General features: G+C 40.7%; 1 protein-coding gene across 1 annotated transcript; it reads left to right on the forward strand.

The window, feature by feature from the left end:
- Positions 1 to 11,169: 11,169 nt before the first annotated feature.
- TMEM260 (transmembrane protein 260) lies at positions 11,170 to 80,204 on the forward strand. The gene is made up of 16 exons (XM_052647005.1): positions 11,170 to 11,320; positions 21,107 to 21,138; positions 21,871 to 22,022; positions 45,066 to 45,243; positions 46,316 to 46,429; positions 49,532 to 49,711; positions 51,239 to 51,279; positions 56,880 to 56,963; positions 58,491 to 58,605; positions 61,415 to 61,584; positions 63,805 to 63,976; positions 67,066 to 67,214; positions 72,179 to 72,355; positions 74,094 to 74,147; positions 75,651 to 75,741; positions 79,644 to 80,204. The coding sequence occupies exons 1-16, from the start codon at positions 11,170 to 11,172 to the stop codon at positions 79,896 to 79,898; spliced, it is 2,115 nt and encodes a 704-aa protein (XP_052502965.1). The 3' UTR covers positions 79,899 to 80,204.
- The last annotated feature ends 63,975 nt before the right edge of the window (positions 80,205 to 144,179 follow it).

Below are 144,179 nucleotides of genomic sequence, written 5' to 3' on the forward strand. Positions count from 1 at the left end.
TGACCCCCTCAGGGAGTATCTTTTAATTGGACTGCAGTATGGTAGAAGTGGGGAGGCAGAATCGAGATTTTTACAAACTCTTTCAGGTGATTCTTACATGCAGCTGCCAAGGTGCCAAGTTTGAAAACTGTGGACTAGAGCAAGCCCTGATGGGAGTTAATTGTACCTGATGTTTATTGAGCAACTACTATCCCCAGGCACTGCACTGGGCACTTTACACGGATTCTTTCCAGGCCTTAACATCTGACTTGCAGATAGGTATGCTCATCCCGCTTTGAGAAGTGAAAGTGAAAGTGAAGTCGCTCAGTCTTGCCCGACTCTTTGCGACCCCATGGACAGTAGCCTGTACCAAGCTCCTCCGTCCACGAGATTTTCAAGGCAAGAGTACTGGAGTGGGTTGCCATTTCCTTCTGTGAGTACACTCAAATCAGTCATAGACAGTCTAGCCCACCTGCCTGCTCCCAAACCTCATCCTTTCCTGGTCTAACTGATGCTCTCCTGGAAGGATAGTACCATATTTAAAACACTGAAAAGAGAAGTAGAGAGAGACCAGAGATGCTCTTCTCAAACATTCTTCATGAGAGACTGTGAAGACAAGAGGGCTCTCCGATACCTTTTCTGACGATATCACAAACTGTCGTTGAACCTAGGTCTTCTTCCGTGCATCTGTGCTGCATTGCCTCTGGAAAGGTTTGCTTCTGAAACTGTTACTTCATCTTTTTTGTTCTGATGGTGGCGCCATGCTAGGTGCTAAGAGATCTACCTGGGAGCTAGAATATGCAGTGCTTGTCTTCAGGAGAGCTGTTGTTGACTTGAGTAACAATTCTTAAATGCAACTTCTTTGAAGTAGTATTGAAGGGCAAGTATTTGAAAGGCCAGTAAATTGCTCTAGCCCCTAATTATTTAAAATGAGGTCCTCAGGAACTTCCCTGGTGGTCCAGTGGTTAAGATTTTGGCTTCCAATGCAATGGGTATGCATTCAATCCCTGGTCTGGAAGCTAAGATCTCACGGCCAGAAAACCGAAACATAAAACAAAAGCTGTAACACACAGGTAGCACACATGAGTAACAAGTTCAATAAAGACTTTATAAATGGTCCACATCAAAAAAAAATTTTTTTTTTAAATAAAATATGGTCCTCAGACTAGCTGCACCAATATCCTGTGGGAGCTTGTCAGAAATGCAGAGTCTGAGGCCCTACTTCAGATCTACTGGTTCACAATCTGTATCTTACACAATCCCCAGGTGATAGACTATTTACACATTAAAGTTGGAAGCAGTAGTCAGGAGCAATATTGACATTACGTCTGTCCCACTTTGTTGCTTTAGGAATATCTGTTTTATCCTTTTTCCTAAGAATACCTCTCATACACATTAAAAAAAAAAATAAAAGCATAGCTGCAAATCTCCAATTCTTCCTGCCCTTCCTGAAGCACATGAAGCCATGATGAGCAGAGAACTGGGATCTTGTTCATAACTAAGTCTTTCGTCAGTCTCCTTATATGGCCCCAGGTGCCCGGGCACAGCTGCCGATATTTAGTTACGTTCTGCACCAGCAATTCTTGCATTTGGGAAGTGAAATTCCTTTTTCTCTCTCTGGCTTATGAAAGCCTAGGGCAAAGGAGGTGAAGAAAGGGGAGCTTGGAGGAAATCAGCCTTGGAAGTATCAAGTGTAGCAGCAAGGTCAAACCATTTTCATTTTAGGTCCCAGCGTTTTAGTTAGGCCTTGGCAAGCTATCTCTTTAAATGGAGATGTAAGAATTTGTTTACCAAGGCCACAGACAAAGGTTTGTAGTTCTAAAGGGTTCAACATTTGACTCACAAGTCCTTATACTGAGTAACACCCTAAACAGGGCTTGCGCTCTGCTCTGTGTTTGGAATGATAACTTTCGAAATGTCAAGAGAAGTCCTCTCTAGCATGATCTTCGGACACACAATTATTAAATCGTTCCATTTAATAAGGGAACCACAGCCCCACCGATCCTGACATGGATACAATTTTCATTTAGTCAAGTAATAAGGGGAATCACATTCTCAGATCCCAGATCTCTTCTTTCATAAACCCATTCTGTTCCTTGTTTTAGCATTGAGAATAAAAGACCTACCTTTGCTATTGAACAGATTCACAAGCAAAACCTACTCAAAGCAGGGAATGAATGTGCACATATTGGGAAACTCTTTGGAGTTTAAGGATGTGGGTGACTTTGAAACTGACTGTATTATTCTTGCAAAGTTGCAGAATTATGCTATATAATGTTTGCATTTGGAAAAATTAATTATGATCCTAAAGTCATGGGTTAGAAATACAATTAAACTGATTAGTGTCATAGGATAAAAATAAAAAGCAAGGCCTGTGACAGCTTCCCACTTTCCCTCCACTCCCCAGAAAGGCTCTTAAAGGAACATTTAAAACACGAGCCTTTGTTCCCTCAATCTATGGTGCTCAGGTCAGGTGGACCCTGCAGCGTGGCTGCAATATTTCAAGCAGGCACTCACAAATGTGTCATTTGACCTGCTGTTCTTCCAAAGAGGTAGGAAAAATGTGTTTCTTGCTGAGATAACTTGAAATCAAATAAACATAATCTCTTTAATTCTTTCTAAATAGTTCCATATTTTAAGTCTAAACACAATAGAACACAAAGCTTCTGGCTTTTAAAAAAAGTTTTTCTTTTTTTATATGTGTTGTTGTATTTTTTCCTCCAGTTTGTGTTTGTTTGATTTTAAGAGTATAATTTACCTTTCAAACTAGTGAATCTTATTTCTTTTGGTTGACAGACACACATAAAAAATGGTAACATTGTTACTTGGCTAAATGAATTTGAGCTCTTTTCTAAGAATGCTATCTATAAGCAAAGACAGACATTCTTATTTATATTAACCATCACTTGACAGATCAGAGAAAAGTCTAAACCAAGGCTTGCAACAAATTGAATATTTCCTTATGTAAAATTGGTTCTGGTCCATTGTTTTTATTTATCTGCAATAATGGTACTCACTCGAGTTTGTAATAACACTGTCATGGCTGAAGGGAGTTTGTTTTAGGTATTATATCTATTATCTGCTTCCTTTCCTTTCTTTAAACAGAATCTCCAAGGAGAAAGTCTGCATGTGGCTTGGATTTAAGAAGGAAAAACAAAAGCTTTCCTAAAACCTCACTGGGTAAGGTGTTATTTCAGATTGTTTTACGATTTTGAATAATTCTTATTTGTTTGCCTTTGGCATTGAACACTGGATAAAACAGAACTTGCCCTATTCTTAGAGAATTAGAAGGCTTGGAGTCATTGTAAATGTTCTATTAATTCCCTTGGCTGTTTTGAGGCAAGCCTACATAACCTTTTCCAAACAAGGAATGTTTATCTAGTGTGCCCTCGCAGTGGATAAATTCAACAGTGTGGAAGTGTTGGCTGTGCTCACCACCACTGGAGTGTGCTCTAGTGCTGTAAGATTCAGAACGTCTTCTTTAGGAAGTGGGAAAGGTAGATGGATGAACCACCTAGGGAAAAAAAACCTCTGGCATCTAATTTTACAAGCGTCCTTTTAAGTGTCTTGGTAAGGCTGGATTATGTTCGTGGAGTTGATCAGAGTGGATCTGGAGACTTTATCTTCAATATTAATGCATACTGTTTTGGGTGAGTTCATTTTTTGTATCTGAATTAGCCTTGTTTAGGTTCAATGGTAAAAATATTTCCCTGTCCATCTACAAGCTATGTTTTCAGGCAATAACTCTTTTGATTTATAAAATAACCATCACTATGGCCCCAGGGCATGGATACATAGTGGCAGGGACTTAGGAAGAATTCACACTTTGAGTCTCTGGGAGAAGACCCCTCCCCTAGTCCTGGATGCTCCGCTGGTGATGGGAGCACAGTCTCAATCTACACTGGGGCCCAGTCATGCTGGAGGGTGATTCTAGCATGTTTCAGCAGCACCTCCTCCCCCTACAGCTCCCCCATTGGAACAGGGTGCTTTCATCTTTACTTCTCCCCCAGAGGAAGTGGCCCCTTAGTCCCCCTTGTATCATCACTGATCCCTCTTGCTTCAGGGTCTTTGAACAACCTGAGACCCAACACAACTTCCTTCTTTGGGCATCAGTATAGTTGCTTCCACAAAGTCTGCAACAAGGTCCTTGTAGCCCAGAGTTCTGTGACCACAAACTCTGGGGCTCACACTCCCCTTCTGACCAGAGGACAGCCCAGGACCACTTTCACAGCATTATGTGGCTGGGTCGGCCTGGACAGTTGGAGACTCATCTCAGGTCCTGCTCCGGAGGCCTAAAGCAGACTGGCCATAAAGAGATCGCAGCCCAGAGAACCATCTGAGGTCTCCCAGTGCACCAGGCTTCCTTTGCCCCTGGAGAGATCCACATAGGTGTTTAACCACCCCTATGCTTCTTCCTATGAACTTCAGATTTGAAATAGACAGTATTCCAGCCCCCTTTTCAGCTGGGAGGTGGTGGTGAATGCTCTTTTAGTTCTCTGGGGTTGCTAAGAGTCGGACACGACTGAGCGACTTCACTTTCACTTTTCACTTTCATGCACTGGAGAAGGAAATGGCAACCCACTCCAGTGTTGTTGCCTGGAGAATCCCAGGGACGGGGGAGCCTGGTGGGCTGCCGTCTATGGGGTCGCACAGAGTCGGACATGACTGAAGCGACTTAGCAGCAGCAGCAGCACGATGAAGTCACAGAGAAGTAGCTTGGAAGGTTTCAGGCCCCCTTTCCCCTGCAATAAATGTTACCAAGCAAGGGCTCGCTACAAGAACCTCACAGAAGCCAGTACGATGGCACTTCTTTGAGAAGGCCCTTTCAGAGCCACCCCAAATAGGGACTTCCAGGGTGATCCAGCGGCCAAGACTCTGTGCTCCCAATGCAGGGGCCCTGGGATGGATCTCTGGTCAGGAAACTAGATCACTCATGCCACAACGAAAATTGAAGATCCCACATGCCACAACTAAGATCCAGCACAGCCAAATAAATAAAAATATATCTTTTTAAAAAGAACCACCCTAAATAAAATTAGAGTCTAAATAAAGGCAGTGCACTTGCTATATCAGTACAGCTTTAAGCCGAGTTATATGATGAGCAGCCTCTCCAGCTTCTACACAAAGCCCCATCAATGTAGACACCAATGAGCCATCTTCCAATGCAACTCTGAATAGTCAGTCCTTCAGACTCCTCTTCCAGAAACCTGGGGCAGCCAGCCCCGATGGTCTCTAAACCTCAAGGGGCATTACCTGTCCTACTCCTGACCCCGAGATTCTATCAGGGAGGGCCAGGAGCCCCTCAAATACCTCACTGGCTTCTGAGAACACACGTGAGAATGATCTGTGTGAGAGCAAAGGCCCCCGGCAGGTCTTGCTTGTTCTCTTGCTCTCTGGGTTCCTCAGCCTTGTATTCCTGGAAAAATAAACACAAATTTCACAGTGTGATGTTGTGTATGGAGAAAGCATGGGCCTCAAACTCCTTAGTTCATCAGTTGTGGGATCAAGGTTTACTCAAACTTTCTGGGCCTCAATTTCCTTCTTTGTAAAAGAGAGGTGATATGAGAAGCAGGTTGAGTGTAGCATAACACTACCAAAAGGAAAAATCGGCGCTGTTAACTCAGAATTCTTCAATCTACAGAATGGTTTACTCAATCCCATTTGTCAAAACTGCCTTTAAAAAGGAAGAAGAGTATTACTCCTTCTTGCGTTTATATTATTTACCAAATAAGCTGTAATTTCAAAAGCAACAAAGTTTTGACAGATTCGAAAAAAAAAAACCTCTGAGATCTGCACAAAAATAAATGTTTTCCTACATTTATAGAGCTTTCACCACTGAATATATGTTGGTTTTTTAAAACTAGTTGCAATTATTTAACATGGGAGACACTGATGACATAAAAATTTTTAAATATATGGTTCCAACTTCTGAGCCGCTCACATTCCACTTGGAGTTAGAACTAACACTATGAAGTTGTGAAGACAGATTGTTCATTGACTTTATCGTGCATAACTATGGTTACTTGCAGTTTAAAACGATGAATACTATTTGATAACTGCATACCAAAACACCTTATATTTCAGAGTTTTCCCCCTGGAAGGATTTTACCCATTCAATATAGTGACAGGAGGGTAGAGTATTGTGGAAAGAACATTGTATTAAAGCCCAGTTCCACTGCTTCTACCATCAACCAGCTGTGTGGCTCAGGTGAGACGCTTAACCTCCCTAGAGTCTGCTTCCTTATCTGTAAACGGAGGGTTTGTAACTTTAGATCAGTGGGCCCCAGACCAAGCTAATCAACAGGTTCACCTGGGAATGTTTGAAAATGTACAGATACCCAAGACCTACCTGGAATTACTAATTAAAATCTCCAGGAGTGGGCCCAGAAATTTACATTTTTTTAAAGCACTGCCAAATGTTTCTGATGATCAGCCATGTTTAAGAAAGACTACCTCAGAAAACTGGCCACTCTTGGTCTTTCTTTAACGAGCCTGTTTTCTCACCCTGATTAAAGGAATCTCCTTCAAATTCACCCTGGTGTCTTCCATCACTTTCCCACTCCTTGCTGAGGGGTTTCATGATGTGCTCCTATGAATCTGTGCTCACAGATATACATCTCTGCTCCTCCTCTGTCCTCCAGTCCCTCCTCCACTGGGAGCCCATCATTCTTCCCACTGCTTGGATTCCTACCACTCCCTGCCCCCGACAGCTGAAGTCACTGATAGAATGAATCCAGTCCTTCCAACATACCCCCACCACCCACACAACCACCTATTCAAGCTCTGGGACCATGATTTGCCCAAAACATCAGTTCAGTTCAGTCACAGTCGTGTCTGACTCTTTGCGACCCCATGAATCACAGCATGCCAGGCCTCCCTGTCCATCACCAACTCCCGGAGTTTACTCAAACTCATGTCCATCGAGTCGGTGATACCATCAAGCCATCTCATCCTCTGTCGTCCCCTTCTCCTTCTTCCCCCAATCCCTCCTAGCATCAGGGTCTTTTCCAATGAGTCAACTCTTCACATGAGGTGGCCAAAGTACTGGAGTTTCAGCTTTAGTATCATTCCTTCCAATGACCACCCAGGACCGATCTCCTTTAGAATGGACTGGTTGGATTTCCTTGCAGTCCAAGGGACTCTCAAGAGTCTCCAACACCACAGTTCAAAAGCATCAATTCTTCCGCGCTCAGCTTTCTTCACAGTCCAACTCTCACATCTGTACATGACTACTGGAAAAACCATAGCCTTGACTAGATGGACCTTTGTTGGCAAAGTAATGTGTCTGCTTTTGAATATGCTATCTAGGTTGGTCATAACTTTCCTTCCAAGGAGTAAGTGTCTTTTAATTTCATGGCTGCAATCACCATCTACAGTGATTGTGGAGCCCAGAAAAATAAAGTCTCTCACTGTTTTCACTGTTTCCCCACCTATTTCCCATGAAGTGATAGGATCAGATGCCATGATCTTCATTTTCTGAATGTTGAGCTTTAAGCCAACTTTTTCACTCTGCTCTTTCACTTTCATCAAGAGGCTTTTTAGTTCCTCTTCACTTTCTGCCATAAGGGTGGTGTCATCTGCATATCTGAAGTTATTGATATTTCTCCCGGCAATCATGATTCCAGCTTGTGCTTCTTCCAGCCCACCGTTTCTCATGATGTACTCTGCATATACGTTAAATAATCAGGGTTACAATATACAGCCTTGATGTACTCCTTTTCCTATTTGGAACCAGTCTGTTGTTCCACGTCCAGTTCTAACTGTTGCTTCCTGACCTGCATATAGGTTTCTCAAGAAGCAGGTCAACCAGTTAGGACCACAGTTAGGACCTGATTACTGATATTCAATCGCTAAGTCATGTATGACTCTTTTGTGACCCCATGGACTAGAGCCCGCCAGGATCCTCCGTCCATGGGATTTCCCAGACAAGAATACTGGAGTTAGTTGACATTTCTTTCTCCAGGGGATCTTCCCCACCCAGGGATCAACTCACGTCTCCTGCATTGCAGGTGGATTCTTTAACTGCTGAGCCACTGGGGAAGCCCTTTATCAGCCTAGAGTTACTATTTAAAGTCTCAATAAGATTATCTTGGGAAAGAAGGCAGAAAGAGAAAGAAAAGTCTACAACCAAGGCCTGGTGCACTCTCATTAGGTGGAGGCTTGATAGAAGTGATCCAGGGCAGAGAGGTCAGGGGTAAAAGGAAAGTCAAAGAATTGTGCTCTCACTGATACCTGAAGGAGAAACAGTTTCAGGGTGGAGAGGAGTCAGCATGCTTACTGAGAGGCAGTCAGACACAGATACACAGAGAACTGGTTGTTCTCCATCCTCAAAAGAGATTAGCCATGAAGCTAACAAAGCTTATATTTCACAGCCCGAATCTTATGGTTACCGAAAGGGAAGGGGAAGGGAGGAATAAATTAGGAGTTTGGGATTAACATAACACACTACTATATATAAAATCAATAAACAACAAGGATCTACTGTATAGCACAGGGAACTCTACTCAATATCTTGTAACAATATATAACAGAAAAGAATCTGAAAAAGAATACACACTAATATATTTATCTGAAAAACTGCCGTATGCCTAAAACTAACACAACATTGAAAATAAACCATACTTTAATTTAAAAAAACTTCACAGCCTGTCACTAGCATAAGCTCCTTCCAATGCCCATAGTTAATTCTGTATCTGCAGTTTTGTATCCTTTTGCTTACAGGATTCTCCAACTTGATAAACTTAAGCCCCATAAACCTAGATGTGGTTCTCCTCACCATCCTTCTCCTCTCTCTAACAATTTGCCCAGGTAAACATCACTGATGTCATTTCTTCCTTAGTTCCCTGTGGTGCATTCCTCTCTTCCACTGTTCTCTTTTCTTCTCCTGCCATGCCCTAAATGAAGATGGTGAATAGTTGACCTCAACCTGTTCTCCCTACATTATTACTCTGTGAACTTATTCATTCATCTCATTCTTATGTGACAATTCCCAAATTCAAATTCCAACACTGAGCTCTACCTCTCAAATATGGGCAAATACTTATGCTCTTGTGGAATTTGCCATGATAAAAAGTTATCATTTTATAAAGCTCCTGAGCAAAAGATGAAATGGATAAAAAGGGAAAGAAGCATATGCTTGGCTCAGTCAGTATTACTCACTAGCGTGTTCTTTCAAAAAAGAAATGGAACAGTACTTCCCTGGTATAAAGAATCTGCCTTGCAGTGCAGGGGACATCCCTGGTCTGTGAAGACTCCACATGCCTTGGAGCAACTAAACCCCATGCACCACAACTTCTGAGCCCGGGTTCTAGGGCCGGTGAACTGCAACTTGAGCACTTGAGCTGCAACTACGGAAGCCAGGGAGCCCCAGAGCTTATGCTCCACAAGAGAAGCCACTGCAAGGAGAAGCCCGAGCTCCAAAACAAAACAGTAGCCCCTGCTCCTGGCCACTAAAAAAAGCCTGTGCAGCAACCAAGATGCAGTGCAGAAAAATAAAGAAAGGAAAAAAAAAAAAAAAAGAAATGGAAGGAAGGCTGTCTTAGTAACCTATTACTGAACAACAAAGTATCCCCAAATTTAGTGGACAACAGCATTTATTATCTCACAGTTTTTGCAGGACAGCAATCTGTGTGAGACTTAGCGGGGTCTCTCACAGGCTGTAATCAAGGCCTTGGCGGAGGCAAGTCATTACTTCAAGGATCCCATGGGGCAGGATGGGCTTCCTAGCTCCCTCAGGAGGGATTAGCAGGATTCAATTCCTCACAGGTTGTTGGACTGAGGGCCTCAGCTCGGTGTGGGCTGTCTGGCTGGGGGTGACGCTCAGTTCCCTGCCATGTGGATGGCTCCGTAAGACAGCTCATAACCTGGTTGAGTGGCTTCATCAGAGTGAACAAGTGGGAGGGCAGCAAGGTAGTGCCCATGATGGGGAGTGCAAGAAAGATGAAAAGTCAGTCTTTTATAACCTCCTCTCCAAAGGGACCTCCATTACTTTTGTCTTATTCTATTGCTAGAAGTGAGTCACTAGGTTCTGCCCACATTCAAGGGGAGAGGATTTACATTAGGGAGTGAATACAGGGAGTCAGATTATGGGGAGCATTTTAGAGGCTTCCTACTGGTTCTCCAGGGACTCGCAACCCTGCAGAGAAAGCCTTATGGAATATCTGAGAAAGACCAAGGTAATGCTGGCGCCACGGCTGCTGGTCTACACAGGTGTGTTAAGTCACTCTACGTTCGAGACTCTATGTTCCTGTCAGCTTGCTTATAACACGTTTTAGACCATCACTGATTTTCAGTGTCTTTTGAGATGCGTTCCAGGGAGGTATCCCACCTCCCCTCCCACTCCAGAATAGTTGCTACAATACTATATAAAGTAAGCTTAAAGACCTTACCAAGAACCATTCTCTGTGCTGGTGCAAGAGTCCCCATTCTTTTTGGTATTGACTGGAAAATGCAGTGACTTCATTTCATTTTCCACTGCGTGGTCAAAGCTTCACAGAAACACTCCTCCTCATCAATGTAGGAGACAATTTTATCATGATATAAATTATTTGTACTACCTCAGAAACTCAAGTTTTTCAACTCATCTCCCAAGTTTTCCTCATCCTATAAGAAAGAAAAAAAAAAGACCAATTAGCTTTCTCTCATCTCTCTGAAAATAACTTGGCGATTTAACAATTAGCACACGGGCATATAATTACTCGCAGTAAACATGTGATTTAGGTGTATGTTGACTTAACTAGGCGCATACAGGGGGCTGGCGGGCTGGGGCCCCTCGTGCAGTTCCACCCCACACCTCAGGGGGAAGTCGCTACCCTTCCTTCGGCCCGCTCGGCGACCTGGCTCCCGTCTCTGTCAGACCCGACCAAGTGGCCAGGAAGTGGGGGAGGCCATAGCGACGGCGGCCCAGGCTTCCTCTGTTCAAAGAAGGCTGTCCGCTGTGATGCGCTAGTGGAAAGCACACGGTACTTCTGTAAACCCCGGGCACTCTGACGGCTGCCCGGGCCTGGCTCCCGCGAGACCCCGCATTTTCTACCCCCGCGCCGGCGCAGAAAGGTGCGGTCCGGCCCGACCCGGAAGCTGCCGCGGCCGCCTAGTGCCGAGCTCGCCTCTCACCCTGTGGGCTCCTGGCGCCCCGACTCCTGGGGCCCGCCGCGTCCTCCTTCCTTGGTCCCCTCTGGCCCATGGGTCTCCATGGCGACGGCGGGGGCCCGGCTGGGGGGGCAGGCAGCCCGAGCGGGGGCGCGGCGCGCTGGGGGCCTCTGCGGCGGCGTCGCCGTGTTCGCCGCTGTGGCCGCCGTGTTCACCCTCACGCTGCCCCCCTCACTGCCGGGGGGCGACTCGGGTAATGTACTCTCAAGGTCGTCCCTCCTGCCCCCTCCCTGATCCTCACCGTTCCCACGAGGTCTGGTCAGGTCGCCCACTCCATCCTCCCGCCGGGGCCCCCCGCAGGGTTTTGCGTTTCAAAACCACTTTGTGTGTTTTCATTTCTGTAATTTTCCTGTAGTTCTGGTCTCTTGTAGTTTTCAGCCTTTCGAGACAGGGCTGGTTGGTTTCGCCTGATGGGACTTAACTGGCCGCTCCACTTCTCCAGATCATCTTCCTAGCTTTACATTCCTTTTTCGTCCACAGATACCAGTGTTACTTACAGAGTCTTTGTCGTGTGCCAGACAAAAGGGAGGACAGGAGCCGCGAACAAGTTTCATGGAGAGTGTTGCAGTGCGGGCAGAGACAATACACAAACTATTGAATAAACACAACGTATTGGGAGGAGAAGTTATTGGAGACAGTAAGAGGAAAATGGGATTGATAGTGGGGTAAGCAGTGGCTCTATCCGGATGGCTAGTCCGGAAAGGCCTCTAAGAAGGTGATATTTTAGTTGAAATCTGAACGTTGAAAAGCAACCAGCCTTGCAGACTATTTGCGGGAGAACACTTAAAATCGTGGAAACCAGTTACGGCCTGAAACTGCTTCTATGGAAAAGTGTGACTCGGGGGCTATTTAACATGAATAATCGTTGCGTACTTGGGATGAGAGGCAGATGTAGGTTTTGTTTTGTTGTCAAACTGATCATCTAATACTGCCTAATAGTGATCAGTAATTTTGTCAGAATGGTGCTGAAACTTGGGGTAGTGAACTGAACACCTTAGTTGCTGCATAACAGAATACCCCGAAATTGAGTGGCTTAAAACAACAAAGGGTTATTCTCTCACGTGTTCTGTTGATCAGGAATTTGGGTGGAGTTTAAGTGGGTGCTCTTATCCAGAACAAGTTTGTTGTCCTGGTGTGGGCTGGGGTGCAATCAACTCAAAGGTTCAACCTAACAAGGATTAAATTCTAAACCTCATCCAGCTCTTTGATGTGGGGGTTTCACAGAGAGAGAGATGGCACCGCTGCCTACAGCTCTGTCATTTTGTAACCAAGTCTTGGCAGTGGCAGACCACTGCCCTGTTTTATTCTTGGAAGTGAGTCAGTATGTCCAGCCCATACTCAGCGGCAGAGGGTTATCCAGTGAGAATACTGGAATTTTGGAGTTTTAGAGGGTGTCTTCAAGGCTGCCTACCACATTAAAGATCCCTGATGTTCCTTTTACACATCATTACCTTTATTTTTTCTTTCAAATCCTATTGAATAGGAGCAGTGTTTCATTAGTATAGTGAGGAATGGAGTTATTTTCAAGTTTTCTACGAAATAATAGAAATAACTTTATAGTTGTGAGAGCTTTGATATTGAAGGGTATTACTTACAGGTTGAATAGTTCTGTACCTTTGAAAAAAAGCATTGATATTTCTTGACTATGGTTGTTTGAGCCGGAAGGATGAGATTAGAATGAATAATAATAACACTTGTTGAGCACTTACTATGTGCCAGGCACTGTTCAAAGTGCTTTACATAGATTGCCATTTTAATTCTCCCAGCTGCTACCCTCATTTATTTTATAGATGACAAAACTAGGATTAAGCTCTGTCCAGAATCACACAAGTAGAAGATAGAGGCAGTCAAGAGGAAAAAACCCAAGTAGATTGAATTTAGAGCATGCTCTCTTAACTAGCCTATGCTCTAAATTCTTTTAAATCTATCATCATGTATTTAGTGATGAAGGCTATTTAAAATTTAAGATTGTGTTACCAAGCTCAAGTTCATTTTGCTCTCTGCACAGCAGGCCAGTAAATCGGGAAAACAGTTGTTGGAGCAAGGAGTAACTACTTTAACTGTAAAGCTAGCAGACTGAAAAGATGACAGACTAGCATCTCAAAAAAAAAAAACCTTGGTACATATACAATGGAATATTACTCAGTCATTAAAAAATGAAGTAATGCCATTTGCAACAACATGGGTGGACCTAGAGATTGTCATACTGAATGAAGTAAGTTAGAGGAGAAATATTACATGACATCCCTTATATGTGGACTCTAAAAAGAAATGATACAAATGAACTTACTTAGAAAACAGAAACAGACTCACAAGCTTAGAGAAGGAACTTATCGGTTTGCCAGGGGGAATGGATAGATAAGGAGTCTGGGATGGACAAGTACACACTGCTGTATTTAAAATGGATAACCAACAAAACCCTACTGTATAGCACATGGAACTCTGCTCAATGTTATGTGGCAGCCTGAATGGGGGGGGGAGTTTGGGGGAGAATGAATACGTGTATACATATGGCGGAGTCCCTTTGCTGTTCACCTGAAACTATCACAACCTTGTTAACCCACTATACCAGGTTTCCCTGGCAGCTCAGCTGTAAAGAATCCACCTGCAGGTGCAGGAGATAAGGGTTTGACCCCTGATTTGGGAAGATCCCCTGGAGAAGCAAATGGCAACCCACTCTAGTACTGCCTGGGAAATCTATGAACAGAGGAGCCTGGCAGGCTACACAGTCCATGGTGTCACAAAAGAGTAGGACACGTCTTAGCAACTAAACCACCACCATCCCAATACAAAATAAAAAGGTGGTTGTTCAGTCACCTAGTCATGTCTGACTTTACGCCCATGGACTGCAGCATGCCAGGCCTCCCTGTCCCTCACCATCTCCCTGAGTTTGCCCAAGTTCCTGTTCATTGCATCAGTGATGCTGTCCAGCTGTCTCATCCTCTGACTTCCTCTTCTGCCCTCAATCTTTCCCAGCATCAGGGACTTTTCCAGTGAGTCATCTGTTCACATCAGATGACCAAAATACTGGAGCTTCAGCATCAGTCCTTCCAGGCAATATTCAGGGTTGATCTTGCTTAAGATTGGTTTGATCTCCCGTCCAAGGGACTTTCAGGAGTCCTCTCTAGCACCACAGTTTGAAGGCGTCAATTCTTTGGCGTTCTGCCCTCTTTACAGTCCAGCTCTCAACAACTGTACCTGACCACTGGGAAGACCATAGCCTTGACTATACGGACCTTTGTCAGCAGAGTAATGTCTCTGCTTTTCAACACACTGTCTAAGTTTGTCATCGCTTAACTGTCAAGAAGCAATTGTCCTCTGATTTCATGGCTGCAGTCACCATCTGCAGTGATTTTGGAGCCCAAGAAGAGAAAATCTGTCACTATCTCCACCATTTCCCCTTCTATTTGCCATCCAGTGATGGGCAGATGCCATGATCTTAGGTTTTTTAGTATTTAGTCTTAAGCTGGCTCTTTCACTCTCCTCCTTTACCCTCATCAAGAGGATCTTTAGTTCCTCTTCACTTTCTGCCATTAGAGTGGTATCATCTGCATATCTGAGACTGTTGATGTTTCTCCCACCTATCTTGATTGCAGCTTATAACTCATCCAGCCTGGCATGTATCATGATGTGCTCAGCATGTAGGTTAAACAAACGGTGACAGCAGACAGCCCTGTTGTACTCCTTTCTTGATCTTGAACCAATCAGTTGTTCCATATAGGATTCCAACTGTTGCTTTTTGACTCACATTCAGGTTTCTCAGGAGACAGGTGAGATGGTCTGGTATTCCCATCTAAGAGCTTCCCACAGTTTGTCATGATCCATACAGTCAAAGGCTTTGGTGTAGTTGATGAAACAGATGTTTTTCTGAAATTCCCTTACTTTCTCTACAATCCGGTTAAGGTTAGCAATTTGATCTTCAGTTCCTCTTCCTTTTCTAAACCCAGTTTGGACATCTGGAAGTTCTTGGTTCACATAATGCTGACGCCTAGCATGCAGGATTTTAAACATAGCCTTATTAGTATGAGAGATCAGCACAGTTGTCCAATGGTTAGCACATTTTTTGTACTACCCTTCTTGGGAATTGGGATGAGAATTGACCTTTTCTAGTCCTGTGGCTACTGCTGGATCTTCCAGATTTACTGACGTTGTTTAGTTGCTCAGTCATGTCTGACTCTTTGGGACCCCATGGACTGCTGCATGCTAGGTTTTCCTGTCCTTCCCCATCTTCCGGGACTTGCTCAAACTTATGTCCATTGAGTCGGTGATGCCATCCAACCATCTCGTCCTCTGTCATCCCCTTCTCCTGCCTTCAGTCTTTCCCAGCATCGGGGTCTTTTCTAATGAGTCAGCCCTTCGCATCAGGTGGCCAAAGTATTGGAGTTGCAGCTTCAGCATCAGTCCTTCCAATGAATATTCAGGACTGATTTCCTTTAGGATTGACTGGTTTGATCTCCTTCCAGTCTAAGGGACTGTCAAAAGTCTTCTCCAACACCACAAATCAAAAGCATCAATTCTTCGGTGCTCAGCTTTCTTTATGGTCCAACCCTCACATCCGTACGTGACTACTGGAAAAACCATAGCTTTGACTAGATGGACCTTTGTTGCCAAAGTGATGTCTCTGCTTTTTAATATGCTATCTAGGCTTGTCATAGCTTTTCTTCCAAGGAGCAAGTGTCCTTTAATTTCATGGCTGCAGTCAACATCTGCAGTGGTTTTGGAGCCCAAGAAAATAAAAGTCTCACTGTTTCCATTGCTTCCCCATCTGTTTGCCATGAAATGATGGGACCGGACGCCATGATCTTCACTTTTTTGAATGTTGAGTTTTAAGCCAGCTTTTTCACTCTCTTTCACCTTTATCAAGAGGCTTTTAAGTTCTTCATTTTCTGCCATAAGGGTGGTGTCATCTGCATATCTGAGGTTATTGATATTTCTCCTGGCAATCTTGATTCCAGCTTGTGCTTCATCTAGCCCAGCATTTTGCATGATGTACTCTGATATAAGTTAAGTAAGCACAGTGACAAATTGCTGACATAATGAATGCAAAACCTGATGGCATCATCCTTTATGGATTTGAATAGTTTGCTGGAGTTTCATCACATCCACTAGCTTTATTAGCAGCAGTGCTTCTTAAGGCCCTCTTGACTTTGCACTGCAGAATGTCTGGCTCTGGGTGACTAACCACACCATTATAGTAATCCGGTTTGTTAAGATCTTTTTTATACAGTTCTTCCATGTATTCTTCCCATCTCTTCTTGGCCTCTTCAGGGTCTATTAGGTCTCTACCATTTTTATCCTTTGTTGTGCCCTTCTTTGGGTGTAATACTCCCTTGATGTTTCCAATTTTCCTAAAGAGATATCTAGTCTTTCCCCTTTTTCTGTTTTCTTCTATTATTAAGCACTGTTCATTGAAGGTCTTCTTGTCTCTTGTAGCTATTCTTTGGAACTCTGCATTTAATTGGATATACTTTTCCCTCTCTCCCTTGCTTTCCACTTCTCTTCCTTCTTCCACTATTTGTAAAGTCTCAGATACCACTTTGCCTTCTTGCTTTTCTTTTTCTTTGGAATGGTTTTGTTTGCCACCTCCTATACGATATGTGGACTTCTGTCCTTAGTTTTTCAGGCACTCTGTTAGCTAGATCTAGTTGAATCTATTCGTCTCTACTGCGAATTCATACGGGATTTAAGTCATACCTGACTGGCCTAATGTTTTTCCCGGTTTTCTTTGTGCTGTGCTTAGTCGCTCAGTTGTGTCCGACTCTTGGCAACCCTGTGGACTCTGTCCATGGGGATTCTCCAGGCAAGAATACTGGAGTGGGTTGCCATGCCCTCCTCCAGGGGATCTTCCCAATCCAGGAACTGAACCCAGGTCTCCCACATTGCAGGGGCATTCCTTACCATCTGAGCCACCAGCGAATTTTCTATGAGAAGCTGATGATCTGAGCCACAGTCAGCTCCAGGTCTTATTTTTGCTAACTGTCTACAGCTTCTCCATCTTTGACTACAAAGAATGTAATCAATTTGATTTCAGTATTGACCATTTGGTGATATCCATGTGTAAAGTAGTCTCTTGATTTGTTGAAAAAGGGTGTATGCTATGACTAGTACGTTCTCTTGGCAGAATTCAGTTAGCCTTTGCCCTGCTTCATTTTGTTTTCTAAGGCCAAACTTGACTGTTACTCCAGATATATCTTGACTTTCTACTTTTGCATTCCAATCTCCAGTGATGAATAGAACATCTTTTTTCGGTGTTAGTTTTAGGAGATCTTTAAGCTTCTTTGGCATCCATGGTCAAGGCATAGACTTGGATTACTGTGATGTTGAATGACTTGCCTTGGAAATGAACTGAAATCATTCTGTCATTTTTGAGATTACACCCAAGTACTGTATAAGTACAATTTCGTACTCTTTAGTTGATTATGAGGGCTACACCACCACCACCCCAATACAAAATAAAAAGTTTATACACACACACACACACACACACACACACACACAAAAACAACCTGAATTTGGGTTCCTTTTATACAGAAGAGGGGGAGGGTCCACTGTGGTGCTGACCAGTAGCTGAGCGGGACTACTATATCTGGTGCCTGCTGCACACCATTACAATTGTTGCTTTGTTTTCGTTAATAATGTGGTTTTTTTTCCCCCCCCAAAAGAATAAAGTCATCTATTCACTTAGAGTTATCAGATTTTTTAGGTATTCTGATTTGTTTAATTTGACGCTGGACAGTAGTTGCTTCTAATATTTTTATGTTCATTTTTTGAGAATGCTAAATAAACTTTTCCAGTGTTGCCAGTAAAATTTATATAATCACATCTTTGATAATTTTGCTTATATGTTTAATGTACTGTTCTCTTTGAATTTCATGTTAATGAATTTTTTTTTAACCAATAAACAGAATGCATCTCAAGACCAACATAAAGTATATACTCTTCTTCCTGATAAGTCTTACATTGTACTTCATGAATCCATCACATTGTGCGGCCTAGCCAAAACTACTTTTTGTACCACTTGATACACATTGTTGATTTATGGGCAAAAGCATTCCTGGTCATTTAGAGGAAAGGTTGGGAATCTAGCCTTCACTTGTGTTTGTTATTCTTGGGAAAAATAAATTAGCTTATATGTGTATTTATATATTTTTAACATATAGAGGGATCTGGGTTATGTAAAGGTGAAGCATCTATTAACTACTCTGAGTTTGCCACCCAGTTGTGTCCCAGACAAAGCTGTGGTTCTCAAGCTTGACTATATTGAATACTTGAGGACTGCTTGGAAAACATGGGCCCTGATTCCAGAGGGTGTCGTGTAAGTAGATTTGGGTTATGGTCAAGGAATCTTCATTTTTAAAAGGCATCCAGTAAATTCTGATTCAGGTTGTAGTAGGACTTATATTTGACAAATTGTTTGTTGTTTAGTTGCTAAGTACTGTCCAACTCTTTTGGACCCCATGGACTATAGCCTGCCAGGCTCCTCTGTCCATGGGATTTCCCAGGCAAGAATACTGAAGTGAGTTGCCATTTTCTTCTCCAGGGGATCTTGGTCCAGGGATCAAACCCACATCTCCTGCATTGTGTGTGGTCACTTTACCACTGAGCCATCCAACCCTGGTGTAAAGGGTTGATTGAAGGAAAGCAAGGTGCCAGAAGGCTTTTTTTTTTTTAACTATTTCTCTTTTTATCATGTTCAATTTTAAGAGTAGTGCTTCTCTTTAGCTTTTTATCAAGGGTACATAATAGACTTTGAATACTAGCATCTTTTCTATTTAGATTTTAATTTACATACGAAAAGAGTTGGTGATGGAGGTTTGTAACATTCAAGATTCATCTTTCTGCCAACTCCCACAAAGAATAACAGTATACTGACTTTTCAATGGTAAAAAGAAGAGAAAATAGAGCATTTTTCTTAATGTTAAATGTAATTCTAAATACATTTTTATTTGAGGAGAATGAATAGCAACCTTGAAAATCTGAACTGAACTGTGCTTCATTGCACCTACAGAAATGTAAGAATCAGAAATTAATTAAAACCTTTTGGGACTGAAAACATAAGAGCAAACCCATTCTAGAGTATAAAATGATAAATACAGTTTTGGTAACAGTTTCTACAAAGGGAAAGTTATTTTAAGCATTTTAAAACCATGAACGATTTGTGTAAGATACAAAAAGGGCTTTTGTCTTCTAAGATGTTCTTGAATTTTTCTGGAAGGCTTCAAAGATGTCCTTAAATAAGTGACTTAAGTAAGTAGTATCTGTCTGTCATGCCCTTGTGGGGCTTCTCTGAAGTGAGCGATTATTGCACCTGATGGGGATGTCTAAGTAACAAGGATGACAACATGATAGGTCTTTTTGTCGTCTTCTATGTGCGAGACTCTTCTGGGTGGCACAAGAAGGGAGAGGTGCCGATGTCTTCTTGACAGAACCCTGAAATGGATAACTTAGTGGAAAAGACAAATGAAAACAACTAACCAGAATAGAAAGCAATCTAAAGAAGCGCTTAATAGGCTTCAGGCAGGTCCTATGAAGGAGGCAGAAGTGATTAATTCTGATAGGTGAAGCTGGGGAGGGGTATGTGTAAGGAAAGGTGTCACTGAGAAGGTAACAATTGAACCAGGTCTTCAAGGATTTAGGAGTGAATGCTGGGTGAGAAAGTGAGTGATAAGAGGTGCAAAAGAGGACCATTTCAGAGTAACAGTGGGGAGTCTGATCTGACAGAGGTGAGCCTAAGTTTCATGGACATAAGCCTTGGGAAAGGAACCAGAAGCCGTAGAGGGCTTAAGTGTCACGATGAGAAATCAACTGCATTCAGTGGGCAAAGACCAGCCATTGAGAAATTTTAGACTAAGAAAACAATCTGACCTCGGGGGGGGTTGGGGGGTGGCAATAATTAGTGATTTCAGTAGGAAGATGAATTGAAATAGAATATTGGTCAAAAGCTACTGCCATAGCCCAGGACAAGAGAAAAGGTCTAAAATAGGATCAGGGTTCTAGAAATGAAGGAAATTGATAGCCACTGAAGGATAGAAAATAGACATTAATACATTTTCCAATAGATAATTTTTAACTTTCATAAATCAGTTGATATTGATTGATTTCTTAAGCTGTACAGTATTATGTATATAGGAATGAGTCAGAAATAGTCCCTGGATACTAAAAGGACTATCAAATAGGCACTGAACTACTACATCATAATTTTAGAAGTAATTGCTAATGCTGAGGAGTTACAAAGAACTATGTAAATGACATGGTGATTTAATGGTTTGAAAAAAAATGTGCTATGGTAATCAAAGCTTGCCAAAATAACCTGCAGTTAATAAGCATTTGGCAATTGTTTAAAAATATCCAATGTAATTAATGTAGAGAAGGTATCTAAATGCCAGCTTAGGACGGAAAGGCACATTTTATAGACTGTTCAAATCCAGCTTCTGCACATATTACATATAAGGTTGCATTTTTACAGGCAGTTTTGCACTAAATTCTTGAGGGATAACATAGCATTTTACACTAATGCTCTGTTAAGAGTTTTTATATATTTTCAAGTGTAAACAACCTTCAGGACGGAAAGTAAGCTTTTCTTAAAAATTGAAATATACTTGATTTACAGTGTGTTTCTGGCATACAGAAAAGTAATTCAGTTATACATATTACATATTCTTCATTATAGGTTATTGCAAGATATTGAATATTATTCCCTCCTATAGTAGGAGCTTGTTTAAAATAAGCATTTTTAGAAACTAGAATTCACCTATATTTCCACTGACCAGTTATTAAAAACTGTCAAAGATAGTTTGTTCAATGAGACCTAAGGGAGAAAATACTCTGAGACTATTTCATGCTGTTAAATCTCTACAGATTTACAGTTTTATCCAGTCAAATTAATGCAAAACCCCAATGCAAGCATTTGGATTTTGAAAACTTTGGAGGAGTGTCATTTTCTAATAGTAATTATTGGTTTTACATTATTTTTTCACAGGGGAACTGATCACAGCCGCACATGAGCTTGGAGTAAGTATTAGTTTTATTGTTTAATCAATGCTCTCATTAACAGTTTTAGGAATTAAGAAAGTTTAATTAAGCATGGAGTAAAGTAGATTAATTTATTTTCAAACCCCAGTTTTTAGTAACTTATAAGTACAGTACGTGACAATTTACTCTAAGTTTTAAATCCAATTAAACTAAATTATAAAGCAAAGCCTTTACTATATATACAGTAGCTGGCTTATTATCACCCCAAATTTTGTATAAGCTATGGAGAATAAAATAAATCGGGTTAACAGTTTTAATAAGTTTATTATTTAATAAACTTTATTATGGTGTATGATCCCTTTAGGCAAGACCTTAGGACTGTCAGCATGGTGGTAATCCGATAGCAGTGTGGTCTTTCAACTTTCTAACCAATGTGATATTTCAGAACCTGCTTTTTTTTCAGTAGCCTTTTAAATGACCCTAATGTACTGTGAACCCAGAGAACAAACTGCTTAAGAACTGACAATGAAATATGTCACCCTTTCTCTAGGTGACACACCATGTGATAGACGCTGCCAAATCCACTAAAGAAAATATTTATTTGTATTGGCACAAGAGGATTACAATAGAAAACCACTATTCAAACATTTAGTCATTGTCTCTTGATCTTTATACTTGCCTGGGAAAAGGGCTACTTTTCAATGAAAGCCAGTGTGACTCTTCCTTTAAAACTAGATGGAAACCTTCTAACTGTTGCTAATTTTCCCTTAGGTTGCCCACCCTCCTGGCTACCCTTTGTTTACTCTGGTGGCTAAACTGGCAATTCTACTATTTCCTTTTGGTTCGGTTGCCTATCGAGTCAATCTGCTGTGTGGCTTATTTGGAGCAGCAGCTGCAGCTTTACTTTTTTTCACCGTTTTCAGGTAAAGTAGTTGATTAGTTAAAATTAATTTTGACTAATTGGAGATGGAGCTTTCTTATGGCCCATGTACATACATGACAAAAAAAAAAAAAACACCTTTTGTTGCTTGAACGGTTTTCCTAATCACTCATGTGATTTCACTTTCTCAATTTACAGTAATTTCATATGCATTTGACCCTCAAATGATTACACAGTTGGTTCTGCTTCATCAGTGGAGAGAAGATGTCACCAGTTCATTATCACAATTCTCTGTTTAGGCAGAATTAATAATGTTTGTCATTTTAGGAAGATGCAGATGGGCCAGTTTAATTTAACAGTATGAAGTTCTTCTTTTGGTAAATGGTAAATATTATTTAATTACTCACAGTATTGCTGATAGGCAGCTGCCTGTCAGGTCCAGAGCTAATACCTAATTATATTGTATTTTAAATATGCACATGCATACGTTTTGAAATGAGGCTATTAACTAAGGAAATCAATTTGGGAATGTGGTTTTACTCAGGTTTCACTTTGTTACAGTATAGCTGTAGGGAAAACAAGCAAATGAGACACCACTTCATAATGAAAGGCTTTCCTAGTTTGGAAGGCTACCCTGCTTTTAAAAAAACAGGTTATTAGTTTAGGATATTGGTAATCTATGTTTGTCTTTGCTGTTTCTCGCTTTCACTACTAACTCAGTCTGACCTATGCCTGAAAGGATTATAGTCAAAACTACAAATTATACTTTCTGCAAAGGGAAAACCAAGTTAAAACACTTCTTTCAAAAAGTATTGCAGATTTTATTATAAAAGCAAATAATTTTGTATGTAAATGTAGTATAATTTGAATAGAAAATTTCAAATGTCATTTTTGGAGACTGTTTTATTTACATTTGTCATATTACTGCCCTTTGACTAAATTCTTTCTAAATTCTCCTTTGCTTGTTTGTAAGAAGGTAAAAGTTACTAACTATGGCTAAAACTTACTATTAAATCTATTTGTGGAAAGTTCCAAATTCAAAATTGTGATTGTTGATCATTGACTAAACATTTATCTGTATTATTTAATTTGTTTTTATTTCAGTCTTACAGGTTTTCAGTGATAGCCATATCGTTAAGTATTAAATGTTTAACATTTTTGTGTGGATTAATTAGTATTATGAATACTTTTTCTAAATGATTAGAGTAATTATTATTAGAATTGTTCCTTCTGGTCTTTTATAATTAAGGCTATATCATTATTTTCATTGAGAGAAAAACTATTTTAAATATCTAGGATGAAATTTAGAACTTACCAGTTCTGTATTAAATGTATGAATTTCTAATTTTCATAAGACATTTAAGACAAAGCCATTTTTTAAAAAAAACTAATATTTGTTTTGCTAGTTCATTTGTATTTTAGATCATTTCTACAACATATACACATATTTAAATGCTGTAGCTATCTCTTAAAGCAAGTAAAGCTATTTGTTTTCTAAAACTTTACCATGGTTTTTTGTTATATTAATTGTTGATGCCCTGCCACATAAAAACCACTGCAAAAGTCATATATAAATTCTTTGTCTTTCCAGAATCCGAATAATTTGGGACAGTAATTTTCCTTTGAGTTGTCTGCATTTTAAAATAGCTTTAATTATTATGCTTGATTATAATGGGTTTTAGATCAGCACACAGACCTGTGACCATTTTATTTTAATATACGGTCTTAATGATAAATTCGTATACTTACTGACATGTTTTAAAACAAAAACTCTTTATAGACTGGATATTTGCTTAGTTTTAGTAATCTAGTACTTTGGAAAAGTTACTTTCTTCTGAAATGTGTCCTAACAATATTATCTCTCATGTAATGTTAATATGAAAATACTTCATTATTTTGAATACAAATAATTGACAAGGTACACGTCCTTTGGGAACAACCTAGTTCAAGTGGCAAATCTGTTTTGTCAAACAATGGCCACCCTTTGGGAAAGAGCAAGCCATCTCTATGGTAATAGGACTAACAGTAGCCTATTGATTGAGTGGAAGAAGACATTATACAATGTCAGCTGGCTTGTTACAATTTCATTTGTCAAATGACCTGAACTTAACCTTTAAAACCTTCCTTCTGTGAATATAAACCCAACAGCAGGACACGGTTTTTGTGCAGCACAGTGACGGCTTTTTTCCAGTCCTAGCGTACAGTAAATGTATTCCTTCACAGGTTGACTCCTTCATCAGAACTCATTCAGAAGACATTTCACTACTTTATTTATCTACCGACCAAGTCATCATTCCATTTTCTTGTTGAATATTGAGGGGTTTTGATCCTGGAGACAGTTGTATTCTTTCTTAACCCCATCACTTAAGAGAACATTACTGTACATGTAGGATTAGTGCTGACTGGTGTGCAGGAAATTAATTCTTTTAACAGGTTTAGGTTTTTTTCAGGTAATTGTTCACAGAGCATTCACTATATTTAGCTCTTGGGGTGGAGATAAAGACCTTCTATACCTTTTAAACAAAGATTGTATTTCAAAAGCAAATTTCTGTTTAAATATGTTGATGTAAAAAGCTCCATTTTTTCCAGTAAACATGACTTGGATTGAAAGACCGGTTACTTCGTTGTTTCCAATTACTATGTAATTTTTGCTTTTCTTTCATCTTTCTTTTGCTTTTAAAAGCCTATAAGATGTCATTAACACTGCATTTTTTGTCAATCTTTCCTAATGGTTGTCAAGAATTCTTTTATATTTGCTGAGGTAGAAAGGATATGAGTAGAACAGTACATTGAAAGCTGTATGTGTCACTGTAATTTATTGAATTAAAAATAGTAAGATTGGGGCAGTTATTTCTGCATGTATTTATTTATGTATTGTCCCCTTTGGGGATATTTTAAAGCATGATTATGTTAAAGGAGTTTAATCTAATACATTTCACTTATAGGAAATAGTATTCATTTTATTAATGTGTACATCTGTGCATTTAAGACTCTGTACTACAGTTAAGTGATTTAGAGAAACTGGGATTTTGTTTTTCTTTGAAGGCCAATGAAGTAAATGATTTTTTAGTTTGACAGAAGGGTATTTAAAAGTGTTATATTTGAAATTTGCAAATCCTATTAATACAAAAATGTAAAAGTTATAGGTCCTATAAATCACTAATACGAACATTGTTTAGCTTTGTTTAGTACATGAATTTCAAACTTATTTTCTAAAAACCTCAAACTAGATCCTATCAACATGTACTTAGTAAGGAAGGAGTACTGAACTCACTGTCATTAATATCAACATGCTTCCATTGTATATGTTCTGCTATCACTGGCAGAGAATGGACTCTGTTGATAGTATCATATAACAGTCCTTTACTTGAGGGAAGATTTAAATTGCTTATGATCTCAGATGAAAGCATCTCTAGTGTCCTATTTTTTGATAAGTTCCAGGGCAGGGAATATGTTCTTAACAGGCTTGAGAGTCAGCATATCCTTTTCAAACTAGTATGGGCCAAATGGAAATGTAGCAGAACTCATTCAGCAACATTTGTTGTACACTCATTTGAATTGAAAGTAAAATTTTTTTAGTTTTTATAATCAAATTCAGTGCTTATTTTAGAGAAAGGCAAAGTTACTTTTAGATAGGCATTGTTTTAGGAAGCTTGCATTAAAAACTTTATAACTCCATTAAGGTTTTACAGTAAGAAATCAGATCTCTTAATATCAAGCAGGTTCCCTAGAATATGTGAATATTAATTATAATTAAAGGTACCTTGAAACTGCCTGCTTGCTACAAAGTACTTACAGCCAATTTCAGTGATATTTAAATATCTCCTGGTAGATTGTTTTGTGCCAGTATTTTGTTTATGCAATATTTTATTTTTTTATAAGTTATGTAAACATTTCTAAACATTCTGCCACTACTAAAAATTAATTTGATTAAACTTTTGGAATAGGAACACTTGATTCTGAGCACTGTGTCTGCTATTCTTAGGGTTTCAGCTAAGATTCCATTCAATAAAGAACTGAAAATTAAAATGCCATACCTTAGAGTATGTAGAATCTCCTGCTTAAGAGACATTTGGATTTTCCAGCTCAAAGAGTATTTTAGATTATTGCCATAGAGAATAATGTGAAGCTCTTCCTAATTTCAGAGGTAACTATGCATAAGTAACAAATAGTCACCAAGTTTTTGTAGTTGAAGAAGAATGGAAAGTACTGGAGCATTAATTTCCATTCAGAAGAATATCTGTCTTGATCCCTGGTTAATTGATCATATATTTCTCTCATACTTGTATTAAAATTGCATTGACTCAGACTGGCTAAGCATATTAAGAGCTTGGTTCATTTGCATTTTCTTATAAGTAGAGGGCCATATTAGGCTCAAATAGCAGCACTTCATTTTGAAGGGAAAAAAGCAGGGCAAAAACTCTTTTTTAAGACTGTAGAGTCTTTTCTGACAGCTAGTCAAGAGTTAGAATTAGTTCAAGGAAATGTTAATAATGCACTGCCTGGCCTAATCCCTTTGATATCACCAGGTATCCTCCTGTTCATGGGTTAATTGCTTTAAAAGCAAAGGCAATATTCTGAGCGGTGGGCCGCTTCACCTTTTCACAGCTGTTACCATTGAGTGACAACTAAATCCCATGTGTAAGATGAGGAAGAGCTCAATCTCCAATTGGGAGAAAATTTATGTAAACCACAATCCCTTCAGAATGTGCGGAAGTCATAGACTTTCTTGATTTACTCTGCTTTTCCCAGAAAGCTCTATTGTTCACTTTCCTAAGTCCCATCAACCCTTTGTAGCAGAATATCACAGCGGCAGCAGATAGCTTGAAATATATAAATGCTATCATAGCTCTGATTAATAGCAGTGCTTATGAGTCAAGTCTGATAACAGTGCAGCTCTCCACTCAATTTCAGATACTGCTAATGGAATCTGTCTTCTCCAATTGTAATATGAGAAGGCCTAATTTGCCATGGAGCTTGGAGCTGTCACCAGTAGGGGATTGTGGGGTCAGATGGGAGCTGCCAGGTTTTTGCCCTGCAGCTTGTATCTCTCACTTTGAATAGAGCAGCCCCCTGCCTGCCAGTTAGCTGATAGGCCGCCGTGGGGTTTATGCCACTATATACAATAGGAAAGGGCTACATAGGCTGACTTTATAATTGTGAAGCTAGCTCATATTTCCACAGCTACTGTGCTGCATAATTTCTAATAAGTGGTTTTAACAAATGTCAGATTATGAAAAGTTTCCCCAATTACAAAAACTTATAAAACATTTAGATTGCTAAATCTGTTTCCTGCCGAGATTTTTGCCACTGGAACTAGTCATCTGTCATAATGGCTATAATAATAAATGTATACATTTCTTAAAGCTGCAAATAAAATGATAAATCATAACTCATAGATTTCCTGCTTTTCAAAGCCATAAAAAGTAAAAAACACTCAACAAATTGAAGTATTACTATATACTTTATAACTTTGCATAATAAGACAACTTTGTATTAAATCTCTATTGTTTAGTAAGTTGGTTAGTGTTTCTAGTGAAAATAGTTGAATATCCCCACTCTGTTGATCTTAGTTATTTGGATCTTTTAAGTTTACTTCATTTACCTTTAGAATCTTAACATTTTAAAACTTCTAAGCTTTCGGTGTAAAAGGACTTTGAGGATAATAATTCTGAACTATACCCTTAACCAATTTCAGTTTTGCTACCGAATACAAAATATACTATCAAGACTGAGTAATAAGCTCATCTTGAGGCCTTGCATGGTTTTAAAGATTTCAAGCAAAATTGATGAAAATCTGTAGTTTGGGAGTTATTTTAAGCTAGGTTGTACCTTAAGAGGATATTGCCTTGCATAGTGCAAGTTATTTGGCATACTATGAACACTTGGTCAAATGTAAAGTAAATGATGGTGATTCCTATAAGGCTCAGTTCAGTGTTTTTCTTTTAGGTATTTGGGTATAAATTGATGAGATGAGTTGTTCTAAGCCTCGAATAGCTTCATCATTTATTAGTTAGTTTACAAATTTTAATTCTAATGGGAATTGCATGATTGTATTTTATTTACAAGAACTATTCATAATCTTGTTCCCTCTGTTTCACTTGTGCCCTTTTCCTTTATGAAAGCTTTCCCATTTTTTTTCTCAACTTTATTTAGTGGTTTTAAAATCAAGACTAATACTTTGTAATTTTCCTTTCAGCGTACTGGTAGTTGATATTTATGTAGCTGAAAATTCGGGGTAGAACAGTCTTTTTCCTATCGGTAGAGTCTCATGGAATAGAATAAACCTTGGTAGGATTTCACCTGGAGTGAAAGTAAATTTTTATAAAATATGAGAAAATGGACTTATTTACAAATTTATTAAAGATGCAAATGTTTTACATTTTTTTACTTACCGTGGTGGTGGCTTTAGAGATAGAAGTTTAATATACCAGACCCTAAATTATTGATTGATATTCATTAAATCTAAACTTGAAAATGACAAGAAAAACATTTAGATTCTACTGCTCTCCAAATACCCACTGACTATAATTTGCCCTGGCTTCCCAGATGGCACTAATGGTAAAGAACCCGCCTGCCAGGAGATATAAAAGATGTGGGTTCTATTCCTGGATTGGGAAGATCCCCTGGAGGAGGGCATGGCAACCCACTCAAGTATTCTTACCTGGAGAATCCCAAAGCCAGGGGAACCTGGCAAGCTACAGTCCATAGGGTGGAAAAGAGTCAGACATGACTAAAGCGACTTAGCACATGTGTGCATAATTTGCCCATAGAGCACCGGGCACATATTAGATACTTAGTACATATTTGTTGAAAGAGTGTTGAGTGAACTGCCACTGAATGAGAGAAGTTCAGCTGAAACTGAACATCTTTCCTGTCAATAGCTTAATTTCCCAGTTTGACATCTCCAGGTACATTGAAGAGAGAAATCTATGGGTGATGATTTTGCGAATGAGAGCCAGAGGTAACATTTGTCTATTCTCCATGAACAAGACTCAGAAAGATAAGAGCTTGGGAGGATGGGGGCAGTAGATTTGCCACTGATTGTACGCTGCTTTACTGTATCTCTTCCCTGTAATCTGCTACATTTTAAGTCATCAATATGAGTTGACACTAAAAATAATTTTTTTTAACAAGAATGCTCAGATGCATTGTGGCCTTCCTACTTGATTCTATTGTACTTACTTCAAGTAGGAGTTTTATATGTTCAAGGAGCATAGTGTACCCTCCATGTTGGGTTCTTTGCACAGTGAAGACAAATACATTCATGAATTTTATGAAGCACGCCAAATATATGTTCTGAAAGAATTTCAGTTTTCTGTTATTTGTCTTTTGATTGCGGGTTAGACAAACATGTGACTACACAAGAAAATCAAATACTGTGTAGCAGAAAGAAAAATACACCTTATCATCAATAGCAAACCTGTGTCAGTGGTGTAAATTGTAACCATCCCCCCCCCACCAATTTATCCATTGTGTCAACAGATGAATAGCATTCCATCAGTGAGAAAACTATGGCACAATCAGTACCTTTCTTAGGAATCTCGTCTAGGTCTCATAGAATTCTGAGCCTCACATTTGTTAGGATTCTCTGAGAAGCATCACATATTTCTCACCCTAGAAGAGAATTTTTCCATTCTCTGGGTGAAATTTTAAATTCTTGGCAACCCTTCTTATCCTATCTGTCATACTCCTGGTATATCTTTCCTCAGTGACTGACCACTGTGATCCCCTGGAATGTGAACTCCATGGTTTTAGCCTTAGCCCAAGTAAAAGGCAATGAGGAAAATTTATTTATTGCAAATATACAGCAAAATACATTTTATGTGTCACATATATGTAATGCATATTTATTTATACAAAACAAACCAGTAACTTTTAGATTATTTGTTATTTTGAATCATCTGTATTATTACATTATTCTGTTAGTTTGAGACCTTGAAAATTAAGCATGCCTCTCTAATAGTGTAAAAACTTGATTTTGATTGTTAACATGTGACTATCTTTTAAAATACAATGGCTGTCTTACTGAAATTTCATAGTAAGTTTAAAGTGTGTTCTTTATGTGGCCTCATAAGATGTTATCTTTCTATAAGTCATGTTAGATTGTAAAATACATATTTTACTTGAAGAAATAGCTCCCTTGATATCCTTCTGTGAGGCTCTGTGAGCCTCTAGATTGAGAATAGAAAACATTTTTCTCATATTATATAATATATAAAATTTATCATAAGTCACTCTTTAATTAAAGTGGAAAATATTTTAGATTATTTTGTAATTTATTAGTGAGTTGTGCTGAAAACAGTTCTCATTTTATTCACAACTTCATTTGAATTTCTTTTTTTCCTCCAGGTTCCTATTAGTAGCAGGTTCATCAATTTCAGTAGAAAACTATTTGTCTTTTAAATTTAAATGAGCTAATTTTAAGATACCACTTTTAGCACATTAAATGTAAATGAATATATCAGTTCTTCAGTTGCTTTATAAAAAATAACTACTTAAGCATACTTATTTTTTAATATAAATTTATTTATTTTAATTGGAGGGTAATTACTTTACAGTATTGTGTTGGTTTTGCCATACATTGACATGAATCTGCCATGGGTGTACAAGCATATTTATTTAAAAGAATGAAATGAAAATTAAAAGTAGGCCTCCTTGATTGCCAAGTGAAAACACCTTAGTGTTTTTTGATTATGTCATTTTTCTTTGAAAAAAAGTCAGGCTTAGTCTATAGGACTCCAGTACTCTTGCCTGGAAAATCCCATGGACAGAGGAGCCTGGTAGGCTGCAGTCCATGGGGTCGCTAGGAGTCGGACACGACTGAGCGACTTCACTTTTACTTTTCACTTTCATGCACTAGAGAAGGAAATGGCAACCCACTCCAGTGTCCTTGCCTGGAGAATCCCAGGGACAGGGGAGCCTGGTGGGCTGCCATCTCTGGGGTCGCACAGAGTCGGACACGACTGAGGCGACTTAGCAGTAGCAGCAGCAGCAGAAGACAGTTGTTTTCTCTTATTTGAGAGTTATTTATATTTACTCTCCATCTATTCCTTTGACTTTAAGGATGATACCAAACAGCTTGTTTTGTGGGTTCAGAACAACATTTTCACTTAAAACTCATGTTTAAATAACAAGGTCAGATTAAATATTCCTTCCTTATATTTTTTAAAGAAATATTGCTTAGCCAGAAATTTGGACTGCAGTTCATTTACCAGCATTCATGCATAGTGTTTCACTATGCTTATATAATCTAATTCTGCCAAAAAATTGCAAAGGTATGTTGTAGCCTTTTCAGGGGAAAAAAATTGTAGAGTGTGTGTTCTGGATAGAATTATTGCCCAAAAGAGCAAATTATAACTAATTTGTTCAGTCACCCACATTGGGAATATTATTGGTCAAACTCATAAAATAACAAAGACCCTAGCAATCAAAACAGATAATGGATTAATTGGAGGTTTTCAGAAGTCAGCAGATTCATAGAATTCATGCCTTAAAAAAAACTACTGATAAACAGACAATAAAAGTGCTTGCTAAGTCATCTTATTTAACAAGTCTAAGACCAGATTCACCTTCAGACATATTTGTCAATGTGATTTTCGCAGCAATACTTAGATAAGTCTTTTTCACATTTAATGTCTTTATCCAGAATTCAGTGGCTTATCCATATGAAAGATTCATTGATACTTGGCTCAAAAAGACATAAAAAGTGGAAACTTTGAGGTATTTTGTTTGAGATTTATAAAAATTTGAGAAAATACAAGGAACCCCCTTTACACATCAGTGTGAAAGGCAATATGAATAAAGAAAACAATAAAAAGTGAAGGTAAAAGTATGTCTGAAATTATATATATATATATTATATAAACATTTAGTTTCCAAAAGTTGTATAGCTTTGTTCTGTGTATGTGTGTTCAGTCACTCAGTCATGTCTGACTCCTTGCAATCCCATGGACTGTAGCCCTCCAGACTCCTCTGTCCATGGGATTCTCCAGGCAAGAATACTGGAGTGGGTTGCCATTTTCACCTCCAGGAGATCATGCAAATATTTCTAAAATGAGATATTCTTTTTTAAATGTGCTAATATACTGACACAGCTATCTAGTGGTATCAGTAGTCCAAAAAATTCTATTGGCTTTGTTAATACTTTATTTAGAGAGTTTTAAGTTCCTCACATTTGGTTTCTTAACTATGTTTTGATTAAGTTACAGTTAAAATATTTTATTCCTCAGATTGTTTTTATCAAGAAATATAGAAAAATCTCCCTATTATTAATACATTTAATTAATTAATCAATAATAATAAAGATTATTAATACATTTAATTTAATGAGAGTCTGGAGAAGGGGCAGTTACCCTAGTCTTTGTGAAAGTACTTCTGGGAAAACTTCTTGAAAAGGTGAAGCCTGTGCTGAGTTGTAAACAGTCAATCAGTGGGGGTGGCCAAGTGAAGGCAAAGCCGTGTTCCAGATATAGAGAATCTCTTGTGCTAAGAAACTCTGAGGTGAAAGAGAAACAGCCTGTAAGCACAGGGACAAGTCATTCAGTGTTGCTGGAACACAGTTCAAAATAGGTTGTATCGAAAATAAAGCTACAGGTGGGCTGAGACCAGATCATGAAAATTCGTGTCTGTTGTCTTGGGACACTTAGAGTATGTTTTATAATCCAAGAGGAACCCTTGAAGGGTTGGAAACAAAAGCACAACATCAGGTATGCCGTAGATCCCTCTCTCTGGTGGCAGTGGTGGGCCCAGGGCTGGAAGCAGGCAGCACATAAACCTACAACATTGTGTGAGCCTGAGGTGGTGAGTCAGATGGGCTGGCCTGGGGAAGTGAGTGTGGGTAGAGAGAAGAGTATGATTTTATAAATTGTTGATGAAGTCCAGTTGGCAGGATGTTGGAAAGGGAGAGGAGCTCTGATGATGACTCCTAGGGCTCTTAATTTAGATAACTAAACAAGGAAGATAATGAAATTCACTAAGGGAACACAAGAAATTATTTCAGGGAAGAGGATGAGAAATTAATTTTGCATGTACTGACACTGAGGTTCTGTGGGACATCCAGAGTTGGGGTGGCTTTGTGGTGAGGGTACAACAGTAAGTTGGGGATAAGATTAAGTTCAAAACTAAGGGAGAGGCGGTGCTGGAGACAGATTTGTTTTCTTTAGTTTGTCGCTGGCACATAAAGTCAAGATAGTGAATAAAGTCACCCAGGCAAAGTAGAGCGAGAACAATTTCCTGAGAATGAAATCTTTGAGAAACACTGGCTTGAAAGGTGTTTAAATGCAAGAAGAGGAGCCATCTGGAGAAAACACAGAAGGAAGACACAGAGCCATAAAAGGAAAACCAGAGGATGTGAAGTCCACATGGTCAACTTGGTAGAGTGTGGCTGGGGCAGCGATCAACACAGTAGAGAGGTTTCTCGAGCCTGCCCTGTTTGGTGGTTAGACAGTCACTGGAGACCCCAGGGAGAACAATTCCAATAGAGGACTAGGATGAGAACAGAGGATGGATGCTGCAGATGTGGACAATGTGAGGCCAATCCTGAACGTCACTGTGACCCTGAAAATTGCCCTCAGGAAAGTGTTCTTGACATCAGCTTGCCCGCCAGTCATTTTTATTTCCATCTCAGTAAGGAGAAACAAAGCATGCACAGATATCGTCATATACCGTGAACAATGTAACAAGACTGCTGACCTGCAGAGCCAGTGAATGAACTGGAGACCATCTGTGAAGTCTTCAGAATCTCTTCATCCTCACCATTGCTGGCATTATCCTTTGACCTGTCAGCCAGTCACAGACCCAGCTTGCTGTAGGCTGATGTGGGATGTCACATCTGCTTGTTTGCCTGCTTGTGACATTGTGGCACTAGACCACACACTTCTCTTCCTACATTGTACTCACCCTGCAGACTTACTAATATACCATGTACTGCTTGTCTTTTGAGACAAATGCTTAATTTTAATGGGTATCTTATGATTTTGAGGACAGCTTTATTAAACTCCTCCATCTCCCTTCCCACTCCCTGCCTGATTTGAGCTTTCAGTTTGCTCAATTTCTTGGTGCCCCTACACTTGTCTTCCATTGAACTGAGACCTAGATCCCTTTGCTCATCCTTTTGATCTCCTCCATCAGCCCCCTGCTGGCTCTGCTTCCTTCCCCATAAAGTGTAGACCCTGTAGTTCATCGCTTTAACACCTTTTCCTCTTGTCCTTCTGCCCTACCTACCTAGTAAAACTCAACTTGGCTCCTTACAGCCTTCCCCAGCCCAGGTCAGGCTGCCACAGACCTTGCCACAGCCATGTGGACCAAGGCTGCCACCCCACATCCACAGCTTCTACAGTCTCCAGCCTCAGCTGAGTGCTTATTATTACACATTATTTGCTATCTACAAGTCCTTGTTCTGTAGCCCTCCTTAGCTTGCAGAGTTTCCTCAGAGCAGACGATTCAAATTATCTCCACTTTTCTTAATCCACTAGACTGTACATGTTACATGGTCAGTAAATGTTGACTGATTCTGAGTCTTAGCACGAAACAAGCTTTTAAAGGCAGTGTGTTCAAACCTGTGCGTTTGAAGGAACATGAACAGTTTGATATATAAAAGGCTGTTGGAAACAAAGAGACTCTCAAAAGTATAGCCTATATACATCATTTTATGGAAATCAGAGATAGTATTAATAAAATGAGGCCTCCAAAATGTTTTATATTCTCTATATGGATGCATGCATAACTTTTTGCCCTTAGGCATATTGCCTTCTTTTCTATGTTCCACAAAGCTTTGACAACTGCAGCGTTTATTTTCAGAATCTCCTCACACAGTGTTTCTTGAAGACAATGGAAATAATAAAGAAGGAAGGCAGATAGTTTTAGTCAGGATTCTCAGTGGCAAGCGATTGGCTATGTTTAGCAGAAAAGAAGAATATTGAAAGGAAGTTGGGAAGAATGCTACAACTCAGTAATAAGAAAGATACAGCAATTTTTTAAATGGGCAAAATATTTGAAAAGACACTTCTCCAAGGAAGATGTAGAAATGACCCATGAGCAATTGCAAAGGTGCTCAGCATTGTTAGCCATTAAGGAAATGCAAATCAAAATCTCAGTGAGATACCCTTTCACACCCAATGGGATGACTAGAATCAAAAAGATAACAAGTGTTCACTGGGTTGTGGAAAAATCAGAACCCTCATCCATTGCTCGTGGGAACGTAAAATTATGTAACCACTTTGGAAAACAGTTTAGCAGTTTCAAATGATTAAATTGGTTGTTTTAGGATCCAGCAATTCCACTGCTAGGTATATACCCTAGAGAAATGAAAACATGTCCGCACAAAATCTTGTACACAGATATTTACAGAAGCACTATTCATAGTAGGCAAAAGATGGAAACAGTCTAGATGTCCATCAGTGGAAGAATGAATAAGCAAAATGTGGAATAGCTATGTAGTGGAATATTAATTCAGCTGTACAAAGAAGTGAAATACTGATACATACTACAAGTTGGATGAACCTTGAACACATCATGTTAAGTGAAATAAGTCAGACACAAAAGTCCGTGTATTATATGATTCTACTTATATGAAAACCCAGAAGAGGGAAATTCACAGACAGAAGGTAGATTGGTGGTTACTTAAGTCTGGCAGTGAGATTGGAGAGATAGTTAAAGGAGATAGTTTCTTTTTGAGGTGATGAAAATGTTATAAGATTGACTATAATGATAGTTGCATAAATATACTGAAAATCTTTAATTGTACATTTTAAATAAATGAATTATATAGTATATGAATTATATCTCAATAAAGCTTTTTACTTTTAAATTCAAGAAAGTAGGGAAAACTGCTAGACCATTCAGGTATGACCTATAATCAAATCCCTTATGATTATACAGTAGAAGTGAGAAATAGATTCAAGAGATTAGATCTGATAGACAGAGTGCCTAAAGAACTGTGGACAGAGGTTCATGACATTGTACAGGAGGCAGGGATCAAGACCATCGCCCAAGAAAAAGAAATGCAAAAAGAAAATGGTTTGTCTGAGGAGGCGTTACAAATAACTGAGAAAAGAAGAGAAGTGAAAGGCAAGGAGAAAAGGAAAGATATACCCATTTGAATGCAGAGTTCCAAAGAATAGCCAGGAGAGATAAGAAAGCCTTCCTCAGTGATCAGTGCAAAGAAATTGAGGAAAACAATAGAATGGGAAGGACTAGAGAGCTTGTCAAGAAAATTAGAGATACTGAGGGAACATTTCATGCAAAGATGGGCTCAGTAAAGGACAGAAATGGTATGGACCTAAGAGAAGCAGAAGATATTAAGAAGAGGTGGCAAGAATACACAGAAGAACTGTACAAAAAAGATCTTCATGACCAAGATAATCACAATGATATGGTCACTCACCTAGAGCCAGACATCCTGGAATCCAAAGTCAACGGCCTTAGGAAACATCATTATGAACAAAGCTAGTGGAAATGATGGAATTCCAGTTGAGCTATTTCAAATCCTAAAAGATGATGCTGTGAAAGTGCTGCACTCAACATGCCAGCAAATTTAGAAAACAGCAGGACTAGGTCACAGGACTAGAAAAGGTCAGTGTTCATTCCAATCCCAAAGAAAGCCAATGCCAGAGAATGCTCAAACAACCACACAATTGCACTCATCTCAAACGCTAGCAAAGTAATGCTCAAAATTATCCAAGCCAGGCTTCAACAGTATGTGAACTGTGAACTTGCAGATGTTCAAGCTGGATTTAGGAAAGGCAGAGAAACCAGAGATCAAATTGCCAACATCCATTGGATCATACAAAAAACAAGAGAGTTCCAGAAAAACATCTGCTTTATTGACTATGCCAAAGCCTTTGACTGTGTGGATCACAACAAACTGTGGAGAATTCTTAAAGAGATGGGAATACCAGATACCTGACCTGCCTTTTGAGAAATCTGTATGCAGGTCAGGAAGCAACAGTTAGAACTGTACATGGAACAACAGACTGGTTTCAAATAGGGAAAGGAGTATGTCGAGACTGTATATTGTCACTGTGCTTATTTAACTTATATGCAGAGTACATCATGAGAAATGCTGGACTGGAAGAAGCACAAGCTGGAATCAAGAATGCCAGGAGACAGGCTCTACTACAAAGCCACAGTCATCAAGACAGTATGGTACTGGCACAAAGACAGAAATACAGATCAATGGAACAAAATAGAAAGCTGAGAGATAAATCCACACACCTATGGACACCTTATCTTTCACAAAGGAGGCAAGAATATACAGTGAATTAAAGACAATCTCTTTAACAAGTGGTGCTGGCAAAACTGGTCAACCACTTGTAAAAGAAAGAAACTAGAACACTTTCTAACACCATACACAAAAATAAACTAAAAATGGATTAAAGATCTAAACGTAAGACCAGAAACTATAAAATTCCTAGAGGAGAACATAGGCAAAACACTCTCCGACATAAATCACAGCAGGATCCTCTATGACCCACCTCCCAGAGTAATGGAAATAAAAGCAAAAATAAACAAATGGGACCTAATTAAACTTAAAAGCTTCTGTGCAACAAAGGAAACTATAAACAAGGTGAAGAGACAGCCTTCAGAATGGGAGAAAATAATAGCAAATGAAGCAACTGACAAAGAATTAATCTCAAAAATATACAAGCAACTCCTGCCACTCAATTCCAGAAAAATAAACGACCCGATCAAAAAATGGGCCAAAGAACTAACTAGACATTTCTCCAAAGGAGACGTACAGATGGCTAACAAACACATGAAAAGATGCTCAACATCACTCATTATCAGAGAAATGCAAATCAAAGCCACAGTGAGGTACCATTTTACGCCAGTCAGAATGGCTGTGATCCAAGTCTACAAGCAATAAATGCTGGAGAGGGTGTGGAGAAAAGGGAACCCTCTTACACTGTTGGTGGGAATGCAAACTAGTACAGCCACTATGGAGAACACTGTGGAGATACCTTTAAAAACTGCAAATAGAACTGCCTTATGACCCAGCAGTCCCACTGCTGGGCATACACACCAAGGAAATCAGAATTGAAAGAGACACGTGTACCCCAATGTTATCGCAGCACTGTTTATAATAGCCAGGACATGGAAACAACCTAGATGTCCATCAGCAGATAAATGGATGAGAAAGCTGTGGTACATATACACAATGGAGTATTACTCAGCCATTAAAAGAATACATTTGAATCAGTTCTAATGAGGTGGATGAAACTGGAGCCTATTATACAGAGTGAAGTAAGCCAGAAAGAAAAACACCAATACAGTATACTAACACATATATATGGAATTTAGAAAGATGGTAACGATAACCCTGTATGTGAGACAGCAAAAGAGACACAGATGTATAGAACAGTCTTTTGGACTCTGTGGTAGAGGGAGAGGATGGGATGATTTGGGAGAATGGCATTGAAACATGTAATATCATATATGAAACGAATCACCAGTCCAGGTTTGATGCATGATACTGGATGCTTGGGGCTGGTGCAGTGAGATGACCCAGAGGGATGGTATGGAGAGGGAGGAGGGAGGGGGGGTTCAGGATGGGGAACACGTGTATACCTGTGGTGGATTCATGCTGATGTATGGCAAAACCAATACAATATTGTAAAGTAATTAACCTCCAATTAAAATAAATTTATATTTTTAAAAAAAAGAATGCCAGAAGAAATATCAATAACCTCAGGTCTGCAGATGATACCATCCTTATGTCAGAAAGTGAAGAAAAACTAAAGAGCCTCTTGATGAATGTGAAAGAGGAGAGCAAAAACGTTGGCATAAAACTCAACATTCAGAAAACTAAGATGATGGCATTTGGTCCCATCACTTCATGGCAAATAGATGGGGAAGCAATGGAAACAGTGACAGACTTTATTTCTGGACCAACCTAGACAGCATATGAAAAAGCAGAGACATTACTTGGCCAACAAAGGTCCATATAGTCAAAGCTATGTTTTTTCCAGTAGTCATGTATGGATGTGAGATTTGGACTATAAGGAAAGCTGAGCCCGAAGAATTGATGCTTTTGAACTGTGGTGTTGCAGAAGACTCTTGAGAGTCCCTTGGACTGCAAGGAGATCCAACCAGTCCATCCTAAAGGAAATCAATCCTGAATATTCATTGGAGGAACTGATGCTGAAGCTGAAACTCCAATACTTTGGCCACCTGATTTGAAGAAATAATTCTTTTGAAAAGACCCTGATGCTAGGAAAGATTGAAAGCAGGGGGAGAAGGGGACAACAGAGGATGAGATAATTGGATGGCATCACCAACTCAATGGACATGAGTTTGAGTAATCTCCAGGAGTTGGTGATGGACAGGGAGGCCTGCCATGCCTGCAAGCCATGGGGTCGCAAAGAGTCGGACACAACTGAGCGACTGAACTGAGCTGAACGGAAAGCTTTTTAAAAGAGGAAATATTCAAATCTAGAATTTAAAAAAGAGAGAGAAGGGAGTTGGAAAGCTTGCAGAATTTCTGGGAAGGCTGGATTAGCAGGCTCTGATCCCAAAATATTCAGAGTCCCAGGCACATATGTGTTGGTGAAACCACTGTGGCTGCCATCCGTGGGCCCCAGGCACCGCAGCTCACATCATCAACACTGACCTGGATTCTGAGCACTAACCTTGAAGGTGCTGCCATTATTGTCTGTGAAAATGATGCACAAATCCCACCCACCATGTCTGATTCTGTCTCCATACCTGCTTTTTGACCTCATGAATTTCCAGTTCAAAGAATGGAGCAGGTGATTCTGACAGGCAGAGCCTAGGTCATATACCCATGCTCTAACTGCTTGGAGACTAGAAAAATATTCTGTATTTCAGTGTGTGTAATAAGAAGGGCTTTGCCTCATAAGCTTGTATCCCTCAGGCATATGAAAGGATTTTAGATGTTGAGTAGCAAAAGAAAAGAGAAGGTCCAATACTCTTGTTTTCAGTCTATAGACTGAGTTGATTTTTAAGCAAGCTGTTTTGAGATGCTGAAAAGATCAAGATTATAGGTTTGATTTTCTTTACTGGCTTTATAATCAGTTACCTTCTCTTCTATAACCTTATACCCAGAAAAATCAGGTGAAAGAATATATGGATTATTCATTGTAAAACAATCTTGTCCTTGGCGGGGGGGGGTGATACGGGACAGAAGTGAGGTGGGAAAAATTCAGATTTTAGACCTTGCTGATGTAGGATTAGTCTTTAATAAAATGCTAATGTACATAAGTATCTGTAATAGTCTAAGGTGACTGGATAAATTTTACCACTGATAATTTTACTTATACTGTCTTCAATTTCTAAAACCTTATGAAATATTTGAAAAGGCAGTTAACATAGTTCATAATTCCAATAATGTCAATAATTCAAACGCTTTAGGATGTCTTCCTGAGCATAATAATGTGCTAAAAATCATTGTAGATTAGTGAGTCTTGAGTTTTCTTCCTGAGGATTTGTACATATCAGTTCTCTTTAATTAACTGTTTGCTGGTTTTAAACTTTAACTGCCCTTTCAAAAAAAAAAAGGTTAATATCAGTCTTGAGAGGTATGTACAATTCAAGTTGGTAGTGTGTTGTTTAGATAACACATAGACATAAATACAATTCTAATAATTGACAAAACTTCTGTTCTTCACTCAAAGAGGTGCATATTTAACTAAATAAATGTACAATATATCATTGAAAGTGAAATCGCTCAGTTATTTCTGACTCTTTGCGACCCCATGGACTGTAGCCTACCACACTCCTCCGTCCATGGAATTTTCCAGGCAAGAGTACTAGAGTGGGTTGCCATTTCCTTCTCCAGAGGATCTTGCCAACCCATGGATCATATACTGCTCTCCCGCATTGTAGGTAGACGTTTTACCATCTGAGCCACCAGGGAAGTATATCATTAGTCTGGGATAAACGATTTGACATTAAAATAGCCATCTCTTACCCATAATGTAATTATTTTAAATAGCCAGACTAATAATTTTAATCCTGGTTCTGCCACTTAATTACCTACCATAGGACCTTAGAAGAATTGTTTGGCCTCCCTGAGCCTCATTTTCTTCATTTGAGAAAAGGAGACAAACCACCATCTACTCCTAGGGTTATTGTGAAAATTAGATGAATATAAAGAAGGCCATAGAATAATACCTGAAACATGGCTAACAAGAAACTCAACAAATGTCAGCAACTTATCTTGGAAATTTGCTGATTTCTTTAAACTTTTTATCTTGATGCAATTTCAGATTTATAAAAAAGTGGCACAGATGGTTCACTGTTTGCCCTTTACTCAGGTTCCCAAATATTAATATTTTACCACATTTGCTTTATCCTTGATTCAGTGGATATGTATGTATTATTTTGCTTTTTAACCAATTAAGAATAAGCTGCAGTCATGATGTCCTTTTACCCTTAAATGCTTCAAGATATGTTTCTTTAAACCAACATTGTCTTACATATACACAGTGTAGGTCTCAAAACAAATTATCAATGATACAACGCTGTTACCTAATCTTCAGACTTGATCCAATTTTTTCCACATGCTTATAGTAGATGATACCACCCTTATGGCAGAAAGTAAAGAGGAACTAAAAAGCCTCTTGATGAAAGTGAAAGAGTTTAAAAGTTGGCTTAAAGCTCAACATTCAGAAAACTAAGATCATGGCATCTGGTCCCATCACTTCATGAGAAATAGATGGGAAAACAGTGGAAACAGTGTCAAACTTTATTTATTGGGGCTCCAAAATCACTGCAGATGGTGATTGCAGCCATGAAATTAAAAGACACTCCTTAGAAGAAAAGTTATGACCAACCTAGATAGCATATTAAAAAGCAGAGACATTACTTTGGCAACAAAGGTCCATCTAGTCAAGGCTATGGTTTTTCCTGTGGTCATGTATGGATGGGAGAGTTGGACTATAAAGAAAGCTGAGCGCCGAAGAATTGATGCTTTTGAACTGTGGTGTTGGAGAAGACTCTTGAGAGTCCCTTGGACTGCAAGGAGATCCACCCAGTCCATCCTAAAGGAGATCAGTCCTGGGTGTTCATTGAAAGGACTGATGCTAAAGCTGAAACTCCAATACTTTGGCCACCTCATATGAAGAGTTGACTCATTGGAAAAGGCCCTGATACTGGGAGGGATTAGGGGCAGGAGGAAAACGGGACGACAGAGAATGGGATGGCTGGATGGCATCACCGACTCGATGGACATGCGTTTGAGTAAACTCCAGGAGTTGGTGATGGACAGGGAGGCCTGGCATGCTGTGATTCATGGGGTCGCAAAGAGTCGGACACGACTGAGCGACTGAACTGAACTATAGTAGAAGTCCTAGATCATGCCTTTTATTCTTTTGTCATCCTTTTGGTCTCTAATCTGGGACAGTTCTCATGGTGATTTTGTTTATTCTCAAGACTTTGACATTTCTTGATACATACAGGTCAGTTATTCTGTAGAATGTCCTTCAGTCTGAGTTTGTCTGTCCTCTTGCTTAAATTCAGGTAATGCATTTTTGGTAGGAATACCACAGAAATCATGCTGTATTCTTTTTTTCTTTTTTTTTTTTGCAATAGATAAAGAAGCATATGATGATTTTTTGTCCCATTACTGGGCGTTAACTTTGATGATGTGATTAAGACTGTTGGTCCAGTTTGCCACTGTAATTACAGTTTCTTCTTTTGTAATTATTTACAGGGAAATACCTTTAGACAGTGTACATATTTCTGTTACTCCGAACTTTACCCTCTACTTTGGTATCCATTGATTATTATTATGATGGTTGTCAAGTGGGGATTTCTAATTCTTCTAATTTCTTCTATAGTTATTAGTTGACTTTCCATGGACTTTTCCTTCTCACCCAGTTTTTTATATCACTGCGGATCCATAGCTTTTCTTTTTTTACATTCATAGATTCTTGTTTATTCATTGGGTTACAGTCTGTAACTCTAATTATTTTTATGCTCAAGTTTTCCCCAATTTGGCCAATAAGAGTCCTGTAAGCTGGCTAATATGCTCTTTGTTAATGTCTCCATTTGAACATTTCCTTACTTTGTGTCCCAAAACGTTTCTAATTCTTTTGCTACTTGAGCTTTCCCATCCCTGGAATCAGCCATTTCTCCAAGGGTGCTAATTTATGTTTTAAGTAGAAGAAGGAATCTTGTATCTTTTGCTGACTTTCCAAAGTCATATTGACAGCTGGAACTTAGAAGTTTCTTTAAATTGTTACTAATACTTTAAGATTAATTCATTCTTTTATTTGTTAAGTTTCCTTTCTGTGCTTGGGGCCAGATGCTTCCAATTAAGTGAAGTTTAGCTCCAGTTCACATTTCCAAAAGCAATGTAAAAATCATTGATATGCAGAGATGGGCTAAAAACCTGGGAATTGAGAAAATTGAGAGAAGAGTAGAGTTTTAATAAAGGAGCAGGGAGGACCTTCAATTCAGGGAGCAAACGTATGGAGCTAGGAATAGGAGAGTCTTATTAGGGAATTTTAAGGAGCTTGACTACTTGGTAGGAGGTCATGTTGGTAATTAGTGTTTAGAGGGCCCAGTTTATTGGGAGCCTGGATTCCAGGTTGATTCTAATTCATCCTGTAGGAATAAAGAGTATTCACAAAGAGTATGCTTTAGAAAGTTTAATCTGATGTTATATTGCAGAAGAATTAGAAAATGTAAGGCAAGTTAGGAAACTATTACTTTGAATCTAAGGCAAAAGGAATACAAATGGAAAGGAATCTGAAAAGGAATTTGGAAGGAAGAAATAACTTTAGGTTCTTGAATCAGGAAAACTGGAAGAATGGAGTATTCTGCAGGAAATAGGAAACTGATGATTTTTATAAGGGAAAGAGAACAGGAAAATTGTAAACAGAAATTCAGAGAAAAACAGGTTTGGTGATATTGAAATTTGTTAGCTTTTTTTCCTACTAAGGTTGATTAAAAGCTATACAGTTACTCCATAATTTTTATGCAAAACAATACAGCTAAAAAGTAATGACCTATGATTTGACCTCTCAAATCATATCTCTAAATTGAGATCCAGATTCCTCAATTAATTTGAAATATGGGCTTCTGTTGGCATTGGGAGTGAGGAATTTGTTTCCAAGTATAGCATTTGACTCTTCTGTGTTACTAAAATTCACACTCTCACCCTTCTCTTTAAAAAAAAAAATATCATTTTTAACTTTGACTTTGTGTGAAGAAGAAATCATTAGAAACTAAGAATTTAGCTTACAAGATCTTAAAATCACCAAATATTGTGACCAAGACATACTTTGCCATATGTTGGGAGATAAATGTAAAAAGTACCTAGACCCAAACATTCCACAAGGAGTGAGAGTGAGTGTTCCTGAACAGATATTCCTTTTTTTTCTTTTATTCATTTTTAAAAGCTTTTTATTTTATATTACGATATAGGTGATTAACAATGTTGTGATATTTTGATCGTTTCAGGTGAACAGCAAAGGGACTCGGCCATACACATTCATGTATCTTCTCCCCCCGACTCCCCTCCCATCCAGGCTGACACATAACATTGAGCAGAGTACCCTGTGCTATACAGTAGGTCCTTATTGGTTATCCATTTTCATTATAGCAGTGTGTACATGTCCATCCCAAACTCCGTAACTATCCCTTTACCGCATCCTTCCTCACTGGCAACCATAAGTTCATTCTCTAAGTCTGTAAGGCTGTTTCTACCAAGCAGATACTCTGCCATTTTATTAATTTTTCAGTCTTAATCAGTCATGATCGTTTTTCTTCTTAGATATAGCAAGAAAAGTGGCCCAGGTTTGTTATCTCTCTAGTCTCGGTCTCTTCAGGCTTTCTGAAATGGCTTGAATCCTAACAAGTACATTGGAGAAATAAACCTCATTCAGTTCATAAGATACCAAGCAGGTTTGTTCATTTGTTTCGTAATAGGTTAATATATGGACTTTGTAATTAAAATCTGTTGAAAGGAATTATTACATGAAGTAATGTATTAACCATCTAATGTGTTGGGATAGTGCTGGGCGGCTGTCATAATTTCTGCTGCTACAGTTTATAAAAAGGAAAATAAAGTCAGTTCTTTTTGTTGAGAAAGAAGATTTCATGTTATCTGTATTTGCAGGCTTTCTGGCTCATATGCTGGAGGAATCCTTGCTGCGGGGGTGTTTTCATTTTCTCGTCTAACATGGCAGTGGTCCATTGCAGCAGAGGTTTTTAGCTTAAACAATCTGTTTGTGGGCCTGCTTATGGCTCTTACTGTACATTTTGAGGAGGCAGCAACTGCGCAAGAAAGATCAAAGGTAACCTATTTTGATCAAAGTGAAATCACTTTTTGTTTTAATTTTTAGACAGATGCTCTATTTCTTTTTAACTTTGGTTTAGATACTGTTTATCTATTCTGATTACTGTCAAAGTAATCTAGGCATGTTGAGAGAAAAAGCACTCTCCAAACACTCTCAGTTTTTTTACTGTAAACTATGAGAGCCTTTATAAAACATGAGAATTTTTTTTTCTGTCTCAGAGTTCAAAAATTTTTTGGAGAATGAGGGTGTTACAAAATCCCCTTTGAGTCTTACTGGGAAAGAAAGGCTTGTTAGCTAATCCACTGTCGTGTGTGTGTGTGTGTGTGTGTGTGTGTCTGTGTGTGTGTGTGTCTGTGTGTGTGTGTGTCTGTGTGTGTGATCTTAAGATGCCAAGCTCTAGGGTGACCACCTTAAATTATTTACCATTATGGTGCATTAGCTTATTCTCTAATTTCACAAAAGATCAAATAATTTGTACTTTTTTTTCACTAAAAGGAAAGTAATCAGATGTAAAATGAAGTAGTTCTGAAGAGATTATAATGACTAATCATCAAAATAATTTGCAGTGTCGGGGAACCCTGTCTTCTAAGGGCTTACCATCTACACATTGAAGAGTGCCAGATTATCATAATATTTGGGCAGCTTGTGTTATTAAAGAATTTAGAAACAAAAGAACATCAAGGTTTATCTGTGATTTCCATAAACAAACCTGTGATGATATTAGAGTTTATTTTTTGTTTAACATAAACCCTTTTATGATTATGAAAATAACATGTTCAAAAATAGCAAAAAGACCACCATAGGGAACCAGGTTTCTAAATAAAAGTGTTATATTTAATTAATTTAATAGAAGAAAATCTAAAAGAATTGCTGAACTTTAATATTAATAAAATAACGGTGATAGATATTAGTGAGTATTAAAGCTGATTGTTTGCATTAAAAGTTTGATGTTAACCTGGCTTACTGTATAAATGCTTAGTTTTAATAAAAAGAATAGCTTTTTACTATTGTGCTTTCTTAGTTTTCAGTGAATTTTTAACTTGGATTATTTTCTTTTATTATTTTTCAGATAGCTAAAATTGGTGCTTTATGCTGTGGCCTTAGCTTATGTAATCAGCACACAATAGTACTCTATGTTTTGTGCATAATACCATGGATTCTCTTTCGACTTTTAAAAGAGAAGGTAGGTTTTTGAGAAAAAAAGCCCAATATGACATTTATGGCACCAGAAAACATGAGGTTTATTTATTAGTTTCATACAGGCTTAATAGGGATATTGTAAAATCTATAGATGGTTTTGGGTAGTATGAACATTTTAACAATATTAATTATTTTAATCCATGAATGTGAGACATCTTTTCATATGTGTCTTCTTCAGTTTCTTTAATCAATGTCTTATAGTTTTCAGTATACAGATATTTCATTAATACCTCCTCAGTTAAATATATTCCTAAGCAATTTATTATATTTTATGCTATGCTATTGTAAATGAAATAGTTTTCTTTTTAAGATAGTTCATTGTTAGTATATAGAAGCACAACTAATTTTGTATCCTGTAACTTTCCTAAATTTGTTAAGTTTTACAGCTTTTTGATAGAATCTTTAGGATTTCCTATTTAAGATCATGTAATTTGCAAACAGAGACAATTTCACTTCCTTTCTAGTTTGGATTCCTTTTATTTCTTTTTTTGCCTAATTACCGTGAGTAGGACTTCCAGTACTATGTTGAATGTGAGAGGTGAGAGTGGGCATGCTTGTCTTATTCCTGATCTTAGAGGAGAAGCTTTCAGTCTGTCACCATTGAGTACTGTGTTAGCTGTGGCCTTGTCATATGTGACTTTCATCATGTTAATATATGCCCCACATCAATTAAATCAAAATTATTTTCAAGTAGGATCAGCCACTGGCTCGGCTCTGTAGATGCTCAGAACTGCTGGCTGATCAACCTCTGCTCTGGCACCACTGCAAACAGGAATGTGTTCTCCCAAGAGTGGAGACCGGTCGCTGTAAGCCCTGCTTCCCTTCTCCATCTCTGTCTGATCCCCAGTGGTTGAGCCCCAAAGATCTACTGCTACCCACCCCCTCCCCTGCCGCAGTGGTCCCCGCGAGTGAGAACTGAGTGAGTCTCCTGGGGAGCATCCTGCAATGCCTGGGGAGCTGGATTTCCACCCTGGGGGCTCTTTTCCCACTGGAAAAAGTGTACCCCAAGGGGAGTCCTCTAGTGTACCGCTGTGCTGGCCTAGGGGAGGAGTGAAATGGTCAGAGTGACCCTCAAAACTTCAAGTGCAGTCCTTCTTGGTCTCTGTGGTCCAGGACTTCAGCCTCAACCCCATTGTCTGGGATTTGCACAACAGTATCTTGTCTACAGGTAGTTGCTGGCTGAAGTTGGGATTACTTATGTTGCCATCTTGATGGTGTCACTCTTAGCCAGGCTTCTGATAGCAGAGAAGGTGCAGCTAAATATACATTCTCTGGCATGAACTTAAAAAGCAAATCTTCTGTTTTAAGTCTTTGGAGGGAGAGCCATATTCTCATGTAAAACATACAAGACCCAGAGCTGACAAGTTAGGAACCTGATCTGAGAGCCTGTTACCCTGTACTTAGATCAGCCTCTGATGAATGATGAAATTTGGAAAAGTGTGACTCTTCAGAGGACCTTTTATTTTTATTATTTAAAGAGCAGAGTCTAGAAAGTAAGATCTACCAGTGAAGTGATAGGGAATTGGATCTGACTGCTCAGGTGATCTAAGGCGAAATTAGTTGGTTGCAATCCCAACTGCTTACTTAAATTATCTAGAAAGATTTAAGAAAGTAAATGGGTGTTTGCGTGTGTGTATACCTTTGTGTGCTCTCACTACCCTAAAATAATTCTGATTTATTTGATTGGGTGTGAGGCCCTAGGACTGATAGTTTTAAAAGTTCCCCAGGTGATTCCAGTGTACATGCAGCTAGGACTCAGAGCCACTCTCCTGCACTCTCCGAAATAGTTCTCATGTGTTGATTTCTCTATTTCCCACACAAAAGGAAAATTCTGCAGCAACTATGTCTTGCCATTCTAAACTGAACTTTATAGTGTGCGGAAACTGCTAAAATCTAAACATTTATTTTCTTTAAAGCTACTTTTAAGAATAGCAAAGGCATATTCTTCAATTAGTTATTTCTTCCATTTTTTTCATCCCATCATTTTGTATGAATCTCATTACCACTTTAGAAATGTCAAACAAAATCTACTGTAATAAAAACACTCCATTTTCAATGAAGAATGCTTACTTGAAAATGCTAGTGTAAGTCAACTACTTTTCTACTTCTGATGAATGGAAATCTTGGTTCTCATATTCATTGTCACCTATCAATTTCCCTTTTTTGTAAAGAAAAAATTGGCAGTTTCCAATCATGGTATTTGTAGGAGATGACATTTCCAATTATTAAAGCAACCATAGAAATCTTTTGGACTCAATCTTTGTAAAAATTTGGCAGTTTCCCTTGGTTTTAGAAATGTGCAGAAGCGGGAGTTCCCTGGCAGTACAGTGGTTAAGACTCTGTGCTTCAGTTACTTCAAGGCTTGCTCCTTGGTAGGGGAACTAAAATTGCATACCACATGACATGGCCAAGAAAGAAAAAAGCAAAGAAGAAACTTGCAGATGAGAAATATATTCTGTTTGAGGCAAGATTGTTGCATTCAACAACAGATTTCCTTCTTCCTTTGTAAATTGAGAAAAAAAATAGCATTTGGATGAACTTGAGTGTTACTTAAAAACTAGCTTCATTTGTGCTGATTTCCATGAAATGTCCAAAACCCTTGTAGAAACAATATGTTATTAATGTGCAGTCATAATATAATATATAGTTAAAGCCTGCTCCTGATGATGATAATGAAGTGAATCAGTATTAGAACAATATCTTGGGCAGTTTTGAAAACAGTCAAACACCATAATCAACACTAATCACTTCCAAGTGGGTAGTCTCAGCTGTGCAGTGCTGCATGTCATGACATGGTTTTAAGTGTAGAGGATGCAATAAACATGAAAATCATGTCTTTGCTAATATTATTTGCTTCACTCAGATTTCACTTGCCATGCAAAGGAGTTCAGGCTGATGCAATTTCCCAGTAATCCACAGTAATCAGAAGGTTTAACATCATCTTCCGTGGTGACTTGATATAAATTGAGAGATCAGCTCTGAGTAAACATATTTGATGTTTTCCTCAATATATTCTTGAAGTTCCAGGATGAATCTGACTAAAATAAACACTGTGATACATGTGACTCCCTGTGCTCTAATGCAGGAGCTCTCCCCAGGCTCCCTGTTGAAGTTGAGTCTGTGCTTCTCTGCTGGTCTGCTGCCCTATATCTACCTGCCTGTCTCATCCTACCTCAATCAAGCTCGTTGGACCTGGGGAGACCAGACAACATTGCTAGGATTTTTGACACATTTTCTCAGGGAAGAATATGGAACATTCAGTCTGGTAAATTTATATTTCAAACACTTTTAACGAAATAAGTGGCAAAACTTCAGTGTTCTGCCTGGACCATGAGTGGAAAAAAAAAAAAATGACACATGACAGCATGTGGAATTTTCTTTCGTTATTTATCTAGCAGATTTTCCCCTTGGAATGTAGCCTTTCACATGAGTTTGAAAAAACTGACTCACTTAATCTGACATCATCCTTTTGTGTATCCTGAATATATTTTTCAAGATAACAAGTAGTCAAAAGCCTCTGCTCCCAGGAGCTGAAAGCTTTTCAGTCTTTTTATCATCGGGTATCATTTTGGGCCCTTGGTCTATGATTAAAAATATCTGGAAACAATTAGAGGAAAAACGCTTCAAAAATTTTAATATACCTTGACCAAAACATTTCTTTTTTTTCTTTTCAAATATTTGATGAACAGTGTTCATGGTAGTATTTAGTAGGAGACCTAAATATGTTAATGCTTCATAAAATATGATCTCACTCAATGGAAACAGTATGTTCCAGAGAATTTCAAAAGACTTTGCTTTCCCTAAGACATAGTTTAGGGTAAAACACTAAATGCGCTTGTGAGTAATGGTTATCTGAAAAGTGAAAGGATATACAGATGGGTTTTTATTTTTAAATAGACAGTTATATCCGATTTTTCTTTCATGATTTGTGCTTTTTGTGTCTTACTTGAATTAGGCAAATCTCAGATGACTACAATATTAAAGCATACCATTTATATAAAATTTTAAACCATGCCAAAACTAATGATCTATTACTCAATAATACATAAAAGGTAGTAAACCTATATAGTTTTAGAATGTAGGGTAATAACTAACACAGAATTCAAGGTAATAGTTACCACTAGGGGATAAGAAAGCCCCTTTCAAGGGCTCTGTGAAATATGGTATTTGTGCAGTTCTGTTTCTTCAATGAATGGTGAGTCTATAGGTTTTTTTAAAACTATCCCCTAAATATAGACTATATATGTTTTTATATATGAGAGATATTTCCTAAAAATCATTTAATAAAAGGATAATTATTATTCTTTGACTGAGAAGGTTTGGTGCTTTAAATTTATACTCTGGTTTACTTACATTGGTTATTCCATTGAAATATTGCTTGAGGGCCATTGCAGATTTGAAAACGTGTATAATTCACACATAATTGTGAAATTATAGGCAGGTGATAATGAGCTCTAATCAAAGTGCCCAAAAAAGAGCTTAAAGAGACTTTGTAATGAAAGTGTAAAGTCTGTTAATTCATTAATGTGTTAATCATTCCTGCTGGAAGAGTTTAACTGATTTTTAGCCAATTATTATTTCTGAAATGATTCCTAAGGGATGTCTGTGTTTAGTTTTCATTGACTTCTCTTAAAAAATCCAAATAGACTCTGAAATAAACACTTTGAATGAAGAGGAGTTGCATCATATATTTAAAACATGTATCTTTTAAATCAGGGTAGTTAAAATACAATAGCCTTCCAAAGTTTCAGTTTAACACTTGTGCAAATAAACTTTTCTCTTTTATGTTCAGGCCAAATCTGAAATAGGATCCAGTATGTCCGAAATATTGCTGTGAGTATGAAATATTTTAAACTATTTTTAAATGAATTCTTTATTAATTCCTTTAAATGATTTTAGGGATTTCTGAATTTATCACTTTGTGAAGCAGTATATCTGAGAAGTAGTTCTCACCTCTGTGGTTAACAGTTTTTGTGTATAATGTCAAATATTCTAGCATCCCATCAATAAAATAAAGCTTGAAATGAGCACTAAATACAACAGTGAATAAGACTATTAGGAGACTAAATAGAATCTATAAAATGAAAATGTTTCAACTTTCAGTTGAATACAAAATTACCCAATATATTGTGGCTTTATAAATAACTTTTTCTTTGTTTGTATCTTCTTGCTTTTGGAGACATTTTAGAACATTGCATTTAGCACAGTTTAAACAATCATTTTCTTGTTAATTTACTTTGAACTATAATGTGGGGAGAAATATCAATAACATCAGATATGCAGATGACAGCACCCTTATGACAGACAGCAAAGAGGAATTAAAGAGCCTCTTGATGAAGGTGAAAAAGCTGGCTTAAAACTCAACATTCAGAAAACAAAGATCATGGCATCCAGTCTCATCACTTCATGGCAAATAGATGGGGAAACAGTGGGAACAGATAAAGACTATATTTGCTTGAATCCAAAATCACTGTGGATAGTGACTGCAGCCATGAAATTAAAAGATGCTTGCTCCTTGGAAGAAAAGCAATGACAAACCTAGACAGCATATTAAAAAGCAGAGATACTACTTTGCCTTTGCCTAGAAAAGTCCATCTAGCCGAAGCTGTGGTTTTTATTTCATGCAATAATGGACACAATGAAGGACGGAAGAGGTACTGACCTAACAGAAGCAGAAGATATTAAGAAGAGGTGGCAAGAATACACAGAAGAACTATACAAAAGAGTTCTTCATGACCCAGATAACCACGATGGTGTGATCACTCACCTAGAGCCAGACATCCTGGAATGTGAGGTCAACTGGGCCTTAGGAAGCATCACTACAAACAAAGTTAGTGGAGGTGATGGAATTATAGTGGAGCTATTTCAAATCCTAAAAGATGATGCTGTTAAAATGCTGCACTCAGTATGCCAGCAAATTTAGAAAACTCAGCAGTGGCCACAGGACTGGAAAAGGTCAGTTTTCATTCCAATCCCAAAAAAGGCAATGCCAAAGAATGTTCAAACTATCACACAATTGCACTCATCTCACATGCTAGCAAAGTAATGCTCAAAATTCTTCAAGCCAGGCTTCAACAGTACATGAACCATGAATTTCCAGATGTTCAAGCTGGATTTAGAAAAGGCAGAGGAACCAGAGATCAAGTTGCCAACACCATTGGATCATAGAAAAAGAAAGAGAGTTCCAGAAAAACATCTACTTCTGCTTTATTGACTATGGCAAAGTCTTTGACTGTGTGGATCACAACAAACTGTGGAAAATTCTTCAAGAGATGGAATTACCAGGCACCTGACCTGCCTCCTGAGAAATCTGAATGCAGGTCAAGGAGCAACAGTTAGAACTGGACATGGAAAAACAGACTGATTCCAGATTGGGAAAGGAGTACATCAAGGCTGTATATTGTCACCCTGCTTATTTAACTTATATGCAGAGTACACCATGTGAAATGCCAGACTGGATGAAGCACAAGCTAGAATCAAGATTGCTGGGAGAAATATCAATAACCTCAGATATGCAGATGACACCACCCTTATGGCAGAAAGCAAAGAACTAAAGAACCTCTTGATGAAAGTGAAAGAAGGCAGTGAAAAAGCTGACTTAAAACTCAACATTCAAAAAACTAACTAAAAAAATTAAGATCATGGCATCTGGTCACATCACTTCATGGCAAATAGACGGGGAAACAATGGAAATAGTGAGAGACTTTAATTTGGGGGGCTCCAAAATCACTGCATTTGGTGACTGCAGCCGTGAAATTAGCTGATGCTTACTCCTTGGAAGATAAGCTATGACCAACCTAGACAGAATACTAAAAAGCAGAAACATTACTTTGCTGACAAAGGTCTGTCAGTCAAAGCTATGGTTTTTCCAGTAGTCATGTATGGATGTGAGAGTTGGACCATAAAGAAAGCTGAGTGCCAAAGAATTGATGCTTTTAAACTGTGGTGTTGGAGAAAACTCTTGAGAGTCCCTTGGACTGCAAGGAGATCCAACCAGTCCATCCTAAAGGAGACTAGTACTAGATGTTCACTGGAAGGACTGATGTTGAAGCTGAAACTCCAATACTTTGGTCTCCTGATGTGAAGAACTAACTCATCCCCCTGATGCTGGGAAAGATTCAAGGCAGGGAGAGAAGGGGATGACAGAGGATGAGATGGTTGTATGGCATCACTGACTCGATGGACATGAGTTTGAGCAAGCTGCAGGAGTTGGTGATGGACAGGGAAGCCTGGCATGCTGCAATCCATGGGATCATAGAGTCAGGTATGAATGAGCAACTGAGCTGAACTGAACTGATGGTTTTTCCAGTGGTCATGTATGGATGTGAGAGTTGGACCATAAAGAAGGCTGAGCACTGAAGAACTGATGCTTTTGAATTGTGGTGCTGGAAAAGACTCTTGACAGTCCCTTAGACTGCAAGGAGATCAAACCAGTCAATCCTAAAGGAAATCAGTCCTGAATATTCATTGGAAGGATTGATGCTGAAGCTGAAACTCCAGTACTGTGGCCACCTGATGCAAAGAGCCGACTCATTGGAAAAGACCCTACTCATTGAAAAAGACCCTGATGCTGGGAAAAGTTGAAGACAGAAGGAGAGGGAGATGAAAGAGGATAAGATGGTTGGATGGCATCACCAACTCAATGAACATGAGTTTGAACAAACTCCAGGAGTTGGTGAAGGACACGAAGCCTGGTGTGCTACAGTCATGGGGCCACAAAGAGTCAGACACAACTGAACGACTGAACAACAATATTCATTTAATTCTTCAAATATTAATTTATTTAATGTTTTAAGACTTCCTGTAAGCTGTCCTTAAGCTCTGTTTTTGACTTACACATTTTTAAAAATCCAGCCTTATTAGAACCAGCTTAATATATTTTCATCTATATTATCTCTCAGTGTTCTTTGAAAAATGGGTTAATATTTGCTTTAAAACCTATGGAGTTTAAGATAACAAAATTATCTATAGCAATTTTGTAATATTACAGTATTTCAATATAAAATTAAGTATGAATAGGTTTACCTGACACTAAAGTGATCTCAGTATTAATATGGGATTCACAGGACAACTTGCAAACTTTTAAAAATATGGGGAAAATATTTTAAATCTATATGTGAGGTAGCTAACATGTTCTCGCAGTTTCTATCTCGTTCATTTGCTGATTTTCTTGCTTCCTTCCACACTCTGATCTTTTCTTTTTAAATTACTTTCATTAAGTTTTTTGACTGTGCTAGGTTTTCGGTGCTTTGTGTGAGCATTCTCTGGTTTCAGTGAGTGAGGGCTACTCTTCATTGTGGTGCACAGGCTTTTCATTGCATTGGCTTCTCTTGTTGCAGAAAACAGGCTCTAGCACAGGCTTCAGTGGTCGCGGCTCATGGGCTCAGTAGTTGTGGCTTGTGGGCTCTAGAGCTTGGGCTCAGTAATTGGGGTGCATGGGCTTAGTTGCTCCAAGACATAGGAAATCTTCCTAGACCAGGGATCAAACCTGTGTCCCCTGCGTTGGCAGGCAGATTCTTATCCTCTGTGCCACCAGGGAAGTTCTAAATTACTTTCTTTCTACTCTAAATAAATGATACATAATTATTATAGAAAATTTAGAAAATACAGGTAAGAAAACCAAGAAAATTAAAATTACCTATAATTCCAGCATGCAGAGATAACTACTGTTCTTAATCCATTAACATTCTTGTCTATATCCTTCCAATATTTTTAATATTTTTGCTTGTTTTTAAAAATGGAATCATAATATACACTCTGTTTTGTTAGCCTGCTGTTTTTCATTTAATACTATATCTTGAAAATACCTCCCTGACACCATTTATTCTTGTATAACCTTTTAAGATTCTTACAATTGACTTTAAATATTTCTGTTTATGTCTGATGAAGACTTGTGGCTCCTTTTTCTTTTCTGTCGGGGAGAAGGTAGCAAGAAGCTCAGTTCCCCTTTTAAAGATAAAGACAACTTTATCAGTGTCTGTCGGCTTCTCGTTTGGGGATTTTCTCCATGCCAAGACTCCCAGCCTGCTGTTTTCTACATACCTTCCAAAACTGTCTTCACATTCAGGATCATTGATATATTTTGTCTTAACAAACCTCACATGAACTCCAGAGATGCCTCAAGAGTAATCCTAGACCATACATCTAACTTTCACTAGCTGCTTGTAAAAGTCATCTATGGGAGAACTCAAAGGTCTCCTTTACATTGAAGTAATAGCAGTTAGGTCACATACTCAGAAAAAAAGACTTGACCAAAGTGTTGCCCACGCACACCCACACTGTTTGTTCCAATGAAGTCATATGTGGAATGGGGATATAATCCTAGCACTCTCTGAGGGAGAGAATTCCTAGTCTTTCATTGTTTCAGTGGACAGGAGTGTTAAGAAAGGCAACTCATAATTAACCTACTAAAAAATTCTTGAACATGATTTAACCTAATCATCTACCCTCTTCCAGTCAAGCAAATTGTGTTCTTTCTCCATGCGTATCTTTAAATTGCCATCCTGTTGGATTACATAATGGAAATTATTTAGTCTAACCCTAGGCAGTGACCATGTTTAAAAGCTTACATTTAAGCAACAGATCTCTACAAATTGATTTTGAGACTGACTTCGTTCCTTTTGAAGGATAGTTTGAAATGGGCCTCATGCTGGAATCAATTTTTCAAGTGTATTTGAAAATGAGTAAGGCTATCTTCTCATAGTAGATGAGTCTCCATTAGTAAAATACACATTGTGTGGTTTCCATAATTATGGCATTACATTTTCTCCAATAAAATTGCCAGTAGGGCGAAGAAAGTTCTTTGAGATAGTGTTTAGAGTCATTTTTTCATTAAAAGTTGGAGATGGCCAGAGCTATTTGAAAACTCAGATAATACTTGGAAAATGTTTATTAGTTAATGAAAGAATTTAATTATAAAGGGGAAATACATTTCTTGGAGATTGCTTAAACACTTTTTGTACCAAATAATACAGAAAACAGGGAAGACTTTTAAGAAAGGAGATAACCTCGAAAAGCATGGTTGGAGATCAATTCTCTTTCCTTTTTTCTCCATGATTGGACCTCCAGAAAATTATTTGAATTAGTTTTGTTTTCAGTTTCACATGACTTCTTATCAAACTAATCTGAGATACAAATTGGCTTATAAATCATTATAGTAGACCAATATCAAAAACACCAAATAATTATTTGTTCTTAGCTCAAATAGTATAAGTTGGTAATTCAGTGTTACAACTGAAAAACATCTTACAACTGTTTAGCTCTTTCTTGTGGTACTTTTTCTCCCAAATTTAAAAGAACACAAAATAATTTGAAATCTGACTCCCAGTCTTAAAATTATTTACTGCATAATTAGGTGTAGTATGTAAAGAATGCTTTGTTTGGAACTAGCAAATTTGTTTTCTGCCAATAATAAATTAAATTGTCTCTTACAGTTCTCAAGTGACAAATATGAGGACCCAACTCTCATTCAACATTCAAGCCCTTGCAGTTTGGGCAAATATATGTTTAACAAGAAAGTGAGTAAAGTAGTTCCTTTTCCTGTTATTTTTTGCATGTTCATTAATTGAATTAATATAGTCACTATATCATTATGGCAAATAGATGGGGAAACAGTGGCTGACTTTATCTTTTTGGGCTCCAAAATCACTGCAGATGGTGATTGCAGCCATGAAATTAAAAGACACTTACTCCTTGGAAGGAAAGTTATGACCAACCTAGACAGCATATTAAAAAGCAGAGACATTACTTTGTCAACAAACGTCCGTCTAGTCAAGGCTATTGTTTTTCCATTGGTCATGTATGGATGTGAGAGTTGGACCATAAAGAAAGCTGAGCGCTGAAGAATTGATGCTTTTGAACTGTGGTGTTGGAGGAGATTCTTGAGAGTCCCTTGGACTGCAAGGAGATCCAACCAGTCTATCCTAAAGAGATCAGTCCTGGGTGTTCACTGGAAGGACTGATGTTGAAGCTGAAACTCCAGTACTTTGGTCACCTGATGTGAAGAGCTGACTCATTTGAAAAGATCCTGATGGTGGGAAAGATTGAGGGCAGGAGGAGAAAGGGACGACAGAGGATGAGATAGTTGGATGGCATCACTGACTCAATGGACATGGGTTTGAGTAAACTCCGGGAGTTGGTGATGGACAAGGAGGCCTGGCGTGCCACGATTCATGAGGTCGCAAAGAGTCAGACACGACTGAGCGACTGAACTGAATTGAACCTCTGTTAATTTCTCGTTTATTGACTTTCTAGTCTATTGAGTATATTCTTATATAAATGTATATTTGAATATACACTTATTATTTTATTTCCTTAACCCTTAACATTATAGTGAGTATATTTCCATACCATAACAAATACTTAGGATCATTTAAATTTCTGTATAATAATCCATTCTAAAACCTGGGACAATTAATTTAAATGTTTTCCTGTTTAAGAGTCTTAGATTGCTTCTACTTTTTCCACTACTGTAAATAAATACCAAGGCATTGTTATAGATTAATTCTTATCCAGTATTTCTAGTTCTTACTTAAAGATTTATGCCCACATATCAAATTACTGGGTCAATGAATGTGAATATTTTTTAAGGCTCTTGATATATTGATATATTATCAAATTAATTTTTCTTGAACATTATATTAACATACATTCTCGTATAACTTCATTCTCACCAGCATTGAGATTTGTCATTTTTAAATTTTTTATTATTTTGATGCATGAAATTATTCTTTTGTTTTACATATGTTTAATTAAGCTTAAATTTAATAGGATTAGTAATTTATATTTCTTCTGCAGATTTTAATCTCATATTTTTTGCTGCATAGTTCCAAGTTATGCTTATAATATGTAGTGCAGTGTGGCTTATTACTATGTGCTGGTTATCTATTCCAACTCACATTTTTAAGCCTAAGGTCTTTCTTTGTTCCTATTTAAAAATGGAAAGGTTTTTAGTTTCAAATATTTTTCCTATAGCTTGTAACTGTTAATATTATTAATATTCATGTCACATAAGTAATTTTGGACATATTTTAATTTTTTTATAGGGACAGACAAAGCCCATCATTAATATGGCTTTTTACTGGGATGTTTTGCATTTATTCATTGTTCTTTGCCTGGAGGGCAAATTTAGATATTTCAAAACCGCTTTTCATGGGTGTGGTAAGTTTTGCCTAGATATATCCTTTGACCAGAAAGTTCGTGAAGAATGTACAAATCTGTCTTTCATGAATCTTGTAGAAGGGCAAGCTGTCTCAGAAATAGTTAAAATTGTACATGAAGTGAAGTGAAGTGAAAGTCACTCAGTCATGTCCAACTCTTTGGAATGTTGGAGTGGGTAGTCTTTCTCTTCTCCAGGGGATCTTCCCAACCCAGGGATCGAACCCAGATCTCCAGCATTATAGGTGGATTCTTTACCAGGTGAGCCACAAGGAAAGCCCAAGAATACTGGAGTGGGTAACCTATCACTTTTCCAGGGGATGTTCATGACCCAAGAACTGAACCAGGGTCTCCTGCATTGCAGGCGGATTCTTTACCAACTGAGCTATCAGTGAAGCCCTGATATTGTGTATACATAATCACAAATCAAAATTAAATTATTGAATAGGTAAGGCTAAGGCCTCTTTTGGGGGGGAAAAAAGCATTGTTTCATTAGCACAATAGTTAAATAGAAAAATAAATGTAAGGTAGATTTAAGTTAGTCACTTTATATGTGTGCTTGCAGATATGTTAATAGGAACCACTACATTTCTTCTGGAATTTTTTTAAATAGCTTGATGAAAATGTTTAATGGTGTGGGAGATCAGTGAATGCATTGTTGATGATTTTTATTAGTGGGTGTGATTCCAAATATTGGTCATTAGTGTTCTTATAGTTGAATAACAATGATGGCTTTTCATATCATTCAGTTCAGTCGCTCAGTCATGTCCAACTCTTTGCGACCCCATGAATCGCAGCACACCAGGCCTCCCTGTCCATCACCAACTCCCGGAGTTCACTCAGACTCACGTCCATCAAGTCAGTGATGCCATCCAGCCATCTCATCCTCTGTCGTTCCCTTCTCCTGCCCCCAATCCCTCCCAGCATCAGAGTCTTTTCCAATGAGTCAGCTCTTCACATGAGGTGGCCAAAGTACTGGAGTTTCAGCTTTAGTATCATTCCTTCCAAAGAACACCCATGACTGATCTCCTTCAGAATGGATTGGTTACTTGTGGTAAATTCCATGTAAGAATAATGATAACATCCCTCATATTTAAGTACTATTTTTGTGATTGGTTTTGTGGGGTTTTCTTCGAAACCTTCACCTATTTATGGGGGGCTCATGTTAATTGTAAGTGGCGGTGTTGGTTGTGGTATTGTATTAAATTTTGGTGGTTCTTTTTTAGGATTAATGGTGTTTTTAATTTTTTTAGTGGGGGATGTTGGTAGTATTTGGTTATACAATGGCTATGGCTACTGAGCAGTATCCTGTAAGACTGTCTTAGGAATATTCCTTTCTGGTTTAATTATAGTGTTTTCAATGGTTTTTTCACATTGAAGGATGAGAAGTTGGAAATTGTATTTAAATTTAATGTTTTAGGGGATTGCGCCTCCCTGGTGGCTCAGCTGGTAAAGAATGTGCCTGCAATGCAGTAGACAGGGGTTCAATCCCTGGGTTGGGAAGATCCCCTGGAGGAGGGCATGGCAATGGAATCCAGTATTCTTGCTTAGAGAATCCCATGGACAGAGGAGTCTGGTGGGCTACAGTCCATGGGATCGCAAAGAGTCAGACACCACTGACTAACACTTTCACTTTCTTTTTCACGTTTCTTCTGGAACTTTTTTAAATAGCAAAGAAATATGGGTTGTACTTAGGGTCTCTAGCAACATATTCCCTTGTTTTCTTACCTCACCGGTCCACACTTGTATGAAACAGGAAGTATATTTCAATTTTCCCTGACTACAATATCTGAAATTAGAGTATTTCTTCTCCTTATAAGAGAAACTATGTAAATGTAGATAGCAGCTGAAACCAACTGTGTGTGTGTATTTCCAAGAGACCTGATGAATAATACCTTATCTGAGTACCTGAGTTCTGAATCAGTTGAGAACAAGATAAACCAGTACATTGGGTGGGAGAATCACCTTTGTTACCAATAACGATGGGGCTGGAGAATGTGGTTAATATCTGTGGGCAATGGAGCCTCCTCATCCTGTATCCCTAAACAATCTAGTCACAAGCAGTGCTGCCCAGGACAGGCCTCTTCCCTCCCCAGTTCACCTCACCCCAGAGTCTGCCCCTGGACAAGTACTTCCTGTGGGCAACTCACTTCCAAGAGAAAGAGAGAGGAAAGAGGAGAGCTCTTCAGGCCCAACTCCCAAACTCTCCAGTAAGCTCAGTCCCTACAATCCTTCCAGAAGAAATAAGTGAAGGGAAAAAGTGTTGTACTGGTGGGCTTCCCTGGTGGCGCAGAGGTTAAAGCGTCTGCCTGCAATGTGGGAGACCTGGGTTTGATCCCTGGGTCGGGAAGATCCCCTGGAGAAGGAAATGGCAACCCACTCTAGTATTCTTGCCTGGAGAATCCCGTGGACGGAGGAGCTTGGTGGTCTACAGTCCATGGGTCGCAAAGAGTCGGACACGACTGAGTGACTTCACTCTCATGGAAGGAAACATCAGGAGTTAAGCAAAAGCATTTCTCTACCTCTTCAACTTTGCACGTTAGGATAAAGAATTCAAGGTTAAGTATGCAGGATAGAAAAGACTTTGTGGATCCAAAAAGGGAGATCCACATGTCAAACAGGGAAGGAAGAATGCTTGAAAATGGAAAAATCAAGTGACATGGAGTTGAGTTGGGGAAGTCAGTTAAGAAGACATAAATGACACAGGCATAAGCAACTTAGATGCATGCAGTATATTTTTTAAATATATAAATACCTGATTGATTACATAAAACAGTCAGTTGGATGCACTGTTCCCATGCCTTGTTCACAGGTGGAACGATTCTGGATGCAGAGCAATGCAGTGGTGGCTGTCCTTGCTGGCATCGGTTTGGCTGCCCTTGCATCTGAGAGTAACCGAGTGCTCAACACCAATGGGCTTCAGTATCTGGAATGGCTTTCAGCAATTCTTTTTGTAACTTGCCAAATATATTCTAACTATAGGTAATACATGGTTATTTTTATGAAAAGTAGCTTTCTAGCCAGAGACATTTGGGATATTTAGATTCTAGGGCTTTGTTTTATCTTTACCTTCCACTAGCTTTCAAAGTGAGATAGCTTGATCTGAATGCAGTGGATGTTAAACCTTTGAACAAGAATCTCGGCATGAGTGGTGTGTAGTTTCAGGGCATTGCAAACAGGGGTTCAAGTGGTGCTTGTAAACTATCTGGATCCTAGAGCTACTTTGTAGAATCTTGGATGGCATCAATGACTCCATGGACATGAGTTTGAGCAAGCTCTGTGGAGTATATGTAAAATTCCATGATCTAAAATACCACTTAGATGAAGAGTAAAGACATTTGAAGTTTTGCTTTTGTTTGTTTTTGCCATACCACTAGGCTTGTGGGATCTTAGTTCCCCAACCAGGGATCGAACCTGCACTCCCTGTGTAGAAGCACAGAGTCTTAACCAATGCACTGGCAGTTAAGTTCAGTCACTTAGTCATGTCTGACTCTTTGTGACCCCATGGACTGCAGCAGGCAAGGCATCCCTGTCCATCACCAACTCCCGGAGCTTGCTCAACTCATGTCCATGGAGTCGTTGATGCCATCCAACCATCTCATGGACTGGCAGGGAAGTCCCAATTTGGGCTTTTTTTGTATGCCCTAAAATAATTCACTTTGTGCTTCAAAGAATTTATCTTTTGAGTAATCCTTGGCCCTTATCTAGTATACTGTGTAGTAGTGTATATTAAATATTTTGAATACTCAAAGTTCTGCAAGTTTCTTAACCCTTATGCATTATTAGTGTTGTTTGTATTTTTCAAAATCTGCTTAATGACCATTATAATGTAAATGTCAGTCAAACGTAAAAGATGTAAAGGCTTGGATGATAGTTCATTTATTTGCAGTAATATTGAATAAACTTTATAGAAGTGGAAGAGTCCGCTGGAGTTTTGTTATAGTGAGATTTGATTGGTACTTTAAAAGCCAATGTACTTCATAATGCCAAGGAGCAGCCATGTTAGGGGCCTTGTGGGAAGGGGAGGCAGATTCCTGATACAACTCCATAGCTAGGTCAAGAAGGGTTTGCCAGGCCCATAGTGTGTTTCCCACCCCTCTTTTATCCCATTCTTCTGGCTCAGGTCTTTAGGGCAACTCAGTTTCCACACCAGGGATGCCTGCACAGACTGGGTGGCTTGGTTTGGTTTGGATTATTTTTGCCCCCAGGTGAATGGAACTTTGCTGGGTGGCAAAAGGTGAGGCATCACCCTGCAAAGTAGGGAATCACAGTAGGAAACATTTGCATCATCAATTACAAAGGCAGGGATAGTATTTTGTTCCTGGAAGTATTAATTTGCTTTGTGATGCTAACTCAGTCATTCAGCTTTAGGCTGTGTTTCTTATCACCATTACATGTAATGGACCTGATAATAAGAGGAAGGACATTGCTTGTTCAGTTTTTTGATGCTTTTTCTCTCTTGTATTCGTTTTCTTTTTGTGTGAAAGGCTCTGAGAATTCATGCCAGTTTTTCCTTTGAAGTTATAAAGTCCACTTCATCATCGAAAAGAGCTATACTGCTGTTGTTGGCAACAGTAAATAATGCCTGAAGAGAAGTAAATATCTCAATAAATTATTCCTTCCCTTCTTTCTCATTGGGTTCATCCCCTAGTGATAATCAGCTTCAGTCTAGAAGGGAGAGAGGAACACAGAGCCAGTGATCCAGGGAGGTGGTAGAAAGGATCAACCTCTACATGCAAGAGAGTCAGACAAATGTGCAAATTTGTGCCAGAAACTGGCAAATTTCCTTTTGAGTTTCTGAAAATCCCTTTGAACCAAATGGAATTAACATGAAATTACCTTATACTCCAAGTGGAATCAGAAACCTTACTTCTTTTTAGTGAAATTGGATATGTTTTTAGGGGTAACATGTACTCATTATTGAGTACTAACTGGTTCCCTTTTTATGGAAATGATTATAAATTCCAGAAGTAAAGCAGTACGCTGCTTTTTTTCACTCGCACAATTAGTTCTACATTTTTTTCCCCAGTTGGTAGTGTTCCCTTTGAAATATATGCGTCCTCTTAGAAGATATGTTAGACTGTTTAAAACACTAAGTGTAGATTGTATAATGGGAAAGGAATGGAGTGGGGAATAAGCCTAGTCTTATTAAAACCAAAACAATGTGTTGCTATTCTAATATTTTTAAATCCTTTTATTTAGCATTTGTGACCAAAGGACCAACTATGTGATTGATAAATTTGCAAAGAACCTTCTATCCTCCATGCCTCGTGATGCAATTATCTTACTCAGAGGAGATCTACCAGGGAATTCTCTCCGTTACATGCATTATTGTGAGGGACTGAGGCCAGATATTTCATTAGTGGATCAGGAAGTAAGTATGTGAGAAATAAACTTAAAATATAGTAGTAGCAATTGTTTTAAAACATGTGTATTTTAAAGAACTGTTTCTTTTTTTTAACGGTGCATGGGGACAGTTTTCATGATCACTCTGAGATAAAATATAAATCACAATCTTTCCTTTACTGTAACTAATAGGATAAGTCATGTGTTTCTTCTTTCTTTTTTAAACTGAGTGTTTTAAGAATTAATATGTCTCAGATTCAAACAACATCCTAGGTCTCTAGTTCACATGGTAGACCATGACAATACTGTGTTGTAAATTTATTTTTAAACTGTTCTTTTACATCCAGTCAGCTCAGCCATTCAAATTAACACTGCTCACTGGTCCAGGGATTAAAATAAATTAGGCTGACTATAAAATAAGTCATACTGCAAGTAAGTAAACATTTCACTCAAAATAGAAATTATTAACCACAATTCTGTTATAGAATTTGTAAATTTTTTAGATCTTATAACAAAAGTATGTTGGGAAAGGACTTGTGAAAATTTCAAGGTCTATTAAAACAATCTTCTGGAACTAAAAAAAATATATTTTAACTATAGGATTTATCATTTAAGCCATAAATAGTTAAAGGGGACAAATCTATCTCTGGTCTTTTTAGAACCATCATCAGGAAAAGAGAAATTCTTAACCTCTAAAAAGTACTGTTAGTTTGATTGAGCAAATTATAGGCACAATACTGATTTTTTAAATTTTTTGCAAAAACAATACTTATTTAATAAATTTCATTCAATTAATAAATAATCAAAAATTTTTAGAACACTTTAAACAGATTTGCAAATATAGGGAAATTTGAAAATCATACATATTTTTATAAGCAGTTTGCATTTATGTCATGTACACTGATGATTCATTTGGTCTTGATTATAATGATCTAGAATCTGACAAAAGCTAGATCATTTGTTAATGATATGGTATACCATGATTTTAAATACAGGTACTATGTTTGAGAAGCTTGGATTTCAAAGTTAATTAAACCTGAATTCACATCCTTATCCTCTCACTTCCTGGATGTGTGACTTAGGGCTAAAGAGTTTTCCTTTCAGAACTTCTGTTTCCCTGTCTATAAAATGGAAATAATCATTAGATAAGTAAGTTAGGATGCTTTTGAATGTAAGAAACAAAATCCCTGACTAAGAGTAGCTTAAACTATGGAATTTTTAATCTCACAAAACAAGTAGTCTGGAGAAAGGAGCTTTTAGGATTGATAACACAAGCAGTTCCATGATGGCTGTGTTCTAGGGCAGCTTTTCTGCCAGTCTCTTGAATTGAAGGATGCCTGGTTCCAAACATTGCATGCAAAGTGCTTCTTCTGAGTTCTCTCTCTCTCTCTTTCTGTATTGGGAATAACATGCGCCCCAGATGCCCCCACCAGACCCGATTCAGGCCGCACTAACCAGTATTGGGTCATATGACTCCTCCAAAAACTACTCACTAGCAAAGGAGAATGACTAACTCCCTGATTAAAACCAGGATTGTGTTAGTTGAAAGAAGGATTGGCTGTTGAGTGGGCAGTCAACAGTATCAGAAATAATTATTCTTACATAAGGTTATTATGAGAATTGAGTGAGAAACATTAAGGTCCTAGTACAAAGTGGTTATTTAATGAATGTTACTATTCCCAAATAGGGGCTTCCCTCATAGCTCAGTTGGTAAAAAATCTGCCTACAATGCAGGAGACCCCAGTTCGATTCCTGGGTTGGGAAGATCCCCTGGAGAAGGGAATCCACTCCAGTATTCTGACCTGGAGAATTCCGTGGACTGTACAGTCCATGGGGTCACAAAGGGTCGGACATGACTGAGCGACTTTGACTTTTGATTCTCAAATACTGAAACATTGGGAAATAAACTCTAATTCAATAAGTATTTTTTGAGTATTTCCAATATGTTGTTGTTGTTCAGTAGCTAAGTCATGTCCGATTCTTTTCAGCACTGTGAATTGCTTCCTGCCAGGCTCCTCGGTCCATAGAATTCTCCAGGCAAGAATACTGAAGTGGGTTGCCATGCCCTTCTCCCGGGGATCTTCCCAATGCAGGGATCAAACCCACATCTCCTGCACTGCAGGTGGATTTTTTACCACTGAGCCACCAGGGAAGCACCCTCTACATACTTAGATTAAAATTAATTTGTTACTTCTAGTTAAATGACTTGTAGAGACAGGTAAAACATAAACATAATTGCTCAAGTGATAATATCCAAACTTTAATGAAGTCTTTTAAAAATGAAATCTGTACATATAAAATTGTAGAATGAAGTATATATTAAGTGTAGAATTAAGAAAAAATTTAATACTAGTGATTTATTTTAACCAAAAGAATATGTAAGGACACGTAATTAATTTGGAGCTATTAATAAATTCAGATTTTTTAGCCAAGGGGTTTTTAACTTTGACACCTAGGTTATATGATTGAACTTCTCAAGGGCAGGGATTATATCTTCTTCACTATAAGTTAAGCACTACTTGTTTTTGTTTTCTGAATAAATGAATGAAAGAACAGAGTAATGACACATCTCTTTATTTTGCCTAGGTTGCCTAGTCTGGCCATCAAAAAGGCATTTCAGCTTCAGCAAACATAGTTTGGGAACTATTCTGTGCCAGGCATTGTGCTAGGTGCAGAGGCAATGAGGTGAAAAGATACAGTCCCTTTCCTATAGGAGCTCTCAGTCTAGTGAGGAATAGGCTAGAAGCCATAATCAAGGTAGGTACACAGTGCTACAGGAGCATCTTGTTCTGCTGTGAAAACTGGGGAGGGCATCCTAGAGGAAGTGATGCTTAAGTGTTCAGTACACTCCCTAGGTATAAGAACAGGAGGTCCTTCTGGTCATAAACTAGGTGCTGATTATATTGATAGCTGATAATTATAACTTAAGACATAAAATCTAAGATCTTTAGAAGAATAGTGGCACATACCTTGGTTGCATTTGTGTGTATTTTTCAATTATGTTTATATTTAATGAGTAACTCCACATTTGGTAACTTTTTCATCATCCTTGATAAACTTGGTTCTTTTTAAAGAAACATATTAAAAGCATGATGTCACATGTTATCTTTCTGGCAGATGATGACTTATGAGTGGTATCTACCGAAGATGGCAAAGCATTTACCAGGCGTCAAGTTTCCTGGGAACCGGTGGAATCCTGTGGAAGGAATATTACCTAGTGGGATGGTCACATTTAATCTTTATCATTTTCTTGAAGTAAATAAACAGTAAGCATTCTTTTCATATAATAGCTTTTCTAAAATCTTAAGCTTTTCTAAAATTGTTTATGTAGCAGCTGTGCTTCATCCAAAAGACCAATTTTCTACACCTATTTCCCTGTCACCGGTGAGATTATCTTTGTAATTAAATGGAATATCTGTGCATAAATGATACCAGGCAAAAATAAATGTTATTGTTCTGGGTAAAAGAAAAATAAAAACAGATTAGCAAGAATAGCAAATAAGATCTTAGTACAATTCAGAGAAATTGGAGATGTGCCTGCCTACTTGAAATCATTGCAGGTAGATCGCAAGCAATTATAGTTTCCCCCTGATCAACACCATGGCCCCCTTTTAAGTTTAATGCAAATGTTTTCTGGGAATAATCACTATATAAAAATAGCTTAAGGATTTTTTTCTAAAGGATAAGGCATTTTTATAAATAAGAAAAACACCTACAGTTATGCTGACTGAGATAACATATGAGAATTGTGAATTCTATACTTCAGAACATAAAGTTATTCATAGTTAAGGTCAAGAATAAATAACTCCTTCAGTGGTATACTGTTGAATATTTTTCCTGTCCATGAAATACTTGGGATTGTCCAGAGCCTGAGGAAGAAAACTTATTTCATAATTTCTATTCTCTTATAAAGGGGATATCAGAAATTTTTGTAAATTCCAAAGTTAAACTGTCCCTTACTAAGAACATAATTAAGTGGTACTTTGGTGTTCAGAGCCTGAAGTTTACTGTGGCTCATGAAGTAATATGAAGGTAATAGGTATAAATGTGCTGTGAGAGTAATAATTAATTGTTCTATTTTGGAATAAAATATTAACATCTCCAAATAGGCATTTTTGGTGCAGTTTATTTAACTGAACCTCTTAAACATTAATTGAACCTACTATGTACCAATTTGTATTAGGCGATAAAGTGAGACTCAGTTCCAGATTTAAGTAGACTACAATCTAGTTGTATATATACATAGATATGAATGCAGTTGGCCATAATGATGTAAGCTCTGTACTAACAAAGCCTTGTAAAGTGTGAGACACAGTAAATGTTCAATGTGTGTTTACTAAATGGATGACTTAATTGACAGTATAAGCCAAATGTTCTGGGACAATGGATGAGGAAGCAATTAATTCTGCTGAGGGGCATTCATTCAGCATTTATTTAATAAATATTGGGTATTCAAAATGTCCCAACACCTGTACTGGCTGCAGATGGACGGGTGTGATCTCTGCTGTTACCATCTTTGAGACAGATGTCAAGTGATGCCTTAAATGTGAAACAGATAAGTTATAGTATCAGCTGGTAAGCATGATAATACTGGTATGGATGAAATTTGGAGACTTAAAGACTAAGAAAGAATTTGCCAAGTAGATAGAACAGTTAGGATACAGAACAAATCCACGACCCCAGAAACTCCCTTTTTCTGTTCCTTTGTTGTACTGTCCCCAGACCCCTAACCCTCACAACCATGGATCTATCCTCTGTTACTATAGTTTTATCTTTTCCAGAATGTCATATAAATGGGCTCATAAAGTATGTGACTTTTTGATACTAGCATACCTTACTTTAGCAAAATGCCTCTGAGATCCTTCCAAGTTATTGTTGTGTATCAATAGTTTATTCCTTTTTGTTACTGAGTAGTATTCCTTTGTATGGATGTACTGCAGTTTATCCATTCATCTATTCAAGGACATTTGGGCTGTTTCCAGTTATTTGTGGATAGAGCTGCTATAAACATTCATGTACAGGTTTGTGTATGAATGTGTTTTCATACCTAGGAATGGGATTATTGGATTTATTGGATTGTTTGTTTTCTTACTATGGAGTTTTGAGAGTTCTGTGTATATTCTAGATTCAAATCTTTTATTAAATATGTGATATTTTCTGCCAGTCTTTTTGTTCTTTTCAGAGTGTCTTTTGCAGGTAATTTTTTTTTTATTTTGATGAAATCCAATTATCTTATTCTCTTTTATGGATCATACTTTTTGATCTCCGGTCAAACAACTCTTGCCTAATGCCAGGTCACAAAGATTATCTCGTGTTTTCTTCTAAGAGTTTTACAGTTTTATGTTTTATATTTCAGATCAAAAATCAATTTTGAGTTAATTTTTGCAAGGGGGTTGCTTAGAACAAAGATATTTTTGCCTATGAATGTTATTTTGTCCTAATATCATGTTGAAAACATTTATTCTTTCTTCATTTAATTGCATTTGCACCTTTTTCTGTGTTTACCAAAAAAAAAATACTTCTGGGGTTTTTTACTGGTTTTAATTTGATCAGTGTTTTCATGGCATATTTTTTTTTCCTTTTGCTTTTAGCCACCTATGTCATGTTTAAAGTGGGTTTCTTATAGATAGCACATATTTGACTCTTGTTTTATTATCCATTCTGACAATTTGTCTATCATTTCATTTATATCCAGACCATTTGCATTTAATGTAAATATTGACGTGTTTTAGATGTACATCTATCATTTTATTACTTGTTTTCTGTTTGTTCTTCTGTTTCTCATTCCACTGTTTCCCTTCCTGCTTTCTTTTGGAAATTTGATTTTTTTTAGCATTCCATGTTATGGTGTCTCTTGGTAAATTTTTTCAGTGGTTGCTCTTAGAATTACAGTATACAGACATATTTAACTTTCACAATCTATTTACTACTTTTGGAAAAGGAAATGACAAACCACTCCAGTACTCTTGCCTGGAAAATCCCATGGACAGAGAAGCCTGGCGGGCAATAGTCCATGGGTCACAAGAGTCGGATATCACTTAGTGACTAAACCAATTTACTACTTCAAGTGAACTGTAGAAATCTTGGTGGCATGTTAGTTCCTTTACTCCACTTTTGATTGTGTTGTCAAACATGTTATATTAGACATATGATAATTTTTGTTTTCAACATATGTTTTTTAATTTAAGAGAAAAAGTAGTCTTAGATATTTGTTCAGATATTTACCAGATCTGTTGCTCTTCCTTCAATCCTGGTGTTCCAGCTTTCCATCTTGTATCATTTTTCTCCCTTCTGAAGTTAGTCCTTCAGCATTTCTTTCAGAGCAAGACTGTTAGCAGTGAATTCTCTTAGTCTTTCTTTACCCAAAAATGTCTTTATTTCACCTTCATTTTTGAAGGATATTTCTGGATATGGAATTCTGGGTTGGATAGTTCTTTTTTTTCTCTCACCACTTTAACAGTGTTATTTTATATCCTTTTGCCATGCATGGCTTCTGTTGAGAAATCTGCAGTTATTCAAATCATTGTTTATCTTGTGTGAAATGTGTTATTTTTTTCTGACTGCTTTCAAGATTTTTTGTCTTTAATTTTAAACAATTTGATTATGATATATCTGGGCATGAATTTCTTTGAGTTTAACCTGCTTGGGATTTACTAAGTTTCGTGAATCTGAAAGATTATGTCTTTCACAAAAGTTGGAAGTTTTCTGATGTTATTTCTTTAAGTACTTTTCCTGCTCCACCTTTTTTTCTCTTCTCCTGGGATTCTGATGACTCCAGTGTTAGACCTTTTGATATTGTTCCACAGGTACCTAAGACTCTATACTTTCAATATTTTTTCCTCTTTGTTTAAATTATACAGTTTCTCCTGATCTAGCTTCAAGCTCATTGACACACATTCTGTCTTTCTAAAATTATATGAAGCCCATCCAGTGGAGGAGTAATGGGAATTTGCTCCCAGTTTTTGGAACCACAGCTCCTCTGGTTAGCGAGACGTGTCCACTTCCACAGAGTTACAGGAACCTGCCCAGCTGCCCCTGGGCTGCTGCTTCTGCTGCTGACACAGTGTTGCCTGGTGCCCAGGGAAGGAGACAAGGGAAAAAGTTCTGGGGATTTCCTCTGCTCTTCTAATCCTTACAATTTCCTGTTCCTGCTCCTTGGACTCGGGAAAAAAGTGAGGGGAAGGCTTCTCTTGAGATCTTTTTGTTCTCACTTGGTATGTTCTCACTTGGTATGTTCTCACTTGGTATGTATTTTGGGTTTCAGGCTTCCTTTGAGTTCAGGCCAGGTAATCCTGGAAGATGAAAAGGAGTAAACTCACCACAGATTTGGTGGAACACAGAATTCTGCTTTCGGAGAAGGCAATAGCAACCCACTCCAGTCCTCTTGCCTGGAAAATCCCATGGGCGGAGGAGCCTGGTAGGCTGCAGTCCATGGGGTTGGGAAGAGTCGGACACGACTGAGCGACTTCACTTTCACTTTCCACTTTCATGCATTGAAGAAGGCAGTGGCAACCCACTCCAGTGTTCTTGCCTGGAGAATCCCAGGGACGGCTGGTGGGCTGCCATCTCTGGGGTCCCACAGAGTCGGACAGGACTGAAGCGACTTAGCAGCAGCATCAGCAGCAGAGTTCTGCTTTCTTCCCTCAGTCTTCTTTCTACCATTTACTGTTCAGAATCTTCCGATAGTTTTTCCATGTTTAGATTTCAGAATTAATTTAGAGATAAAGCGCCTATCCTCAGGATACTTCTGGGCTACTCAGAAGGATTTGTAAATGAAAACAGTAGGTTCAATAAAATAATGCTAAAAGAGATTAAAAGTAAAATGCAATGGAAATTGGAGGACAGAAAGACTACTAGTATTAGTAGTACTACTAATATGAAGACATGTTTCCACCTATAAAATTTAGAAGGTAGCAAATATGTATATTTACACATGAGACAGAACCACAGACTCTTTCCTTGTGTTTGTCCCAACTGATTTCTTACCATGTCACAAACAGGTAGGTTTTATTATTTATGTCTTTGTGCTTCCCTTCAATCCCCAGACAGCTTTTTTCCCCACTAATATAAATTTAAAGCAACCTGTTGGCAGAGATTTAAAGATACTAAAGTGTTCACAAATGGTTTATTGGTAACTGAGGTTTAGAGTCAAAAATGACCCTTCCTGAGTTATATGTATTTGGCCTTTAGAACTTTAAGCTGATAATACATATTTTTCTGTCTTCAATAGAAAAGAAACATTTGTTTGCATAGGAATTCACGAAGGCGACCCAACCTGGAAAAAGAATTATTCACTTTGGCCATGGGGTTCTTGTGACAAATTAGTTTCTTCAGAGATTGTATTCAACCCTGAGGAGTGGATTAAACTTACGAGAAATATTTATAACTGGACTGAAGACTATGGAAGGTATGGAGGGCAGTTGTTCCCCATCAGTGTGTAGCTGTTTTGTTTGCCTAAAACACTTACTAAATTTTGAAATGCCTTTTAATTTTTTTGATTTTTTTTTTGTTTTTTATTACTAGTTAATATTGCTATTTGCTGCCCACAGAGTATCGTGATAGAGAAGGAGAACATATATTTCTTGTGCTCAGGCTTGAAGAACAATGGAGAGGTGGAGGAAAGGCAGTGATGGTTCAGCAGGCACCATGTAGTTAGATATGTGCCACCATCCACGTCCAGCTCTTGTAATGCTACATGGTCCATCATCCTGTATCTTAGACCCTAAAAGTGGGAGAGATTCATGAACTGAAGCAGAGCTTTAAAACTCACTCTGTTGTCCCTAATAGTCCCCAACCACATAAACTTGTCACTTTTTTTTTTTTCTTCTTCAAGAATGGCTGATCAGGGACCTCCCTGGTGGTCCAGTGGTTAAGACTCCCCACTTCCATAGCAAAGGGCTCAGGTTCCATCCCTGGTCAGAGAACTAAGATCCCACATGCCACATGGTGTGGCCAAAACAAGAAAAAAAATTAAAAAAGAATGGCGGATCACTTCTCTGTAGGAAGACTGGGATTTAAGTAACTTTTTCTTCACAACTGTTTGGCGTTAGCCTCGTTCTGTTGTTTTGATTAGTCTTCCTGGAAGCATCTCTACCTATAGTTGACTCTCTCCCATATGGAAAATGAGTCACCATCTGAAGATAGGCTCTCTATTGCCTATTTTTAAAATTAAATTATGAATTATGCAAAGATTAGATCATTACTGCTTATAATTCAAGTGGGTAACCGTTCCCTTCTCCAGAGAATCTTCCCAACTCAAGGATCGAACCCAGGTCTCCTGCATTGCAGGCAGATTCTTTGCCAGCTGAGCCACAAGGGAAGCCCAAGACTACTGGAGTGGGTAGCCTTTCCCTTCTCCAGAGGATCTTCCTGACTCAGGAATCAAACTGGGGTCCCCTGCATTGCAGGCAGTTTCTTTACCAACTGAGCTATCAGGGAAGCCTATAATTCAAGAGCAACACTCAAAATCAAATGAACAAATACTGCCAAAGTTTTCTGAGTCAGTGTGAGCAAACAGACCCCGCTGCTGTGCTCCAGCCAGAGCTGGATAAGTAGTTGTGTATCAAAGTACTCTGTGACCATTGTGAGGAAAAGCTGGAAAATCCCCTGTTCTCCCAACAGCTGATACAGTACAGGTACACAGCATCACTCACTGCCTCCATTTTATCAAAGTAGATACATGCTAAGAGAAATTTTAATTAAGTGGGAAAAAAAATCAGTGAATGGTTTAGCCAGTGCTCTTTGAGCAGCATCCTAGCTCCAACAACGATTTATCAAAGCCAGGAGTCCCCTCTCCTCACAGCTCTGTGGCTTTCAGCTGTGCCCACAGAGGGACCCAGGCCTCACCCCCACCCCACTGCCCACCTGACAGATCTCGGGAAGCCTCCAGCCTCTTCCCACTGAGCTTTCGTGTGCTCCTGTGAGGCAGTGGGGCTCATTATGCAGATTAAGAATACATTTACCAAAACCTCAAATTCCTAACCATCAAATATTTCTAGGGGAATAAGTTTGTTATTTTGGTCTCTATCCGTACTTCAAGATGCAACATATTTTATTTGCCTTGTAAGATTATAAAAGAAAAATGACATGTCCATAACAATAAAGGTAACTGGCAGGAAAATGTTACCGTTTTCTTCTAACTACAGGTTTGATCCTTCTTCCTGGGAATCTGTGGCCAATGAAGAGATGTGGCAAGCAAGGTGACTAATTTATGCTTTCGGTTTGCAGTTTATTTTTAATGTAGTAGAAGTAGCTTGTGGCACTTTTCATTTGGGGAGCAGGGGGGCATGGTGACAATAAAAGTAATATTTGTGAGCAGTTATTTTGTTTGGGGCATTGTACTAATTGTTACTAAGGCATAATCTCATTTCATCCATACAACAACCTGTGAAGAAGTCAGTCTTACCCCATTTTACACAAAGAACAAAATGAAAGCAGAGGGGTTACTTGTCCAAGACCACATAGCTCTACCAGTAGAGTCCAAAATTCCCATCTCTCTGACTCCCATCTCTCTGACTCCTGTGCTCTCCTGCCTCCACTGAACCAAAGTCAGTGTAATTGATTGAGGAGAAATTGATAGTTACCACCCTGACCCATGTGTAATGTGCTAGCTAGTTATTTAAGCACTTATTGAAAACTTCCTAGAGACCAGGCACCATGCCAGGCTTGTTGGCTACACATAGGAATATGACACAGTTCCTGTTGTCAGTGGAGTAGACAGACATATTCCAAGAGGTTTGACTGTTCATGTGCTGAATGCTGGACTTCCCTGTTCCTGTGTGAAATGAACACTTCACAGTGATTCTCTTGTCTCTCTGTGTTCCTGCCATTATTTTAAAATATTCAAAATATCTAACGCTAACAGACATTGGCCTAAAATGTAAAAGGCCTAAGTGATGCAGACAGGGGTACCAAGTATGAAGTACTTCCTCCAGGAAAAATGGATTGATGCCCACTCTGGGCCAGGGGCTGAGTGCACCAGGAATTGAGTTAGGGTGTAATACATTTAAAGAGGGTTTTTGTTTTAATTGTCAAGAAATATGGTTCTTGACAAAATAACAATTACAAAAAAGATAGTCTTTGTAGTAGTGTTTTGGAAATGTCAGAAAATTGCATTTCTGACATTGGAAATGTCAGAAAATTTGTTATAAGAACAAATACTTGCTTTGAGGGACTAATCAAAGATATACCAAATGTTTACACGATTCTTCAGTGTGACAGTGTGGGAAAGCTGGGGGAGAAATCACATAAAGGAGGAAAGCAGGTCATTATTCGGGCAGGTATTGATTTAATTGGAGTGCTGAATACAATTGGGATGAGTTCATGTGGTCAAAGAGTCCAGCCACCTCTGAAGAACTGGTCACACGGCATGAGCCGTTGTGATGGGTATCTTCAGGGATGTGCTGACAGACTCAGCAAGTCTCCCCGCCACCCTCCCCCCCACCACCACCACCACGGCCCCGTTCCCAGCTGCTCTTGCACGGTGAAGATCTGGAGGGAAGGTGATGCACAACAGTGATGATGAACAGAATGCAGTGTCTTGGGGTGGGGGGAGGGTTACTGTTGGTTCAGAGTAAACTTCTGTGAATATGAAAGAAGTGAAAAGAGTATAATAAAGGATTCTGTATGATCCTCATCAATGGAAGAGTCTGGCTGATTTAGTTTTGAATGTGAAATTGACGCGAACACCCTCCCACTCCCAGGATGAAAACACCGTTCTTCATCTTCAACCTGGCAGAAAGTGCAAGTTTGCCTTCAGATGTGAAAGCTCAACTCTACACTCACGCCTATAACGTATGTTGCACTTTTACATATATAAATACATTTGGTGGGAGGGTAGTGGTGACTGTTTGGGATGTAAAGAGAGTGTATCACAGAGTTTTTACTTTTTTGTTTCCAGCTTTATTTGGCATTATAAAACAATACAAATGGAAAAAGAGTCATGTGTCTCTCAAATAATATTCAAAGTAAATGACCGTGGTTGACAAAATAATGTAAGAAGTCCATGTCCTCATCTCCAGAACTTGTGAATATGTGGCCTTACATGGCAAAGGGCACATTGCAGATGTGATTAAGGATCCTGAGGTGGGGAGATTATCCTAGATTATCCAGGTGGGCCTAATGTAATCACAAGGGTCCCTAGAAGAAGGAGGTAGGAAGGTCAGAGTCAGAGAAGGAGACGTGGCGTTGCAAGCAGAGGTCAGAAAGAGATTTGAAGATTGCCAGGTAGCTGGCCTGAAAGATGGAGGAAGGGGCCACAAGTTAGGAAGTGCAGGCAGCCTCTGAAAGCTAGAAAAGGCAAAAAAAAAAAAAAAAAAAAACAGATTCTAGATCCTCTAGAAATATATGATAATACATTTATATTGTTTTAACTGCTATGTTTTAACCACTACATTTGTGGTGATTTGTTACAACAGTAATAGGAAACTAATAACGATGGCTTTATTTTCTTAAAAAGCAGTTCTGATGGGTCACCCTCTATACAAAAGTCATGACCCTGGCAACACTTGAAACGATTGGACCATGGCTGGTTGAGATTTCATGAGAGAGATAAAGGGTCGTGGAGAATAACCCCAGGAAGCCAGACAGCCTTCACATCCATCCATGCTAAGGCTCTTGCTTAGCTGGTCCTCTGGATGGAAACGAGGGTACAGACCAGAGGCTTGCTTTGCTGTAGCACTGTGTTAACAAGGCCCTGCTTTTCTGTGATTTATAGCACTGGACTCTTCCCCACCTTCTGAGATAGTCTTGGAGCCTGCAGTATAGGAAACAGACTTCCTGGGAAAAGCCAATGAGAACAGAGCCCAGGAGCTGTATGTCTAAGCAAGTGGTTGTTTATGCTGCCTCTGGGCTGCTGTGGATCTGCTCAGCCAGGGCATTTGTTTGGGACTGAGTCAAAATAGCATGGTGACCAATTAGTGTGACAGATTTCACTCCTCAATTGTGTGCTTATTGGCCCATGGTTTACTCATGTATGCATTTACTCACAGAGCATTTATGGAGCACCCAGTCTGTACCAAATACTGTGATGGAGATAATCAGGCATTGGCCCTGCTGTCAAATGGGCACACACCAGAGAGGGAGTTAGAAGATAAAGTCCTCAGCTAGTAGTGAGAGATACAGGAGGTGTGCAGAGGTGCCAGGACAGAGAGAGGCATATGAGCACAGCCTCCCGGGGAGAGGTGGCATGGAAGGAGGGAAAGCTGCCAGAGGAGGTGTCACTGCAGTGTCATCTTGAAAGATCAGAGGAAGCCAGCCAGACACATGTGGTGCAGGAGACCACAGGGATAAAGGTACACACCTCTGAGGTGCCCATCAAGGACAGCCAGGGACTAGATACAGGAAGCAGTGTTCTGGAGTTCTGACTGGCAGTCAGGGAGTCCCGGTTCAAGGCCTGCTCCACCATTCATTGTTAACTGTGGGTCAATTAACCTTTCTATTTTTTTTTTCCAAAAAATAAAAGTGGATTGTAAACTTTATAGATTATCTCTCATATCCTGGCCACGTCAGATCCATTTCATCTCTAATACCCTGTGATTCTGTGAAAAACAAGTTGTATTTAGTTGGGAGGAGTCTGAGACTTAGTAATATTTTATGTTCTCATCAGTGATCCGTTCCATGGTCAGTCTTTAGGCCACCACTAAAGCCAATTCATGGATTTATTGTCCCTTGGGGCCTGCAGGCATTACTCTGTTCAGTGAACACAAGTCTATAGCATAGTCTATAGGTATCTCCTTGACGTATGTCTCCAGGTGTGTGACATCATTTGCAAGACAAAGCAGCTCAAATACTTGATGGGTCAACACAAATCACCTCCTTGTACAGGTTTTTCGAGAACATTCTTGTTAGGTATAGAAGATATTTTTGTTATTATTTACATTGTCCTGCTCAATAGTTATCCAGAACATTAAGTTCAGGTGTACTGGGAAAGCAAGAATGATCTGTTATCTTTAGGAATACAGTTGATACACTGAAGATGTCCCCCCAAACTAGACTAAGTTCCACTAAACTTAATGTCACAAAAATTCACGCTTAGAGGAGGAAATACAGTTCCCACATGACGAAAAATGATAAGATACAGCTTCTTAAGATACAGCACTAATGGGCCATCCAGAATGAGCTGATAAGACATCAGGATCAATCAGGATCAGAATGTTTTAGAAAAGGGTAGTGTGGCTGTTCTGATGTCCAAAGACGTAGCAGGGAGGTCATGAAGGAGCCTTTTATTCTCTTGAGCCGTTGGAAAGTGCTTACTGAGCTACTGGCATCCATCTTGCACTCCAAAATCTAATCAGGATTTTGAAAACGGCCAAGAAAAGAACCTGAGCAGTTCTTGAGCACTGACTTTGTGCAGGGCAGCCCGCCATGCATTTTACGCATGTCCCTCCTTGGAAGGAAGCTCAAGAAGAGGAGCAGCAGATAGGAAAAATAAAAAAGACTATGAGAAAAAGTAGAGAAGCTTTGAACATTTTACCTAGAAAATAAAATGCTGCCTTAATAGCTTTGAAGTCTATGAAAAGTACGAGGTGACTCTTTCCTATTTTATGGAGTGAAGGCAAGGGGAAAAGAGCTTTAAAAGGCAGCTTCAGGACTAAGGGTTATTAAATATCAAAATGACATAAAAAATACAGATTGGGGAACTTTTCATGGGGATGTTGTTTTGAAAAAGATTGGGTATGCATTTGTCTACTCTAGAGTAGGAGCTGGGGAAATAGATAATATAATTGGGTCCCTTTCAACTGAATGATGTAATAAGCATAGTTCTAATTCAAAAAGCCCTTGTCCCTGGAGAAAGCATCATTACTTGTCCTGTGCTCTCATGGCGGGAGCTGCCGGCTAACTCAAGTGCCTGTGGATTCGACTTCAATTTGATAATCCCCAAGCAGGCTGTGAAAGTCCCCAGTAAGCAAGTATAATATTGTTTTGTAGGCTTGCATCTACTTTTTTGGTTTATTTGTTAAATTTTTATCTTTTTCCTCTAGAAAACGCAATATTAAAGATTCTAATTCTGTCCAATCAACACTATCTCTGATATTGAAAAACAAAATTCTGAATTCCTGGGGGCAGAGTTTTAACTATGAAAATTGTTATTTCAGGACACTGTGGAGATTTTCAACATCTCACTTTAAGGATGTCTCTTAAATTATAGTATGCCCAGCCTGTTGGATGCTGGGTTTGTTAGAGGTTTTCTATTGCTGCTATTGTTCGTGCTGTTGTTTATAATGTAGAGAGAATTTTATGTAAAAATGAGGGACAAAATTTAAATGTCTTCAAGTTCTTTTTCCATGCAGTTTTCTAAAGAAAGTTACTTTTTTTTTCTTTAATAGCTAAATTTAGAGTTTCAACCTTTCTGCCTGTTGCATAAATAGCTTTCCATGAATTAGAACCAAATCCCTTTCCCAGAACATCTTTATGGAGGAAGAGCATTCTGTCCTGACATAGTGTGTCTTAAGTTTCCTCCGCAACATCCAAAAAACCCCAGAAACAGTTTTATATGAAGTGCATTTGCCTCCTGCTACTGTAATAATTACAGTATCATCCTTGCATTTTCTGCATGGCCTAGCAATGATTAGATTTTTACTACAGGCTGCTTGCATTATTTTTTCCCTTGTGTTATTAATTCCTCTGTGTTTTCTAGTCTTTTTGAAAAAGTCAAGGGATAACAATGGAATGCCAATGTTTTTGCTGTCTTCCAGCTTTATAAAGAGATTGTCTATTTACGAAAGGAACACCCGGTGAATTGGCACAAGAACTACGCCATCTCCTGTGAACGGATGCTGCGCCTTCAGGAAAGAAGTGCAGACCCTGAAGTCTTGTTATCTGAAACCATCAGACACTTCCGTCTCTACACTCGCAAGGCCCAGAATGATCCCCAGCTGGCCGATATTTCAGTTGCTCTAAAGCACCTAAGAAAGGAACTACAAAGTCTGAGAAACATGAAAAATGGCTGAGACAGCAAACTGTGAAAAACTGGCTCAGCTTTCAGCTTCCAAAATTCCCAAGTCCAGAAGCTTTCCTCTAAGAAAAGAAATGCCATTAAAAAATGGAAGACTAGGTCATCTCCCAGATATAAGTAACATGGTGTCATGGTACTGTTTTACGGCAGAGTTAGAAACTGAGATGTGCTATTTCCACAAATTCTATTTAGCCTGTGTTACTGAATTAGCATTTCAGTGAGAATATTTTGAAAAATCTTCCTACTTCCACAACCTTTCATCAAATGACTTGCTTGATTAAATTCTAGAAGAGAATGAACTATTTTCATATACTTAAAATATCGACCGTGAATCTTAAGGGACCTGCTTATTGGGATTGGTATTAAAATTAAATTCTTAAAATGTTAATACCAGACCAAAGACATTCTCTGGCTCCCAGAAATGAAATTATTATTATTTTTTTTAATGAATCTTGTTACACTTCAAGCTAGAGTTTGGGGTGCGGGGGATGGGGGGGCATTGGTTTTCTTTTTTTTTTTTTTTTTGAGTAGCTGTAGTTGTTACATAATCTCACACTTCAAACTAAATACCAACCAGATGATATTTTGGAAAAAAGTTAAGGTTTTATTGTGTTCGATCATTCTCTGAAATCACTAAAAAAGTAAGCTAATTGTTGCTTGCTTTTTTTTTCCAGTTGCTTAAACTGGCAAGTAAAAAGGATTTTGTCTTTCCTTAATTAATTTTATATTCATGTTTTACTTCTATTTGGGCTCATAAATCTGGACCTAATAATTAGGAGGCTTCCTGCTGCCAAAAAGGGGGGCAAGGGGGGCTCAGGGGTGTGGGGAAGTGGTTCAATAAATTCATTTCTGTTACAAGCATCTTTTATACATATTACTAAAGAGAACATAGTAAGAAATGCAAATAATAGTTCTTTATTTTATTATGACAGTTAATTAATAGCAACCTGTTTTAATGAATAAAGTCACTCAGAGTCCTTCAGCACTTCCTAAGTAGAGGCCTGAATCTGTAGGGATTCTTTTCCCCCCAATTGTATAGCTCCTAAACTCCAAGCACTATATAGGCCCCTGTATAGAAATGCTCACTAATGAAGAGGGAGGGCTAGAAGCTTGTCTGCATTCAAAGATCACTGGTGAGTCATTCAGCAAGAAAAGGCCCCTTACCAGGAATAGTCACAGTTCCGTGGCATTGTACTAGCGAAAGGGTCTGATCAAAGGTCTCCTGTGGAGCTTGCATGGTTCCCTTTCATACTACGACCATAATTAAAACCACTAATTCTCTTTTAAAATGCTGCAGGATGCCATGTAGGCATCTGTCTGGAGTGTCCTTTGTGATGTCATAAGCTGTTAAGGACCAGTGCCGAGGGCTTTTGAGTGAAATGCCAGTCATGAAGGTGCTTCAAGACAAGGGTGCCTCTAAAAGCTTGACAGGGCCTTGACTGCACAATTCGAGCTGAATTTGCCCCTTGTCAGCTGCCAGTAAATAAATCTCAAAGGGGGAAAAGCTGAAGTTTCATTACCTGATCCATGGGGCTTTGTTGGTTTTGGCACCACACAGGGGAAGCCCTTGCCCCTCCATTCTCTGGATTTGAAGATGTCCATCGGAGCCTGCAGTGCCTGGACAGGGTTCAGAGCGGAACCTTTTGAAGAGTGTCAATAGTTGTAACAGTTCAGCTGTTAGGAAGACAAATAAATGGAGGAGCTCATTAATCCGCTTTTGGCTCTCAGTGCCTTTTGCCCTTTTATCACAGCCTTATTAGGCTCCTACTCATCTTGAACCAGAAAAAAATGAATTGAAGTTGTTGAGTACTAATTGGCAAAGACTTTTAATCATGGGCCAAGAACTTTCACTGACTTGAAAGTAACTTCTCCACAGGGAAGAACCAAAAACCTGGTTTACCTTAAAACAAAAAACCTGTTGGAGTTCAGTGTGGTGTAAAAATTTAAGGAAGCATTGAGAAATTGTCTCAGTTGATCCATTTGAAAGAATTATGTAAGATTATGATTTCTACTTTTCTTTTTGAACAGTGCAATAAAATTCATATACTCATTGCCTGGAAATGCACTGTCTTTATTTTTTCAGAAGAGACACTATGTGTGTGTGTGAGATGATCATGTTGGGTTTTGAAATCTATATTCTATATAGGGAATGATATGTAAATATTCATTTCAGCATCTACCTACACATCTTGTTTTAGAGTAATTTCCGACTTGTGGCCATAAGTATGGCAAATGAAGGCCTCTTTTTAAAAAATATCTGCATTTTAAATGTCTGTCTATGCTACGATGCCTCATATACATCTGAATATGCTTTGCATATTGACTGTTGTCAGATGGTGCATAGATTATTCGGTATTTGTGCAACAGTGACTTTGGACCACTCTCTTTGAGAAAGCAGTGATACGATGGCCCACTGTAGATGGGGTCATAATTATTTGAATTTTTAAAAACCAGCAGTGAATGGAAAAAGAGCAAACTGAGCTGAGATTTGGGGATGTTGGGCTTCATTCCAAGATCAACTACTTTGAAGAATTCTTTCCTTTCTATTTTGTGAAGTTAAACCATTTGCTGTCTTTTCTTTCCCTTCCTTCTCCTGGGCTAGTGCACAAACACCATAAAATCTGACAGAAGGGGTTTCCTTCAGTCTAACCCCTGACATGGAAGAGAATGTGAAGGAGGTGACTTCTCATGCAGGATTTGGCCAGCATTCCCCTAGCAGTGTCCCTAGAGTGCCATGGGTTGGCAGAATGACAGGAACCCCACAAGGCCAACTTCTGCCTGGACTTTGGCCTAAGGAGCAAGTTGGAGCCAGAAGCACTGTCTGCCTCTCCACAGGCTGCAGTGCCCTCATGCCCAGCACTAAGGCTGGCACACACCAGAGGGCCAGTGGAGAAGGGGGTAGTGGCTTCCATGTTCCCTAACAAACCTCCCCAGCCCTTTTCCCGCTGATCGGAGATATACTTGCTTCTTGCTGTTGACTGCTCTTTGTTTTTCCAAAGGATCCTTTTTTTTTTTTTTAATGCCTTTGTTCTATGATTCAAAATGTAGCCAAAATAGAAGGGAATCAATGACTTGTGTCCTATTTTGAAGTCTTCTAATAGAAGCGAAATGTTATTTCTGCCTGCATTCTTAGTACTTTCTAATGATAGAACCAGGATGTTTATACCCATAATGATACTTAAATAAAGCTCTTTTTGAGTGTTAGGATTATTGTATGATACCCTGCTGATTTCTTTAAGACATCAGACTAGGATATGAAGAGTAGTTTTTTTAATTCATATTTTGAAAGTTAAACAATGTGAGTCATTTTTCAGAGTTCCCATCAATATCTTTCAGAATTTAGAAATATTAATACTTTTAATATTTAAGAAAAAAGTTAATATCAAAGATTGAAAAAAATGGATCCTATTAAAGCAAATCCTTTTATTCTGTTTTAATTCTGGTATATTTTATGAAAGCACCAGTGAGGAGTAATACTTAAAATTCTGTTCTTCTAACTGGCTCCGAGCCCTATGGTAAAACGGTAAAGAAATTCTAACCCAGTAGGAGATTCACACTGCTTTGTTCATCCTCATATCTTGTTGTGGATGCAAGCCCATCCTAAGACTTACACTTACAAACAAATAACTAATGTTTCCAGGGATTCTGGGAACATCTAAAGGCCAAGATCTTGGCACAGCCTTACAGAGCAAACAGGGAGCTGAAGCCTAGCAGCGATCATATTCAATGAAGACGTCATTGTCAGTGCTCTCTAAAGGTCTGTTTGATTTGGATCAGCGTGGACGATATAAAAAAAGCCTCAGGAATAGCACGATGTGCTTACCTGGATATTGGAAAGTAAACTAATAGGAATATATCTTGCGAAAGGGATTTTTCTGAAGAAAAAATTCTGATTGCTCTTCAACAATGTAATATATATTTGCATATACTGGAAAGATTAGCTTATATCATATTGCAACAAAAAAAAAGATGGTGGGGAAAGACAGGTAGAGGTTCCAAAACTGTAAACATAGAGCCTGAAATTGTTGCCCTGTAAATGGAATTATCTGGATCTCTTCCGCCAATCCCAAGTGTTATTGGTGAGGGTTAATTTTCAATAGCACAGATAATGTGATGATTTTTTTTTAAGTTGATAAGATTAGGAAAGTTTCAAAATATAGATCGAACACAAAGGCAAATAAATGGACCATGCTGCCATCCACGTGCTCCAATTTCACGGAGCACCCAAGTAGTCACAGGTCTTTTTGGTGCCATTAGATGAGGTTTATGTTAAACAAAGGTCTAATAGATAAATAGAAATAAGCCATGTCTAAGTTTTAACCCATTCAGAATGTTGTTTAGAATTTGTTATAAGTAGTATGAGATGGTAAGAATAGATGAAGTATAATTCTTATATTGGCAAGTTCTTTATATATTATATATGATAAACTAATAAATGGAGATTGTCCTTTTTTAAAATATGCAAACCATCACCATCTTCTATTTTAGAAATGTTATCTGAAATGGAGTTATTTGGGGACTTCCCTGGTAGTCTAGTGGTTAAGAATCCACTTTCCAATGCAGGGGACGCAAGTTCAATCCCTGGTGGAGGAACTAAGATTCCCACATGCTGCAGGACAACTTAGCCCAGGTGCCACACCTAGAGAAGCTGACATGACACAACGGAAGATCTTGAGTGTCGCAACTGACCCAACACGGCCAAATAAATAAATGTTTAAGGAGTGTTTTAAAATAATGTAACCTTTTAAAGAAAATCTTTTTGGAGCTTTTTGCATATAAATAAAATATTCCCTAATGGTTGAACCATTGGAAATACCCTTAATACCTGTGGTTGTCACTTACATGCATAAGTATGTGTGACTAAAGGGGCTTCCCTCGTGGCTCCGTGGTAAAGAATCTGCCTGCTAATTCAGGAGACACAGTTTCAAACCCTGGGTCAGGAAGATCCCCTGGAGAAGGAAATGGCAAGCTACTCCAGTATTCTTGCCTGGGAAATCCCATGGACAGAGGAGCCTGAAGGGCTACAGTCCATGGGGTTTCGAAGAGTCGCACACAACTTAGCAACTAAATAGCTAATGTGTGACTAAAGCCACAAAGGGAACAGTGCTTGGGAAGTTAGACTCAATTTTCCCTCCCTTAGACTGTAGTGTGAAGGAACCTAAATAAATCACTTATTACCCTACATCCTTGTGTACTGTCTGAAACACAAGAAATCCCTGGCATTCTAACACTTGAACTCAAAAACTGCAACAGAGGATTAGAGGACAGGGTAAAAGATGCAAGGACTAAAATCTTGTTATGGTATCTTCCCCCAAATGGGTGTTGAAAGTAGAAGGAAAGCATTGTATAAGTTTTTTTGGCTGCACCACATAGCTTGCAGAATTTTAGCTCTCAGACCAAGAATCGAACTCAGGCCCCCCTGCAGTAGAAGCACAGAGTCTTAACCATGGGACCACCAGGGAATTCCCTACAATTGTTTTATTATTAGCAGTGCCTTTAAAAGTTAATATTAAAAAAAAAATCAAAGGCTCTTTTAAAATACTCTGGCAAAAGCCACAGGAACTTTTAAAAGCGTTGTTTATAAACAAGATGATAAACACCATATTGTAAAGCAACTCTACTCCAATAAAAATTAATTAAAAAAATATGATTCATTTATCAAAACACTAGATTCCTTTGCTTGAGGAGTTAAAAGCCAATCTAACAGGGGAAAAGAAGTTTCAAAAATAATTTCACTTATAGAAAAATGAAAAACCAAAGTTCAGTTCTGCAGAGCTTAATAGAGAGTACTTGTAGTTATGCATTGTTTTTATTTAGTGTGTCATAATTTTTCACTAAAATTAGAGCATATTCCTTCAATATGTAGACTGGTATTTACACAATTTTAAAATTTCTCTTTCAGTAATCAGAGTTACCTGCATTCAACTGGAGGCAGTTCTTCAGAGTGCAAGACTGCCTAGTTAAGGAGATTATGACTGTCACCAATTGTGTGTGTTAAGGTGACTGTCAAACTGGGTCATAAAGTCAGTTTAGTGGAAACTGACATGCTTTTTCTTAGTGAAATAGGATAAAAGATATCATAATGCACCAGAGGTAAGGAGGGTAAACTATTGTTTTATAAAACTTTGTTTCATTTCCCATATATGTATGTGTGGTTTATGTCCAGCATATCTTAAAATGAGTGATATTAATATACAGAGATGTAGATATAACATTTACTTATAAATCTATAAAGGTAGGTAAATTAGGTCCTAATATAAAATGTACTTCTTATTGTGGATCACAGTAAAGAATAAATCTGAAAACCACTGGACTCAGAGAATTTATCCAAATTCATTGAATAATGAATTTATTGGTGAAGACTGGTGAAGGGATCATCTAATGTAACTAGTGCAACTAACCTAGCTAGGAACCAGAGCACAAGCTTCTTGGCTCAATCTGGTATACTTTCCCTTCTTCCATCACAGTTAAATGAAACTAGTTACAGTCTACTCTCAACTCTGTGTCACACTGAAATCCCCAAATTATGCAGCCATATTAAAATTATGATAAACTTTTCCTGCAGTAAATGGTGTGTGAAATCAAGAACTATGTCATAAGAAATTGTTTAAAAGCCATACACTGAACTTTCTTGCCCTCCTCCAAAATTCTGGAATATAATTTCATTTTTTTTCCTTCCTTTTTACACAGGGCCAGTTGTATCCCTGGCTTTTGATAGAGAATTTTTCTACCATTCTGGACTTAGGAATATATATCCAAATTAAAAGGTTTTAGTGTGATAAGAAAAAGTCACTTTGAAACCCAGGAACTTATTAGCATAAATTACATTCCAGCTGAATCAGCTACAAAAGTTCCATTTGAAAAATGTCCCAGTAGTTTATATATTCCTTCCCACTCATATGCAGGGTTCAAAACATAATAGTATTTCTATGTTTTGCAGGAGGAACTATGTCCTAGCTCCGCTGGAGTGTTCATTGGGAATTATACTTTGCCTCCCAGAAACTAAAACTAGCTAGAGCCAGTGTTCATGATTATTCTATTTGGTTCAGCCACGCTATTAAAAACCAGTGTCCATGAGGTCAGAGGCCTCTTTGAAGAACTAAATATCTGGTTTCCTAAATATGAGCCTTACCTATTCAGTGTCTAGATGATAATGATTTATTTCAAATTTGGCTCTGAAGTCATGTATGTGATTTGTAAAAATGATAGCAATAATTATTGTCATAACAGGTAAGTCCATTGACTATCCATTGAATGGCTTCATTTCTGCATTTACTGTCAGTATTGGAAGTAGTCTGGCTTTTCACCTTTGGGAGGCCAAGACATTTAGTGGTGCTCATAAGACAAAGACTCCTGATGTGACCACACAAGCCACGCTGCACGAATTTATGTGACAATACTTTTCTCCTTTCACATATCCCCTTGTGAACAATGAAATAGTTCATCTACAGAGCCTAAACTTGTCGAAAACTATGAGCTAATTTGTACAAGATAAATGTGAAAGTGAAAGTCGCTCAGTCGTGTCTGACTCTTTGAGACCCCATGGACTATACAGTCCATAGAATTCTCCAAGCCAGAATACTGGAATGGGTAGCCTGTCCCTTCTCCATGAGATCTTCCCGACCCAGGAATCCAACCAGGGTCTCCTGCATTGCAGGCAGATTCTTTACCAGCTGTGCTACCAGGGAAGTCCAAAGGTAAATATGGGAGCCTATATAAGAATCAAAACTAGAACTTTATTTTAAAGCAATTTCATAAGATTTCATAATAATTGTGCTTACTAATAATAACTATCTTGTGAAAAATGTGACCTGCTTGAAATCTTGTAAGATAGATACTTTGTGTTCTTTTTTATTATAGTGCTGCTGGATTAAAGAAATACCTTAACAAACACCTTCCTCTCACCTGAAAGCTCTCCCAGTGGTGTGCAAACTCTGCAGGAACTCACTAGGACCTCCCATAGAGGGAGGGACAACTCAAGATCTCCTTGCCTGCATGAAGCAGCGCGCGCGCACACATACACACGGGCATACACACACATGGGCACACTTGTGCCTGAAAGAGCAGAAACCTAATCTTTCCCAACTCTTGCATTCACATGTCCAGGAGACAGGCTATTCCAGAAAGCACAGGCCTGTTTTAGACAGCACTAGAACACCCAGTAGATAGCGCTGGACTCCCAGCTCTACACTCTGTAGCTGGATGACTTGGTGCAAGTGTCTGCATGCCTTATCGTCCTCATCTGTAGAAGGGGGTTGTAGCACACTTACCGCATGGTGCGTCTGTGAGGACGAAATGAGCTGATGTAGACGGTGTGCTCTGAAGAGGACCCGGCGCACAGCAACTGCTCACGGTGCTGCCTGTCCTCATTAATGCACGGGAATAGCAGAGCTCATCCACTCTACACACCAAGGGCAAGTCTTCAAAGCCTCCCGTTGCTTTGCTTCTCTCCAGAATAATTAAAAATTTCTCACTAAACATGCATCTGAAAAGAAATTCCATTTAAATTACAATGTGTCATTTTATAATAATTATAAATATGTCATTTAAATTATAAGGAAACCTGGCAATTTTAAGAGTGTAATCAAGAAGTGCTGGATGGATGAAGAAATGGATCTTGGGGGCAGGGCCACAGACTTCCAATAAGGAAGGAGTGGAGTGCCCATCAGGGTGATTCCTAAATGAGGACCTCACCCACTCATTGCTTTACAACTCATTTTTAAAAATTCATTTCATCAATAGTCACTTTTTGAGTTCCTGCTGTGTTCCAGGCCTGGATAATAGGTTTTCAGAGGGGCCGGGGGCAGGGTGAGGGGTAGGGAGAGGAAGGAACCAGAGAGACAGGAGCCTGTCCCCTAGGGAGCTTCCCATCTACAGGGAGAAAACCAAATGCAAGCACTGAAAATCTACGGAGGCTCCTTTTGCACCACCACTACATTTAACCCCACGGAGAAAATCTCTCATTGTTAACAAATGCTGATTGAAAAATGTTTACCGCCACTGCTTCAACATAGTTTAACAAGCTTCCCACCCATTTAGATGTCCAAGTCTCATTCTTAGGACATAGAGAGCCCTGATGAACCCAGACATGGCTGCACTGGACTGCAGAGCAGTCCCTCTCCCTACACTTCCCCTTGGTCCTCCTTCCCCATATCTCTTTTCCCCCTTGAGTCCAGAATGCTCTGCCTTCCTTGGCCACACCTTGTTTTTCTGCCAGTCTCAACAGTACTGGATTAAAAGAAAAACACTAGTGCTATCTGCCTACACAGAAGAAACCTCACTTCTGCATTGCTAGCTTGGTAACCAAGAAGGGAGAAGTCAGGTAACAGAAGTATGCTGAGTGCTTTTAGACTCAATGCCTGACTCTCTGGGACCCACCATCCAGGTTCTAAGAGGTTCAGTGGCTCCCTTAGGCCTTCAGCACATGCTATTGCTTCACTCCATTGCTGGAAGAGAACAGGCCCCTCATCCACAAAGCCATGGGAAGGAACCAGCACTTCCATGGCAGTTTTGCCAAAAATGTATAACCTCAGCGTAGTCACAAGAAAACAGCACCCAAGCCCAAATGGAAGGACACTCTGCAAAATACCTGACCAGGACACTTCAAAAGTGTCACAGCAAGAGCATGATACAGATTGAAAGGACTAAGGAGCTGTGACAACTAAATGGAATATGGGATCCTGGGTTGGATTCTAGAACAGAAGTGTTAGTGGAAACACTAGTGAATCGGAATCCAGGTCTGCCGTGTAGTTAATAATATTGCACTAATGTCAGTTTTTTGGTTTTGTTGTGCTGCAGTCACGTGTGCTAAGTTGCTTCAGCTGTGTCCGATTCTTTGGGACCCTATGGACTGTAGCCCACCAGGCTCTTTTGTCCATGGAATTCTCCAGGCAAGAATACTGGAGTGGGTTGCCATACCCTCCCCCAGGGGATCTTCCTGATCTAGCGATCGAACCAGCATGTTTCCTGGCTCCTGCATTGCAAGCAGATTCTTTACCACTGAGCCACCAGGGAAGCCCCTGAAATCATGCTAGATATTAAATTAGGTGAAGTTGAGGGAAGGGTACTCAGGAACTCTCTGAGCTATTTTTGCAACTTTTCTATAATTCTAAGATGATTTCTCAATAAAACAGTTTAAAGAACATTTTTAATGCAACGTCCTCCTTTTTATTTTAGTCCTTGTCATTTCGTTCCTTGTTGAAAGCTTTAAACCTCAAGACATGCGATTGCTAACACCATGTTCTTTACTACTTGGGTGCACCGATGATCAAAGGGACAAGATTTTTAAGGGCAAAGACCACAGACCTGCCATTTGGGCAGGTGGTCCTCACTGGCCCTGTGCCTGAGCCCCCTGCTAGAGGCCATCCACTGGGACCTGGGTGAGGACTGGGCATCAACAGGGAGCCTGCAGCTCTGGTTCCGCACCTTGGGGGAGCTCAGGAGAGGTCTGTGAGATTAATTTCCCCGAAAAGCCACTGGACTCAAACCCAGTTTGAAGACAGCAGGGTCTCGCCTCGGATTACTGCTGTGGTCCGGGTTTCTCTCTTCAGGCAGTCCTTCTCCGGGAGAAGAGGGACTGAAGGCGAAGCACCCTTAATTCCCTAATTCTTTCCAAAAATGATTCAGGTTTTTGTAGCTTCATTAGCATTTGCAGATAGAAATACATTTTAAGTGGCATTATGCTAAGTAATTATTATTACAGGATGTGAAATTAAACACATTTTACTCAGCATGAAATTATTCCTGCCACGTACTGAGTTTGGTGACAGCTTGAGAGTTGGGACAGTGGGTTGCAAGAAGAGGAGAAGCAATCTATGCATTTAAAAAAAATGTGCCAACCCAAAATATTCTACCGAAGGTAAGTCCTTGTAGCAAAATAATTTTGGCTGGCTGGAATATTAAACCTGCTACTATAAATTTCACGCCTTGCATTCCTAAAGCAGATGCGGAGAGAGGATGCCAAAAATTAATTGGAAATAATGTGACTTGCTTTGTGTACTCTATCCAGTAGAGGGCATAGCAGATAAGCGTTGCGTGCGTTGGTGACTTAGCGACTGATAAGGCTTGTTTGTAATTGCTTCTGTAAAGATATGTAGCAGCATGCTTGGATGCTTATTTACATTTAGGAATGTGGTTCGGAATAGGAGGTTTAGATTTATAACTTTGTTTTTGTCTGTCAATACATGGGAGACTTCAGGTCGTTGCGAGCATTATATTTACCAATGCATAATGTTAAATTGCTGGATTTAATTGTTACAGTAGAGTGAATTATTCTATTATTTCTTACTTTTTTATCCTAAGGAAAATTCAAACTTTCCAGGCTTTAGGGCAGGATAAAATGGTTCTGAGCATGTCAACGTCTCAAGAGCACATTATTTTCTTATTGGATTGTATTAACTTTACAGATGGAAATTTGAAGGAGAATTAGAAGGCTTAGGGATGGGAAATTTGGAGAAGAAAAGAATAATGTCTTAAGATTTCTGGAGGGGTTAACTGGTAAGTCATTTTGAAAGCTGCTGATGCTAATTCTCATAGCAAGAGACATAGCAGACCCTAAAATTATCAGGAACGAGGCACAGAATTGCTAAGAAAGAAGAGAATCCTGTGTCACACTCAGAATTGCCAAGGATTATTCAGGTTTTCTGTCTCTGTCTCTTTCCCTCCCTCCTTCTTTCTCAATACCTGCTGTAACTGGCAGAGATTCTTCTTCTGTAAACTCCTAGTAGGGTAACTTTCCATAATCTAGGGGAGGGTGCTTGGCAGTTCCACTTAGTTTAAAAAACAAACATGGTCTCCTGCCTCAGATGCACGTACCTGGCCCTGAAAGGACAGCAACATGACATATATAAACAAACATTCGTCCAGAAGCACTCTAATTTTCAGCTGAAGGGAAAGCTGTAGGAATAAACCACAACATAAGCCTAACAGACAATAACGCTAAAAAGAAAAAGTCCCAGGCCAGCCTCCTGCCAGTGAATTGGCTATTTCCTGAGGATCGGGCGGCTGGGAGGGGGCAACCGCAGGTGTCCCATCCACACTGCGGGATCAGATCTAGGCCAGGCACCAGTCGGCTGGGTGTGGAATCCTGGTTGTCATCACCCCTCCTTGCCTCCAACCCAGAGCTTCCTCCTCACCTCCCCGACCCCAGAGCTTTCCCGCACCATTTTGGAGGTTTCCGTGCCACCCCCAGATCTGAGGTGCCCATTGAGAAGAAACCACAGAGCTGGCCTCTGAGTGGGGAACCAGGAGTCTGGGCTCCAGGCTGGTAGGAGACTTGTTATGTGCCCTTTTTTTATTTTTTGCTTTGAATTTTGTACCCTGAGCAGGTATTGCCTAATCTTAAAATTGCAGAGAAATGGAACCTGAACCTAAGATAGATGAGCTTGCCTGCTCCTAAACCTGCTCTTGTTAACTCTCTCTTTGCCACATCATTTACTTCCTCCCCGTCCTCGTGCTTTCCACTTAGGAAGAATGATCCTTTCTCCCAGGAGCAAACTCTACTGCAGATCTTGTATCATTTGTCTTCGGAAACTTTGTCGTTTATATCATCTGTTTCTTTACAAATGGACTCCTCCCTTGTGTGTGTGTGACTAGGTGGAGGCGCTGAAGAACTCCTGCAAGATGGGAGAGGAGGAAAGAGAGAGATGACTGGGAGAGAATGGGGAGGGGCTGCTCATCATTAGAAAGGTTGTGGCAGGAGAATTCGACCTGAAAGCTTATACATTTGGGGGTGAGTTTCAGGATAAATTCAACTTAATGTGAAAGTTAGGGTCTCCAGAGCTCTGCACCACACCCATCCATCATTCAAAATCCTATTGGCACAGAGAGATATATACAAACCTCAAACAGCAAGAGCCTCGATTTGGTTCCTACATAGCTGTAGCTGCCAACAAAAAGCCTGATTCTTGCCTCTCTCCTTAGCTGCTTCTCTTGCCCTAAAATCTTTCTAAGCAGAAGCTATGTTTAATATTGCAAATAACTACTCCCATTTGTATATCAGTCAGAGTCCCCTTGCAAAATCCATAATCCATTCCAACTAGCTTCAGCAGAAAAGGACTTAGTACATGACATTAAATGGCTCATGAATTAGTAGAGACAACCTCTGAAAGTGAAAGTGAAGTTGCTCAATCGTGTTCGACTCTTTGCAACCCCATGGACTGTAGCCCATCAGGCTCTTCCATCCATGGGATTTTCCAGGCAAGAGTGCTGGAGTGGATTGCCATTTCCTTCTCCAGGGGATCTTCCCAACCCAGGAATCGAACCTGGGTCTCTAGGTTGATCGTTTCTAGGATGACTTCAACACTGCTCTGCAGAGCTCAGTCACCAGCAGAGCTGCAGCCTCTACCACCAGGAAGCTCTCCGGCAAAGCAGCGAGCTACGTCTTGCCCCAACCCCAGAACCATAACACCACTGCTGCCTTTGGGGAGCCATCGTGGTTAGGAAGCCCGTGCATCTGCTGCAACCAGAACCACCCAAGTGTCCACTAGAATCCATACCAGAAAGAGCTGACCCACCATAGCTTTCAACACACAGAGCAGCGATCAGACACAGTGAAACTGAATGTGAGTGAAAAGGGCAGAAGTGAGGGCTGTGTCTCACTCCTGCCTTCCAAACCTCATGCATCTGAATGGCTGGACAGAGCTGTCCCAGAACCCCAGCTGCAAGGTTGGTGTCTGGAAACATAGGTCTCATTTCCCAGCCTCTGCAGTATGGAGGGCATTCCAGAAGGCAATGGAGTAAATGTCGAACATCAATACAGTATGTCTGCTACATTTCAAACAGGCTACAGTGCTTTTTTGGAAAAGGCTTATTTACAAACTCTACACAAGAGAAAATGGTTTCTTCTGAGCCAAATTAAATGTGCATTCTGAAATGGACAAATTCATAAAGCAGGATTGTCCCAACAAGAATGTACAGGTATTGAGGTCAACACAAAGAAAGAGGGGATGGGAATTCTTCCTCTATCCTACCAATAGAGGAATCCACAAAGGTCAGTACACTGTATCTGTTTATGTGATATCTGTAACATGGTAAGCAGTGCATTATTAGCAGATGGGGCAGAAGGGCAAATAGTAGCCTATTTCACCGAGTAATGGCACAAGGACTGGTATAGACACCCCTGTTGTGACGTCTACAGCTGAGAAAGCAAACTATTGCATCATCAGTGGAGTGGGTTAAAGATGTAAACTGGTCATGGTCCATCTGCATGCAGGAGTGGAATCAACATGCCTCCAACAAGATCAGAAAGCCTGCCGATCACAGAGAAACACACGTTGTATTTCTTTTCCATTGTCACTTGAGAAGCCATCTGAGGACAACTTGGGCATGAGTGGGAGTATATCCTTGGGCCACTGCTGGGAGGCAGAGCAGGAAGTACTACTCAAGAGTTAGAACGAGGACAAAGCTGTTTTTGCTACAAGAAAAAAGCAGCTTAAAAAAAGAATTTCTGAGAACTCAAAATCCAATGACCCAAGAGACTACAATACACACACTGTCCCAAGGCTTTAAGAAGCCGGAAGACCACTTGTAAAGAAAAGCATAACCTATAACCAAATAACAGAGACCTCAGATGGCAGGAGGAGGTGGAAAGAGCAAAAAGACACAGCAGAGATTATCCTGTGGGGAACCCTTACAAAGCCGCGTGCAATTTGTGATGGAAAGTCAGGAGTCCAACTGAGAACCAGAGCGTGAGATGGGAAGCTGAGCTGCAATGGCCGTGCAGAGTGCGGTTCCCTGATGTCACCAGCATACAGTTCAGTTGCGTTGTCGTGCCTTGAGGGGAAGCAGTCATCTGCTCGAAAGCTTTGAGTTACTCACAACCTTCAGCACAAACGTTAATTCATCTTAATCTTTTCATTTATTTACCTTTTTAATAGTTAAAAAAAAATACTATGTAGGAAGCAACATGAAAAACAGGCATGGTACTTTAGGGAGGTTGTTTTATGAGAGCCAAATAGAAATAAGGAAGCAACTACATTGTTATATGGTGCCTGCTTTTGAAAAAAAAGAAAAGGGAAGCGTAGAGGGTTATGCAGGAACCTACCCAAACTCAGAGGGGGTGAATGACAGATGAAAGCTGCATGAGGAGGGCACCACTGAAAGGGGAGAAGAGTTAGCCAGGCAAACAGGAGAGGAGGGGAGAGCAGAGGGGAAAGAGAATTTCAGGGAGAAGGAATGGTGAGTGCCAAGTCTCGGAGTGTGTAGCACATTCAAGGAATTTATAGTAATTCTGGATATTTGAAACACAGAATTTGAAATGAAAGTGGCAAGATGAATGTAAAGCAAGAGTGGACCAGTCCCTGAAGGAGCTGAAGACTCAGATGGAGGAGTTAAGGTTGTATGTTAGGGCGATGGGAAACTATTGAAAGAAGTCCACCCTGGGGCATGATGCCATGTGAGTGTGGCATGATCAGAGTGACAGCGATGTTGGGAACAGACTGGAGTAGGGGCAAGGCAGGAGATAGAAACCTGTCAGATGGCTGTGGTCACAGTCACCCATCTAATATGGCATAAGCTGGGGGAGTGACTGTGGAAAGGCAGGGAAATGGGCATATACTAGAGAAACTTGAACCTGGAAAAGGCCCTTAACTCTGCCTACCCATCCTGGTAAGCTTGATCTCCCTCTCCCCAAGATAACCATCACAAGTTTCTTCTCTCCTCCAAACTCCAGCTCCCTTTCCTCCACCTTCTAGCTATCTCCTATTTAGTTGAGCAAAAAGGAGCCATTAGAAAGGATTTCTCTTTTCCTCACCATCTCACTCACCTGCCTCTGCCCATCTTCCCCTTCTCCACTTTTGAACCTTCCTGCTATCACAAACCAATCCTGTCCCAACTGTGACATCCTGTGCTGGCCACCTTGTCTAGGATGCGGATCCTTTGGACTTCTCTTCCATACCATTGGTGCCTCAGGCTTTCCCTCTCTCTCTCCCTTTCCCCGCCCTCCTTTCATCTGTGATCTGGCTTTGCCTTTCACTCCAGGCTTCTCTGGGTCTATTCTGCTCCTTATGCCTACTTCAGCCACACTGGCCCCAAACACTCCAAGCATCTTTCTCCATGCAGGGACTGTGTGAAAGCTATTCCACCTGCATGGAAAAGATCTCACCATTTGTATTGGGTTGAATCATGTCCCCAAATTTTAGGCTGTAAAATTCATGTCCACCCAGAATTTCAAGATGTAACCTTGTTTGGAAATAGGGTCTTTGTAGATGTAATTAATTGAGATTAAGTCATACTGGGTAAAAGTGGGCCCTACATCCAGTGACTGGTTTCTTATAAGAAGAGGCATATAAAGATACAGATATGGAGGGAATGGGACCCTGTGAAGATGGAGGCAGAAGTTGGAGTGGTGTGACAATAAGCCAAGAACTGTGGACAAAAGCAACAGGAAGAGGCAAGGAAAACTCTTCCCTAGAGCCTTTGGAGGGAGCACGGCTCTGCTGATGCCTTGGGTTCTGACCTCCAGCCTCCAGAACTTGGAGAGAATAAAATTCTGTTGTTTTCAGCCTCCTACTCTGTGCCTTTTGCTACAGCCCCATTCTCACATGACCCATCCCTTCTTAGCCCAGAGCCTTCCCTGTGGGGCTCTTCACTGGCCACCTTATCTAAGTTTTTCTCTCACATTTTTCTTCTTTGTTGAAACAAGTTTATTTTTTTATAGTCCTTATCATGAGAGGAAGTCATGTGAGTATTGGCTTACTTTTGTTTGTGTTATTTATTTCCCATAGTAAACTCAAAGCTCCAAGAGGGCAGGGAATATATCTGATTGCTTAGCTTCCCTGGTGGCTCAGAGGTTAAAGCGTCTCCCGCAATACAGGAGACCTGGGTTCAATCCCTGGGTCGGTAAGATTCCCCTGGAGAAGGAAATGGCAACCCACTCCAGTATTCTTGCCTGGAGAATCCCATGGACAGAGGAACCTGATGGGCTACAGTCCACGGGGTCGCAGAGAGTCGGACATGACTGAGCGACTTCATTTTCACTTTCACTTTACCTCCCCTTACTGGCCTGAAACATAAGTTTCAGTAAATACATGGTAACCGAGTGAAATAATGAACGAAGGGATGAATGAAGTGCTCATAAGCTAGAAAAAAGAGGATTTGTAACTAGTTAGGTATGAGGGGAAGGGGCTGGAGTGGTCAGGGATTCCTGGTTCCCACCCTGGTCCTTGGTGGATTCACTGAACTGCAGAGCACAGGAGGAGAGCAAGTTTGGGGAATGTTAGCTTTTGGATTTCTGAGTCTGAGGAGCCTGTGCGTCATTCAAAAGTAGAGGCCAGCTAACTGGCACCCCTGTTTCTGCCTCTCCACCTCCCCCAGTCTGTTTGTAACACAGCAGCCAGGTTGAGCCTTTCGATACTTGAGCAGCTGACATCCCTTCTCTGCTTACCACTTTCCGGTGGCCCTCACGTGTGTGTGTGTGTTAGCTGCTCAGTCATGTCCAACTCGTTACAACCCCATGGACTGTAACCCATCAGGTTCCATGGGATTTCCCAGGCAAGAATGCTGGAGTGGATTGCCATTCCCTTCTTCAGGGGATCTTCCTGAATCAGGGATCAAAACCATATCACTTGCATTGGCAGGCAGATTCCTAACTACTGAGACACCAGGGAAGCCTGTGGTTTCCACATACTATTTATTTTCCTGGTTAATTTACTCTCTGACTTCTCTAGTAAGATATGTGTTTCATGAGGGCAGGACTTTCTGTCTGTTCTGTTCACTATATATATCCAGCACCTGCAACAGTCTGGCAGATAAGAGGTGCTCAGTAAAATGTTTGTTGGACAAAGGAATAAGATTCCATTAAGACTTCAGATTATGGGTCTGGCACTAAGGAGTGAGTTCTGGGCTGATGAGGATTGGAAGCCACTGACAGATGGTTAGGTGGATAGATAGATAATAGATATACAGAGCTCCTGGAATGGATGTGATCTCCCATGAGCAGGGCATAAAGTGAGTGAGAAAGGGGGTTAGGACCAAGTCCCATGAACCTTCAAGAGAAGGACAAAGAAAGTGGTATTCTCAAAGGAGACTAGGAGGCAACAGCTGGTATGGTGTCAAACCACCAAGGGTACAGAGCATTCCACAGGAGTGATCCACAGTCAAACACGACTGAGAGGAAGCGAACAAAGAATGGTAGCCCTGAGATGGTAGAGGCGACAGTCCAATTTCAGTGTGGAAGAATGAGTCAGAGGGAGGATATGCAGACAGGAGTTCAGCAGATGATTTGGACAAGTCTCCAAGAAATCAGACTGAGAAGAGACAGGATGATTGCTGGAATCAATATGGTCAAATACGCCTGTAGCCCATGTGCCCGAGAGCCCATGCTCTGTAACCAAGAGAAGCCACTGCAATAAGGAAACCCGTGCGCCACAACTAGAGAAAAGTCTACACAGCAACAGAGACACAGCAGAGTCAAAAATAAATTAATTAAATTTAAAAACTTATTTTTAAAAAGATCATGCATGCTGCAACTAAGACCCAGTGTAGCCCAACCAAACAACAACAACAAAAACTTAATTACATAGGAACTTAAATATAGTGACTGGAATTATGAATACGTCTTGTTTACACATTTACTAAGCAAATGTTTGCTCTTTTCAGCCTCCGTTTGTCAACCAACTAATATGTGATTGGCCTCCTACCAAGAGTTGCGTGCCTATTGGAAACCAGGGAGAGTGCTGCCCCTGCCGAGCCTCCAGTGGAGTACACAAACAGATGGGGCGATGGGTAATCGCAATGCAATAAATGCTGCCCTAGGGGTGGGCATGGAGAGTTCACAGGGAGGCACCACCCCAGGTTAGAGGAAATGGAAGGCTTTCCAGAGGCAGAGCTGGCTGATCTGGGGCTACCTATGCAGATGGCACCACCCTTATGGCAGAAAGTGAAGAGGAACTCAAAAGCCTCTTGATGAAAGTAAAAGAGGAGTGAAAAAGTTGGCCTAAAGCTCAACATTCAGAAAACGAAGATCATGGCATCTGGTCCCATCACTTCATGGGAAATAGATGGGGAAACAGCAGAAACAGTGGCAGACTTTATTTTTGGGGGCTCCAAAATCACTGCAGATGGTGACTGCAGCCATGAAATTAAGACACTTACTCCTTGGAAGGAAAGTTATGACCAACCTAGAGAGCATATTCAAAAGCAGAGACATTACTTTGCCAATAAAGGGCCATCTAGTCAAGGCTATGGTTTTTCCAGTGGTCATGTATGGATGTGAGAGTTGGACTGTGAAGAAGGCTGAGTGCTGAAGAATTGATGCTTTTGAACTGTGGTGTTGGAGAAGACTCTTAAGAGTCCCTTGGACTACAAGGAGATCCAACCAGTCCATTGTAAAGGAGATCAGCCCTGGGTGTTCTTTGGAAGGAATGATGCTAAAGCTGAAACTACAGTACTTTGGCCACCTCATGCAAAGAGTTAACTCCTTGGAAAAGACCCTGATGCTGAGAGGGATTGGGGGCAGGCGGAGAAAGGGACGACAGAGGATGAGATGGCTGGATGGCGTCACCGACTCGATGGACATGAGTTTGAGTGAACACTGGGAGTTGGTGATGGACAGAGAGGCCTGGCGTACTGTGATTCATGGGGTCGCAAAGAGTCGGACATGACTGAGCGACTGAACTGAACCCTAAAAAACGGTGAGGTGGTCCAGGCTGAGAGGACAGCATGGGTTAAAGGCACAGAGGCTTGAGGGAATGCACTGTGTTTAGGGGATAAGGTCTGTGTGATGCCCATGCAGGAATGAGAACTGAAGTAGCAAGGAGATAGCCTGGAGTGGTTCGTTGCAGCCATTTCCTGAAGTTGGCAGGAATTTGAACTTTATCGGGGAATGAGGATGAGATGAGGTTAGAGAAACATCTGGGGTGGAAGGGCCTCTCCTTCATGTTTCTTCTCCAGGTCATGCATGGTGGTATTTGCCCTCCAAAGGGCAGTCAAGTATTGAAGATACAACAAGAGCCCCAGGCCATCCTACAGCCTGCTTCCCCTGTTAGCATGTCTCAGCCCAGACCTGAAAGGGGATCGTTGAGATGACTTAGCAGTTTCCCCACTGCCAGACAGTCCCTGGAGCCTCTGTCCTTGGCACCTCCCAGGATGATAGGAGGGGTCCGCGTGCTGCGCGGGGCTGCGTCAACCCTTGCACTGCCCTCTTCACTCCTGCCTGTAGCAATCATGGACTATCCTTTTAGGACCTGTTAACATAGGCTTGATCTTCAACCTGACCTTCAATTTATCCCTACTTTACAGAAAGGAAGAAGTATTTCATCTCTCTCCATCTTTCCTAAGTGTTTTCAGACAGCACACATTGGAGCCTCAGTTGCTTAGCATACAGATCCCTTTGGAAAGTTTGGAGCCCTCAGAGGCTGGTAGTAATTGAAAGTCCCCATCACAGGGTCACCTCTTAACACTGCTCTGCATGTTCTGGAATTTGATAAATACCAGGAAAGATAAAAAGACCTCAGCATCACAACACTGCTTCCTTTGTTAAATCATTCGTATGCCGTCGCCCTTCCTCTCAGAGTTCCATGTAGAGGTGCACAGGTCATTCAGTGTTGTCCCACAGCCCCCAGGCCATTCAGGCTCAGGCCCTGTACTTGATAAGGTAGACACTGCCTTCCTCCCTCTCACTGCTGGAGACAGAGGCAGGACATCCCCAACGTCTACAGTTCCACGGTCTCTACAAACGGACATCCCACCCAGAACTGCTTTCTGGCTCCATCCCCTTTCTTTGGCTTCAGAGACTGGCAGAAAGCTTCCCACAGCTCTCTACCTACACATTCAGAATGACAGGTGTAATTTTATTGTAACCTGAGGCATTTCCAGAGGTCAGTGAACCACACTGAGACTTCAAACATTCCTCACTAAGGCCGTTACCCAAAGCACCTTTACATCTTACCACCATAATCTGTTTGCTTTCTTGAGATCACCATGCATTTCCCTGATTATGAGGATGGAGTTGGGACTGCCCACTCCAGCTTCTGGTCTGCGTCTCCAGGCACCTCTTCCAGAAGCACTAGCCCTGGGTGAGGAGCCGGCAGGTGGCATGTGATCAAGAGCATGAGCTCTGAGCCCAGGCAATTCATGATGCCATCCTCCCTTCTCATGTACCAGCTAAGGGGGTCTCTGTGTGGATTGAAGCCACCAGCAGGTGGTAGGAATTCTGTTCTCCCTTCTGAAGCCCCAAATACCAGCTCTGCTGTCTGGTAGAACAAGCTTACCCAAATTCCTGAACTTCCCTGAGTCTCTTTTGCTACCCTGTAGAATGGGCACACTACTTACATGGAAGAATACATTGGAAATACACTTGGCAGTTAATATTGCAATAGCCATTTCGTCTCTCTACTATTAGGTAGTGGCAACATTACCATCTGAAGAAAACGGGGAAGCTTTCAGAAGCCATCCCAAGGGTCATCCCAAGGAGAGTTCTGACCCTGTGGACTACAATCAGCAAGACAAAGAAGCTGAATTCTTTAGTGAAATATTTATAATGGTGTTAATTTTATTTATAATTGCTGTTTCTCAGATAGACTATGGGCTTCTCTAAGATAGGGACTTTGATGGGTCTGACACATAGGGAGTATCAGTCTTCAAACTTCACTCTTCTGGAATATTACATTGACTCTTCCAAGTCTTTCGCCTTTCTATACAAGGTTTCTAATCAATTTGTTAATATTCACTTGTTGTGGCTCTGATAGGAATTGCATTAAATCTCTATAGATCAAGTTGGGAAGAATTGACATCTTGACAATATTGAGCCTGCCTAGCCATGAGCATTAAATATTTCTCAATTTACTGAGTTAGAGCTTCTGTGATTTCTTTCATCAGAGTTTTTTGCTTTTGCCATACAGATCTTATACACATTTGTCAAATGTATACCTAAATATTTCATTTTTATGTGCTAATGCAAAGATTGTTAATGTTATGTGGTAAACAATAGGAAGTTGAAGAAGTTGTTAAACAAAGGAGTAATATAGTACATCTATTTTATTTGTTAATACTTTTACTTATTTATTTATTTTTAGCTGTGCCGGGTCTTTGCGGTTGCTCAGACTTTTCTTTAGTTGCAGCAAGTGGGAGTGCTCTCCAGTTATGGTGCACAGGTTTCTCTTTTCAGTGATTCTCGTGTGGTGGAGCACGGGCTCTAGGGCACATGGGCTTTGTAGTCGCGTGGGCTCAGGGGTTGCAGCTCCCAGACTTAGAGCACAGGCTCAATAGTTGTGACACACGGGCTTAGTTGCTCCACAGCATGTGGGATCTTCCAGGACCAGGAATAGAACCCGTGTCTTCTGCATTTGCAGACAGATTCTTTATCACTGAGCCACCAGGGAGCCTTAAAGCACATTTATTTTTTAAGAAGATTGTTCTACCAGTATGGAAGATGGATTATTATCTGAGTAAAATTGGATGGAAAAAGACCAGTCGGTTTTGTTTTTGTTTTTTAATATATACAAGTGGGAGCAAAGACCTGAGGGAAGTAAGTAAAGGCAGAAGGTATGGGAAATGTTCAATGTGACTCAAAAATATGGAACATAGTAAGGATGCTCTTTTTCTGAGAAAGCCAAGCAGACAGACCTACCAACAGCCTTGATAACTATTCACCTACAGCAATCTTGACATCAAGGGAGGGGCATTTAAAGACCAAAATGGCAGTGTTAGCTGTCTACTCCAGCATCCATTAATCCCCTGCCCTTTTTCTTACCTAATACAACCCCAATTTTGATCAAGAATCCTCCTTCCCCTCCTGGCCAAGAACTTTAGGAGTGGCCTACTTGGTCTATGGGTAGCCCTATCCCTCTTGCCAGGACTGAATCAAGAACGGGCATGTGGGCCAATTCTGGCCAGTAAGATGAAAAAGGAAGTCTGTTGAATGGGGTGGGGACAGCAGCAATAAAAAATTCCCTCCTTCCTAAGTGAAAGTCACAGGAAGACATGAGCTCCTGCCTTGCTCTGAAGGTCGTCCTGAATGTGTGACTCCCAGAACTGCGGCATCCATATTGCTATCAGCCTGAGGATAGTGCCAATAGTGGTGATGGTGTGGCTCAGGGAAAGCATGACTGAGCAGCTGAACCAACGAAATCACATTTCTTTATTATTTAGGCCAGTGTGAGGTGGGATTTCTGAGACTTACATCTGAAAACATCCTATCTGTTACATCTGACCTTATTCAGCAACTAAGCTAAAGAGAACTCACCTGCTATCCCCCAGCTCCTCTGAGGATGCCAAGCTCTTTTCTAGTGTCCTGTTAGATCATACCCCTAGAGTAGGACTTTGCCTGCTTGTTTATTGCTCTACCCCTCCACGTCTAGACTGTCAAACAGACTGTATGTTTTCATAGTTCCTTTACCAATTCTTCTGCAAGAAACTTAATGCCAAGAAAAAAGCCTACCTCTCTTGCAGAATTGTTCTTCTAGTAGGTTGTATGGACTAATTGAATGTCCCTTTTTGCCATGGCTGCCAGGAAGCTCAAAGCCTAATCTGATGCTAAATCACAGTAACTCTATTACATTTCACAATCAATGCTTGCTTCTTCTTTCTTTCCACTACTTTGCTTTTCTAATTTTAGTTGAATGACCTTATTGTGTTTGCCTTTATTATATGTTGCTTCAAATCCTTTTTCAGAAAGAGGTGCATATTAAAAAAAAAAAATTAACAACTCAATTCTAAAAAGCCATGCAGAGGCCAAGTTGGCACCACTTGCTCTTTGTAATAGCCTGGGAGGGCCCCCAAAGTAGCCTGGTGTTTTATCTTTACAAACACATGTCAGCCAGAGCAGCGGTGCTCACGGGAGATCTCCCGAGACAAGGGCAAAAATCACCCGTCATTTTCTTCTGAATGGGTGTCTGGAGGACCATTCAGGCTCCTAGTGGCTGGATTTGGTGGGGCGGATTAATGTGGAGAGCCCTTGGAAAAATCAGCATCACCCTTGCCTACACCAGCTATTGTTTCAGAGGTGAGTGCTCTGTCTAGTTTTGAAGATAGAATCTCTTTCCTGCCTGGTCCCCCAGCCCAGCCAGCTTTGTAAGCAGAGTCCAGTGCCCTCCCCCAGCCCCACCCCCAACTCTGGACCACAGGTCTTTCCAGCCAGCCCTCTGTGCCAACTGGCAGAGGGTGCTCTTGTATAGCAGATCTGACTCCCTCCCCACCAATGAACTCTCTGCTCCAGCCAGGCTGCCTCCACCAGCTGGAGGCCCTGGAACCCTCACGTGGGGCAAATTGCTGTTTTTTTCCCAAAGACCAACCTGGGCCATGCCCTCAAACACTGCTGAGCTGGCCACATTCCCCTTCAAGCTTGTGTGCCCCACTCTGCCCCCCCAGTTTCCCCACAGGCGGGACAGGAAGAAGCTAAATATGAGGGGATAGTTCAATTTGTGATATTATATGTATGCTGGGGGTGTAGAGCAGACAGCTCTCACCAAGCTTTGCAATCATAGATTTCATGATTTAATTGGAAATTTAGTAAATCTGCTAAAACATTTAGTGGTTTAAATTTTTCCTGTTCTGCAAAGAAACAAAGGCTTCTGGTTTACCCTGTGTCTTTCAACAACTTTAATTTCATTTGTAGATTACAGATGGAAGTAGCATTTCCACTCGATTGCATACTGGGCATTAAGAAGACAAAAACCTTCATTGTTTGCAGCCCTCAGAAAATTTTTTTCAGACATTAAGCTGTAGGTGGCATTCTTTATACCTGACATCAGAGCACTTTTGTCAGGCGTTTAGTTGACAGGATTTACTGCAAGCCCATCCTAGGTGTGTGAAGCAGGGAAAACAAAAAAATATTTCGTTCGGGTGGGCAGAGAGAGGAGTGCACAGGCTGATCAGCCCGATTGGGTAACTGCTGCTTTTCAAACTATGTAATTAAAGATCTTTAGAGTTCTTCGAAGGGAATTAATTAGTAAAGAAAGGCTGTTTTGTTTACAGTCTTTATCATCAACATAATCAAAAGCCAGCCTTGATATTGGTGGCAAATTGGACTGAATTCTCCCATAGCCAAGAATGCTTTTCACAGAGCTGCTCTGTTTTTGGAAGTTTGTTCCATCTGTGTTAACTTGCCACTAGGTGGAAGGGGGAGGCCCGAGGGGAGGTGTACACTATGTCCAGGGCAGGGGAGAGGCACCCTCAGTATTGCCAAAACACCCGTGACCCATATGGAGTTGCCATCACTAATACCCACCTGTGGATGGTGTGTTGGCAGGTTGAGATTATTGCTTAGGGTCACCTGTCTGGATGGTCTGCCCATGTGTGGCTGTGTTTTCAGGCCTGGATCACTGCACCTGGGAAACCCTAAAAAAATCATCTGGCAATATGTCACAGTGGTTATCACTGTACTGGCCTGGTGGCAGCCAAAATACCTGGAGTGCTTCATAATCGGTGCTGACGTCTGGGTCCCTCTCAGATCTACTGAAGAACTGCCTGGGATAGGAGTGAGGAATCTGTGTTATTAACTCACTACCCAGGTGCTTCTGATATGCAGCCAGGTCTGAAATGCAGTACTGAGTGAAACCAGTTAGTGACCTTTTGGTGAAAGGGCATGGGCATGAGTTGGGAAGAAAAGCAGAGGTACCAGGGAGATTACCTTGGACCAGCGGGGCACAGGGTATCGTGACCATAGTCTCTGAGTATAGACTAAAGCTGGTGGGAGGCAGGTCACCATTTTCCAAGTGCAAGCAAACCCAAAGTGCAAGACTCCTGTTGCTCAGGCTAGATTTGTAGGACAGTGAACCTACAAATCTAGCCTGAACAACAGGAGTCATTCTCCAAATCAAGACAGAATGCTGGTTGCTTCCCTTCCCCTAAGAATCCCAATTCATGGTGCCACCAGCAGCTTAGAGGAGGGAGCTGAGTTGGTCATATGGTTATCCAATGAGCGAGAATCAGGTCTTAATAGAATCTAGGTGTTTTGGGCCCCATTTCATCTGATTATCTTATGATCACATTTCAGATCCTATTCTGTCACGGTCATTACAAAGCTTGCAGGCTTCCCCGGCTGCCCAAACTGTCTTTACCTGGTCACATCTATAATAATACACACCATCTCCTCTGGATCTTAGAGAGGATCTTGTTCTAGCCCTTTAGTTTCATGTTCAGTGAAAGTTTATGTTATAGAACTAATACAAGTGTGTTGTTAAGAAGAATTTTCTTAAACAAGTAGCGGTGTTCATAGTGGGGAGGGAGAGCCCTCCCGGCAATCTCACACTTCAAAGAGAATCTCTGTTACAGGTGTTGACCACCTTGTTTTCAGATGTGGACATGAGGGTTCAGAGAGGTGAAGTCAATGATAACACGGCAGAGCAAAGATGGGGCCCCATCCAGTGCTCTTTCTACCCACTCCTTTTTATTTTAACAGAAAAAAAGGTCTCAGAGATAGACCCAAACATTTAATAGGCAATTAATTTTCAACAAAGATGCAAAGGCAGCTCAGTGAAGAAAGGGTAGGCTTTTTGTGTTTTTCACTTTTGGCTGCACTGGGTCACCATTCTGCACAGGCTCTCTCTAGTTACTGCAAGTGGGGATGCTCCAGTTGCGGTATGTGGACCTCTCATTGTGGTGGCTTCTCTTGTTGCAGAGCACAAGCTCTAGGGTGCCTGGGCTTCAGTAGCTGTGGCCCACAGTCTTAGCTGTCTCGAAACATGCACTCACTCCTCTTTGAAGGAGACTCTTCCAGCACCCCAAGCTGTCAGCAACTTTTCAGTGCTATTAACAAGGAGATGACTTATTTTTCATGAATCAGTAAAGGTTACCAACACACTTCTCTGGAAGCCCAAAACCACACCTTAAAATAGATTCTTTGGGGTTACAGGAAATACATCATGCGGCTGATTTTATTTCTGCCTTCTGGCCTTTATATCCATCACTTTCTCATCACAAGGCTTCAGTTTTCTGAACTAGAGTCCCAAGGTTATGGAGTCTCAGCTAGGAAAGCAGAACTGAGCCAGCTGTGGCCCATAAGCAGAGCACCTGCAGCCATGCTGAAAGATGCTATGGGGAAAGAAAAGACAGTAAGGCAGGGGAGTTAAGAAAGCAAAGTCGCTCAGTCGTGTCAGATTCTTTGTGACCCCATGCACTGGGGCCTACCAGGCTCCTCTGTCCATGGAATTTTCCAGGCAATAGTACTGGAGTGGATTGCCATTTCCTTCTCCAGTGGATCTTCCTGACCCAGGGATGGAACCCAGGTCTCCCGCATTGTAGACAGATGCTTTACCGTCTGAGCCACCTTAAGGTCTCCAGTAAAACCCACTCTGCTTTTCTAAAGAGTTCTCCTTAGGGGTTCTTCACCTTTCCCAACATTCCTGGGGACTCAGGCCTGCCCAGGATTGTCATATACAATATACAATCTGGTGAAGGGGTGGTGAGTGAGTGAAGAATTACATATTCTTGATTCCCAGGTTGTGGGGGTATCCATGCGCAGTTTGTAATAGTGAGAGGTTTTCAACAACACTAGAAAAGTGGAGGTTTATGCTTCAGCATGTATTTGTTTTGTTTAACAGACCAAGTGAACAGTCACATTCAGTTCTCAGTACCTGCAGAGTCATAATACAACAATAATAAGTTTCATTACATTAACTGTCCTGTATTAAGCATCAAGGGGCTTCCCTGGTAGTTCAGCTGGTAAAGAATCCACCTGCAATGCAGGAGACCCCTGTTTGATTTCTGGGTTGGGAAGATCCCCTGGAGAAGGGATAGGCTACACATTCCAGTTATTCATAGGATTCCCTGGTGGCTCAGGCGGTAAAGAACCCGCCTGCAATGTGGGAGACTCGGGTTAGATCCCTGAGTTGGGAAGGTACCCTGGAGGAGGGCATGACAACTCTCTCCAGTATTCTTGCCTGGAGAATTCCCATGGATGGAGGAGCCTGGCGGGCTATAGTCCACGGGGTCGCAAACAGTCGGAAACGACTCAACAGCTCAGCACAGCACATTAAACCTCAAGCATGTGCCAGGCACTAGGCTAGCTGCTTCACATAAATTATTTCATCAACTCAAGTAGAGGGAGTTACTTTCATCTTCATTTCTGGATGAAGAAATTGAGACTCTGAGAAGGTACCCAAGGTCACACAGCTGGTTGACAAAAGAGTCGAGTTTCCAGTCCAGGTTGATGTGGTTGCAAAGCCGGGTAGTTCATGAGTGTAAATGCAGGCCTGGTGTCAGATCGCAGCCTCTACCTCCCCCACCTTGAAACAAAGCTCACAAAGAAAGGCAAGGTCAGCTAAAGTGAGGGCTGGCTTCCCACTGTGCATCCCAAGTGGATGTGAGCCATGAACACCTGTCTTATTGGGAGGACAACACATTTGGGAGACAAACTTGTTACTTGAAAACATAACAACTGCAGACTCAGGTGAGGCCAGGAATTGGTTATTCCACCTTGTTGGTTTATTTATTTTATGTTTAACCCCCTTCTCCCCTAGAAAAATGATCTCCACTTCTTTTGAAGTCCTTTGCCAATAGTTCTGTTGACTGCAGTAATATATACTGACCACAGCAATTGATAAAGAAATAAAGGCTTCTGTTAGATCTCAGGGTGGAGAGAAGCTGAGGGGTCACTGATTGTGAGGGAGACCCGGCCAGCTCGGAAGTAATTTTCGGGCGAGTCAAGAACGCAGAGGGGTGGGTTTTTATTTTTTTAGTTTTTCCTTTTCTTTTACTATTTGAAAATCATGGCAGCAGAGCCAGGTTCTTGGTGCGCCCCTCTGAGAAACCTCTTGCTTTTCCAGCTTAGTCAGAATCTGCCCTGTATTGGCCATGTCATTGTTGGAAGAATCCTTGATTTTAATTTTCTTCTCTTCTGTGGGCCCCTCTTCTCTCCCTCCTCTCCAAATGTTTTAGCATCTGTTAATCCCGGTTGGAAACCTCAGCAGATAAAAGTCGTGTTCTGTGTAGATTGCTTCCAGAACCAATACAGAGTGGTAGATAATTCAGCATTCGGTTTCCAGAGGGCTTACGGTGGGGGCTGCAGAGAACAGCACCTCTTCCTCATAAGGCATCCAGTAAAAGCGAAAGCAAAGTAATTCCCCAGCTCAGATGGAATGCATGTAGATCAGGTTCATTTCCAGGACAGCCACTGCCTGCGTTTTAGGTGGTATTAGAAGCCTCCATGACAGCAAAGTAGTTTTATGCATAGCGGCTTAGGGGACACTCTGAGAACCCGTTCAGTGAAGCTATCAGGTTGAAAAATACCAAGTCACGAAGTTTTAATGAAACAAAATGTGGATCAACGTATCATAAAGAGCATCCAGGATGACTTAAAAGACCCATGGGTGGAAATTAGAATGGATCTTCAGGATTTATTTGGCAAAGCCCGTCTATTTTGACCTTTTTTTCCGTTTCATATTAAGGCTACTGAAAGTGCGTTTTGTTTGGCTGAGGCTGGAGGAGTTCAGCAGCTACTGGGGCTGTTACACTGATGCCGCCACAGAAGTTTAGCGGCATTAATTGACTGATAAGGGCCCGGGCATCAAATAGCAGAGAGAAAGGCCATCGGAGATTTTCTTGCTTTATTTCTCTCTGCACTTCATTTACATCTTAAGCCATATTGGTGATCCAGATTTGAATAAAGCCACAGCTTACGCAGTGATTAGATCTCAATAGCTTGGATTTTCTATGAAATTGCTGCATTTTTTACTAGAGGTATTTAGAAATACTGGTGAAAACTGACACCTTGGGTAACTTTATCATTTAAAATGGAGCTTCGGGTGGATAAAAAAAAAAAACAACAGCTAAAATAGGGGTATTAGTCACCAGGCCTTTGACTCAAGCAGTGTCAGAGGTTAGAATTAGACAAAAGCCAAGCCCAGCACGACTTGGGCAGGAAAGAATGCAGATAAGTCAACCCACCACCTTCCCCTCAGCCTACTCTCCCCCAAAATGTTAATCGAAGCAGTGATCCCATAACCTGAAGAGAAATAAGGAAGCCAAAAGGAATATATAATGCAACAAGAAGCTTTTTTTATTCTGAGATTTTTTTTTTAATCATGAAGCAATATTTTTAACTCTGAGGTTAACCTGCTAATCCTTAAGCTGGTGATATGACAGTGTCAAATGTGATGGGATTTTGTGATTCTCATTATTGTTATGTATTGTTCTTTCCCTGGTATTCCATATTAATATTTATAAATGCCCTTTTTATAGAACCAAGAGGACCAAAACCCATTATTAAATTTTTAAAATGGACAAACCTCGCATCCAATATAGTTGATTACAATTTAGAACAAAAAGGATTTTGGTGGTAATCCACTTCTTGTTTCTCGTTGTTGTTGATTTGTGTAGACAGCAGAGCTCCTGATGTTATTTTTTTTTAAAAAACTACTGTTTGCACAAAGTAACATCCAAATGACAGAGAATAACAGAATATTGATTCTGTTCCACAAGAAGATGGTGAAGGCACCGTAAGCAAGTAAGAGGGCATAATGGAGAAAAGGTGTGCGTGTAAAATGCTAAGTCACCCACCAAGAGCAAGGGCAAAACGAAAGGGTCGATTGAAGTTTTTAAAAGAGGGGTTGTTCATTCAGTTGTCTTCAAGTGCCTCATTTTGCTTGACAAGTGGCCTCTGAAGAGTTCGGTAGGCATCCATGTGTATTAAAGAGGAACTCTCTGTAATAGAAGTAAATCAATCATGCCATGGCCTAACCACAGAAGACAGTCGAAATTGACAACTAATCTACCCAGTCCCTTCTCCTTTCAGCACCACAGTATGCAATCAAACATCGTTTAAAGTGAGAAGGAAGAAAATGTCTACCCAGCTCAGGATGGAGTATGTTCCCAGCCCTAGGCAGCCAAGAATATTCTTCAGCCCCAGAGAGGGATATTCACAGAAGGAAGATATTTTATGGCCGACTGACCCCACCATTCCCTCTGCCTTTCAAAGGACCTAAATAACTCAGCATAATTAGCAGGAGTGTGTAGGACTAATTGGTTGTGGTTTGGGGGAGGGGTGGGGGATGGCTGGGTGGCCTGGTTTTGTAGAAGAATAATCATGAATTTGAGCAAACTCTGGAAGATACTGCAGGACAGAGGAGCCTGAGTTGCTGCAGTCCATGGGGTCACAGAGTCAGACATGACTTAGCAACTGGAAAACAACAATAACAAAGTTATCTCTGCTCATGAGGCTGAGAATCCGGAGCAATCATGACAAATTATTAGAAACATCTCAACTCAGCCTGAGAGAAGGTGTTTTCATGGGGTATATTTTTATTCTTGTTTATTAACATCATTTTTTTCCCATTCAATGTCCAAAGCCCGGGCTTCAGAATCAGACCTAGTTGTGAATCCTGGCTCTTCCTCTTAAAGTTGTATGATTTGGGGCAAGCTACTTTATCAAGCTTTCTTGATTATAACATGGGAGAAATGGGGAAGGATAAATTAGGAGTTTGAAATTAGCAGATACAAACCACTATATATGTAAAACAGATAAACAAGGACCTACTGTATAGCACAGGGAACTATATTCAGTATCTGATAATAAACTATAATGAAAATAATATATATATATATCTGAATCACTGTTGTACACCAGAAACTTACACAGCATTGTAAATTAACTACACTTTAATTTTTTTTAAATGGGGAAATGGACACCTACTTCATGCTGTTGTCCTGAGGATTAAACAAGAAGATATGTGCTGTACAGGGCCTGACACAGGGTAAGGATGCAAGAAATGACAGCTTTAGTTAATAAAGCTATGATTTTAGAGATTTGAAACTATTTCTTGTGGATTTTTTCCTCTCTTTTATCCTTTCCTGGTTTAGGAGTTATGGTCCATGCATATGGATCTCTGCAGGTTTGCACATGCAAAAGATAAACTGTGGGGTATTATGGGGGCCCAGGTTACTTGAAGAATTCCAGGCTATATTTGGTCTTCTGGGATAGAACACTTGGGCATTTATTTTTAAACACAACTATGGTATTTTCCAACACCAATAAGGAAAGAAGTCATAACTGATGCCTAGTGGTTCTGACAGTTATTCTATTAGAGCACAGAGCTCCAGCCATGGAGCTACTGTGTTAGCTCCCAGCTGAAGCGTATTGTATGTTCAAAGCAGCAAGGGTGTAACTCAATTCCAATGAAACCCAAGTTTGGTGAAGCAATGAGAAGGCTATTCTTTATGACCAATCTTTGTAGAAACTGGCCTCGCCTTCTGAGGAAACACGTCTTATGTTTCAAGCATGTGCAATGGCCTGGGTTTGCAATGTGGTATTAGTTCAAAAAAATATGCTAAGGATGCAAGTTTCTCAGACTCCTCCAAGACTTGTCAGCCTACCTCTTCTTGAAGTCCCTGAGAGAGATTTGCTTTGGGCACTTTTCCTTTCCAGAGGAGACTCCAGGCTTAGGAGACCCCAGGCTCCCACCTGCGTTCTTCTCAGACAGTCAGTGATCTGAGTTGTACTCCTGGGTCTTCCCTCTGCACCATCAAACTGTCCTCCTCCTACTGACTTAGAGCTTAATGCCCTCTACACTGTTTTCTCAGGACCCTGAATGAGCAAGCCAGGGTCATACGATCAGTGCTTCATCAGAGCTGAATATATGTAACCAGTGACTGACAGTAACCTAATGTAACAGGGATTTTTTTATATTAATATTTATTTATTTACTTGGCTGTGTCAGGTCTTAGTTGCAGCACTAGGATCTTTGCCATGTCATGAGGATCTTTTGTTGCGATACACAGACTCTCTAGTTGTGTCGTGCAGGCTCCAGAGCGCTCAGGCTTAGTTGCTCCATGGCACGTGGGATCCTATGTCATGTCCTATGACATGGAACCCATGTCTCCTCCACTGCAAGGTGGATTCTTAACCACTGGACCACCAGGGAAGTCCCAGTAGTGCCTCATTTCCCTCAGATAGCATCTTCTTTTCACCAGCTAGTTTCTGTGCCCTTTCTCATGTGGACTCAGGCCACCTTTTAGCTCCAGCTGTTACTGTGGCACCCCTGCACCCACTGTAGCCTGGCGGTCCCTTCCCTCAGCTGCGCTTCCTCACTCCTACTTTCTGCCCAGGGCTCCTCTCCCTCCCTGCCTGTGGGAGCCAGCATGGCCATGCCAGCATCTCCATGCACAGACCTGGAGATGTGAGGGAGTCGGCACTCCTTGGAGCAAGCCCTGACCAAGGGAGATGAGAGCCAGTGGGTAAAGCTCCCCACTTGGGCTAGGCAAGGAGTTCTTCTACTTGACACCAAAACAATGATCCAGGAAAGGAAAAATTAATAAGTTGGACTTCATCAAAATATATTTGCTCTGCAAAAGACCCTCTTAAGATGAAAAAAAAACAAGCTACAGAGTACAAGAAAACACTGCAGATCATAAATCCAATAAAGGACTAGTATCTGGAATATACAAAATTCAAAAACTCAAACCTCAACAGGAAAAAAAAAGAATAGAAAACAAACAACAATTCAATAGAAAATTGGCAAAAGACATGAAAAGATACTTCAACATAGATGATATACAAATAATAAATGAGCACATGAAAAGCTATTCCACATCATTGGGGAAATGCAAAATAAAACTACAATGAAATATTAGTACCCACCTATCAGAAAGACTAAAATAAAAAATAGTGACAATACCAAATGCTGGTAAGGATGTGGAAAAACTGGATTGTCCATGCATTGCTAGTGGGAATATAAAACAACTGGGCAATGGCTTAAGAAACTAAGCGTGTAACTACCATATAGCCCAATAATTGCAACCCTGGGTATTTTCCTCAGAAAAATGAAGACACACAAACCTATACACAGATATTCATAATAACTTTCTTCATAATAGCCCTAAGCTGGAAACAACCCAGATTGTCCTTCAAGAAGTGAATGGCTACACAAACTTGGTACGTCATACCAAGGAACACAACTTAATAATAAAAAGGAATGAACTTCTGATGCATGAGACAACCTGGATGAATCTCTAGACAAGTATACTGAGTGGAGGAGAAAAACACGAAAGACTACATGCTGTATAATTCCGCTTATGTAATCATCTTGAAATAACACATTTATAGAAATGGAGAACAGATTAGCGGTTGTCAAGGGTTAAGGAGGTATGGCGAAGAGAGTGAAGTGGGTGTGAATAAAAGGACAACCTGAGGGATCCTGGGGTGATGGAAATCCTGGGTATCTCAACCGTATCCATATCAATATCCTGGTTCGGACACTGCCTGTCTGACAATCTCTGTCATTCTTCCATTGGAAGAAACTGCCTTTTTATTTCCTACAATTGCATATGCATCTACAACTGCTGCTGCTTAGTCGCTTCAGTCGTGTCCGACTCTGTGCGACCCCATAGACAGAAGCCCACTAGGCTCCCCCGTCCCTGGGATTCTCCAGGCAAGAAAACGGGAGTGGGTTGCCATTTCCTTCTCCCAGGCATAAAAGTGAAAAGTGAAAGGGAAGTTGCTTAGTCGTGTCCGACTCTTAGCGACCCCATGGACTACAGCCTACCAGGCTCTTCCATCCATGGGATTTTCCAGGCAAGAGTACTGGAGTGGGGTGCCATTGCCTTCTCCGGCATCTACAACTATCCCAAACTAAAAAGTTTAAAATAATTCAATGAAGGACTTCCGTGGTGGTCCCGTGGCAAAGACTCTGCGCTCCCAATGCAGGGGGCCAGGGTTCACTCTCTGGTTGGGGAACTAGATCCCACATGCCACAACTAAGCGTTTGGAAGCTTTAACTAGATCCTGTGTGCTGCAACTAAGACCCAGGACAACCAAATAAATAAATGTTTAAAAATGAATAGTTAAACAAGTGAATATCCATGACAGACACCTGGGAAAACTAGGGATACATTTTAGCTATTATTGATAGCACTTTCCTGCTATTACTGAATACAGCTGCTGTTCTGTACCCCTGTCCCTTCTGAAATACTATGAAGCAATGTGGCACAGCAGTAAGGCAGGGAGTCAAACTCAAGTTCTAGTCAGAACTCTGACACTTATGACTCAGCTGTGTGACATTGTTCAGTCACTCAGTCATGTCTGGTTCTTTGCGACCCCATGGACTGCAGCATGCTGGGCTTCCCTGTCCTTCACTATCTCCAGGAGGTTGCTCAAACGCCTGTCCATGGAGTCGGTGATGCCATCTAACCATCTCATCCTCTGTCATCCCCTTCTCCTGCTTTCAGTCTTTCCCAGCATCAGGGTCTTTTCCAATGAGTCAGCTATTCGCATCAGGTGGGCAAAGTATTGGAGTTTCACCATCAGTCCTACCAATGAATATTCAGGGTTCATTCCTTTAGGATTGACTGGTTTGATCTCCTTGCTGTCCAAGAGACTCTCAAGAGTCTTCTCCAAGACCGCAGTTCAAAGGCATTAGTTCTTTAGCACTCAGCCTTTTTTATGGTCCAGCTCTCACATCCGTACATGACTACTGGAAAAACCATAGCTTAAATTAGAGGGACCTTTGTTAGCAAGGGCTTCCCTTGTGGCTCAGCTGGTAAAGAATCTGCCTGCAATGCAGAAGACCTGGGTTCAATCCCTGGGTTGGGAAGATCCCCTGAAGAAGAGAAAGGCTACCCACTCCAGTATTCTGGCCTGGAGAATTCCATGGACTATATAGTCCGTGGAGTCTCAAAGAATTGGACACAACTGGGTGACTTTCTCTTAATTTCACCTTCACTTCAGCAAAGTAATGTCTCTGCTTTTTAATACACTGTCTAGGTTTGTCATTGCTTTTCTTTCATGGAGCAAGCATCTTTTAATTTCATGGCTGCAGTCAACATCTGCAGTGATTTTGGAGCCCAAGAAAACGAAGTCTGTCACTGTTTCCATTGTTTCCCCATTTATTTGCCATGAAGTGATGGGACTGGATGTCACGATCTTCATTTTTTGAATGTTGAATTTTAAGCCAGCTTTTTCATTCTCCTCTTTCACTTTCATCAAGAGGCTCTTTAGTTCCTCTCCGCTTCCTGCCACAAGAGTGGTGTCATCTGCACATCTGAGGTCATTGATATTTCTCCTTTCAATCTTGATTCCAACTTGTGCTTCATCCAGCCTGGCATTTTGCTTGATGTACTATGCATGTAAGTTAAATAAGCAGGGTGACAATATACACTTTTGACATACTCCTTTCCCAATTTGCAACCAATCTGTTGTTCCATGTCTTGTTCTAAATGTTGCTTCTTGACCTGCATACAGGTTTCACAGGAAACAGGTAAGATGGTCTGGTATTCCCATCTCTTGAAGAATTTTCCACAGTTTGTTGTGATCTACACAATCAAAGGCTTTGGCATAGTCAATAAAGCAGAAGTAGATGTTTTTCTGGAATTTCCTTGTTTTTTCTATGATCCAACGAATGTGACATTGTGCAAGATAAAATCTTTCTTGAGCCTTATTTTCATCCGTAAAATGAGGATAATAATTCCCTTCCATTCTCATCACCGGACTTTCAGATTTGTTTGCTTATTTAAGAATCAAATATATGAGGTACGGAGGAGTTAAAAAAAGCTTTGAAAACTGTTAAGTACTATAGAAATGCTACACATTCAGCATACATTTATTAAATACCTCTTACTCATCTACATACTGCTATTACTAATAAATATGACCATTTACTCACTTGAAACCCTTGTCGGAATTTGGCATGCAAATTTCCGAAGTGTTGCTCATTTGCATTGGAAAAAGGGAAAGAGGTGGGAGGCCTTTTGAAGCCTTTTGAAAACTGAGCTCAGGGGGGATGAATTCTTATCACTGGGCCCAAGGTGTAATTGATTCTCTGCACAATGGCTCACAGGTGCTGCATTTACCACCCTGAGTAGTAGGAGGATGGAAATGCATCCCAAGGTGCAGCTTTTACTTAGAATATCTCCACAGTCAGCCCCTTCACTCCGAGGCAGGTGGGACTGGGCTACCCCACCTTTCTATCCATTGTCTAAATGTGCTGACACAGGCACCTGCCCCTGTCTTCTCATCCCACTCGGAGAATTGGGCTTTGGTTTTCTTGTTTTCAGTGGCCAGATGCCAAAAGCACCTCTTTTCAGACCTGGATCACAAGGTTAGGGAAGAACACAGGGCAAGCCCACCATGAAATACATATTAATATTATAACAGCCCTTTCAGAATTCACTGTTGCTATGTCAACAAAGCAGCTGGGGAAATTGGGTCTTTGGGAAAGTGGGAAGTGAGGTTGGCTTTGGCAACATGGCAAATGTTTCCTTCTCTCAGAACAATTGCTCTGTGACACCAGTCAGCCTTTTTCCACCTGCTCTTTCTCCTTATCTGTAGGAAAACAATGGCCATTAAGGTTTGGGATTAGGGTGTGTCTGTGTCATGAAGGAAGCAATAGAAACAAACCCTTCCCTCCCTTTTCACCCATTTATATTCTTTTCTGGTTCCAATCTGAACTCCAAATGGACTGAAAATGGATTCTGTATCCAGCTCTGTAACTTTAAATGAATTACTGACTTTATCTCAATTTCAGTTACTAATTCCTTAATTGTGAAATTAAGGTATACTCGAAGGATCAGCTACACAATTTAGGGGCCCAATACAAGGTGAAAATGCAGGGCCCCTTATTAAAAACTCAGGAATTTCAGGATGGCGACAGCAGAGCATACAGCCAAGATCAGTGCCTACCGAAGTCTGGGGACCTGCACAAATGCCCAGGTCTCACATTCATGAAACCAGCCCTGTATACTAGTTGTGAGTCTAGACTTACAAATGAGAGAAACCAAGTCATCCTCATTCTGAAGATAAAGATAATTCAGTGGATGGTTGCTGTGGTACTGTGGAATCAAGGAAGGGCTGAACAACTGAGAGGCCCAAGGAACTCCTCCAGGGCTCTGTTCTCTTATCTTTTCTCTCTTCAGAGTAACAGCTCTGTCCTACCCTGATGATAAAGCAGAACCCAGACAGCTCTCGAATTTTCCTTCTCACAGTTTCAGCCAGCAGGATGTGCTCTTGGTCTAAATGTGGAATTTCAGGGCCATTCTGATTCACCTTAGATCAGATGCCCACTCTAGATCAACCTCGGATGGAAGTCTGAGGACAATTTCAGAATACTGATGGGGGCCCAATGGATAATCCCAGAACTTCTCCACAGGTTATCAGAACAGAGATAACAGATTTTATTTCCACACTATTGGGGGTCTATTAGTAGCAACTGCCTAGGGAGAGGCGTAGATTCCTGGGGCCATATTTGGACTGTCACGAGGGCAGGCCATCACATTTGTCTGCCAAGAAAAGTGATGACCCAGGTGCCTGCATTTGCCATCCTTGGACTAGATTCTGTGAGTTCCAGGGTTTCTTACAGCCCTGATATCCTATAAGTATTTCTTCTCTGTGCTCATGCTCATCCCCCAATTCAACTTTTAGGAAGGCTTCACATGTAGGGATAATTTATTTCATTCAATAGATGTTGGTGAAATGTGATTAAATCTTTCAAAAATAAGTGGATGTATTTGAAATACATGAGAGAAATGCTCAGGCTTAAGAAATTCTGAAGCAAATCCTTTGGTAAAGCAGACTCTTATTTAAATTGAATAGTCACTTAGCTCCTTAGCAAATCTGAATTTTTATATGGCGTGCTATGGTTAAGATAGAGAGACTGAGGGTCTGATTTGGAAAGACAACCACTGAGGAAGAAGGTGATGGGTCTGCAGCTTGTAGAAAAATGTATCAAGAGGCTTCAATCTATCCCACTCCCACCTAAGTAAGCAACAAGGGAGATTTTTCCTTCATCTGTACATTCTTGGGTGGTTTGCCTCCTTCAAGGATGTCTGAGTTTTTTTTCTAGCATAAGTCCACTTGAAGAGCATTTTTTCTTTCAAGGGGCGGGGTAGGCCAAATATCAGTGACAGGACTTTAGACATGTGCTGTCCAATAAGGTAGCCACTAGCACTTGAGATTTGAACTGGACTGAATGGGGTTGAACTGAAATTGGCTGTATGTGTAAAATACACACTAGGTTTTGAGGATTCTCTATGAAAAAAGAAAGTAAAATATCTCAATAATTTTATTGATTAATTATAGGCAAACCTTGGAAATATTGTGCATTTGGTTTCAGACCATGCAATAAAGCAAATATTGCTATAAAACAAGTCACACAAATTTTTTGGTTTCCCAGTGAAAAATTATATTTACACTATAGTATAATCTATAATGAAGTACAACTGCATTATATCTTTAAAAACAATGTACATAACTTAATTAAAAATAGGTTCAGTTCAGTTCAGTTCAGTCACTCAGTCGTGTCCGACTCTTTGTGACCCCATGAATCGCAGCACGCCAGGCCTCCCTGTCCATCACCATCTCCCAGAGTTCACTCAGACTCACATCCATCGAGTCAGTGATGCCATCCAGCCATCTCATCCTCTGTCGTCCCCTTCTCCCCCAATCCCTCCCAGCATCAGAGTCTTTTCCAATGAGTCAACTCTTCACATGAGGTGGCCAAAGTACTGGAGCTTCAGCTATAGCATCATTCCTTCCAAAGAAATCCCAGGACTGATCTCCTTTAGAATGGACTGGTTGGATATCCTTGCAGTCCAAGGGACTCTCAAGAGTCTTCTCCAACACCACAGTTCAAAAGCATCAGTTCTTTGGCGCTCAGCCTTCTTCACAGTCCAACTCTCACATCCATACATGACCACGGGAAAAACCATAGCCTTGACTAGATGGACCTTAGTCGGCAAAGTAATGCCTCTAGATAGTATATTTTGAATATACTATCTAGATTGGTCATAACTTTTCTTCCAAGGAGTAAGCGTCTTTTAATTTCATGACTGCAGTCACCATCTGCAGTGATTTTGGAGCCCCAAAAAATAAAGTGTGACACTGTTTCTACTGTTTCCCCATCTATTTCCCATGAAGTGATGGGACCGGATGCCATGATCTTCATTTTCTGAATGTTGAGCTTTAAGCCAACTTTTTCACTTTCCTCTTTCACTTGCATCAAGAGGCATTTTAGTTCCTCTTCACTTTCTGCCATAAGCGTGGTGTCATCTGCATATCTGAGGTTATTGATATTTCTCCCAGCAATCTTGATTCCAGCTTGTGTTTCTTCCAGTCCGGGGTTTCTCATGATGTACTCTGCATAGAAGTTAACTAAGCAGGGTGACAATATACAGCCTTGACATACTCCTTTTCCTATTTGAAACCAGTCTGTTGTTCCATGTCCAGTTCTAACTGTTGCTTCCTGACCTGCATACAGATTTCTCAAGAGGCAGGTTAGGTGGTCTGGTATTCCCATCTCTGTCAGAATTTTCCACAGTTGATTGTGATCCACACAGTCAAAGGCTTTGGCATAGTCAATAAAGCAGAAATAGATGTTTTTCTGGAACTCTCTTGCTTTTTCCATGATCCAGCGGATGTTGGCAATTTGATCTCTGGTTCCTCTGCCTTTTCTAAAACCAGCTTGAACATCAGGGAGTTCACAGTTCACATATTACTGAAGCCTGGCTTGGAGAATTTTGAGCATTACTTTACCAGCATGTGAGATGAGTACAATTGTACGGTAGTTTGAGCATTCTTTGGCATTGCCTTTCTTTGGAATTGGAATGAAAACTGACCTTTTCCAGTCCTGTGGCCACTGCTGAGTTTTCCAAATTTGCTGGCATATTGAGTGCGACACTTTCACAGCATCATCTTTCAGGATTTGAAATAGCTCAACTGGAATTCCATCACCTCCACTAGCTTTGTTCGTAGTGATGCTTTCTAAGGCCCACTTGACTTCACATTCCAAGATGTCTGGCTCTAGATTACTGCTAAAAAATGCTAACCATTATCTGAGACTTCAGTGAGTCTTAGTAGTAACATCAGATATCACTGATTCACTGATCATAGATTACTATAACAAATTTAATGAAAAAGTTTGAAATATTGTGAGAATTACCAAACACAAAGTGAGCCACTGGTGTTGGAAAAATAGCATCAACAATCTTTCTCAATGCCAAGTTACCACCGACTGTCAATTTGTTAAAAAAATTAAAAAAAAAAACTATCTGCAAAGCAAAATAAAGTAAGTTGTGCCTGCATATGTTGAAATAATTTCTTCATATATTGGTTCAAGTAAAATATATTGTTGTTGTTGTTGTTCAGTCACCCAGTCATGTCTGACTCTTTGCAACACCATACACTGCAGCACACAGGCCTCCCTGTCCCTTACCATCTCCTGGAGTTTGCCAAGTTCACATTCATTGCATCAGTGATGCCATCAAGCCATCTCATCCTCTGAGGCCACTTTCTCCTGCTGCCCTCAGTCTTTCCCAGCATCAGAGACTTTTCCAATTAGTCATTTGTTTGCATCAGATGATCAAAATGCTAGAGCTTCAGTTGCAGCATCAGTCCTTCCAGTGAATATTCAGGGTTGATCTCCCTTAAGATTGACTGGTTTGATCTCCTTGCTGTCCAAGGGACTCTTGGGAGTCTTCTCGAGCACCGCAGTTCAAAGGCATCACTGCCTTGTCATGGTGAAGGGACTTGTGTTACTCAATGAAGCTATGAGCCATGCCATGCAGGGCCACCCAAGACGGACAGGTCATAGCAGAGAGTTCTGACAAAACGTGATCCACTGGAAGAGGGAATGGCAAACCACCCTAGTATACTTGTATAAAAGGCCAAAACATATTAATTTCACTTATTTCTTTTTTACTTTTAAACGTAGCTATTAGAAAATTTAAAGTAATTCTTGTGTCTTGCATTCTATTTCTATCGGACAGAGCTGCCCTGGACTCCATTGTCCAGTGGTATCCTGGGTTTGACCATGATGTCTCATTGATTAAAGCTTTTCCAAAGCAGAAGATGAGATGAGGTTAAACTTGAGATGAGGTCAAATTAAGGGAGAGCAGATAAAGGGCAAAGGTAAAATAAGGGCAGAAATGAGGGTTTTCCCCACCCCCTCCCCCCACCCCTACTTCAGGGCTATGCTTACAACAGGGTCTGAAAGAAACTTGTAGCATTGTAGAGGGGAAAGCTACAGATTGACGTCTGTGTTATATCACCCATACTTCGTTAGGTATTAATCTACCCTGTTGTGGAGGATTAGAGTCTGCTGAAAATACTTAAGACGCCTCCCATGAGGAGCTGGGTCTGTGTCTGTCACACCCACACACACACACACACACCAGACTCTGTCACTGTTCCACCAGTTCTGGGTCCAGTTTCTAGGAGGATAGGAAGTCTCTGCTGCCTTCCTCAAGAGCCTTAAACACTGTGGGAAAAGTTCTACTCCCTCTCTGGAGAGTGATGACTACATGAAGGAGAGGAAAACAGTTGAACCTGCCCTTCCTTCCCACTTGTGTACACTGAGGTGCTAGGACATGCAAGGGAAGCCATCTTGGATCCTCCTGACCAGACTGGCCACCAGCTGATACCACCAAGCACCTCCACTGATATCACATGGAACCAAAGACTCACTCAGCAGAACCCTGCCCAAATTCCTGACCCGTGGATTTATAATAAAAATCAAATTGGTTGAAGCTACTAAGATTTGAGTAGTTTATTATGCGGCAGTAGTCAATTGAAAAACCTATAAATCACCCACTGTTGGGTTGTGTGCTTGCAGGCAGATACTACTACTCTAGTCAAATATTCATTTAATCACTCACCAGAACACATAGGTCTTGAAAGAAAGGAGTAGAGAGTCAGGAATATTAAGGCCGATTGACAGTCTTGAATTCAAGGCTAAGAAGTTAGATTTTATCACAGAGGCAGTAGAGAGCTACTAGATATTTTGAATGGGGAGTAATTTAATCACAGGTATCCTTTATAAACATCACTTAACATCTTTGTGAAAAATGGATTGGAGAAAGGAGAGATTAGAAGTGAGAAGGCCGATTAGATCATTCAAAACTCAACAACTCTGGTGGAAGTAAATTGCCAGAATCCAGGGTAGTGACAGTGGAAAATTTCCTGTGTTTCTCAGCTGGGAAGACATTGAGCCTGGGAGCTACTTGAGAATGTCTAGAGCTGTTTCTGATTATCACAATGACAGAAGGGCATTTAGTTGACAGGGGTCAATAATGTTAAATAATCTGCAATGCATAAGATAGTCCCACAAAATGAAGACTTATTCTACCCACCATGCCCTGTTGAAACATAATAGTAGATAGAAGACTCTACACAAAGTCAATAGAACTCAGAAAGGGATTGAATGAGGATGGAGCAAAGGGGGAGACAGGAGTCAGTGACCATGCTGAGGTTTCTAGATAGGATTACAGGTGTCATAAACAGGCATTTTCCTGGTGGCTCAGATGGTAAGGAGTCTGCCTGCAATGCAGAGATCCAGGTTTGATACCTGGGTTGGGAAGATCCCCTGGAGAAGGGAATGGCTGCCTAGCCCTGTACTCTTGCCTGGAGAATTCCATGGACAGAGGAGACTGGCAGGCTACAGAGATGGAAATTCAGGAAAAGGAACAGACTTGGGTGGAAGCTGTAAAATTTGAGTTGCTCACAAAGCCTCCAGATGGTGGTATCTCACCTGTAGCAGGATGGAAGTCAGCATACACTCAGAAAAGAGGCCATGGGGTGGTGGTGATGTAAAGCCAGCCACCTCTGTCCAATGTGTAGTTTCCACCACTCTTCAGGAGCTGCATATCCACTGCCTCAGGTCTTATACAAGGTGCATCACTCCCTGTTTTATCAGAGCAGACTGCCCTCTGGGGACAGCCATCAGCATAATTTAGAGATCATCTAAGCTGGAAAGCCAGCAAATCTGGAAAACTCAGCAGTGGCCACAGGACTGGAAAAGGTTAGATTTCATTCCAATACCAAAGAGTGTCAATACCAAAGAATGTTCAGACTACCACACAATTGCACTTATCTCACATGCTGCTGCTGTTGCTGCTAAGTCGCTGCAGTCGTGTTCGACTCTGTGCGACCCCATAGGCGGCAGCCCACCAGGCTCCCCCGTCCCTGGGATTCTCCAGGCAAGAACACTGGAGTGGGTAGCCTTTCTGTTCTCTAGGGGAATCTTCCCAACCCAGGGGTTGAACCCAGCTCTCCTGCATCGCCGGCGGATTCTTTACCAGCTGAGCCACAGGGGAAACCAAAGTAATGCTAAAAATTCTCCAAGCAAGGCTTCAACAGCACATGAACCGTAAACTTCCAGATGTTCAAACTGGATTTAGAAAAGGAAGAGGAACCAAAGATCAAATTGCCAATATCCACTGGATCATAGAAAAAGCGAGAGAATTCCAGAAAAACATCTACTTCTACTTCATTGACTATGCCAAAGCTTTTGACTGTGTGGATCAAAACAAACTGTGGAAAATTCTTCAAGAGATGGGAAAACCAGACAACCTGACCTGCCTCTTGAGAAATCTGTATGCAGGTCAGGAAGCAACAGTTGAACTGGACATGGAAAAACTGACTGGTTCCAAATCGGGAAAGGAGAATGTCGAGGGTGTATATTGTCACCCTGCTTATTTAAATTATATGCAGAGTACATCACGCAAAATGCCGGGCTGGATGAACCACAAGCTGGAATGAAGATTGCCAGGAGAAATATATGCAGATATTGGTATGCAGATGACACCACTCTATGGCAGATAGCTAAGAGGAACTAAAGAGCCTCTTGATGCAAGTGAAAGAGGACAGTGAAAAAGCTGGCTTAAAACTCAACATTCAAAAAACTAAGATAATAGCAACGGGTCCCATCACTTCGTGGCAAATAGATGGTGAAACAATAGAAACTGTGAGAGACTTTATTTTCATGGGCTCCAAAATCACTGCAGATGGTGACTGCAGCCATGAAATTAAAAGACACTTGCTCCTTGGAAGAAAAGATATGACCAACCTACACAGCATATTAAAAAGCAGAGATATCACTTTACCAACAAAGGTCCATCTAGTCAAAGCTATGGTTTTTCCGGTAGTCATGTATGGATGTGAGAGTTGGCTCATAAAGGAAGCTGAGTGCAGAAGAATTGATGCTTTTGAACTGTGGTGTTGGAGAAGACTCTTGAGAGTCCCCTGGACAGCAAGGAGATCCAACCAGTCCATCCTAAAGGAGATCAGTCCTGAATATTCACTGGAAGGACTGATGCTGAAGCTGAAACTCCAATACTTTGGCCACCTGATGGGAAGAGCTGATTCATTGGAAAAGACCCTGATGCTGGGAAAGACTGAAGGCAGGAGGAGAAGGGAACGACAGAGGATGAGATGGTTGGATGGCATCACTGACTCGATGGACCTGAGTCTGAGCAAACTCCAGGAGTTGGTGATGGACAGAGAAGCCTGGCATGCTACAGTCTATGGGGTCACAAAGAGTTGGACATGACAGAGTGACTGAACTGAACTGAAGCTAAGAAACGTGATTGGAGGTAGGGAGGATGCTGGGCTAAAGAGTGGCAACCATGGTCTGCAACAGGCTCTGCTCCTTCCCCACCGTGTAGAACCCAGCCGAGCAGTTGACCTTCTGTAAAACAGCAGTGTTTGAACCACTGGATGTGCCATGAGAAAACTGTGCCAACTCTAAAGGACCACCGCTCCAGGGAAGGGCCTTCATTATGACAGTCCTTCTGCAGGTGGGGGAAGAGTTCTCACAAAGCCACAATGGGCTCTCTAAAATGACAAGCCAGTACCCCACAACAGAAGAAAAGGGGTTTTTCGCGGATATTCAGGTTCAGATGATGGGCATTATAAGCTTTGCTCTCTCTCTCTCCCTTGATTCTGTTCTAACCTAAGGCCTGTCTTCTGCTCCTCTTGCGCCTGCTCTTTCCTCAAGGACTGGCAAGAAGCAGCTCTCCCTGTTCCACGAGGTGCCCACGTCAGACCCGAGCCTGCCCATTGTTTCAGCGCCCTCCTTTCCTTCTCCCTCCAGACAGGTGCAACAAGCATTGTTTTCTGTGTGAGAAATGAAGCGGAATATGCCAATGACCATCCATTGTCATTTCTGCGATACATTACAGAGCAAGGAAGTTTGGGGAAACATAGCAGCTAAGTGACACCTTTTCTCCCCAGGGTGGTATTTGAAAGTGACGTCATCCCCCAACACCCAATTAAAATTCACACCCTTTAACCTCCACAGTCATCTGAGATCCCTATCATCAAGTCTGATTCAGGTAAGATGCCTTGATATTTTAAATTATTTGTCAGCCTGGCACAGCAAATAAACATTTGTGAAAGTCATTTCAAAAGATGTTAACACTGGTGAAACCCATGTGCCCCCAGAGGGATTATACAAATTTCCATGTCAAATATTTGAGGCAAAGTACTTGTAGAGACACAGTGTTTTTTTGTGTTTTGATGCCTTTCATTTCCATAAACTAGATTACTTTCTGAAATTACTTTCACACAGAGAACAGTTTCTATTGAATTCCAGTCAGTGAACTCCTCTGAGTGTGAGGTGAATAAAATATCTCAGGGCTACGAGGCCTGCTCCATGCATGCATACCTGTGTTGTGTAAGGAGGGCAAACTGAGTTGAGATGTTATCTTTAGAGAGCTCATGTACCCAGATCTGCTGTCTTACAGTAATTGCTAAACAACCAATTCATTTAGAGCCTAACAAGGAAGCTCCAGGGCTTTTTCTTCCCTCCCCATCTCTCCTACCTGGCTAACAATGACTCCAGCTCTGTTGTTAACTGGAGATTTTGCTGGCAGGCAGCTGCTTGCTACAGCGAGGTTCTCCCACAGTCAAGTTTTATCTGCTTCTTGCAAACACTGATTCTGCCAAAAAAATTCGCACAAAAAAATTTGATCCAAGCAAACATTGTCCTATTGTCCTAGTTCTGTCAAGCCCATAAAATTAAAACAGACTTAGTTTCCTTAAAGGGAAGAAAAAAGAGAAAAAGTGGTTGAAGGCCCAAGTAGAAGCAAGCTGCTGGCTTCGAAGTTGCCTGAAACAAACAGGCATTTCCTATAGGTGTGGGCTCCCATGTGGTCACAGAGTGGTAACTCCTATCTGGGTGAGGATAAAGGGGACAATCTCTCCTTAGATAAAGCCACTAGAAGGTCTTATCTTCCAGGGCTAGGAGGGAAGAATTCCCGGATCTGGGGTAGACATTTCCTAGCAAATCTAACCTTGACCAACTTGAAACTGACCAGCTGATTAGCATGTGAGGATAACAGGAACCCAGGTGTGGCCCTGAAAACATCAGCAGTCCTGGTGCTCTCACAGGGAGGGAGAGAGAACAAAAGGGCAGTGGCCTCGAGCAGGCAGGACTTGTTTCTGGTTTTGTTTTTTTCCAGAAAGCGGCAGTGAAGAGAGCAGTTTCCAGCTCGACTCCTCAGGGTGAGGTGAAAACCACTGGAGGGTGTAATCCAAGGAGCCAGCTGATCTGATTTGCTTTCTTAACAAGATCATGCAGGCTGCTGAGTTGAGCAGACCAACAGAAGGAAAAGTAGATGGTTGTTGGAATGACCAAAGCAAGACATGATGTTGACTTAGACCAAAGTGGTAGCGGAGGAAAGGATGAGAAAAGTTTCTAGATTTATTTGAAGGCGAACCAACCCTTTCACGGTGTTAGAATAAAGGAAGATGAAAGGATGACCCCAAACTTGTTGTCCTGAGCAGCTGGGAAAATGAAGTTGCCATTCATTAATACTTAGTGCTGTGCTTAGTCGCTCAGTCGTGTCCGATTCTTTGCAACCCTGTGGACTATAGCCTACCAGGCCTCTCTGTCCATGGGATTCTCCAGGCAAGCATACTGGAATGGGTTGCCAAGCCCTTCTCCAGGGGATCTTCCCAACCCAGGGATCAAACCCAGGTCTCTCGCATTGCAGGTGGATTCTTTACATCTGACCTACCAGCTAGAGAAGGTTACAAATGGAAACTAGGATTTGGACATACAGTCTTGATCTTGAGATGTTTATTAGACTTCCCAGTGGAAAAGTCAGATAGAGAAGGTAGTCTACATGGAATATAAATTTGAGTCACCTATTTGTCTATTTATAGATGCATTTAAAACCCTTGAAGGTGGATGAGATCACCAAAGAGGTGCAAATAAAGATAAGAAAAAGTCCTGGGACATTTCAACCTTAGGCAAATTTGTAGCCTATCAAAATGTAATACAAATGCATAATCAGCTGACTTTGTACTGAAAAAAATTTGCTATCTGGTCCCTTAATGGATCCTGGAGGACTGAACCGCAGGAGGCATATTATAAAGAAGACAAGACAAGGTCACAAGAAAATGGTGACATCTAAGGGGCTGGGAGGGACAGTGGTGATACCTACCATCTTCAGGGTAGAATCACCCAGGAAGTAGAAGACGTGGCAAAGGTCACTGACTGGGTGTGCTGGGAAGTCATTAAAGAGTTGAAGGAGAACATAAAGAGACAAGTGAGCTGATGCCCAAGGAACACTCTCTCTTCAAAAGTCTTGCTTGGTTTCCTTGTTCCTCCTCCATCCTCTATTTCACTGCCCTCACTCTGAGCCCTCCACGCAGGGCAGGTGCCCATTTGTGCACCCACAGGCAGCCCCACACATTCTCTTCCCATCCAGGAAAGAGACGGGCAACATGGTGCCCTCTGCTGGAGACAGGCCTGAGGCTGAATGGGAAGATGCTCAAGAGCCGCCCTCGCCCTTCAGTTCTCTCTCCCCTTCCACGGCTTCATGTTTCTTCATCTCCTCCCCACGGCCCCATATCTCTTCACATGTCTCTTTACTGTCTTCTCAACCACCAGGTTAGAGACTCCATGAGGAAGAGACTTTGTTTTTGTCATCACTGTATCCTTAGTGCCAGGAACTATGTCCAGCACGTAGTAGGTGCTCAATAAAGTTCTGTATAATGGACTTCCCTAGGGGTCCAGCGGTTAAGAAGCCACTTTGAAATGCAGGGGATTCCACATGCCTTGGGGCAACTAAGCTCATGCACCACAACTGCTGAACACACCCTAGGGCCTGTGTTCCACAGTAAGAGCATGGCCTCTGCTCGCAGCAACTAAAGAAAGTTCTCTCACAGCAGCAAAGACTCAGGGCAACCAAAAAATAATTAATTAATTTAAGAAGATAAAGTTCTGCATTGATTAAATGGATGATATGCTGAAATGCAAAGAGGGTTACCAATGCCAATACCTCCCAACTACTTGATTTCATACACATTTCATCATCCCTCCTAACCTCAGTGTTTTGGAACTATAAAATGGAAATCTTACCTATCTGTGGGTTGTGAGAATTAAAATTAAATGGGATTATTTTTGTAAAGCACCTGGTTTATACTGCTGCTCTGTGCGACCCCATAGATGGCAGCCCACCAGGCTCCCCTGTCCCTGGGATTCTCCAGGCAAGAACACTGGAGGGGGTTGCATTTCCTTCTCCAATGCATGAAAGTGAAAAGTGAAAGTGAAGTCGCTCAGTCATGCCTGACTATTAGCAACCCCATGGACTGCAGCCTACCAGGCTCTTCTGTCCATGGGATTTTCCAGGCAAGAGTACTGGAGTGGGTTGCCATCTATACTAGGTATACACAAAACGTGTTCTCTGTACATGCCCTCACTTTGGATCTAAGAGAGTAAAGGCCGAGAGTTCTAACTCTGAACTTAGTGATGAGAACCAGCTTCTGGCACATGGGTTCTCTCTAGCATCAAAGAGTCATAGGAAGGAAGATATTTTAAGTGTCAGAGAATGAATTCTCATGGTAAGAATTGCAATATTCTAGCAAGACTTTAATAATGTAAAACAACATGGTTAACAAAGTTTCTCAGAAAGAAACCATATAATATTTTCTAAATGAAAACTTGGCACAGATTAGACATTTGGTAATATTTGATGAATGAATAAATGGAAAGTGAGATCAGCTAAAATTTCACCTAAAAGTGAAGACTTTACTAAATCGTACCCTAAATTATAAACAAATTTAATCTTAATGAAAGTAACCCACACTACATCTTCAAGAGCTCTCATTTTGTCAGTGGGCTTTCCTTTGATCAAATGGTAAAGTGCAAAATTTACATTTCTGCACTGAAAAAAATTATATTTGATTCTAAATTTCTTTAATTTTCCCAGGAAAAATGCTAATGTCTTAGTAATTATGCATGAGATTTAAGCGCTTCAAACATCCCTCACCCTCCGTCATTCTTTTGTACATTCTGTATTGTTCAGAAGGTGTTTCTCTCTACTTGCAAGAGTCTCACTAGGGTCCAGCAGAATTCTGGGCACAGAAAAAAATAAAAGCAAATGATGCTTTTCAGTACTTGCCCACTACCACTCAAACTCCCTGCAGCCAGGTCAATTCTGAAATGATCTGCTCATCTCAGTTCCTGCCTCTGTCCTGCCCTGTCCCCAGCACCCCGCCAGCATCCGCATCCATCTTCACCTCTACCCTCTCTCGATGCTTCCTCACCTCCATCTCTCACTTTCTTCATCAGACACCATCCTTAGTCTCAGGTTTTGAACCAGGGATACTCACGAGGATTTTTTCTTGGGAGATAAAGTATCTGAGTTGTCTTAGGAGGAAAATATTTTTGAGAGTCAGTGTCTTAATCAGGCTCCTTGCAAAAACAGGCAAATGTGAAGAGGAGCAAGAGGTCCCCCAACCCCATCCTAAAGGTTTTAGTTCTGGCCTGTGCTCCCACCGCCCATAGACAGACCACCACCCACAGACAGAAACCTAGCCAGCAATGGGGCTCTAGCTCTCAAGAACCCCCTGGTTAATGAAGTTCCTATCAAGGGGCTGCTTGCCACTTTCAGTATTCGAGCAAAGCCCTCTCTCTTCTCCAGGGCCTCCCAGGCAGGGGTAATATGGAGAGAAGAGTGGGCTGGCATATGTCTCCACTCACCTTGGGGAGCAAGTCCCCTTCCCCTCCACCAATGTGGGGTTAAAGGCACTCCCCTCAGGAACATAATGACTGTCCCTCTCCAGGTAGCACATGGCTATCCTTTCCACAAGGCATCACATCTGGAAGCTTTGATTCTGTTTTGCAGGTAATTAATTTGCTGTGAAAACAAACACTTAGAGAAAGCAAACTTGTCTCAGGGATGCAAATAACCATGGATGTTCTATGTTTTAGAAAAACTGCTGAACACTGCTGGTTTCCTGAATGGCTTTATTACATGTGTGAACTATCAGAAATTTAGCCTCGCTCCCAATCAACGTGAGAGATTTGTAATCACAAACTTTGTGACAGAAAGACAAATGAGGAAATCTCAGGACCAAATTAGGCATAATTAGTATCCATACAGGAAACTCTCCAGTAACCTGGCAATTTGCAGCCAGGGGAGGACACATGCGGCATTGTCTTAACAACAAGTTCATCAAACGTGTAATTAGCCACCGGCCACCAGGCACCTTTGCAAACTGAATCTGAGCTGCTGCCAGTCACAGACTGGCCTGCAGACGCCTCACAGCAGAAGCCTAGGTGGATGGGCAAATACAGTGTGTACCAGGAGGGGCAAACAGCCAAGCTTGTCTGGCTTTTTTTTTTTCTCTTAATTGATTGATTATTTATTTAGTTATTTTGGGCTGTGCTGGGTCTTCATTAGAGAAGGCAGTGGCACCCCACTTCAGTACTCTTGCCTGGAAAATGCCATGGACAGAGGAGCCTGGTGGGCTGCAGTCCATGGGGTCGCTAAGAGTCAGACACAACTGAACAACTTCACTTTCACTTTTCACTTTCATGCACCGGGGAAGGAAATGGCAACCCACTCCAGTGTTCTTGCCTGGAGAATCCCAGGGGCGGGGAGCCTGGTGGGCTGCCATCTATGGGGTCGCACAGAGTTGGACACAACTGAAGTGACTCAGTAGTGGGTCTCCATTGCTATACTTGGGCTTTCTCTGGTTTTGGTGAGCAAGGGCTACTCTTCGTTGCAGTGCATGGGCTTCTCACTCTGGTGGCTTCTCTTGTCACCGAGTACAAGCTCTAGGTGGTCAGCTTAATAGTTGTGGCCTGCAGGCTTAGTTGCTCTGGAGCATGTGGGATCTTGCAGGACCAGGGATCAAACCCATGTGCCCTGCATTGGCAGGTGGATTCTTAACCACTGGACCACCAGGGAAGTCCATGTCTTTTTATCTGATGGACTCACAGTGTTTTTCCTTATTTTAATGAAGTTGGATTTCAGGGGTCAATTTCACTCAAGTTACTTTCTGAAGCAAGAAGCCCAAGGCATCGCTTTTTGTCAGAGTTTAATGACAACCATGAAGACAGATGGCCTGTAGAGGATGGCCTTGATTCAAACAATTAAATTTTCCACTGGAAGGAGTTGATTTCAAGCACTTCTATTAATAATAAGGAGAAATAATCATAACTGCGGTACTCACAGGCCCTGTATCCAGCATAGTGAGAAAGGCCACACGACCCCACCTCTCCATTCCAGCACTGCAGAAAGAATTAGCTGAAAAATATTGTCTCTGCAAATAAAAAATAATAGTTCATCCAATTAAGCATGACCAATAAAGATTAAGCTTTGTGGCTTTTCTTTCTGGACATATCTGTCAATTCACTCTAGGACCAATATAGACTATTTCTCTCAGGAGGTAAGATTACAAAGGAAGAAAAAATGTTCTCAGAGCTCAGTTGGTAATTAATCTTTGCATATGACTTCCTCATAGTTCCCATTAATTATCAATATTCAATCATGCATTAAAAATGGATTTTTCTTTGACAGAATTTAGCTGTTTATAAGACTTACTATATCAAACTTACTTCTCACATAATCATAGAACTTGGCCTTGCAAACCTTCATTACATTTTTACAAATCCTTTAGTGGAAGGTTACATGCAAACACATTAATAATAGCCACTTCAGCAGGATCAATGTACAAAAATCAGTATCAAAAGTGAACATAAGCATGTCAGTCAATTGTAATGTGTGGACTTTACTTGTATTCTGATTCAAACAAACAAAATTTTTTAAAAAATTATGACATTTTGAGATTGGAAATTGAACACTGGATATTTTTAAAGAAATGCTTGTTTTTAGGTGTTATAACTGTATTATGATTATATTTAAATATTGATGAATAAGATAATATGATATCTGGGAGTTAGTTGAAAATAATATGAGAAGAAATGGGTATAGTTAAAATAATACTGACCATTAGTTGATAAATGCACACGGGAGATTTTTATGTTTCCTCGGCCGAAAGTTACGGTTTTAAAAGAAATAAAGTGCTTGAAGGGCTTCCTAGGTGGCTCCGTGGTGAAGAATCTGCCTGCCAATACACGAGACACAGGAGATGGGGGTTCGATACCTGGGTCAGGAAGATCCCCTGGAGGAGGAGGAAATGGCAACCCACTCCAGCATTCTTGCCTGGGAAATCCCACGGATAGAAGAGCCTGGTGGGTTATAGTCCATGGAGGAGCAAAGAGTCGGCTACAACTGAGCAGCTAAGCATGGATGGAAAGTGCTTGAAGTTAATACAGGCATTGTCTCTCTCAAGATCGCTTGTCAGGTAGCAATCACTTAATAGCAAGAAAGCCAATTCTTTTCAATGATGAAAACTCTAAGTTGGAGGCATCAAACCAAAGACCTGCTGACTGAATCTGGCTTACTCTTATGTTTTGCTCGGCTTTTCTTGAAGTCATAAGACTTGGCAAACCCAGGCCAACAATACTATTTAGCAGCACTCAGTTGGAGCTAAGAAGAGGCTGCCCACATTGGATGGGGCAGGATGACTAGACTGCCAGTCCCTACCAGGCCCACTTAACTTATTCACATTATGGATGTAGCTGGGCTTTGGACCTGTGCTCTTAGAACAACCCTCTGCAATTATTCAGGAACCTATTGCCGGAAGGCAAAGGACTTTAAATCCACTTTTTAGCAATTACAACTAGCCACCGACAGCTTCCCGGTGGCTCAGATGGTAAAGAATCTGCCTGCAATGCAAGAGATCTTGGTTTGATCCCTGGGTAGAGAAAATCACCTGGAGAAGGTAATAGCAACCCACTCCAGTATTCTTGCCTGGAGAATTCCATGGACAGAGGAGCCAGGAGGCCTACAATCCTTGGGGTCACAAAGAGTCGGACACAGTTGAGTGACTCACACTTTGACTTTTCACCCACATTTTCAAACCAGTCCTTTTTATCAAAAAGGGCACGATTTTCTCAGAGGCTAGAGGAGACCTTGTAGGCCATCTAGCCCAGTGGTTCTCAGTGTTGGCTGCAACGCTAGAGTCATCCAAGAGGATTTTAAAAATTCCAAATTGCAATCTCCAGTCGAGGCCTTTAAATCAGATTCTCTGGGGGTCCAGTGGTTAGGACTCAGAGCATTCACTGCCCTGGGCCTGAGGTTCAATCCCTGGTCAGGAAACTAAAATCCTGCAAGACTTGCGGCATGGCCAAAAATAAAATCAGACTTTCTAGGAGTAACATGTAAATATGTCTGACTCTCCCTCCAGCCTAGCAGTCTGACTTCCATTGAGGTAAGCCTTACTGTCCAGGCAATCTTGTGGCTCCTGATCACCTAACCATGCCCCAGATTACTCAGGCCCTTACACAACCTTCTGCTGCTCAGGCCTTTAAAAATGTCCTCTGCCCTAGTGACATCCTTTCACATCTTCAGATACCACCTCCTACCAATGCCTTCTCTGATTTCCTTCCCCAAGCCACATATTTCTCCCTCTTTGATCCCCCATAGGGAGTAACTGATAACTTTCTTCCTACATTTACTCTATTCTACTTGTGCTACAGCTATTTTCTATACCTGTTTGTCTGTACATACTACATTTTAACCTCCTGGAGGCCGGGTGTTATATCTTCATTATTTTATCCCCACAGCATGTTTGGAAACAAGTACTCTAAGATGTCAGTGAAATGAAAGAGCTGCATTAGATGACTGGGAGCTCATTTCATAATCTTAAGTAATACCCACATATTTTTAAAGTTTGTCTTGTGTTTTGTTTTGTTGGTTTACTAACAGGGGGAATGGGAGCTAGGTATTTTTATTTTAGAGATAGGTATATGAGAGTAACAAGAGTATTCTGCTTAAAGCCATTGGGAGTTGATGGCAGAAAAGAAGCCACAAGTCCAGCTTGCTGGCTCTTGCATCAGTCTTTCCTTTTCTCCCTGCCCTATTTGGATAGCGTTATTCCAGTCAAAGGGCCAGGAACACCTGCTACATTCTCTGTTCTTATTACTACCAGGCAGGACCAAGGGCTCTAAACAGAATGCCAGAGACCTTCCCTGACCTTTGCCCCAGCCAACTGATGAGAGCACTCAGCAGAGCTGGCACCTAGTAAGTCCTCAACAAATCATAATTGTTACCCTATTATTATTAATCAAGTATCTGGCCAAGTCCAAGTGCAGAATGAGGATCATGTGTGATGAGTGCCCCAAAGACCTCACTCACTAGTCCTCATGGAAAGCTCAGGGCAGTAGTGCTTATTTTTTAAAATTAGGAAGAATTTTCAGAACTGAAGACAGCTATGAACCCCCTCCTCAAAAAGGTGTACATACATACTAATTTTGCATACCAGCTCAGGGACTCTGTAGCCTGGCTAAAGCTCACCATTCTTGACTCCTTAAGAAATTCTGGCCCACACTGGAGTGATGCTTTGCAGTTAGACATAACAGATCCATGCAAAATGCCAGCACTGAAGGGCACATGATTGTATGCACACTTACTGGCTATGTGGTCTTGGGCAAATTACACATCCTCTCTGCTTCTCATTGTTTTTAAACATATAATAGGGATTTTACCCCTATTTACACACAGGATTTTTAAGGAGCTTAAAAATGAAACACTGTTAGTCTTTTTTTTTTTAATGCCTGGCACATTAAAGATGCTCAAAAAAGGTTATTTCCATTTACCCAGGCAGAAAGGTCTAGAACTCTAGCACGCTGATTACTAGGCCAAGAGAATATGAACAATCAACCTGTCTGACCTGTCAGAATTCTAATCAAATAAGAGGACTTGTACCACATCCTGCATCTGGTCCCATCACTTCATGGGAAATAGATGGGGAAACAGTGGAAATAGTGTCAGACTTTATTTTTGGGGGGCTCCAAAATCACTGCAGATGGTGACTGCAGTCATGAAATTAAAAGACGCTTACTCCTTGGAAGAAAAGTTATGACCAACCTAGATAGCACATTCAAAAGCAGAGACATTACTTTGCCAACAAAGATCTGTCTAGTCAAGGCTATGGTTTTTCCTGTGGTCATGTATGTATATGAGAGTTGGACTGTGAAGAAAGCTGAGCGCCAAAGAATTGATGCTTTTGAACTGTGGTGCTGGAGAAGACTCTTGAGAGTCCCTTGGACTGCAAGGAGATCCAACCTGTCCATTGTAAAGGAGATCAGCCCTGGGATTTCTTTGGAAGGAATGATGCTAAAGCTGAAGCTCCAGTACCTTGGCCACATCATGTGAAGAGTTGACTCATTGGAAAAGACGCTGATGCTGGGAGGGATTGGGGGCAGGAGGAGAAGGGGACGACAGAGGATGAGATGGCTGGACGGCATCACGGACTCGATGGACGTGAGTCTGAGTGAACTCCGGGAGTTGATGATGGACAGGGAGGCCTGGCGTGCTGCGATTCGTGGGGTCTCAAAGAGTCGGACACGACTAAGCGACTGAACAGAATGGAACTGACCATATCCTGAAGGTCAAACTGTCAGGGTTTGTCAGCCTGGGGTGGAATGATCTGCTTTCAGAGGCTGACTTCTCTTTTTACCGCAGGACAGAGAGGTGATTTGGCACATTTGAATTGCAATTGAATGTAAACAGAGCTCTTGTGACTCACTGGAGAATATAGCTGGGTGCCTGGTGGATACACGAATCCCATTTTTACATTACTCTGTGGTCCTGTTCTCCAATACCACACTCCAAACAAGGAAATTAAATTAAGCATTGCTTAAAATGCCTCAGACAATAATATAAATTTGTATTAAATGAATTTAGTGTCATTTTCTTGTTTGGAGTGGAAGGTGGGAAAACACTGGAGTGGTGGAAAGAGTAAATAGCTAACTCGATTAATCCTATTGAAGGAGAGGATGGAGCCACACGAGCGATTTTTGTGTGTGTTTGGTTAATATTTTACTGAAAATTGCTATTAGCTCTAACTGATCCGAATCAAAATCCACTGTGTAATATTCAACAACTTAATAGTTGAAGTATGGGATGCAAGGCTTGACATGATACCAGGCTATTTAGGGGAATGGAAAGAACAGAAAAATGAAGGGAGGCTGGGGTGGGGGTGGGGGTGCTGAAGCTTAGATTTAAAATCCAGCAAAGGGAAAATTCAAACCACGTTGGGAGATGGGATGATTGAGGGAGAGGAAGTTTGGGGCAGGAGGTGGATGGAAGCCAGTACCAGGGCCTGTTCTACTGGAAATCTGCTTTTTGTAATTCACGCAGGACTAGGAGAGCATCTGGAGATGGGAGATAGAGATCTCAAAGTGAAACCCAGCCCTTCCTCCCAAGAGCCACTTGTGACTGTCATCTTCCCCAGGATCCAGCAAAGCAAGAGAGACAGCGGGGAGAATCCCCATGGTACCCCCTGAGCCTTTGGGCTCATCGTCATTGGGGAGGACTTTTTACCTCTAACCAGAAGAAGGAGGGCTGTTTTTCATTTCCTTTTGCAGGGACATGGTGGGGAAGGTTGAGAGTAGGAGTCCAGTGGAGCCCTTGACTTGGAGCTTGTGCCATCTTGTCTGCTCTTGGGCACTGGGTGGTGAGTCACAGCTGCTGGGGCTTAGAGGAAGATGCTCTGAAGGGTCCAGCCAGGCCCAGAGCCTGAAACTCTCCCCTTCTTGAGTCAGTACAGCTGGGAAAACAGGGATGGAGCCTCTTTCTCCTCTGGTGTCCAATCTTCAGATCCACAGGCTTCAGAATCTGGCAGTCTGCAGTCAGGATCCTGAATCTGCCACTTCACCAAGAGCAGAAGTTTATGTGCAGAACATTTTGGAGAACTGAAAGTTTAGCACCTTACTTTCCAGAGCCAGGAAATGAAAGTCCAACTTTACTGTTATTACCTCCAGAGATTCTCAAATTCCCACCCAAGAAATGTGAGCCTAGACCAAAGGAACTGACAGCAATTCAGATTGTATCTTGCATCTTCCAAAAAGAATTTCAGCTGACTTACAAGGTGAAAATTCACATCAAACAGGACAATTAAAGGTAGAAACAGAGGAAAGACCATCTGAGGAAACAGGGAAGCAGGTCTTCCAAAAACTCTCTAAGAGGAGTTAATTAGTGCTGCAGAAGATTGATTTTGGCTTTCTGTCTCTAGGTAAATGAGGCAAGGAGGAAAGTTCTGTGGTGCCCTTCCTCACTAACTACACTCGTGTGTGCGCACACACACACACATGCACATGTACACTTGACTAAAGAAAAATTCTTTTCTCCAGGAGAAATTTATGATGTGGTTTCTTGGATCACAGGAAAATGCTTTCTACTATGGCTTTAAATATTCAAAGAGGACTCTTACACTCACCTCTATCCACTATGGTAAGAAAGCTAAATTATGGCTTTGAGGGATGGGAGTAGCAGCTGAGATAATGTAATGCTAAATATTTTGCTTTCTCCTGATTTTACTTAACAAAGTGAGAGATTTTGGAGGATCTAGAAAAATGGATAATTAACATTTTGCTATTCTGCTAAAATTCTCTGGCTGGTATTGAATCACTCTCAGTTCACGACAGAAATCTGCAGTAAGCGTGAATGATGATGACATTTGAGGGTAGTAGTTGATCTGAGAGCTAAGTGATTTAGCCATTAGGTATGAGGGATTCCCAGGTGGCTCAGTGATAAAGAATCTGCCTGCCAAGGCAGGAGATGCAGGACACGTGGATCTGATTCCTGGGTTGGAAAGATCCCCTGGATTAGGAAATGGCAACCTGCTCCAGTATTCTTGACTGGAAAATCCCATGGACAGAGGAGCCTGGAGGGCTACAGTCCATGGGGTCGCAAAGAGTCAGGCACGAAGCAGCAGCAGCATGAGGGCATTAAAGAAACATACCACTGACCCAGATATACCTCACGTGTTTAGCTGAATATATCAAGGATGTTAGCACATCAATATATTGTAATACGAGTAAAGAAAAATAGGAAGCAAAAGAGAAAAAACAAGTATAATTTTTCATCTTAAACAAACTCAACAAATACCACTTATCACGAAGCAGTAGCCATCCCTTATAAAGCTAAAAGGCAAAGCATCAAAATAGATCTAATCAACTAATTTAATAGTGGCCACTACATATAAATCAGTAAAAGCTGTTCATGGAGTTATTCTAGTTAATCATTACCATGATCTTGACATGTAAGTATGAATTCTAGTCTTCTAGACAAATTTGGAAGTCTATAAACAGTCTTGCTGAAAATAATTTTTATTCATCCAATGAATAGTTGTTAGTGTCCAGCATGTGGTCCTTGTGGTACATCAGTGAACAAAACAAAGATTTCTGCCCTGGAGTCACTTACACTCTCAAAGGAGAGACAGACAATGATAATACACTTGATAAATAAATAAAATATGTAATACACTAGAGGTGATAAGTCTTGTGGGGAGAGAAAACAAGGATAAGAGTAGTTGGGGGCACAGGAGTAAGCAGAAAGGGCAGAATATAGTTATAAACTGAATAGTCAGGGTAAACCTTCTTGAGAAAGTAACATCTGAACAAAGACCTACCTAAGGAGATGAGAAAGGCTGAGCATGACTGTCAGGTGAATTTGGTTTTCATAATATATTTGAACTCAAATTCAACATGTTCGAATCTGTCCCCTGGTTTTCCTTTCCACCTCCTGCAGCAGGCACCCTATTGCTGTTTCCATCTCACTGAAAGGACTCACAACCCATCTGTGAGCCAGCAAGACCTGGAAGGCATTCCAGGCTAGCAATCAAGGTACCAACAAGTAAGGGCTTGGACCCCAAATGCCTGGCCCAACTCCCAGCTCTGCCATTTACTGGCTATGCCTTTGTTTTCTTATCTATAAATTGGGGACAATACATTTATTGCCATAGGATTGTTATGTGCATTAAATGAATCATGCCTAGTAAAGTACTTAGAATAGTGCCAGGAACATAAAACTGTTTGGAAAAAAATAGCTCTTCCCCTGGGATTCCCTGATGGTCCGGTGGTTAAGAATCTGCCTGCTAGTGCTGGGGACATGGATTTGATCCCTCGTCTGGGAACTAAGATCCCCATGCCTCAGGGCAACTAAACCCACAGGCCAAAACTCCTGAGCCTGTACACTAAGAGCCCCTGTTCTGCAGTAAGAGAAGTCACCTCAGTGAGAAGCCTGGGCACCGCAGCTAGAGAGCAGTCCCCTACCCACCGCAGCTAGAGAGAGTCCCCTACCCACCACAGCTAGAGAGCACTCCCCTACCCGCCACAACTAGAGAAAGCCCATGCACAGGAACGAGACCCAGCACAGCCAAAAATAAATTAGCTAATAGAAAAATAATTTAAAAAATTTTAATGACTCTTCCCAGTTCACTATAAAATCTCCAAATTCTTCTCCATTTTACCTCTAAATACCCACCAAATGGGCTTCTCAGGTGGTGCTAGTGGTAAAGAAGTGAAAGTCACTCAGTCATGTCCAACACTTTGAGACCCCATGGGCTATACAGTCCATGGAATTCTCCAGGCCAGAATACCAGAGTGGATAGCCTTTCCCTTCTCCAGGGCATCTTCCCAGCCCAGGGATCAAACCCAGGTCTCCCACATTGCAGGCAAATTCTTTACCAGCTGAGCCACCAGTATAGTAAAGAACCCACCTGCAACTGCAGGGAAATGTAAGAGACCTGGGTTCAATCCCTGGGTAGGGAAGATGCCCTGGAGGAAGGCATGGCAACCCACTCCAGTGTTCTTGCCTGGAGAATCCCGTGGACAGAGGAGCCTAGCAGTCAGGCAGTCCACGGGGTCGCATAGAGTTGGACACTCCTGAAGCAACTTGGCACCCAAGCACCAAATAAACCTAGTTCTTTCCTTTCTACAACACCATCTTGTCGGAGCTACTATCATCTGCCCCTGACTTAAAAATCCTTCAATAGTTTCTGCTGCTCTTCGGATGAACTCAAATTCCGACATGGTCAACAGACCCTGCACGATCGGGCTGGCCGCTGCTACCTCATTTCACATGGTTCCCCTGGGCGCCCGCTGACATCCCCATTCCTCATCAGCTTCTCCCTCCTCCCATAGAGCCTTTACTGCCAGTGCTCCCCACTGCTTTTTCACCTGGGTAAGGGCTGCTCATCCTTCAGGTCTCAGCTGAAGCTTCCCTTCCTCCAGGAAGCCTTCCCTGACTGCCTCGACTAAGTCAAATCCCCTCCTATGTAGACCATCCTCAAACAGTGGCCTTCTCTTAGCCCTTGTCCAGAGCTGTTTACATGTTTCTCCACCCCAGCCCCCCACCCCCACTCCTACCAGATCACAGGCATAAGCACCACGCTTACCTTTTCCACTGCTGTTCCCACAGTGCTGGAGATCCTGTGCTGGCGTAAATGCTTCATAAACACTCCACTCACTGAATAAACTATAGAGCCCCCAAGTAACTATATGTCACCAAGGAGGGTTGGATTGTCCCCCAAGTGCCTAGTCTTCACCTAGGCACCATAAAGGTCGCCAGAGAAGCAAACGAGGCAATTTTTGCTTTTGAGGAACTTGAGACGGGCTAGGGAAAAATAATTGAACACTTAGAAACGACACGTTGGGCAGACAAATTAGGGCTGTACGAGAAATAATTCAGGGGTGAGGAGTTACAAAACTATTGTAGTAATAACGTTAAGTAAGGCTTTATGGGGGAAGGAAGTTTTGAGACAGGTTTTAAAGGAAGTATGGCTGAAAGGAGAGAGGGGGCACATTCTTGTTTAATATTCTTATTTAGGATTATTATTAAGTGCAATTCAGTTCAGGGCATCATCTCTGGAGCCACACTGCAGGATTTAGACCTGGCTTAGCCATTGCCAGCTGTGTGATTTTGGACAAGTTACTTACACTCTCTGTGTCTCAACTTCCTCATACAAAAAACAAAGAGAAATAAACAGACCCTACTTCAAAGTTTATTGTGAAGATTAAACCAGTCATGTGGAAAGTACTTAGGATCATATGTGGCGTGAAGTAACACTACATACATACTTGCTGCCATTTTTGTGACTGTTGTTATGCTACTATTGTTGGTAGGAGGAGTGGCCAGGATAGTGGCAAAGAAGTGCTAATTAAATGTTGCAGATGGACTTTCTAGCTTCTGGCCGAGGATAATAGGTTTTACTGGGAAGATCATGAGCCAGGGAGAAAAGAGTGCTCAATCTGCATTGGGTCAACATTGATTTCAAACTGCACAGTGCCCGGCACCAGCAGGTCCTTGAATAGTCTTGGAATGATTTTCCCCCCCTTTATGATAACATACAATATTCCCAGCGCTGAATTAAGTACTTTCATGCATGACTACACTAAAACCTCACAATAAACTTGGTACTATTATCATCTTTGCTTTTCAGATGAGATAGGAAAGTTAACTTACCCAAGGCCACACAGGCAGCAAGTGGCAGATCTAAGTTTGAAAGTGTGCATGTTGCAACCCTTGGACTGCAGCCTGCCAGGCTCCTCTGTCCATGGGATTCTCTAGGCAAGAATACTGGAATGGGTAGCCATTACCAACAGTCTAATTCTAGAGCATCTTCTGGGAGCTCAGGAAAGAAAGACTAAATGAGTGAAAGATCAATCAGTTAATAAAAGATTTGAGTGTTATCAATAGCAGGAATCAGAAATAATCAAGGACAGGAAATACAAAGCTATTATCTTGGTTTAAAAAAAGTCCTGGAGGAGGCAAGATAATGAAGACAAAGAACTTACTTGGAAGCAAATATGGAAATACAGACACTAGGTGATAAAACCCTGGAAGTCAGATAAAACAAGGTCTGCTGCTTCTGCTGGGAAGGCCACACCTAACTTCCTCAAGTGTTCCTTTCATGAGGGGATGATGCAGAGCAACTCCTCTTGCTCTAATAATCATTGTTTTAATTTTGGGAGATTGTTGTGAGAATCTGATGAAAACCATGCTCTTTCTTTTAAGAAAAACACACATACGTGTGCATGCATGCACAAGTGTTAACATTTCTAGAGGATCTCAGGACTTCTGAAGCCCACCGTGGGCCCAGGTTAAGTGCATTCTTGGTCAAAATTCAACCTTCTGAAACTTTGTAGTACCCATCAAGGTCAACAGTTAATGTCAGAGGGAAATAAAACCAAGAGGAGCCCTCCTGCCAATGCACAAGTTGCTCAGAGCCAGACTCCACTGCAGTGAGAAGACAAGGCCCCCAAGACCCCTGGGGAAAGGAGGAAGACTCCCGTCCTAGAGTCCTGGCTTGAAAATTCCATTTTCTTCTGGTGCATTAGAACACATTGTCTTAAAAGTCCCAGGTTTTCATAAGGTAAAGAGAACTGAGTGTAAAGCCTTGTAGACCTGGAAACAAAAGGGAGAAGCTCCTTTAGGGACAGCGTTCTTTGGTGGCAGGATGGTGATTTTTGTGATTTTTGAAGGCTGGCAAATTAATTTGGCATTTGAAGAAGAGCATCATTTAATGATCTTTAAAGCCAGCACTAAGGGAAGTGCCCGAGTTCACTTGGATTACTGGTGAAGTCTCCGAAACAAGTACAATCATCGGGAAATTTTAAAACAACTCCAGAAGATAGAAGCACATAGAATTGCCCAATATTCAATTTTTTAAAAATCTATGGAGAGGAATATTAGTGAAAAATTCTGGTTGAAAAAAATATAATCCTTCTTCTACAGTCTCTGCTACAAGGAACTACCCATACTAATTCACGTATTCAAGTATTGCTTTGTTTAACTTATATGAAAGAAGATACTTAACCTAAAAAATTAAATTTAAGCCATAATGTTTCCAAACATGCATTCACCTGATGCTGAATATCATATATCTTATAACCAGCTGCTCAAAGACTTTTTGGGCTCTTACTTAAAATATATAAGCCATCAATAATTACGGATGAGGACATTTGTTTTTAAAATTCAATATATTGATAATATCCCTTCCTCTAGAGCTGATAAGAAATGAACTGTATATTTCAATAGAGAAAGCAGAAAGGCTGTAACTGAAAAGTTTCTCTTTTACTCTTTTACAGTAGAATTAAATTTTATTTTCAACAACCAAAAGACCTTGGGTATTGCTGCCCCCCTCACCTTTTGAAAACATTCTAGTGGATCCAGTTGAATGGTGGGAAATGGGAAGTGTACGTCATTAAGGGACCATGTGTTTTACATGACCCCGAACACTTGGCTGGCTATTTTTCCACTGATACGACTGGTTAGTCCACCCTGTCGAAATGCTGAAGTGCTGATGGTACGGAATGAATCTGATAGCTCTGTTTATAAGAGAAATGCTCTCTGGAACTCCCTCCCCTGTGAGAACTACCCAACCCTCTCTCTTCCCTCTCAGTCATGCTCTGGATATCGTTATATGGTTGACTTTGGATATCAGTAGTCATATATGGCAGAGAAGGCACTGGCGACTCACTCCAGTACTCTT

Source organism: Budorcas taxicolor, chromosome 10 (genome assembly GCF_023091745.1).
Source record: "Budorcas taxicolor isolate Tak-1 chromosome 10, Takin1.1, whole genome shotgun sequence".
NCBI classification, from domain to species: Eukaryota; Metazoa; Chordata; class Mammalia; order Artiodactyla; family Bovidae; genus Budorcas; species Budorcas taxicolor.

Bases quoted from the DNA above. Each gene is read 5' to 3' on its own strand.
- TMEM260 (XM_052647005.1), top strand. From the start codon at position 11,170: ATGGCGACGGCGGGGGCCCGGCTGGGGGGGCAGGCAGCCCGAGCGGGG. The intron at 11,321-21,106 runs GTAATGTACTCT...ATTTTTTCACAG, and splicing joins ACTGCCGGGGGGCGACTCGG to GGGAACTGATCACAGCCGCA. The intron at 22,023-45,065 runs GTAAAGTAGTTG...CTGTATTTGCAG, and splicing joins CTTTTTTTCACCGTTTTCAG to GCTTTCTGGCTCATATGCTG.